This window comes from Lactuca sativa, chromosome 1 (assembly GCF_002870075.4).
Source record: "Lactuca sativa cultivar Salinas chromosome 1, Lsat_Salinas_v11, whole genome shotgun sequence".
Lineage (NCBI taxonomy): Eukaryota > Viridiplantae > Streptophyta > Magnoliopsida > Asterales > Asteraceae > Lactuca > Lactuca sativa.
In genome coordinates, this window is record NC_056623.2 from 142,418,164 (window position 1) to 142,562,342 (window position 144,179).

General features: G+C 38.1%; 1 protein-coding gene across 1 annotated transcript in view; it reads left to right on the forward strand.

The window, feature by feature from the left end:
* LOC111910798 (putative disease resistance RPP13-like protein 1) overlaps positions 1-3,250 on the forward strand; it is a 5,156-nt gene extending 1,906 nt beyond the window's left edge. The window contains exons 1-2 of the mRNA XM_023906615.3: positions 1-1,908; positions 2,930-3,250. The exon at positions 1-1,908 is cut by the window's left edge and continues 1,906 nt beyond it. Coding sequence (XP_023762383.1) covers positions 1-1,903 — 1,903 coding nt within the window. The 3' untranslated portion in view covers positions 1,904-1,908; positions 2,930-3,250. The remainder of the gene's footprint in view (positions 1,909-2,929) is intronic.
* The last annotated feature ends 140,929 nt before the right edge of the window (positions 3,251-144,179 follow it).

The window sequence follows — 144,179 nt, forward strand, 5'->3', positions numbered from 1 at the left end:
AAAGGTACCAGAATCCATTGGTAGTCTCAAGCATCTACGGTATCTTAATTTTTCTCATTCTAATATTACATGTTTGCCGGAACAAGTGAGTCACCTTTATAATCTACAGAGCTTATTGGTTCATAATTGTTATTGGTTATCTAGCTTACCAAGAAGTTTTGCAAAGTTAATAAACATGCGTCATCTTGATATAAGTGATACTCCAAAATTGAACAAGACGCCTTTAGGGATCGGTGGGATGACGCGTCTACAAACTCTACCCATGGTCTTTATTGGAGAAGGTGATGGATTCAAAATATCGGACCTTAAGGGCCTAACAGATCTTCAAGGCCAGCTTTCCATTATGGGTCTAGACAAAGTAATAAATCCAATACAAGCAAAGGACGCCAACTTACATCAAAAGAAGGGTCTTGAAGTTTTGGAGATGAAATGGAGTGATGTGTTTGATGATGCACGGAACGATTGGATTGAATATGAAGAAGTACTTAAAGAACTAAGACCTCATCCAAAGTTAAAAATCCTCAAGATTTTGTTCTACAAGGGAACAAGATTTCCTAGTTGGGTTGGCGATCCCTCATTTGATCAGTTAACAGAGCTTACGTTATGTGGTTGTAGAAGTACACAGTTACCAACACTTGGATGTTTAGGGTCTCTTAAGACATTGATTGTTGAAAGGATGAGTGAGGTGAAGACCGTGGGTATTGAGTTTTTTGCACCTACTAATTCTTTTATTGGCATTGCATTTCCATCCCTTGAAGTTCTGGAATTTGAAGATATGCAAGGTTGGCAGAGATGGTCTATTAATAGTGGCGACGAACATGGAACTCCTACATCATTTCCTTGTCTTCATGAGATATCTATTAGATGCTGTCCAGAACTAGCTGAAGTGTCAATCGGATTGATACCATCACTTCGGGTTTTACATGTAGCAGAATGTTCTGCAGAGGTGTTAAAAGGCATGGTTGGTATGTCCTCATCACTTGTTGAATTGAAAATGTTGAGCGTTAAAGGACTTGCTCAACTACACGGAGAAGATTTAACGCATCTTGGGGCAGTTGAACATCTATCTATATGGAATTGTGATGAACTGAGATACTTGTGGGAACGAGAATCGGAGGCATGCAAAAGTCTTGTGAGTTTACAGAAGTTGGAAGTATGGAATTGTAAAAAGTTGGTTTCATCAGCCGAGAAAGACGACAATTTTGGGATAAGCATGAAATCTGTGAAAGAAGTGATGTTTAGTAATTGTGAGACATTGGAGAGTTACAATTGTCCAAATAGTGTTGAGAGGTTGGAGATAAATAATTGTGGTTCAATGACATCCTTGACCTTCTCAGCAGTGCAGGAGCACCCATCCACTCTCACTGAATCAATAGTCAGTGATTTCGGTTTTCTCCCCATGTCTCACCTAACATTTCTTGATATTGGTTTTTGCAAGAATCTAAAGTCATTATCTGATGAGCATTTTCAAAGTCTCACATCTTTGGAGGAAATGTTCATATGTGATTGTCCAAGTATGGACTACTCCTTCCCTTGTGGGGTGTGGCCTCCTAATTTAAGAAGTCTAACCATAGGAGGCTTAAATAAGCCCATGTCCAAGTGGGGCCAGCAAAATTTTCCAGCTTCACTAGTTTTTCTACATTTATATGGCAGAGACTCAGAAGTGGTTTCATTTGCAGTGACAGATGATGTGAGGAATACTACTACTCCGGCATCATGTTTTCTTCTTCCACCATCTCTGGTATGTCTAAGGCTTGAAGATTTTAAGGATGTGGAATCATTTTCAGAGGTCTTACAACACGTCCCCTGCCTTAAAAGACTTGAAATTTTTTCATGCCCTAAGATTACAGATCTTAAGAACATTTACGACCCATCAAATTTGACGATAATGGTGCGGCAGTAGAAAAGGTATGTCATCTCCTTTCCGTTCATCCCTGTATAGCTTATTATAATTAGTATTTGTTAGCAAATGTGAAAGAGGGTTCTAGGTCTTGTATCTCTCTTTGACTTTTAAACGTATTGCGTTTCTCCTAAAATAAACATCACAAATTCTTTTCGTTTTTTGGATTAATTTGATATTCCGTTTAAAGTGTCGGTCATCTCTGCATTCCTTTTTTCATTATTTATCCCAAAGTATTAGGCAAATTAATTTTGAGACTTGTTTGTTGATAAGATTATTTTTAATTTTTTAACTAATAATCAAACTAGTATCGAAAGAAGAAAAAACTATAAATGCAGCAGCTGAATAGCTCTTTGGTTTTTGTGGAATTCTGCCATTAAGTTGCTTGTTTGCATTTGAGGAAGAATCGAATGAATACTTGTATCTTAGTGTTTGTTATATAGGTTGCAACTGTGTTATTTTACCTGCACTCTGTTCCAACATCTTTGTGTTTGTGTTTTCTTTTTTGTTGTAATTTGGTTTGTTTTCATTGATGTTTGGTTCCAATAACCTTGTCAACTGTTGAAATAATTACTAAAAAAATAATAACGAATTTGGACTTCAATCCAGAAATTTTGACCTTCCAGCTCAAACCCATTGTCATTAAAATATTGATTTGATGCAGTTTGTACAAGTTTGGCACCATCTTAATCCCTTTTCAGAGTTTATTTTTTTTACAAATTTGTATTGATTTCGAGGTTAAAACTAGTCCATTTGACATTAAAACTAATTCTGATTTGGTAGAAATTAACATAGTCAAACTTTGTATAGCATGATTATGTCTTTTTATGCGGTTGTCCTTTTCTTATTGTCTTGAGATCATATTTAAAGTATGATCAGTGATCAGTATCATAAGGATCATGTAAGTCCACATATTCTAGACTTCAAATGAGATTCTTTCTGAAACCATATTTAACAAATCCAATTTTATGCCATGTTGAGATGTTCCTATAAATGAGTTTTATTCTATAAGTCACTCAATTTCTGTAGGCAAAATATGGAGATATGCATCAAGTGGTTACACAGCTGCAGCATTCAATATCATAGTCCACAGGATGGAGGCTGTTGAAGGTCATTGGATTGTAGAGACTACCAAAGGTACAAGTAAATACCAAATACAAGTTCAAAATCTGAGATATATGATGGATGTGAGCATGCATTGGTTAATTGATCGAAGCTGTTGAAGGTTGTTTGGTATTTTTGATTGGAATTTCATTTTAAATGGGTTGTTTTGAAATGCATGGTAGATTTGTACGGCGGATTCTTTTAAGATAATTTGGAAATGTTCTCGTTCACTGACCTGGAACTCCATTATCTCTGATTAATTGATTGAATTAGTAACTTTATGAAATGAATATTGGTTAATGAATCACAACTCAGAGAACGCTATCAACTTTAATTATAAGATTGATGAAGATGTTTGATTTAATTAGGTTTGAAGACCGGATAAAAAAAACGCCAAATAATAAAGAATACCATGTAAACACATTTAACCGGTTATACCTTAATCACACGTCGAAGTTGTTGATTTTGAAACAGAGTTGAAGCTTGGATGGTTTTATTCAAAAGAAAATCTATGATTTATCCACAAACTATGCTAATATGTTTATAATCTGTCCTACAAGGTTATATTTTGTAATAAAAGTTAGTGTTAATTTGGTGATATTGGTGTTGATAAATAATTGGTGAAAACCTACAATCATTAATATTTCAGTGGTAAAATTAAGGACAATGTTAACCCATATTTATAGTTTATTTCATCTGGATTATCAGAATTCTTTTCAGCGCCCAAAGTTTAATTTTTGTTTCATTGTTATGATATTTTTTTTTTTATTTTTTTACAATAAAACCGGTCATCTCTGTTAAAAAGTAGATCGATTTTACTAGATAGTAATCAGACACAAGATGAAACATAAGAATAAAAAATTAGAATGTTTTAAGAGTTTCCAATAATTCAGACCTGTCAAGACATAAAAGAAAAAAATGACATAAATACTCTACATACCGTGGCCACTCTTGCAGCCGTACGTGTGATGAGTTATTAACATCAAGTGTGTTACCTTGCTACTCTACATACCGTGGCCACTCTTGCAGCCGTACGTGTGATGAGTTATTAACATCAAGTGTGTTACCTTGCTACAATCAAGTGACACACATAGGTGTAAATGACGTTTGTACCCCTAGCAACATACTTTCATTAATTTGTTTATGGGATAATGATTTAAAAGGTCTAATATACTTTTCGATTTGTACGCATTTGGTCATTGAGTTTTTTTTTTCGTCCACATTTACACCTTCAACTGTACAAATTCATTTCTTAAGAAGAACTGGTTCCTCCAAGTAAGTCGGGAAAAATGACTTAATAGAGTAATATATTTCGCATTTTATACATATTTGTCCTTAGTATTTTTTTGCACATTTAGTCGTTAATATTTTTTTGTTGCAAAATAAGTCTTTGTTGTTTTTGTACACATTCGATACTTATGACCGGTTTCTTTAAGTCTTTCTCATGGCATCCTACGTAGGACAATAATTAATGAGGTGTTCAGGGTTGTTGATGCTTATGGCCACTACGGCCTCTGCTGCTTGGTTGCTTAGCACTTGCGGTTTGGCTTAGGTCTTGTTTTATGAAGATCGTAACTTCTTCATATGATTTCGGATTTTAACGATTTCTATACTGATGTGTTTGTATTTGAATCTACTACAATTTTTGTTAACATTAGTCCCATTAAAAAGTTATAAAAAAACACATGGATATAAAGATCGTAAGTAAAAATGTATTACTTTTTAACAGGAGTAATCTAAACGAAAGTTGTTGTCGACTCACATACAAATGTGTGGATATAAATCATTAAAATCTGAGATCATATGAAGAAATTACGACCTTCAGCAAACCCACAAGACCTAAGCAATCAAGCAGTCGAGGCCGCATTGGCCATAATCATCAACAACCCCGAACACCTCATTAATGATTGTCCCATGTAAGATGCCGTGAGAAAAAAAAACTGAAGAAACTGGTCATAAATACTTAATGTCTACAAAAACGGCTTATTTTGCAACTAAAAAAAATATTAAGGACAAATGCCAAAAAACTATTAAGGACTAAATATGTACAAAGTGAGAAATATATTACTATATTAAGTCATTTTTTCCGGCATACTTAGAGTTGCCGGTCATAAGGACTAAATGTGTACAGTTTAAACAAATTGAAGGGGTAAATGTGCACGCAAAAAAAAAACTTCATGACCAGATGTTTACAAATCGAAAAATGTATTACCTTTTTAAGTCATTATCCCTTTGTTTATATATTATAGCATTCTACTTTCGTTTCTTTCTATTTTAGCAACATCGTCTCTCACAAAGTATAGTGTCCTAATAAGGTATTAGGAAAAAATTGAAAGTACAATGTTGTAAGCAGGTTAATTTTTCAATTTGAATTGTCTTAATAAGGAAAAAATGAAAATACCATGTCGTAATAAAAAGATATGCAAGTAGGACCGTATGAGATACAAAAACAGGAATGTAGATTTGTATTTCTTGCATTATACCTAAGAAAAACTTTGGTGTTATATCTTGGGGGAGGAACTTTACAGACAGTAACAGAGGCCTATCGACATACAATATACTAACAATATATCTGTTAAAATTACTAAAATCTCCCTGGTTACCGGATTTTCCTATACAGTTAATGACTTTTTAACATATAATAATTACAAACAGGAACATGTCAAGTAATATTAAAATAAATATACTAAGAAACAAGAGTAAACCTCAAGAATGGTGCAGGCAAGTCATATGTGAAACTGATAGTATTAGTATAGGCTGGTTAAAAGTGGGTCGTATAAAGGTTTATAAAGTCCATTTCCCTTTGCAAGCAACCGGGTCCTATTTCGCTCAAATACCATATAATTTGTTTAGTAATTACAAAACTTATGTATAACAACTTATTATTTTATTATAGAGAGAATACATAAATCTTGTTAGGAAACATCAACATTAGCACAGACCTCCAAAGAATGTAAGAACAAATTGATCTTTAAACAATATAAGGTGAAACTTTTGGCTATCTTACTGTTTCCACAGAAGTTAAACCAAAAACAATTAGATAAATGAAATGAACGGGCTGAAATCATCACAATTAAACGAAAAACTACACAAAGACCAGATTACTCTCATCATGGTTCATACATTATCAGTTTATTAGCCTGTAAATTGATGTTCTCATTCGATACGTCTTTGATTTTTATTTTATAGAAGACCTTCAATTTGAATTCATCCAGGATTCCTAATTACCCATAACATTTAATCAACCACACCATATGACAACAAACAATCAACAAGGGGCAGATCAAAGTTCAAATATTAGCACAACAATGAAAGTCATCAGCTTGAATAGCTGTTCACTAGCAACTAAAAAAGCTTGAAGATACACGAGAAAAAAAGCATCAACTGAAGAAAACAGGATGCATAAAGTACTAAAGTATCAATAACCATTGGGAATATGTGAACTATTCTACGTGCATTCTCACACAAACCACAAGTATGCAATTTCTGTGGATGGTGATAAAAGCCTGTCAAAATTCTCAACAAAACAGATTTAAAAGTACCTAATTACTTACTGGAAAAGCTTACGACGCCTTTGGCCCTATATTAGATGCTGCAAGACTCAAGATGCAAGTTAAGAACATTCGCATTCTTACAATTTCTATTGAATGTACTCTTATTTTGCTACCTGAATTTATATTGACATGGTGTTAATTTACATAATAACTACCAGAAATGATATTAATATGGGCTAATTACTAATCTAGACAAATTAAGTAATTAACCATTTTTAGCCAAAAATTAGGAATTGTCCCAAAATAGCCCACAAAACCGTAGGTATTTTAGAATCGTCTACTGTTTCGCTAATTCGTCTGCTGTTTCGTGTTTAATATATAAAAAATAAAAATTAATAAATAAATAAAATAAAAAAATAAAATAAAAAATCATTTTGAAGAAAGCACAATGGATAAAGTAATTGGGAATAGCTTACTGGAAAAGCTTATGAGGCCTTTGGCCCTATATTAGATGCTGCAAGACTCAAGATGCAAGTTAGGAACATTCATATTCTTACAATTTCTATTGAATGTACTCTTATTTTGCTACCAGAATCCATTGACATGGTGTTAATTTACATAATAACTAGCAGAGATGGTATTAATGCATATATAATATCATCTCAGTTCAAAACGTGGAGATAAGTTACTTTGTGGGGGTTAATTACAAATAGTCTTTTTTTTCTCAAACCGTAACCGTTGAAGGTTACTGTGATTAGCTGCAAAAAAACGAAGTACAATTAGCCAACCAGACAACTACAGACGCCAAATTAGACGGACTAATGGAACGATAGACAAGTTTTCAACATAGGTACTAACAGATGTTATGTTTTACCAGACCCTATAGAGCGAACTCGGTGAAGAGTAGGGCCACGGATAGCAGATCGCTAGCGGCAGCAGCACCAGGGCAGGGTGACGGAGTGTGGGGAGGGAGATAGGGTAGGGGGGACGATCAGTAGGAAGGGCGAGTTCACGCAATAATATTTCGAATACATTTATTGAAATCGTGGATGTGGTTTGTCAAAAACAGAAAAACTAGATTATAACCTACCCATAAAAAAAACTACCGATTGTTTGATATATTTATAGTAGATTATAACCTACCCATAAAAAAAAACTGATATATTTATAGACAACTTTTTATGTTAAAAGGAATTCGATGTATTAATAGATTAAAATGAATTTATTTAATTCTTTAATATATATATTAAACAAAATTAATATCATAAAACAAAATAAGAAATGAGTTGACGATTAAAAAAATTAACGCTATCTTTAATATCTTTTCCACCGGCCACTGATTAACACGTTGAATGATATCTTTAACGTGATGGTCAAATAATACAAAAAAACAGACCCAATTTCATATTGAACACGAATTATGATCCTCACCATAAAAATTATAAAATGACACTTTAATGGACAATGAAATAAAATTGGTAACATTCGAATATAGATTAATGGCACAAGAACTTTATAATGTAAAATTATGAAATTACTTGTTGTAAACATCAGAAACTCCACCACAACCATCACAAGTAACTGGTTCAGCATTAGTATCATCATCATTATTGCTTACTTTTTATGAATAGTCACGACAATAAAAAGAATATCAGCCATCGTCCAAATCAAAACCGATGACAGTAGCAACGATGGACAAACCAATTTCTTATTTCATAAATTTTTTAAAAAATATATAAAAAAATTTCATATATATATATATATATATATATATATATATATATATATATATATATATATTCATTGTGTTATGCGCCATAAATTTATAAAATTAATTGAAAAATATTAATACCATTAAGTATATCTCATTGTAATCTGGAATATCATCAATGTTCTTGATTGGAAAACGGAGGTAGTAATCCTCCGCCTTTTCTACAACAATATCGATGTTAAGCTATGTAGTACTAATGGAAAACTCAACATTGAAATTCATATCAGCAATACTACATATAAGAAGAAGAAAATGAAAAAGTTAAACAATATAAATAACTAATGATTCAGAATAAGGAAAAACAAACACTAAACTATTGATTAATGATAAAATACATACGCTTTTTTGAATTCTGAAATGTGAGACATGTCATCATTAATACGCAATCTCAACCTAAATAAACAATTACTCACTTGAGGCTGACCTGGAAATAACTATTAAAGTTATAAATTAATTCATCATATAAATAAAATATTAATGTAATGACGTGGATATTTATAATAAAAAAAATATTCTTACCACCCTAAGTTTTGAGTTTTGCCATACGTAGGAGGATGATAACACCTGCATTATCATTTTGATGTAATCAAATCATTTTACAGGAAATATGTATAATAAGGCAATATCAAAAGGACATTGCCTTTTACATTTGGACAAAAAAGCATATGCTGATTGAGAAACACAGACACAAACATATATTAAAGAAATATATGAACCATTCCCAAAAAAAGTAGTTTTTACAGCAAGGGTAAATAAATTATTTTGAAGAAATAATATATGTAGACACTAAACCTAAGGTACTCCACTTTTACTATTCTTTATTTCTATTTTCATCCGATCCAAACACAAAATCAAATCCAAACATAGAACTGATTAAACTGAATTTTACATCATCAAATACAAACACATAATCCAGTCTGAACACACACACACACACATTGAAACACAAACAGACACACATAGCAAGAGTAAATAGGTCATTTTACAAAAAGTATGTATAATACAGCAATATCAAAATTACATTTGCCTTTTTTTACCTTTAGACAAAAATGCATATGCTGATTGAGAAAAACAGACACACATATATTAAAGAATATACAAATCGTTCCAATTAAAAGTAGTTTTTACAGCAAGCTTAAATAAGTCATTTTGAAGAAATAACATATGTAGACACTAAACTCTTCAGGAAGGTACTCCATTTTTACTTTTCTTTATTTATATTTTCATCCAATCCAATCCAAACACAAACACACATGCAAATACACACACAGACACACACATATAGATAGAGATAGAGAGAGAAAGAGAGAGAGAAAAGAGAGAGAGAGAGAGAGAGAGAGAGAGAATAGAAAACCTGTTTATCAAAAACCCACTAATAAGCCATTGATGCATATACTGAGCACATAAACTATAATCAGATGTAAGAAATTAATCAGTAAATCAATAAAAAAATTGCTAACCTTATGAAGCTGGTATTCGAATGTGATGCTGCAAAGTCCAGATTTCATGAAATTGTGATAACAACTGAATGAGATTATACTTATACATAATTTTGAACAACGATTTTGGAAAGGATATGAAAAAATTAATATTGTGATTCATATCATATTATTTTGAATTATTTCATTTCAAATTCTATAATTATGAAAGGTATATAAATTACTTGATTATAAAAAGGAAAGAACCATATTTACCTTTTGACAATTATATTGACAATTATTTCACTTCAATACAATCCAATTAAACATTTCAATCACCATTAATAAATTTTCAACTTTCCAAACGTAATCAACTTAATTTAGTTAATATTAATTTTATTTTATTTTATGATGACATCATCAAAATGATCCAATGGTTGAAATTAATCAACGAAACACAATGAATGACCTTGATTGTTGAAGGTGATGTCTTCAAGTTTCTCTTTTAATATATATAGACACTAAACCCTTCGGGAAGGTACTCCATTTTTACTTTTCTTTATTTATTTTTTCATCCAATCCAAACACATAATCCAATCCAATTAACACACAACTAATTAAACTGAATTTTACTTCATCCAATCCAAACATAGAATCCAATCCAAACACACACATACACACACACACACACTATAACGGGCCAAAATTTTACAAAAGAATTTAACTTTTATAATCATAAATACCAACCACAATTGTTTCCATTAAAATCCTATTACATAACCATATTGTTTTAAAAGATCAAAGTATTAAAACTAGATATGAAAACACTTGAGAATGCACACCCCGCCATCAAGTCGGGCCCTTTCCCTTAGAACTAGAAGTACCTGAAACATCCAAAAAAATTGTAAGCACACGCTTAGTGAGTTTCCCAAAACATGCAAAACATATAATCACATAATTCCATGGACACATACATATAAGTTTGCCATGGACTCCCTGCATGGTCTTCATTTGGAATTCCATGGGCTACCCCCATGGTCTTGTATCCCCGAGCCATGAGCTCTTCCCATGGTCTTGCCAAGTGTCATGGGCCCCTCCCATGGTCTTCACATAAGTTCACACATATATCAAATATCAAACCATTACATACTCCATTACTAATCATATCATATTAATTAATGGGCCGCTCTTGGTGCCTTCGACCCATGAGTGTAGTGAGAAGACTCACCTCGAATACTGAACAATAGATGACTAGGTCTTGGCTCCAAATGCCAGCTCTACTCAACCCGTAAAACATAAACGATTCCTTAAATACAACTCAACATACCCCAAAACCCCTTATAGGTCAAACTCGGTCAAAGACAAAGTCAAGAGTCCAGGTCAACGGTCCGAGTTGACCAAACACATCGTGTTGTTCTTTAACATGTTGTGTTTCTTCATCTGCTGTAAAATCAGGAAAAACCTTATCAACTCACCGTATTCACTAAGTAGCACGCCGAGTTAGCCATAATTTCAACAACTTAATGCAAGAAGCTGTTTCCATCGAATTTAGGAGCTCCAAATCTTAGATCTCCTCCAAAATGATGTCTAGAAGGGTAAAGTTTCCAACTTTACCCTTAGGAACAACCAAAATGAGTCAGACCCAAACCCTAGACTCATTAGAGTGAATTTTGACCTGTTAAGCCCTTAATCTCTAAAGACATAGTCCCAAAATGCAGATTTGGCATCCAAAGGCTAGAAATTCACATAAAGTTTCCAAATTTACGTCCATGCACGCTAAAAAGAAGCTCTAAGGCTTAAGAAGGACCTAATAATGGACTTAATGCATGAATGGGACCTAGAACCTAGTAAAGCTTGCAACTTTAAGCCAAATAAAGCCACAAATGGCCAGATCTAACATGACAACCCCTAGAACACACAACTTCTTGGATAACGCCACCATGAGTACGAAATCAAGATAAAACCCAAAACAAAGATATCTAAACAATAACAAAGTAAGGTATAAACTTGATACCTCCAAGAGACTGTAACAAGTAGGGAGATTCTGGATCTAAGTCTCCCCTCCAAGCTATACACAGTCAACTTCAAAGCTTCTTCAAAAGAGTACAAAAAGATCAACACTCAAGGCCCTCCATAAGCTTACACACTCACAAAGGAAGATGATACACACTATTAGGGTTTCTGGACAGAGGAGGCTGGTAAGGAGGCCAACCAAGGGACTTAAGGCCTTTAAATAGGATGCAACACCCTAAAATATAGGTTTTCCTTTCCAGCCGCTAACATGCCGAGTTGAGACACCTCGACTCGTCGTGTTGGTTCATTAATTTTCGCGGCCAAAGTCAACTTGACACGCCGAGTTGAAGCTTCCAACTCGTCGAGTCCCAAAGGAAATAGAAACAATTTGAAGAATAATCTCATATTGGAACCAAGCGTTACACACCCACACACACATTCATAGAGAGAGAGAGAGAGAGAGAGAATAGAAAATCCATTTATCAAAAACCCACTAATCAGACATTGATACATACACTGAATACTTAAACTATAATTAGATGTAAGAAATTAATTAGTAAATCAAAAAAATTGCTAACCTTATGAAGCAAGTATTCGAACATGATGCTGTAAAGTCCACATTTCACAAAATTATGATAACAACTGAATCAGATTATACTTATACATAATTGTGAACAACGATTTTGGAAAGGATATGAAGAAATTAATAATTTGATTCATATCATACTATTTTGAATTCTTTCATTTCAAATTCTATAATTATGAAAGGTATATACAAATTACTTGATTTTAAAAAGGAAGGAACCATATTTATGTTTTGACAATTATGTTGACGTTTATTTTACTTCAATACATTCCATTTAAAATTTTCAGTCACCATTAATAAGTTTTCAACCTTCCAAACGTAGTCAACATAATATAGTTAATATTAATTTTATTTTATTTTATGATGACATCATCAAAATGATCCAATGGTTGAAATTAATCAAGGAAACACAATGAATGGCCCTGATTGTTGTAGGTGATGTCATCAAGTTTCTCTTTTAATATATATATATATATATATATATATATATATATATATATATATATATATATATATATATATATATATATATATATATATAAAGAGAGAGAGAGAGATTTTATTTTATAATGACATCATCAAAATGATCCAATGGTTGAAATTAATTAAGGAAACACAATGAGTGACCTTGATTGTTGAAGGTAATATCATCAAGTTTCTCTTTTAATATATATATATATATATATATATATATATATATATATATATATATATATATATAGAGAGAGAGAGAGAGAGAGATACGTGATTGGTCCCTATGCACTCGGACAGTGTTATTGATTTACGAAGTATTATGTTTTTGTCTCTACTATACATAACAAAAAACTAAATTGCCCTTACTATTCTTTTTTTTAATTAATTTATTGTGTGTTTACTGTTTATAGAATAAAGAAAAATATGTATATGGCTCACTCCATATACTAACCCGCCTTCTATACCTCTCTCCATTTTGTTTTGTTCTCTAAGTGAAAACCATAAATACTACCATTTCTTTATCCACTGGAATCATCCACCACGGTGACAAGTATTTTATCCGTCAGAATCCTCCATTCCTCTCTTCTTTCTTTTCCCTTATCAAGCAGCAAAGCACTGATCTTCTCCCCCACGGACCCCATCTTCTCCCCCACAGAACCCATATTCTCCCTCACGGATCCCATCTTCTTCATTCAAGAAAAACTACAGTTCTCTATTCCATCTTCTCATTCGCTGAGCCACCAATATCTAAGGCGTGAACTAAAACACTTCAAGTTGTTTCCACATTCATTTGAGCAATACAATGACTTTCTCATTCTTATGGGGTTGGATTTGATCTCGAAGATCTTCAGATCTAGATATTATTTGAAGTTTTTGTTGGAAAGAGTGTCCAAGGTCATTAACAATTTGTAATATTTCTAATAATAATAGGGTCCTTTTGGGTTGCCCTCAAGACTCAAAGTGACTAGAATAAATAAAGGAGAAATGGTTTATTAATTACTATAGTTAATAATTAATTAGAAATTAATTGGAAAACATTTTGGGAATTACTTAGCAGTTTAATTAATTAAAGGGTTGAATATTCAATTAATTAATAATTGGTTTATCAGGAATGTTCTGAAACCCTTATGGAATTAGGAGTGGATTAAAATCACTCCATCCTACATGGGAAAGGGAGTGAATTTCGTTCTAGGTATTCCATCCCACATGGGAAGGAGTACAAAACCTAGGAAGGCATCCAAGGCTATAAATAGGGCCTTAGGGATTTCATTCTTCCTTGCACTTGGCTTGAAGTTTCACCAACCCTTCTTCCTCCCCCAATAGGGACAATTTCTAATCCTCTTAGGGTTAGTGAAATTGACCATTCTCTTAATTATTTTTATTCCACTATTTGGTGTCATTGGGTGTGATACCATTAGATGGATTCTAGTTTGGTTCGTCTCATCCAAGCAACTTCGTGGAGGACGAGTGTGACAACCCGATATTTCGAGACAATGTAATATAAACCAATCAAATTTAGGTCAAAATATAACTTTCCTAAAATCTTGTTGGGTTAAATAAAGTAGTAGGAATCGTATCAAGGTTTTGGTACATATAAAGAACCCTAAAATCCGAGTTATAACGAAGAAGTTATGACCAACCGAAGATTCTCGGAAAAACTGGCATCAGCGATTAATCGTAAAACGCTAAATTTCGATGCAATAGTTTTTAGCCTTAAGTATCTAAATTGAAGTTATAGACAACCTCAATCTATGATCGTACATAAAAAGAACGTCCAAATCTGACTTCGGATGTGAAAGTTATGAATTTTTGAAGAAATTCCTTAATCACGTCATTTTAATAAATAAATAATAAAAATAATTTCGGAATTTGCCAACGGAATCTAAACGAAAGTTATAGATCATGGTCTCACCTTCGCGTGGATATAAATTTTAGAAGTTTAATTAAAATAAATATAAATTTAATTATAAACTCCCGGTATTATCCGAAGGGGAGTCATCGGATAGGGCCGAAGTACGCCCTGCGTACCTTCGTACGCCCCGCGTACTGAGATCAAGGGCTTCGGATCGTCCACGTCGCCAATATCCGAGGAATCCGACCCGTCCGACCCGCTGTCCCGTCCGACCCGCCGTCCCATCCGACCCGCGTACCCAGCAACCCGTCCCATCTGAACCGAGGCAGTCGAGGCTTCGGTCACGCATGACGTACGCGTACGCCCTGCGTACGAGCGTACGCCCCGCGTATGGAGGCGGTTCAGCCTTCCTATAAATAGGATGCGAAGCTTTCCGAAAATGTTGCTCACTTTTCTCTTTTCTCTCTCGATCTTGCCTCGTTTTCCGTGCCCGTTCAAACCCGAAGCTCTGGCCTTTTTGCTCAAGTCCCGAGGGTCGATTTTACTCCCGAGATTCCCGAGAATCCCGAGAAAAATCCGTTTCCCGAGACGAAACTCTGCCCGGTTTTCCATCTCGCTATCTTCAAGCTTTCATGTGAGTTCATACCCCTTAAATAATGTTTTAAACTACTTTTAAATGCTTTATGGGGGGGGGGGGACAAGTAGAATCATATTACTTATTACATCAATCACATGTGATTAATATACAACATTCAAAAGATTTGGCTACTCATTAGCCGTTTTACCAAACAATTTCCTTCAAATGATTTTTATAAACATTTTATATGTTTTAAACTCCTTATTACACTGTACCTCTTACTCTGTTTATCATATTTCAAACTTATTTACAACTGTGTTTCAAACAAATGTTCCTTATACTTATATTGTTTTATCAAACTTATGCCTTCAAATTGTTTTATAGATTGACATCAAGTCGATCTTTCCTTAAACTAATATTTATGTTTCAAATGTTTTACCAAACTTATTTATGCATTTATATTATAAATTGCATGCCTCTATATGTATAGTTATATAAGAAATGTTTAAAAGACTTAGGAAGGCTATCCACCCTATTTCCTTTTCGCGCCTTGAGATGTGGTCTGGTGGGATATTGGATACTCATCCGAAGGTCGTTTAAATATTAGTTATATATCATGTGTACACATAAAGTCATAAAAGGTCCTTCCAATTCATCCTATGCCCTTGGGTAGCAGGGGTATACATCCACGTCCATACGTACCACTTAGATCACTAGTAAGCTACCATATGGGTAGTTCAGGAAGATACTAGAACCATTACTAGAACGCGATATCATACAACAAGTCAGTTCATTCATGAGTCAATACTTTCTAGAACATTTCTGTACAATACATATACATCTATACTAGGACGAGAACATATACAATTATACTAGAACGCTTACATGACAATACTTGCTAGATAGAGAGAACACACATTACAGCTAGCACGCGTAGAACATTTCAGTACACCATAAGTACACATACATGATCACACTTACATGAGTACGCTTTCATATACATAGGATAGACGTCACTAGGGGCTATAGCTCAGAACCAGTTTAGGATCTAACTATACTGATAAAACACACTACGATTGTGATTGTTATATCGAGTATACATGATCGCGGTAATGTGATGCTCACGGCTTGCATTCATGCAGGGGTCATGTGTAGGTCCTAAAATCCCTTTGATAGGGGAGCGAAACAGTCTGGGATCTAGACATCACATTATACCTTATCCATCAAATAAGGCAAGTTGAGTATCGGTGTATTGATATATATATATATTTATATATCCAAATACTGTGGTACTTGGTAGTATTACCCTAGATTTAAGGTAATAGGTACGGTTGTAGTTCGACACTACACCATAGTACCATTTCTTTCCCATTACATTCACTTCGTGAATTTTTCATAGGAAGCGCGGTAATGTAGATACTATCTGTTGATAAATAGTAGCCCTTTTAGAGCTATGATTTAGTACTACGTTAATTTTTCCAGCACATATTTCAGCGATAACCTCACTTAAACATAAATGTACAATCTATATTTTGAGTAATGATAGTTATACTTTGGAAAAATACATACTCTTACAAGAGACACACACACACACACAGAACAGTTAAGTCTTGGTAGAAGACTCCTTTTGTTACTAATAGGAATCATAGGGATTTCTAGGGATTTTCAAACGTTTACAGTTGAGCTACAAATATTTTCATACTTATACTCGTTTTCTTTCAAAGCAATGTCAAGTCTTAGAAATTATAAGTTTTCACAAATTAAGACACATTAATACTTATGATCTCACCAGCTTTAAAGCTGATACTCGCTTTCAAAATTACTTGTATCCTCAGGTCATCATAGACAGGTACCGATGCAAGGAAAACGGAAGATGGAGCTTATTCAAGACTTATCTTTCATTTTGATTTATGCTTTAGTGTTTATCAAAATTTGTCAGAATACAATTGTATAATAATTATTTTATTAATGCAATGGATGATGTTGTTGCTTGTTTACTACTTTACATTGTTGTTGATATTATACATGACGTCCTCCGCCCCAGAACGTTTCCGCCGTTCTCGGTTTTGGGGTGTGACAACGAGATCTCAAGCATGGAGGTCAAGGGCTGCAAAAGAGGTATGTGATTCTTCTTTGTATTTCCGTTTTCAAAGGGTAGAGGTAATTAGTATGAAACCACAGATCCATAGGGTGCATGTATACTTAGGTATACCGTAGTTTCGATTTTTCTGCTACCTAGTTTAGAGTGTATTTGATGTGTAGAAAACCCAACAGTGGTATGGTATCAGAGTCATTGGTTCATGATTACATTCACCCTAGTTCCATATTTTATGTAAACGATTGTTTGAAATGGAATGGAAGAAGAAAGATGGAAAAATTCGTATATGAAAAAAAACCTTTGTCGCAGCTCACGACATGAGGGGTTTATGCTCACGATATGAGCAGTCTGGATTAGGGTTTCCCTATTTTTTTTTTTATTTTTCAAATTTGAAGATTTATTAAATATGGATAATTACCAAATTTAAATTGTTTTAAATCTGGAAAATTGATAAATATTATTTAAATATGATTATTTGAATCTAAATATTTTTTATTATTTAAATAGTGAATTTAAATATTTAATATTATTTATAATAGAGATTTACAAATTTGAATATTAACCCCCTATGATCTATTAATTGTTACAGTGTGCCCTCGCAACTAATTACAATTAATAATAGACAACTAAACTTAAAAAGTTTTTAAATTTACCCCTTATAGTTATATATATTAGAATTGTATCTACTATATGTATAAGAAAGCTACAATATGTGTCCTCTCATGTTTACATATTGACATTATCAGTGTTTCCATGACTAGGCTCGCCCATTTTGATGTAGGGGTTTAAGGAGGCCTCTTTGATTCTTAATGAGGTCGGTTTTTAATATGCTCCGCGTTTACCACCCTCACCGCCCTATTGCATTTTGCGAATGGAGTTACCGAAAGGGTTTGATAGTGATAATGGTAAATTTAAAATATTATAAATACAAGTATAAAACAAAATCATGTTTTATTAATAGAATGTAAGTCTCATATTATCCATGAAAAATTGCACATTCTCTTTATATTGTAGTTGTGGAGCTCTTGTGGTTAACCGACACATCAATCTTGAGTATAGTTGGGACTGATATGGAACTCGCCAATCTCGAGCATAAGTTGAGCTAGGGACCATGAGATTTCGCATGGTTAATTCACAATCTATTTAATGTGAATCTTATGTTATCCATAAAAGTTGCACATTCTCTTTATAACTTGTTGATGGAGCTTGTGTGTGACATCCCCATTTTTTTTCATGGCCAGAAAAGACTGATTTGTTTATGCTTTATTTGAAAATCAAAGTATATATTTAGAGAAATATATTGCAAAATTTGTCCCCAGAAAAACATGATAAATTTATTATCAAAGCGTTTCCGAAGAAATGTATTTTGTTCATATTAAAACTTTGGGATGTTATCGTCAATACAGAAACATAAACATAAACAGAACTTACATTCATTTATATTAGAGATCTACATCTCTTTAAATATCTCGGTGTGGTGTGGCTTTATATCGACACCTGTGATATAAATAAACTGAGTGGGTCAGGTTGGAAAACCTGGTGAGTATATAGTGTTTTCAACCGACAATAATAAAGTTAATATGTTTTATCATCAAACAATTAACCCAATTACTCATCCCCATTATCTTCTTTATTTTTTAAGGATTTACCCTAAGAATCATTTATCACTCATTCCTAAAGATTCCTCCTAAGGAATAGGCACGGAGTCTCATCGTCGCCAAGGTTTATACAACATGCACTATGTCCATAGCTACCAGGGTTTGTACAACATGTGCTAAGTCCATATATCTCATTTATTGATAATATTATTTTCGAGAGTCCAATCGCAATGCATGTCAATGGGTTTTTAGAGTACATCTGATGAGCATATTGTTCATACACCTACAGGTTGCGAGCCTACTAGTGTTCCACAGACCGTCTAGAATAGTCCATGGTTTTCATCCATACTCTGCTAGATGACGGGGGCCAACATTTGGGTAAGGGCTTCTCTCATATATCACCCCCTCACCCTCATCTCATTATCTATATCACCAATCATCTCATTTATCCAACTCATCTTTCATCACATACCAACTATTTCATCTACCCATGTTTTACCAAACTTTTTTGTAGATATAAAATACATATACATCATTTAAAACCTGTATAAATCATTCATTCAACATCCATCCCAAGTAAACAAACAATATATATTCGAAAAGCACGTATTTTATATAAAATACTTTATATCTATGTGTAAGATGAAAGTGACTGTACACTCACATAATTTGACGATAATTAGGCAGCACTTCGTCCCTTAAAACGATCGTTTCCGATAAAACCGAGATGTTTTCTCAAAAACCTGGTTTCACGCGGGCAGAGTTTCAACTTGAAAAATTTATTTTCTCGGGAACTTCGGGACTTCAAGACTTACTTCGGGTATTAGGGAGGTTCCCTAGGCTTCGGGGTGAAAGAGTGGCTAGAGAGGGTAGTGAAAGAGTATGAGATTTAGCAACCATTTCTAGAGCGCTTCACTTGTTATTTATAGTAGGAGCCTGGCCCTTGGTAAGCTGGGCGTAATCTTTCGGTACCTGGGGCGTACTGGCTTCTGATGCTCTACGTTGGGCGTAAGTTCGGTACGCTAGGCGTACGAGACATGGCATGGATTCGTTTTTCGGGCCTCAGACGTGTCAATGGGGTGAGATACGTGCCTCCATCCGAAGAAAGAGGTCGATGTGGCCAACTTCTGACCTAGTCTGAGTACGCGAGGCATACACTTGTACGTTGGGCGTACGGCTTCGGATAAACCTCGACTTTTATATTTAAAACTTCAAAAATCCATATATTTTGCATACGGGCTCCGTTTTTGACGTTCTTTATATCCACGCGTAGGTGAGATATACTCTACAACTTTTTTAGACTCCGTCAGCTAATTTTGACTTTATTTTTAAAGTTATATTTTTAACAGGCCGGGACAGGAAAACTTCATTAAAAATTCATAACTTCTTCATCCGACGTCCGTTTCTATCTGTCTTTTTACCGTTGAACTATTATTGACGGGATCTTCGATTCTCGTTTAGGTTGTGTTAGCTAAAAATTGCTCGATCTATAATTCGAGTTCCGGGCTGCATACAATTATGCCGGAACTTAGAAAAATCATAACTTCCTCATACGAAGTCAGATTTGGGCATTCGTTCTATGCATACTCTTAATTTAACAAACACTACGAATTTCTTCATAGATATCGACTTTATCTAATATTTATTTTCGATGCTTATTTTTATCCTTAATTTATTAAATCATAATAATTAAGTTTAAAGCACATAATTCATTCTTAATACTTCAATACGAGTTATAAAGGTTGACCTAGACTATTACTTTATCATAAATGCCAATCCTAGAAACACGAGCGTTACATTATATGCTTAACCGAAATTTCAATTTGAGAGTATAAGTAGAGAATGATGTGAAGCTTGTAGATCTCAAGCGTAACTTGATCTAGGGACCACACAATTTTGTATGGACGATTCACCATATGTTCAATGTGTTGGATTAGTGTCTAAGTCCATAACTATTTTGGTATGTACTTGACCCGATGGTGCATGGTCCTTTTGGGTTGCCTTCACCAAAGCAACTTGATAGGATGAATTATGGAGAGAAAGGATTAAATATGATTTATTAATATATTATGGGAATAATATATTAAAGGAGAAATCATATTGTTTAATTAATATTAGTCGATAATTAATTGGTAATTAGTTTTGTGACTAAAAGAGATTAATTAAACTTAAGGGACTGGAATTGTAATTATAAGATAATTGCAATTTGGGCCATGGATTGCCTTTTATTATAAGGTGGACGAATTCTATGGGGGAAGCCCATATGAAATCGTCCAAGGCCTTAAGGAAAGGGCTCCATGGGTTGCTTAGGGCTTAAGCAACCAAATTAGGGTTTCCTTGTTAGATAACCCTAATTGCCTCCCTATATATAGACCCCTTAAGGACCAAAAACGTTGACAAGAAACCTTCTAGGGTTTTACACATTTTTGGGCAGCCTCTAACCTCTCTCCTCTTCATCCTCTTGCTTATGGTGTTTGTGAGCCATTAGAGGAGTGACACTTGTGACTCTAAGCCTTCCAAAGTCAATACAAGGAGATTTGGGATTGTTATTGCTACATAACAATCAAGGTAATATTATAAACATATTCTCATGTTAATATGATTACTTGTATGCTAGAATTAGGGTTTATAGTCTTGGATAACTTGCATGTACAATAGAGAAACCTAGATCCAAGCATTAGGGTTTGTATAAGCACATAGGATGTTCTTAGGACTAAAACCCATCAGTGGTATCAAAGCCTAGACTGGTTTCTATTGTATTGATGCTTGATATGTTTGAAAAATTCGATTTTTGGGTTTCTGGAGGCTGGACTCGCCGAGTCCATAGCTGAACTCGCCGATTCCATGTAGACTCGACGAGTCCATGCTTGACTCGACGAGTCAACTCGTCAGATGGAGCATATTTCGCGATTTCTCACTGTTTTTGCTTATGGATTGTTATCTTATCATATTAGATCAATATTAATCCGATTTTATGATATATTTGACTATATTCTTGATCTAATTGAAGATGTTTATCAATTAATAAGATAATTGTTTCCTTATGTGATAATTGATTAATTATTTTGATTAAATTGGTAAATTGTTTTGCAAGAAATCATTAAATAAATCAAATATGGATAATTATGTAATTAAATGTTAATTTAGATTATTTGTTATTTGATCCTTGTTGTTATGAAAAGTTTCATATTTTCCCCTTAGGTTTTATAGTTTAAATTTGAACCCAAAAGTTTTGTTGTTTTGAAATTTAAATAGTTGAAACCCTAATGTTTTGAAAAAGGTTTCAAAATTTGCCCTCAAGTTTTGGAATTTAAATTTTGATTAATTGTTTAATTTTGATGTATATTTAAATCCTAAACCCTAACGTTTTGAAATGTTTCAAAACTTGCCCTCAAGTTTTGGAATTTAAAAGTTTATTAAAAGTTTAATTAGGAATGTTAAATTCTAAAAACCCTAGTATTGTTTGAAAAGTTCAAATTACACCCTTATGGTTTTATTAATTAATTAAGGAGTATAATTAAAAGAGGTTTAATAAATCCATAAAAGTTTAGGTTTAAAATTTAATTGAATTAAAAGTATAATTGTTAAAATTGACCACCTAATATTTTAAAAGTGTAAAATACACCCTATACTATATATAACATTAAAAGTCTAACATTATATATATGTATGAGTAAAAGTCAGTCTTACCGTTAGTAGGCCTCATTCACGAAGTTGGTCTATAAGGGGTGTTTAAGGAAATTGCCTATAAAATGGCGATTGAATGGGTATCCACTCTTACCCACCGCACTCTTGACTAGTGGAGGGTCGTTAGCCGAACGGGTAGGATAGGACGAAACCTTCCATTATAAGTATAATGAATTATTAAAGTAACTAAATGTTTTCATAAAATTCCCAATCTTAGTTACTTAGGCAAAAGTGAATTGATGCAATTCCATGAAATTACACTTTGTGCCCTTGCGAAGACGTTAGTGGAGCGTGTGTGGTTTACCGGCACACTAAATGGTTCTAAGCAAAGGTAGCAAAGGGTGACTCAATGTTTGTCATAGTTCGGTGGAGCGTGTGTGGTTTACCGACATATCGAATAGGTGACTGTAATATGTGAGGGCACCATGTAAGTTTGCATGGTTATTCACACCCGCTTTGTGATCCTCGGCATCCCAGTCACAAACAAGAGGGGCTTATCGAGATTTAAACATGCTATTGAAAGTTCAATGAATCTCAAAGGATCTAGGAGTTTTCATAGATTTAAAACCTAAATTCTTTTTCGTTTTTCGTGGTGGAAATTAGTGAATCGTCATTCACTTACCTTCAAATATTCTGCAATTAGGGTTACGGCATCCCTCTCCCGAGTTGTAGAATATTGTGTTGGGTCCTAGCCTTAGTATCTCATTTGGGTGATTTGCTAAGGACTCATTCAATCAACTAACTTGAATTCGTTTTCTCCCGTATTGTAGATGTCAAAGTTCAACAACTATGGTTTTGCCAAATCCCGTGGAACAAGCATTCCACATGAAGATGATATTCCACAATTCGATCGAGGAACAAGAGATCATACTTCACTTTCTCCTCCTCCTCAAATTATTCTCCCAAACCCACAAGTTCAAAGGCTTGAAAAGTTCAAGATCACTCAAGCCCTTTTGGCAAGTAAACATAAAGAAGGAAAGTCGGTGTGTGCACACGTCCTAGGGATGAAGTCACACATTGATAGGTTAATAATGTTGGGATCCGTTGTCTGTGAGGAAATGGCTATTGATTGGGTTCTTCAGTCACTTCATAACTCATATAGTGAGTTCGTAAGAGAGTACTATATGATGAACCGCGACGTGACCCTTATAGATCTCACCTATATGCTTATTGCTGCTGAATCAGCAATGGTTTGGCGCAATAGAAAAGCAAAGTTGATTGGTGAATTTGTCTTCAAGACCTCTATGGATATAGACAATGGCAACGAAAGACATGCTATGATTGAAAAGTTTGATCATATGAGAAAGGCAATGTCTGAAGTAGTTCCATGTCCTATTCCAAGAGAGTCAATCTGCTTTTATTGCCAAGAGAAAGGGCATTGGAGACGAAGCTGCCCTATTTACCTAAGAGATCTAAGAGATGGGAGAGTCGAAACATATGGCTCTAATAAAGGTAAAATCCATTAACTAACTCTTTTAAGCTTCTATTCTAGATTCTTAATACATAATGTGATAAGATTACAATTGATGTTTTGTAAGATCGAAGAAAAGAAAGGAAGCTTAAGGGAAGAAGTGAGCAAAATCTAACCGTGAAGGAATGGATTTCGATCGCATTTCTCAAAGTTTAGATTCTTGAGCTACTACTTAGAGTTAGAATTAGATTGCTAAGAAAGATGTATTAGCATAGTTTTTCAATGAATTGCATTGTAAGGACAAAAATTTCCGCAATAAAATAAATTTTGATTTTATATTATTTATTTATCCTTGCAATGGCGTATATGAAAAATTGATGTTTGGATGTTTCTATTATTAGCAATAATGGATTTGGTTCTTATTATGTTATTTATGGAAAGTCGAGAATTTACCAAATAGGGAGAGTTTCTCATCGTCTAAGTTTTAATTGGACAGAAACTTGGAATCATGCAACTTGGTTGCACGATGAATGAGAAATTTCATATTTGGAAATTAGACAAATTCATTGACAAAGTGTCAAGTGAAGGACTTGGAGATCGAATACACAAAGTTGGGTGTTGATCAAGTCCACCATAAGAGTAACAAAGATATTTGTCATGATTTACTAAAGGTTTAGTAAATATGATTATACTTACAAGATTAAGTGTAATTCTGAATTGATTGAAAAATTTTAAATCAATAGTAGAACGAATAAGAAGAATCAAGTAGGCAGAAAGATAAAAGTTTCTCCATTCTAAGAAGAAGGGAGAGTACCTTTTATGCTTTATGATAGGTCTTAATGATTAAGAACCATATCTCAATTGATCCTCTAAGTAAATCTTAGCACAATTGTATGTTTAAGAAGAGGAATCAAGGATTGAAGAAATGGTTAAATCAAGAAGTCTATCATACTTCGTTCCAATGCCAAGTCTTAAAGTTAAGATTGTGACAATGAGTGAAAAGTATTAAAGGTTTATAACATTCATCAAATGTGGAAAGTTGTGATGTCTTGGATAAGACAAAGACCAACTAGAACCAATTTATGAAGAATCTTGATAAAAGCTACACTAACTCTTGAATATTTGTTTGTCAAGAAATGTTTATTGACAAAAGGATCTTATATGTCAAGGAGTCAGTGGGTGTCTTAATGGTCTTGAAAAGTTTCAAGAACAAATCAAATAGACCTTATCAATCATCAATAGCACACAAGTTGAGGTTTACAACCTATCGTGTTGACATCATTTTGTTTCTATGTCGTTCCAATTGAGTTAATTATGCATATGAGTTCTATGAGTTCTCATTTGAATGCATAAAAGGCAAGGAACTTGATCAATGGAAAGTACATTGATAAGAAAAGGTGAGCTGCTTAACTACTTGGAAGACATGGTGGGAAGCTGTGCTACCATAAAGGCAAGAAATCGAGATCAAGAAAGTTCGATCCATATGAGTTTGAATTTGTCGTAAACTTTGGTTTTGACAAATTCACATGGATAGGAACAAATACACCGTTAAATCTAAGTGTCATAAGATTTCCTCCTTCATGAAAATGATTGTGAGAAAATGCTTTCACTAAGAAAGATTTTAAGAAGATAGTGATTGTAAAATTGCATTCTCGAATTCGATTATGGTTACGGTATCCCTTTCCATAATTTGAATTGTGAGGTTTGGCAATTGTTTACACACAAATATGAACTATCTAAGGCAAAGGTGTATAAGTTCAAGAAGCCTTGATAAAAGATTATCAAAGCACTAAGTATTAGAAACATGAACTTAAGAAATTCAATAAGCATTGTTTTTCTGAAAGTTAAGTTGTTTCTGAATACATGTCAAAGCTAGTGGGAGCATAAGTGTTATGTTTTATAGTAATCATCATGATAGTGGGATCATAAAAGTTATGATTGTATGATTATTATGGAACGTATTGTAGGTTGTCAATATTAATTATAGAAAACAAGAGTTATACCTTGCAAGGTCGTAAGGGTTGTAAAGTTGTTTTGCTAAAATTAAGGGAGAGAAATTATGCTTCATTTCAAATCTAAAGGCTTAGGTTGTGGAATGTTAATAAAATTTAGTCAAAGGTACATAGTGTGTTCTTAAAATTTCGATTATGATTACGACATTCCTCTTCACAATTCGAATTTTGAGAACATAGCAAATAAAACATTATGCATTGTGTCCCATACGCTTCGGGTATAGGATCGATTGCAAATGCTTTAGTGTTTGACCATTCTAAAATTTTCCAAATGTCGAGCGCATTTAGAGGGAAAAGGGACTAGAATTGGTTTTGACTAAAATAATTAAACAACTATCAAAGGACAATCCAAAGTTCGACGAGGATTGGTTGCTTGCGAGTAGTTGGAAGCATGGTATTAAATGGACCATATCGACATTATTATAGAAAAGATTCTATTAAGAATAAGTTGTCATATGGAAAATATGGAAATGTATCCATATTGGGAATTGGATATTGAAAAATTTATGACTAGATTAGAAACTTTAATGCAAAAGGATGTTCAAAAGAATGTACTTTGAGTGAGAAACATCATATCTAATGAATTGTCTTGTAACAATCCCCGATAGAAGACTTTGTAATATCATTGGCAATAGTGTTTGTGACTTTGGTGCAGTGACATTACGAAAGGATCGTTGCATAGAATATTAGAATATAGCATATTCTATAAGTAGCAAGAATTTGATATTCTTTCACTTATAAAAAAAGGATTTGGAGTTGTGAAATGAGAATGATTGGAAGTGTGTTCAATTTGATCTATTTCACAAAGTAAAAACCATAGGTAAACTTTGTGTGCATGCTAGGAGCATGGGACAAGTGTAATAATTCAAGTAAGAAGTTGATTACCCGAAACGACAAATAATGAGTAATCGGTATGGTGATAAATAAAAGGAGTTTTATTTATACTCAAAGGTTTGAGGCCATATAGGATTAGTATTATTCTTGTGTTTCACTTTGCATGTTTTGACTTCCAGAATAATTGAGTTTATTAAGAAAAAATCGAATTATTCAAACGGGCCACAGTCGTTCATATGGTTGAAGTAGATATGAAAGAAGACTGTCGTGAATTGGTGTGTGGATTGTCTAAAGTGTATTAGACATAAGCAAATGTTTGCTGCAACGTTCATGAGTGCTTATGAATGTGATTTGAGCATTGGATTAAACCCACGCTCACTTGGATCACTCCATGAATTGTATCACGAGTGATTGGTGAGACGATAACATCTTATATTCTTGAAATCGAGATGTGTGAGTTGTATCTTGCAAATCGGTTGCACATTGATAATATGTAAACGCACTAGTAACTTGGTGTTATAAAACATATTGTTGTGTGTGATTCAGTGCGTGAGTGCAAGAAAGCATTGTATCAAAGTTTATCCGTTCCTTTTATTCAAAGTAGGATAAAAGCGATATCTTTGGGTCCCTCGATGGTTTAGTGATGACAAACGTAAATGCTCGGCCGGGCTAGGGCTAATTTGATTTGTTCAATTAGTCAGTCGTCATAAATCGGGAATCGAGATATAGTACAAAGAGAATGATTTGAAATCATATCTCATATGATATCTAGAATGGAGGAATATATGATCCCTTATCTAAGGACACGCGTATCTGATAGGATCAGAGTTGACAGCGGCTTTGGAAAGCTACGATTGCAGATCAGAATCTGAAGTCATACGCATAATAGTTATTAGACTTATCCAAGTGGGAGACTGTTGGATTAGTGTCTAAGTCCATAACTATTTTGGTATGTACTTGACCCGATGGTGCATGGTCCTTTTGGGTTGCCTTCACCAAAGCAACTTGATAGGATGAATTATGGAGAGAAAGGATTAAATATGATTTATTAATATATTATGGGAATAATATATTAAAGGAGAAATCATATTGTTTAATTAATATTAGTCGATAATTAATTGGTAATTAGTTTTGTGACTAAAAGAGATTAATTAAACTTAAGGGACTGGAATTGTAATTATAAGATAATTGCAATTTGGGCCATGGATTGCCTTTTATTATAAGGTGGACGAATTCTATGGGGGAAGCCCATATGAAATCGTCCAAGGCCTTAAGGAAAGGGCTCCATGGGTTGCTTAGGGCTTAAGCAACCAAATTAGGGTTTCCTTGTTAGATAACCCTAATTGCCTCCCTATATATAGACCCCTTAAGGACCAAAAACGTGGACAAGCAACCTTCTAGGGTTTTACACGTTTTTGGGCAGCCTCTAACCTCTCTCCTCTTCATCCTCTTGCTTATGGTGTTTGTGAGCCATTAGAGGAGTGACACTTGTGACTCTAAGCCTTCCAAAGTCAATACAAGGAGATTTGGGATTGTTATTGCTACATAACAATCAAGGTAATATTATAAACATATTCTCATGTTAATATGATTACTTGTATGCTAGAATTAGGGTTTATAGTCTTGGATAACTTGCATGTACAATAGAGAAACCTAGATCCAAGCATTAGGGTTTGTATGAGCACATAGGATGTTCTTAGGACTAAAACCCATCACAATGATCCACGGCGACCCCGTCATTAAATTTGAGATGAATATATCTGAGATTAACATGCCATTGATAGTCAGTGAATCTCAATGATCTAAGAATTTAATGGTGATCGAAATTGGCAAAGGGCTTTGCCTACCTAAATAACTTTATGGTGTGTTTATGGCATCCCTTTACACATCATGAAGCCAAATAATTTTATGGTGTGTTTTCTGCAACGTGTAGTTTAGGGTTTGTACATGATTTTAGACTATAATTTTGTCATTTTTGGTTTAATATTCAATGACTTACAGTCCCTTGAAGCTGGGATATCAAAGTTGAAATCTTTCAAAGTTCAACCAATAACTAATTACCAAAAAAAATTCCGGATATCTCGGGTTTTCTGGTTCTAGACCCACTTTACCTGGTTCCACCCAACCCACATTAATGCTTCTAGGTTTTCCGGTTCTAGACCCACTTTACCCGGAACCGAACCAAAATTGGTTCCTATATACCGCTCCTGTTTCTGGTCCTATAAAATCCCATTAACCGGTTCCCGTGGTTTCCGGGTCTAGGTTTACAGGTCCGGGTTTGGACCCACTCTCATCCCTAATGATCATCATTTGAAACGCTTCATGGAGTAACGAAACTTTGCTATTATTCTCCCCTCTTCATTTCTTTATTTTCTATCTTTTTTTTGAATGTCGAGTGGTTCAGACCGTAACGCATATTCCAAAACATATTTTGTTGATCGGGGCTTGTGGTATGCGAGCATCAAGTGACTAATTTTTATATTGTAACATTGGGCCATTTTCATGTTGAGATAACCCAATAAAACGACTAACTTACTAGGAGCCCAAAGTTAAATAGTTGCAACCCATAAATAGAAACCAAAAAAATAATGGCAACTCATATTCAATTCATGAGCGCATTTCTTCAATTTTCGACCCAAAATGCTAATTTTCTTTTCTCTTTCTTTCTTGTATATGCGTGTATGAGTTGGGATATGCACTAAGGGGACCCACAACTATTTTGAATCAAAAGTCTCCAGCCATTCCTTATTGTCACCATCTGAAGGAGATTCCATAGGAGAAAACGTTGGTTGTTGGAAATGGTGATTCCATTGTGAGGGTTGGCGATCAATACTAGTGGTGGCAACGATGCAGAAGTCGTTGATGTTGAGGTTATTGTGGTCGACAGGCGGTTCCGGCAAAGTAGCAGGAGGATGCCTCTGGAAGTGCTTCGACATACTATGTTGGCTAGAGACGAATGGTAATGGAGATGCATTTGTTGTTGTTGGTAGTGGTCGACGAGTGGTGTTGGAGCAATAGGCAATGATAGGTTGTTCTTTGGTTTCAAATGTTGGTGATAAATCGAGAAGACGAGCGCCGACGGTCGCTGCTAGCGAATGACGGTTGCAAGTGGACTCCTTTGCTGGAGTTGGAGGCGGCTGTCGTTGGTCAGGCTCCAGTCGGAGATCGTCGAACATAAAGTAGATAGGAGTGGCACTTTCGTTGCTGTCGGAGCTTCTGTGGTTGAGGTCGACGGCTCGTCCGGTGGAGGGAGGAACAACAGTCGACGACCAGCTAGGAGGGATGATCGACTAGAGACAGTGCCACTCTCATGACCAGAAGCACGTTTGATGCTGGCGAGATCTGGTCTGGTGAAGGTCGACTTTTGGAAGGACATATGTGTTGGATTAGTATCTAAGACCATAACTATTTTGGTATGTACTTGCCCCGATGGTGCATGGTCCTTTTGGGTTGCCTTCATCAAAGCAACTTGATAGGATGAATTATGGAGAGAGAGAGAGAGAGGCTTAATTATGATTTATTAATATATTATAAGAATAATATATTAAAGGAGAAATCATATTGTTTAATTAATATTAGTCAATAATTAATTAAGAATTAGTTTTGTGGCTAAAAGAGATTAATTAAACTTAGGGGACTAGAACTATTAATTGTGTGATAGTTGAATATTGGGCTAATGGACTCCATATTAGAGGAGTGGACGAATTCTATGGGGAAACCCATTAGAAATCGTCCAAGGCCTCTAAAGGAGGAGTCCATGGGCTGCATAGGGCCTTAGCAGTCAAATTAGGGTTTACTTGTTAGATAACCCTAATAGCCTCACTATTTAAGGACCCCTAGGGCACCAAAAACATGGCTAAGAGTTTCCTTAGGGTTTCTAGACGTTTTTTGAGTGCCTCTCCTCTTCTCCTTCTTCATCCTCTTGCTCTTGGTGTTTGTGAGCCATTACAGGAGTGACATTTGTGACTGTAAGCTTTTAGAAACCAATTACAAGAAGGAATTGAGATTGTTATTGCTACATAACAATCAAGGTAAGATCTAAACCCTAATTCATATGTTATTTGATTATCACATGCCAGATCTAGGGTTTATGGCTTTGGATGATTATTGCATGTTCATTAGACAAACTAGATCTAAAGCTTTAGGGTTTGCATGTACACCATAGGAATGATGTAGTGCTCATAACCCATCAGTGGTATCAGAGCCTATGGCTGTTTGTTGATGAATTGATGCATATTTGATCGTTTATTGCTTGAAAAAACAATTTTTTTTGGGTTCCGACTACAAGATTCGCCGAGTTACATGGTGAACTCACCGAGTCGACTGAAATCGACGAGTCCAGGCCAGACTCGATGAGTCAAGTGGTCTGGCAGCATTTTTTTTGCGATTTACTTGCTGTTTTGGCTTTGGATACTTACCATAAACGTTTTTAATTAGTAAAATCCGATTTTTATTGATTTTGGGTGAATATCCTTGCCAAAATAGTAGATAATTGCCATTTAATCAAATAATTGTTGTCATATAAGATAATGTTTAATGATTTAAGTTATTTGGTGAATTATATTGCAAGTAATTGGACTAGGTCAAAATTAGATAACCACAAATTAATTGTTAATTGCCTTATTTGATTTTTTTGATCTAGAATGTTCTTGATAAAGTTTGGAAAAGTTTCAATTTACACCCCTTAGGTTTTACAGTTTAAATTTGAAGTTTAAAAGTTTTTGTTTTGAAATTTAAATAGTTGAACCCTAATATTTTGAAAGGTTTCAAAACTTTCCCTCAAGTTTTGGAATTTAAAATTTTGATTAAAAGTTTAATGTTTGAAATTTTAAATTCTAAAACCCTAGTTTTGAAAAAGTTCAAATTACACCCTTATGGTTTTATTAAGTTAATTAAAAGTGTAACTAAAAGAGAGTTAATAAATCCATAATGATGTGGTTTATATTTAATTTAATTAAAAGTGTAATTTATTAAATTAACTCACCTAGTATTTTAAAAGTGTAAAATACACCCTATACTATATATAACACTAAAAGTCTAATATTATATATGTATAACTTAAACTGTTAGTCTTACCGTTAGTAGGCCTCATTCACGAAGGCGATCTATAAGGGGGGTATAAGGTTATGACCTATAAAATGGTCGTTTAATGGGTGTCGACTCTCACGCACCGCTTCCTTGATTGGTGGAGGGTCGTTAGCCGAATGGGTAGGATAGGGCAAACCCTCTCCGCATTAAAAGTATAATGAATAAAGTAACTAAATGTTTTACAAAATTCCCAATCTTAGTTACTTTAGGAAAAGTGAAATCGATGCAATTCCATGGAATTACACTTTGTACCCTTGTCAAGACAATTAGTGGAGCGTGTGTGGTTAACCGGCACACTACGTTGGGTTTGGCATTGGTAGCGAAGGGTGACTCGATGTTTGTCATAGATCGATGCAACGTGTGTGGTTAACCGACATGTCGATTAGGTGAATGTAACATTGAGGGCACCACATACATTCGTATGGTTATTCACACCCTGTTTTGTGATCCTCGGCATCCCAGTCAAAAATCGAGGGGCATATCGAGATTTAAACATGCCATTGAAAAATTCGATGAATCTTAAAAGATCTAGGAGTTTTCAATAAATTTAAAACTTAAATTCTTTTTCGTTTTTCATGGTGGAAAATTGGTAAATCGTAATTTACCTACCTTCAAATGTTCTGCGAGTTGGATTACGGCATCCCTTTTCCAATTTGTAAGATATTGTGTTGGGTCCTAGCCTTAATATCTCATTTGGGTGTTTTATTAAGGACTCTATCAACTAACTTGAATTTTCTCCCATTTTTATAGATGTCAAAGTCGGACAACTATGGTCTTCAATTCCTAAATCCGTTGGAAAAGGTTTTCCACATGAAGATGATGTTCCATGATTGGATTGTAGAAATAGAAATCATGCTTCTCTTCCTCCACCTCCTCCAATAATTCTCCCTGACCCACATGTTCTAAGACTTGAAAAGTTCAAGGTCACTCAAGCCCTATTGGCAAAAGACATGAAAATGGAATGTCTATTTGTGCTCATGTCTTGGACAAAAGGTTACATATTGATAGATTGAGATTGTTAGGTGTCGATGTTTAAAGGAATTTGGCTGTTGACTTGGTTCTTTAGTCACTTCCCGAATCATATGGTAAGTTCGTTAGAGAGTACTATATGATGGACCATGACATGACCCTTATTGATTTGACTTATTTGCTTATTGCTGCTGAATCAGAAATGATTTGGCACACCGGTCAACAAATCTGTCTGGTAAATCAATATCCCAAACCTCTATGGACAAATGTAACAATGGAAGTGCAGAAAAGTTTTCTCTACGCAAGAGAAAGGATGAGTCTGAGATAGTCCCGTGTGCCATTCCAGAGAGTCTATATGATGGACCATGACATGACCCTTATTGATTTGACTTATTTGCTTATTGCTGCTGAATCAGAAATGATTTGGCGCACCGGTCAACAAATCTGTCTGGTAAATCAATATCCCAACCCTCTATGGACAAATGTAACAATGGAAGTGCAGAAAAGTTTTCTCTACGCAAGAGAAAGGATGACTCTGAGATAGTCCCGTGTGCCATTCCAGAGAGTCCATATGTTTCTACTGCCAAAAGAAGGGGCATTGGTTACGAAGTTGCCCTGACTACCTGAGAGATCTAAGAGATGGGAGAGTCAAAATGTATGACTCTGCTTCAGGTAAAATCCACTATCTAACTCTATTAAGTTCATATTTGGAGATTCTTAATACATGATGTGATAAGATTACATTTCGATGTTTTGAAGGATGAAAGAAAGGAAAGGAAGCTTAAAGGAAGGAGCAAGCTGAGTCTGATCGCGAAGAAATGGATTTCGATCGCATGATTCAAGGATTAGATATTAAAGCTACTACTTTAGAGTTAGGATAGATTGCTAAGTAATATTTAGATAGTTTTCATTTGTAATCGCGTTGTAAGGACACTATTTTTCCACAATAAAATAAAATTTTGATTTATCTTATTTATGTTTCCTTGCGATTGATTTTATGAAAATTGGTGTTTGAATGGTTCTATTGTTAGCAATATTATGAATGGATTTGATTCTTAGTTATGTTATTTGTGGTAATGTCAGAAATTTACCAAATGAGGAAGATTCTCATCGCCCAAGTTTCAATTGGACAGAAACTTGGAGTCATGCAACTGGTATTGTATGACAAATGAGAACCTTCGTATTTGGAAAATTGAGACTAATTCCTTGTTCACATAAGTATTTGAGTCAAGTGAAGGATAATGAGATCTGGTACACAATATTGTGCACTAGTCAATTCCACCACAAAGAACGATAAAATGTTCGTTATGATTTGCTAAAAGATTAGTACATATGATTATACTTAAAAGATTAAGTATAATTCTGAATCATCGAAAAGTTTCAATGAATGGCAGAACGAATAAGAAAAATCAATTAGGCAAGAAAGATAAAAGTTTCTCCAATCTAAGAAGAAGGGAGAGTACTTTTGTATCATGTTTATGATCATCTTAAGAACCATATTACAATTCATCCTATAAGGACACCTTAGTGCACTAGTATGGCTAAGAAGAGGAGTCGAGAATTGTCAAAATGGTTAAGTCAATAAGATGAATAGTACTTCGTACCAAAATCAATTCTTAGAGTCATACTCCAAGATTGTTAATTGGGTGACATAATATTTAGTAGAAATGTTCTTACATTTGCACATTTTGGTAAGTTGTGATGTATTGAATAAGACAAAGACCAGCTAGTACCAAATTGTGTGTAGGTTTGTCTCGATAAAGACACACACTAACTCTTGAGTATTTGTTTGTCAAGAAATGCTTCTTGACAAGAGAATCTTATATGCCAAGAGGTTAGTGGGAGTCTAAAGATCTTGAAAAGTTTCAAGAACAAATCAATAAGTAAACCTATTAAACACTAGCACACGACTTGAGGATTGTAACCTATCGTGTTGACAAAATTTTATTTCTATGCCAATCCAGTTGAGTGATTATGCATATGACTTCTATGAGTTCTCAACTGGATGCATAAGGGCAAACACCTAAATCAATGAAAGTACACTGACTGGAATAGGTGAGCTGCTAAATAACATGGAAGCAATGGTGGGACCCTTGATGGCAAGAAATTAAGAATGAACTAGTTCTATCCATAAGAGGTTGAATTTGTCACAAACATTATCTTACGATTATGCTTATGCCAAATTTGAATGGATAGGAACACATGCACCATAAAATCTAAGTGTCATAAGGTTTCTCTCCTTCATGAAAATGATTGTGTGGAAACGCTTTCACTAAGAGAGATTTTAAGGAGATAGCAATTATGTAAATTGCATTCTCAAATTCGATTATGATTACAACATCCCATCTTCATAGTTCAAATTGTGAGATTTGGCAGTTAGTCTGAACATTTAGGACTTAGTAATATAAGTTTTGAATTAGTTTAGGAACGCATGTGAGTTATCTAAGGAAAGGTGTATTTGAGAAGATTAGATAAAGGATTATCCAAGCACATCTTATTAGAAATATGAACTTTGGAAAGTCAATAAGTATTGTCATTTAGAAGTCCAACTGATTTCTGAATATGTGTCAAAGCTAGTGGGAGCATAAATGTTATGCTGGTATTGATATAATCATCATGTTAGTAGGAGCATGATTATTATTGCTAGTTAGCAATATTAATTATAGAAAACAAAAGTTTCACTTTGCAAAGTTGCATAGGTTGAAAAGTTGTTTTGCTTGAATTAAGGGAGAGAATATTATACTTCGTTTCAAATCTAAAGGTTTAGATCGAGAAATTTTATTCAAATTTAGTCAAAAAGATATATGAATGTTATGTTGAAAGGATTCAACGTAAGAGAATTCTATATATGAAAATATTTGTTGTGTTCTCACACTCGAATATGATTACGACATCCCTCTTTATAGTTCGAATTGTGAGAACATGGCAAATAGAAATAGAAATATTATAGCAAAAGACCGGTAAAGTATCATGTCGTTGTAATATTCAGACGTTCTAAATTTTCCAAATGCCTAGGGCATTAAGAGGGAAAGGGAACTAGAACCGGATTTGACTGAATTAGTTAAACAACTGTCAAGAACAATCTAAGGTTCTCCAAGGATTGGTCGGTTGTGCGCGGTTGGAGGTAAAGCATTGAATGGAACATATTGACATTATTATGAATAGATATGATTCTATTTAAAATGATTTGTCATATGGAAAATATGGAAATGTTTCCATATTGGGAGTTGGACGTTAAGAGTTTATGTCTAGATTAGAAACTTTTATGCAAGAAGGATGTTCAAAGGAATGTACTTTGAATGTGAGACTTCAATCGCTCATACTTTGGGAGTAGGTATGAAAGAAGATTGTCATGAATTGGTGTGTAGATTGTCTAAAGTGTATTAGACATAACAAAAGTTTGCTACAATGTTCATGAGTGCTTACGAATATGATTTGAGCATTTGATTAAACCCACGCTCACTTGGATCGCTTCATGGATTTCATCACGAGTGATTGGTGAGACGATAATATCTTATGTTCTTGAAACCGAGATGTGTAACTTGTATCTTGCGAGTCGGTTGCACATTGAGAATATGTAAACGCACCAGTAACTTGGTGTTATAAAACATATTGTTTTGTATGATTCGGTGAGTAAGTACAAGCGAGCATTGAGTCGAATTTTATCCATTCCTTTTACCCAAAGTGGGATAAAAGCGATATCTGTGGGCCCCTTGATGATTTAGTGATGACAAAGGGAAGTGCCCGACCAGGCCATGACTAATTTGATTTGTTCAATTGGTCAGTCGTCATAAATCGGAAATCGGGAAACAACACATAGACTGAGAGAATGATTTCAATCCATGTCTCACGTCTATACGATATCTAAAGGACGCGTATCTGATAAGATCAGAGTTGATAGCGGCTTTTGAAAGCTATGATTGTGGATCAAGATCTGAAGTCCTACGCAAAATAGTTATTAGACTTATCCAAGTGGGAGACTGTTGGATTAGTGTCTAAGTCCATAACTATTTTGGTATGTACTTGACCCGATGGTGCATGGTCCTTTTGGGTTGCCTTCACCAAAGCAACTTGATAGGATGAATTATGGAGAGAGAGAGAGAGAGGATTAATTATGATTTATTAAAATATTATGAGAATAATATATTAAAGGAGAAATCATATTGTTTAACTAATATTAGTCAATAATTAATTAAGAATTAATTTTGTGCCTAAAAGAGATTAATTAAACTTAGGGGACTAGAACTATCAGTTGTGTGATAGTTGAATATTGGGCTAATGGACTCCATATTAGAGGAGTGGACGAATTCTATGGGGAAACCCATTAGAAATCATCCAAGGCCTTTAAAGGAGGAGTCTGTGGGCTGCTTAGGGCCTAAGCAGTCAAATTAGGGTTTACTTGTTAGATAACCCTAATAGCCTCACTATTTAAGGACCCCTAGGGCACCAAAAACGTGGCTAAAAGTTTCCTTAGGGTTTCTAGACATTTTTTGAGTGCCTCTCCTCTTCTCCTTCTTTATCCTCTTGCTCTTGGTGTTTGTGAGCCATTAGAGGAGTGATATTTTTGACTCTAAGCTTTTAAAAGCCAATTACCAGAACGAATTGAGATTGTTATTTCTACATAACAACCGAGGTAAGATCTAAACCCTAATTCATATGTTATTTGATTATCACATGCTAGATCTAGGGTTTATGGCTTTGGATGATTATTGCATGTTCATTAGACAAAGTAGATCCAAAGCTTTAGGGTTTGCATGTACACCATATGAATGATGTAGTGTTCATAACCCATCAAGATGAGGAAGGTGGAAACCACCTTTTGAATATTTTGCAAGCTTTTTGTCTTTTTCCTTGTGGTGCCCTGTGCGTCATTCCCCCTTTTTTCCTTTATTTTTTTATTTGCTTTTTGGTCGGCTAGATAGAGACAACGATATCAAATACCATTTTTGTAATATTTTTTTGTACAAATTGTTGTAAGTGTGAGCCGTAAATCGTGGTAGGAGTGGCTAACCACCATACATACTTATAGCCTAACAAGACTAATATTAAAATAAAAGTAATCTACCCATATCTAGACATATCCCATAAATCATGGAAAGCATGGATATTTTTCTAGCATATTTATTATACTAATAAAGACAACGGCATCTCTCACTTGCTTTATTAACAAACAATTAGGAAGAGCTTTAAAAAGTTGTGACAACCTGTAATTTATTCCGTCACTAAAACCGTTCCCGTTAAATAAAACCGTTGTATTCAATATGTCCCGTTAACTTTTGAGTTTAATTAATTTAATCGCGACTTTTAATTCGGTTTCATAAGTGTCGGGATGAATAATAAACATTAAAATATTTTCCATATTTGTTTGGAAAATTATTAGTTTCATCTAAGTCGTGATTACGACAATTTATCGGGTACGACCAAAAGCCGCGTCTAACGTCAGTATTGGGTAGAATTCTACCGGGCCACAAATTCAACCCCTATATAAGGGATTGAGTGACATCATTTTGAGGCTTTTTCTCTCTCTCTCTAAACACTTTCTCTCACTACTCTCTTTCTAGAACTCAAAATTGGTCCAAAAACCCCATTTCAAGCATCATTTGGTAAGCAATCCATCCTAAACTTGTTGTTTAACTTGAATAGTATGTAAATTCATGTGGGAATCACCCAAAACACCTATGAACATGTGTTTACGTTTTGGGGACCCTCCTAAAACAGTGAACACCTCTTATGAGGGTTTTGAAGCCTCAAAACCCCTCCAAACCACTTCTAGGGCTTAGATTCGACTTGGAAACTTACATGCATGAGCTTAGGACCCAAAATTGCACCATTTGAGTATTGGACATGAGTTTATGGCCCAAGAGCATGCTTGGACCGTAAACCCACATTCATGGACCATAAACTCCTTTTAAAGTGTCAAAATGCCCCTAAACACCTCCAAATGCTTCCATGCGAGTGTAGAACCTTATAATCCTTCATGTGATGCACCAAAACATATGTAAATGGGTCAAACATGAGTTTACGGCCCAAGAACATTCTTGGACCGTAAACCCATCTTCTTAGACCATAAACACCCCCAAAGGGTGTTAAAGTGCCATAAACACCTTGTGTGGCTTATATGTTGGACTAGAATCACATGTCATTGACTTACAACCACCAAAACCCATGAATTATAGACAAACATGAGTTTACGGTAGTAAACTCATGTGTTTAAGGTGGTAAACTCCCCATGAACATCTTCATAGACCGTAATCTCTTATCCAAGGTCATTCCGAGTCCCGATCACTTCCTAAGCCATGGAATCAACCATAGAACCTTCCCGTGTGCATTGTATGACCATTTGGCATCAAAGAACCCACCAACCATGATTTTACGGCCGTACACTCATGGGGACATGGTCAATGGACCGTAAACTCCTCAAGGAGTTTACTCTTGAAGAGTTAATTCCATATCTAGGTTCCATACATCCTTAGATGCTACCCGGATCTCTCCTAACACTTGAATTGAAGTGTTTTCACGTCTCGAAGTGTATATTCATATCTAATTAGTGGTTCAAAGTCTAGTTAGATACATTTCTATATCATTTCATATTACATAGGAACCTCGCACGTTATCTAGCCCCGAGCTGACACTTAGCATCCAAACCGACACGTTTTCTCGTCCGGTGAGTTCATACCCCTACCCTTTTTCAGCGTTTTTCAATGTTTTCAGGGGGGAGTACAAGGAAAAGTACAAGAATATATTGTAATTAAAATATTTATTACATTTAACATGTTTGATATTCATTTGCTTTTAACATTAGAAAGAGTATTAACCGACAGTTTAACCTGTATAACTAGTTTTCAAACTGTTTGTGAAATTCTTTATAAACTGTTATGTTTTATATTTCACAGATGATTTGTTCCATAACATTATTGTTAAAAGCATTAGATTAGTACATTTGTTTTGTCCTCGGTAACACTCTACAGAGATACGTGAGTGGAGGATCACCGTTTGTTAAAGGATCTTTCTGTATTATTACTAGTAAATTTGTTATTCCTATAAATTGGAGACACGTCCTCGGAAAAACACTCCACAGAGATACACGAGTGGAGGACCACTTCTGTAACCAGAATCTCTTAGATAGGGAGCGTGACTTAAGTGTATAGATCTATACGGGTCTGACTACCCCGCACCTGGCTGCTAGCTACAGCCGAATCGAAAGGTTCAAGGGTGACGAAAGTCATAAGGTGATTTGGACTACTTATTGCCATATCTAGTCTATCGTATGGTTATGGAACTCGCAATTTGGGTAACAGAGATTTACTTGATAGTGATAATGGATTTAGTAACTAGTTTACTTTGTATTTATTAGTTTTATATACGTGTTAAAACTAATACATTTTACAAGGATAACCAGGTTTTCAGTATACATCTTTTACATTACATTTCGGAATGGTAACCAACTTTTAGGAAAATATGGTATTTTCCTGGGATAACAGCTGTACATAACATGAATCGTGTAACAAACCAGATAACTAAACTTTACATATAAGAAAATATGGGATTTTCTTGGGTTTGTAACTTTTTCAGGAACAGAAAGGAAACTTGTACATTTTCAGAAAACAAAACCACTTATGAACTCATCAGCTTTATGCTGATTTTCAAACTGCTTGTATTCTCAGGCCCGCATTAGACAGGTACCCGATGATCCTTTTGGCGAAGACGAAGTGCGTAGAAGACACGCCTTTACTTTTGTTCATATATACATATGTATAACACTTGTTACACTTTGTTTTCAAACAATTGTATATTTGCATATGTAATGTAATGGTTGTTTACTTTGCTTACTATGTACATTGGTTGTGATACTTAACATGAAGTCACCTCCGCCCTGAAACGTTTCCGCCTTGGGTTTCGGGGTGTGACAGATTGGTATCAAAGCCCTTTTTTATAGTGAACTGAGTATACCAAACCTTACATGGTATAAGACTATAAACATTAAAGAGGCCTAAGTGCTCTGAACTAAAAGTATACATCAAAGTATAAGTATTTTCAAAAGTATACAAGTATACCAAACCATCGAGATCCGTAATTACAAGTAGAACAAGACATAAGTAAGTGGGTGTTGTACGCTGCGGTTAAACCTGGGCAGTTATGTAGTCGTGTCTAGAATCAATATAGCCTGGCCAACTATATTCATTCGAGACACGGCCAACATGTGCTTGGGAGTGACTGTGGTATACGACATGCCTAAAACTTACCCAAATACCTCAAGCATCAAGCCATTGTCATATCGAATCATGAAATACTATGGGAGTATCTCTTGGGCCAATCCGTGGTAGAAATCCTCATTCAAGCGTTGCTCCTTGATCATTCCTTTAGCGATAATTTATTTGCTTTGATATCTCTTTCCTGCTTTATCGCTTATTCGGATTATATATCTGTCATATCTCTTGATTCAATTTAGAGGACTTACCATCCTCTCTTTCCTGATCTTATTAGATCAAGATGCCTCCAAGAAAGAGACCCAGCTCAAAGACCAACAACCCTCCGCCACCACCTCCTCCTGAATTTGATCCCGTGATGTTCCAAGCAGCTGTTACTGTCGCGGTGGCAGCTGCTATGTTTCAAATGAACCCCGGTGGCTCCGGTGGTTCAGGAGGTGGTACCCAAACCCAAAACCAAGAAGGCAGTCAAGGACAACGAAAGGAGGGTTCCTATAAATATTTCATGAACGCAAAACCCACGTCCTTTGATGGCACTAGAGGTGCCATTTTCCTCACCCGATGGTTCGAGAAAATCGAATCCATCTTTGAAATCTGTGCTTGTTCGGAATCTGATAAGGTGAAGTTCGCCGCCTGCACCTTCACCGATAAAGCCTTGACTTGGTGGAACGGCCGAGTCAAATCCCTAACTCTACCTGTAGCCAATGCTATGGGTTGGGAGGCCATGAAGGAACTTCTGCTTGCTCAATACTGCCCTCGGGGCGAAATGCAGAAGTTGGAGCACGAACTCTGGAACTTAAAGATGAAGGGTTCCGATATCGTGTCTTACATTTCTAGGTTCGATGATTTGGCGCTACTCTGTCCGGGAATGGTTACCCCGAAGAGTAAGAAGATTGAAAGGTTTATTTGGGGGCTGACCCAGCCAACCAAACGGAATGTCGTGGCTGCGAAGCCAGACACCTATGACATCGCCAAAAACCTAGCCCAAACTTTGATTGACAACAGTGATGTTGTTGAGGAAACAACCACCACTCCTGAACCGACCAAGAGTAGTGGTGAGAAAAGGAAGTTTTGGAAGAAAAAGAAGGCCCGGCCTTCTCAAGAATCCTCAAAGAAACAACAGATTGTAGCAGTCCATGCTGCTACTTTCCCTGCTGCTGCTGCTTCTGCCATGGGATCCACAGCTCAAACACCCACTAGTAGGTATGCTGGTAACCTTCCCCAGTGTGAAAAGTGTAAATACCACCATAACCCCGGCCCCTTCCGTGATCTGTCATGCAACAACTGTGGTAAAAAGGGGCATACGATCCGATTCTACAAAGCACCAGCCCAATCAGCCAATCAATCTTCTGGAGAAGGTGTTGGTCAGGCCTGCTACAATTGTGGAGAAGTCGGGCATTTCAAGTGGAACTGCCCCAAGAAGGAGTCAACTGATAACTCTGGGAGAGTCCTAGCCATGGGACGGGAGGAGGCAGTCGCCGATCCCACCATTGTCTCGGGTACGTTCCTTCTCGACAACTCTTATGCTAGTATCCGTTTCGATTCGGGTGCTGAAAGAAGCATTGTTAGCCATTCATTCAAACATAATATTAGACATAATCCCCAACCATTAACCGAAACGTTTACCGTTGAAATGGCCAACGGTGAGAAAGAAAGCGCAAGTGATATATTCATAGGTTGTGCCCTTACCCTGAACGATCATTCATTTCCCATCGATCTTATGCCAGTTTCCATAAAGAGCTTTGATGTTATCATTGGCATGGATTGGTTGAGTCCCAATCATGCTGATATCCTTTGTTTCGAAAAGGCCATCCGTCTCAACCTTCCTGCGGGTCAAACTCTCATAATCTATGGCGATAAACTTAGCTCCAATCTTCGCATCATTTCCTGCATCAAAGCTCAGAAACTTCTGCGAAAGGAGTGCATTGCATTCCTAGCCCATGTAATCAATGAGAAACAGGAAGTTAAAGACCTCGAGAGCATCCCCGAAGTCTGCAACTTTCCTGATGTCTTTCCCGAAGAGCTTCCAGGAATTCCTCCTGAACGTCAAGTTGAGTTTCGCATCGACCTAATTCCTGGAGCTACCCCCGTTGCCAAATCTCCGTATCGCTTAGCTCCAACAGAAATGCAGGAGTTATCCAGTCAGCTCAATGAGTTGCTCAGACCAAGTTCCTCACCCTGGGGAGCTCCGGTATTTTTTGTGAAGAAGAAAGATGGATCCTTCCGGATGTGTATCGACTACCGTGAGCTGAACAGGTTGACCGTCAAAAACCGATATCCTCTTCCACGAATAGAGGACCTTTTCGATCAACTCCAGGGAGCCAGTTATTTCACAAAGATAGACCTTCGGTCAGGGAACCATCAGCTACGAGTTCATGAGAGTGATGTTTCCAAAACAGCTTTCAGGACTCGGTATGGTCGCTACGAGTTCGTAGTGATGCCCTTCGTTCTAACCAACGCACCGACAGTGTTCATGGATCTGATGAACCGGGTGTGACACCCTTTTCTGGACAAGTTCGTCATTGTGTTCATTGATGACATACTTGTCTATTCCATAAGTGAAGAAGACCACAAACAACACTTGAGGATTGTGTTGGAAACCCTTAGATCCGAAAAGCGGTACGCGAAATTTTCCAAGTGTGAATTCTGGATTCGGAAGGTAACTTTCCTCGGTCACGTGGTAAGCGAGGAGGGTATTCATGTAGATCCTTCCAAGATCAAAGCGATTGTAACACCGTAAATTTCAAAACAATTTTTCGCATTTTATAAAAACATAGTTCATTTATTACTCATAAAAAAAACATCATTGTTTTAAACTCAAATTCATAGCATATAACAATCCCAAGATCTCATAGCATAAAAATCCCGTGTGTGTACTGATCAGGCCGGCGCCTTCCCATGATCCTCACTAGTACCTGAAACAAATAACACAAAACACTGTAAGCACGAAACTTAGTGAGTCCCTAAAATACCATAAACTCGTAGTATCCATAACGAGTTTGGAATGCTGTCTTGGGCACATCATTCTCGTGAACTCGCAACTGATGGTATCCAGATCTTAGATCTATCTTGGAAAAGTAACTGGCTCCCTGAAGTTAATCGAATAGGTCGTCGATTATGGGTAAGGGATAACGGTTCTTGATGGTATGCTTATTCAGTTTTTGATAATCAATGCACATCTGAAAGGATCCATCTTTCTTTTTCATGAATAAGATCGGAGCTCCCTAGGGTGAGGAACTCGGTCTTATAAATACTTTGTTGATCAGGTCATTGAGCTGGCTAGATAGCTCTTGCATTTCTGCTGGCGCTAGACGATTTGGAGATTTTGCTACAGGAGTGGCTTCGGGAATTAAGTCGATACGAAACTCAACTTTGCGCTCGAGAGGGATTCCTGGAAGATCTTCGGGGAAGACATCAGGAAAGTTACAGACTTCGGGGATGTTCTCGAGGTCTTTAACTTTTTGCGATTCGTCAACAATATGAGCTAGGAATGCATGGCACTCCTTCCATAGATACTTTTAGGCTTTGATGCATGAAACGATACGAAGGTTCGTACTGATTTTATCACCGAAAATAGTGAGGGCTTCGTCAGAGGGATGATTGAGACGGATAGCTTTCTCATAGCAAAGGATATCAACACGATTGGGGCTCAACCAATCCATGCCAATTATGCCATCGATGCTCTTTGTAGATACTGGCATAAGATTGATGGGAAAGGAATGATCGTTTAGGGCAAGGGTACAACCTATGAATATGTTGTTAGTGCTCTCTTTCTTTCCGTTAGCCATCTTGATGGTAAATGTTTCGGTTAAGGGTTGTGATTTACACTTGAGTAAATGTTTGAATACATGACTCACAAAACTCCTCTCCACACTAGAATCGAAAATAATGCATGCATAAGAGTTGTCAAGGAGGAACGTACCCGTAACAATAGTAGGATCAACGACTGCTTCCTCCTGGCACATAGCTAGTACACTCATTGTATTGCCAGCTATTGTTTCCATGGGGAAATTTCTTTTGAAGTGCCCAACCTCTCCACATCCATAACAGGCTCGACCAGCGCCCTCTCCTGGAGCCTGATTGGTTGGTTGGACTGGTGCCTTGCAGTTACGAGTCGTGTGTCCCTTCTTTCCACAGCTGTTGCATTGCATATCACGGCAGGGTCCGTGATGATGAAAGTTACACTTGTTGCACTTTGGAAGAGTACTAGCATATCCACTGGTAGGTGCTTGGGTGGTTGGAACAGTAGCTGGAATAGTAGGAGCATGAACTGCCACTGTTTGTTGTTTCTTGGAGGGCTCCTATGAAGACTGGCCCTTTCGTTTGTTCCAGAACTTTTTCTTTCCATCACTAGCCTTTGGTGATTCGGAAACAGTCAATACTTCATCAAGATCAACCCCATGATCTATCACGGTCTGCGCCAAGCACTTGGCGCTGTCAAATGTAGTGGGCCTAGCAGCCAAACCATTTCCTTGAGTTAGGGGCACCAATCCCCAAATGCACCTTTCAATCTTCTTGCTTTCCGGGGTGACCATTCCCAGACAAAAGAGATCTAGATTGCAGAATCTAGCTGTGTAGGTAGCAATGTCGAAACCCTTCATCTTCAGCGTCCAGAGCTCATGCTCCAACTACTGCATCTCGCCCCTTGGGTAGTATTCAGCAAGCATGAGTTCCTTTAAGTTATCCCAACCCATGTCATTTGCTACCGGCAGGGTTAGGGATTTGACATGGCTATTACACCAGGTTAGTGCTCGGTCAGTGAAGGTGCAAGCAGCGAACTTCACTTCGTTGGCTTTTGAACAGGCACAAATTTCGAAGATGGATTCGATCTTCTCGAAACATTGGGTTAAGGAAATGACTCCACCATTTCCATTGAAGGACTTGGGTTTGGCATTCATGAAGTCTTTATAGGAACACTCCTTTTGATTTCTCTGACCTCCATCATGACTCTGTGATTCGAGTCCACCTCCGGATCCACCAGAGCTACCTTTATTTATTTGCTACATTGAAGCAGCCACAACAGCCGTAACTGCTGCCTGGAACATAGTTGGGTCGAACTGAGGAGGTGGTGGCGGTGGAGGGTCATTATTCTTCCTATTGGGTCTCTTTCTGGGAGGCATCTTGTTCTAAAAATAATCAGGAAGAAGAGGATGGTAAGTCCCCTAGATGTTTGAATCAAGATATATGAAACAAGATATATCTCATCCTGATAGATAAAGTGTTCTACTAAGCGATAAACAACGAAAAGTTACTAAAGCAAGTAAACTATCGCTAAACAGGAACGAGTAGAAACACTTGAAATGAATCTCCACACTGTATTTGACTCTAGCTAAAATACTCCTATAGTATTTTAAGTCGTATGTTTTGTTCTATTAATTTCTTGATGTGTGTATATATATATATATATATATATATATATATATATATATATATATATATATACATGGTAAGTTTTAGGCCTGCTGCAACACCACAGTCACTCCAAAGAGCATGTTGGTCATGTATCGAATAAATATAGTTAATCAGACAATATTGACCCTAGATATGATTCCATAATTGAACAGGTTTAACCGCAGAGTCCACCATCCAAATACTTTTGTTTTGTTTTACTTATGATACTATTTTCTGGTACTTATGGATACTTGTATACTCTTTATAAAATACTTATATTTTAAAAGTATACTTTTAGTTAAGAGCACTTCAGCCCCTTAGTGTTTATAGTTGTATACCATGTAAGGTTCTGTATACTTAGTTCACTGTAAACAAGAATCTGATACCAATCTGTCACACCCCAAACTGAAATGGCGGAAACATTCGGGGGAGGATGACATCATATATAGTATCACAACAATTATATCATAGCAATCATAGTAAACACAACCATTACATTGAATACATATATGAAAAAGGTTTACATCTGTTTGAAACATAGTTAGCATACATCAAAAGTATAAACAAAATAGAAAGACATGACTCTATACGCTCTGTCTTCCCAAAACACCAAGAGGTACCTGTCTAATGATTTCCTGAGAATACAAACAGTTTTGAAAGAGTATCAGCATAAAGCTGGTGAGTTCATAAGCTATGATTTTGTAATGAAAACCTGTTAATGAATTCATGAAAATCTTTGTATGTTCCCAAGAAAATCCAATATTTTCTTAAGTGATGAAAAGTAGTCTTAAACCCTAAGACTAATTGTAAGTTCGTTAATGAGTTCTGTTCTTGTGTCTGAAAGTACTTATATGTATGTCTGGTACGACCAGTTGTATTGTATTGTTTTGTATAAAAGTTCTTTTATGAAATCTCTGGCTACCACCACTAATGTAAGTAATGTATAGTATGACAACCCTGGCTAACACCAATGTGTATAGTATGAAAACCCTGGCTGACACCAGTATGTATGATAATTATGTGAAATAATCATTTTTCATGTATAGTCTATTACTACGTAAGTAAACTGTCGTTATCTATTTGCGAGTTTTATAACCATACTAAACATGATATGGGGCGAATCGGGCACCCGTATCCTTTATGACTTTGTTACCCGTAGACCTGCCGGTCCTACTGTAGCTAGCAGCAAGGTGCGGAATTGTCAGTCCCGTATAGATCTATACACAAAAATCACGCTCTCCCTTGGGAAGATTATGGATCATAAGGGGTAGTCCTCCACTTAGTTATGTTTGTAAGTGCCCACGGACGTGTCTCCAACTAGATTAACGACTTTACAAGTAATTATATGAGAAACCTTTTTATTGAATATTATTCGTAAAATATGTGTGTATGTTTCTGTACAACCATGTACTGAATTCCCAAACTATACCTACTATAGTTTGTGTAGTTGTATATGTATAACCTTGTATGAATTCCCAAACTATACTTACTATAGTTTGTGTGTTCGTATATGTATATCCTTGTATGAATTCTCAAACTATAGCTATTATAGTTTGTGTGTTTGTATATGTAGAACTTGTATGATCTGAAAATTTTGTGGTAAAGTTTGTAAGTTGAAAACGTCCCTTATGCTTAGCATAATAAAGAAGGGATAAAATAACGAAATATTTTATAAACGTATAGAAACTGTACTGATTGTATCAATTGTATCTGTATTAAGTTTATTGAAGTCCTTTTGTATAAATTTCATAAAAACATTTATGTTTGGCTTGTATCCCCCCTGAAAACACGAAAAATAGTAAAATCTTAGGGGTATGAACTCACAGTTGTTGGGTGAAAACGTCAACTAGAACGAACATCCTCGGCTCGTCGTACGTGGCACTTAATGGAATCCTAATATCAATAAATACATATATGCATCTAGATTAGCGATTTCGTTAGGTAAAGTGTTAGAAAAACACTTGTTTTTGGTTAAGGAATGTTACCTGTACTTGAATGAATCGAGAAAATGAGCTTTTCACTGCTTACAAGGCATGTACGGCCGTGAACAGGGGTTTACGGCCGTGAAGGGAGTTTACGGTCGACAGGCAGTTTACGGCCGTGAACTAGGTTTATGGCCTTCGAAGATTCGATATCTGTACGGACGTGAACAAGTTTACGGCCTTTGAAGATTTGAAGATATGAAGTGTGTACGACCGTAAACTCAAGAACAAGAGTGTTTGATTTCGCAGAAAACGTGTTCCAAATGCTCCCAATTGACCCCAAATGATGATTTTTAATGTTTTTCGGAAGAAAATTGGCATTTTAGGTGTTTACGGTCAGGAGTTCTAGAGAGAGAATCAGAGAGTTTCTGGTCAAAAGTGTTCAACTGAGGGTGGGGGTCTCATATATATAGGGATATTGTGGTCGGTGGGTGGGGTCCACCTAACATTGGCCGTAAACGAGTGTATGACCGTACACGGGTTACGACCGTAAACTCACTAAGGCCGGAATTTGTTTGATTTCGAGAAATTCTAGTTTTCGCATGATTTGGTTCCGACTCGCATATATATATATATATATATTTAATTATATAAAACTAGATGAAATCATTCAAAATTTCATATCTCATATATCTATGTAGACATATCTACAACGATTGAATCATATGGCCGATTTTCAGATTAATTAGGTTTTGTTTTGGATAGTTTTAGTATACTAATACGTTGACACAATTATCATACTGAGCATGTATGTATTTTATTTGTCAGGTGTTTAGCACCCTTGAAAATCTGAAGGAGTGGGTTGACAATGCGTCACGAATTCTCGGATATCTGGTCATTACAAAAAGATCAAAAACGAAAACTAGTGGTGTCTATGTTTCAAGAATCGTTTTAGTTTGTGATCGAAGTGGTGTCTATAAAGGTACAAATACATCAGGCAGAAATACAGGGACAAAAAAAATAAAATGTCCCTTTAAATTGGTTGGAATTTATTATAAGAAAGAAGATTTTTGGACCTTGAAAGTTATAAATGGTGAACATAATCATGACCCTAAACTGTATATGGAGGGTCATTCATTTGGAAAACGGTTGACTACATATGAACGTCGTATGGTGGAAGACATGATAGATAATGATGTTCGTCTACGTAATATGTAACATCTCGTTATTTTCTACTTTGTAAAAGTCAACCTTAGTCAACAAAAGTCAATATGTCGAATAAAGGTCAAACTTATTTCTTTAATCATCTTAATAAGGTTAGATTAATATGTCATAGGTGTATAACCTTGTGTTTTTCAGATGTAAAAGCATTTCGAACCGAGAACCTTCATCCGAGTCGCAAACTCTCGCAAGGGCTACAAACGAAGTTCCCGGCCGCAAACGTGGTTCGCAGCCGTAAACCTCGGTTCACAGCCGAGAACCATTCCTTGAACCACAAACCTTCAGATCTTATCTCCTCGGGAAAACTTCTTATCTCCTCTAGATAAGAAGTCCAAATTTTTCCCTCATTGTTACACTTCTAGCCGAAAACTACCCTTTCACTCTTAAGAACTCCAACCGTGAACACCTTTTCTCTCTCAACTATCATCCTTTATCCTTTGAATCTTCTTAGGATCTTGCTTAGATCTTCAAGTGTTCCTCATTTCACCAAGAACACTCAACCATAAACCCTTGAATCTCCTTCATTTCATCAAGAACACTCAACTGTAAACCCTTGAATCTCCTTCATTTCATCAAGAACGCTGAACAGTAAACCCTTGAATCTCCTTCATTTCATCAAGAACACTCAACCATAAACCCAAGAACATCAATATCTTTTTGAACCGTGTACTCTTGGGGCTAGCTGTGACATCCCCAAAATCTCAGCCAGAAAAGACCGGTTTCATTTATGCTTTTTAAATATTTTCAGAGTAAATTCTTTTGATTTAAAAGAGTTGCGGAATTTGTTCCCAAAAAAAACATGATAACATAGATTTTTATCAAAACATTTCATAAAGAAATATAATTTCATTTCATCAACAAAAATCGGGATGTCATGTTCCGATACAGACCATAAAGCATAAACGATAACATTACAAGTCATTCAACAAATATATACATATACAGGCTTGTAATCAAAACAACCTAATGATTCATCCATCTTATGCCCTTGCGCCAATTCCTGTAATACAAATAAACTGAGTGGGTCAGGCTTGGGAGCCTGGTGAGCATATAGGGTTTTCAATCCACAATAAATAATTATATTTAATTTCACCAACCAACAATAATCAGATTACCCATTCCCATTATCCTCACTTTATGTCCATAAAAAACAACTATTACAAGGGACCTAATCTACGATTTTCATCGGGACGGACATTACCGCAAATGGGCTTCCTTGGCAATAGATTTCCTAAAGGCAACCATGAGGGGGATAGAGTACACCGGTCACAACACCTACAGGTTAAGAGCCTGCTAGTGTTCCACTGGACTGTCTAGAATGAGTACGTGGTCGTCATCCATACTCCGCTAGATGACTAGATCAACGACAACATCAAGGCCTCTCATCATTTTATTTTATCACACACCAAATGTCTACCCATGTTCTACCCAACATATTAGCAGATAAAATATATACATTTATATACAGCTTAAAACCTGTACAAAACATCCATTCAACAACTAGTTCATATAAACAATTAATATACAAACACATAGCACGTATTATACAAGAATACTTCATATCTATGTGTTAGAAGTAAACAAACATACAATCACTTGATAAGACGATGATCGGACAGCACTACGACCTGCAGAAGTAGTATTCTTCGGTAGATCTGGAAGATCTTCACAAAAACCGGGCTCCTCGCAGGCAGAGCTTCGGCTCGGGAACTACACTTTTCTGGATCTTTGGGACTTCGGATGTAACACCGTAAAAATTAAAACAATTTTTCGCATTTTCAAACACATTTTTACAAACTCATTCATTCATAAAATATCATAATATCATGTCTTTGTTTCACAAAATATCTCCCAAGATCAAAGTACATAGAATCCCATGTGTGTGAACGAATCAAGCCGGCGCCTTCCTGTAGTCATCACTGGTACCTGAAACACATAACACATAACAGTGTAAGCATAAGCTTAGTGAGTTCCCCAAAATACCACTCTAGCACATAATAGCCACTCAAGGTTGAAACTCTATCGACCCTTTGGTCAATGTGTCTCAGTAGGGCCCTCCAGCCCCAAATCTCTGTGGGCCCTCCGGCCCTAACTCTAGGGACCAGAAAGTCCCAACTCTGTAACTCTGAATCATGCATATCACATATCACAATAAATCACAACACATAAATAACATGCAATTACACTGGCATATAACTCTATAGTACTCTGTCACATAACTTTATTAGCACACTAGGTAAAGTATAGTGAGAAGACTCACCTCAGGCGTCTCGGTAAATCCCTGACTCGATGGAAAATATTGCCTAGCCTCCGCCTATTCACATAAATAAATACTCTTATAGATATAACTCTCGAGACTAGACTCAACCTGCCATTGGCACCCTCAGAAAGGTAAAAGACTATTTTACCCTCCCCTCCTGTCACAAGGACTCCCTTGATGACCAAACCCTAAAAGTCAACAAAAGTCAACGGTCCCACTTTGACCCTACTCGCCGAGTGCACCCTGGTCACTCGGCGAGTTCTCACATGTCCTTTAACTCTTTGTCTCGCTTGACACGCCGAGTCCCTCCCTATGCTCGACGAGTCATACCAGTAATGAATCGCGGGGCCACCCCGACTCAACTTGCCAAGTCTCAAGAACAACTCGGCGAGTACCGCCTTTAACTCCAGTCCTCTAATTCCCTCCTAACTCACTGAGTCATCCCCCAACTCGGCAAGTCTACTCACTGAACAATTTACGTGAAACCCTAACCTTACTCGCCGAGTCTCAAGAACAACTCGATGAGTTCATGCCATGCACAAACTCTACTGACCTCCTGAGGTCAGATTTGTTTCCCCAAACCATATATCTGGCCTCCCCAAGCATGAATGTCACGTAAAGTTCAAAACTTGATGCTTGTACAACCACAACAAGGCATCGATAGGAGATTTAGTCCCAAAAATGGCAACCTAAGTCCAATAACCCCAAACTGATCCATAAAGCTCCAAGGGTTAAGGTCTCTGGACCTCTTTGATTCCAGATCCAAGGCACAAACTCGAAGAGGGACTATTTGCTCCACATAATCACTCTCCAAAGGGGTTAGAAAACCCTAACGCTAAAGATCAACACCAAAACTGAAGGAGGTTCGAACTACTACCTCAAAATGAAGTCTCTGAACCCTGGAACTGCTTGAATCGCACCCCCTCTTTGCTCTTGTCACCTTCTTCTTGGTAAACCAATGGTATAAGGATCAAAAAGTGACTTCTTCTCCCTCGCAATGATTTAGCTCACTTAGGGTTCTCTCAAGGGACTGGTAGCCGCAATGGGAGGCTATAAGTGCCCTTAAATAGGCTCCAAGCCCGGGGAATTAAGGTTTCATTAAACAGAATGGACTCTTCGAGTCCACTAATGGACTCGCCGAGTCTGGACGTGAACCCGGATGAACATCCGCGACCCTACTCAGCAAGTCTTGGCTCCAACTCGCCGAGTTCCTCCACAAATTCCAAAATAATTAAATAAAATAATATACCTGGGAAATCAGGATGTTACAATTCTCCCCCACTAGAATCAGACTTGGCCCTCAAAGTCTCATTCTGAAAACAACTCTGGATGCTGCTCACGCATCTCGCGCTCCGGCTCCCAAGTAAGCTCTGACCCTTTCTGGTGTTGCCACTGGAACTGCACCTGAGGCACCTCTTTGTTCCTCAGAACCTTGATCTATCGATCCCGAATAGCCACCAGTCTCTCAACGAAGTTCAGGCCCACATCCACCTGAATATTCTCTAATGGCACCACTGCTGACTCATCTGTTATACACTTTCGCAGCTGCGACACATGGAAAGTGTCATGGATCTGACCTAGCTCTGCAGGTAGCTCCAACCGGTAGGCTACCCTGCCTACCCTTGCGATCACCCGAAAAGGACCGATATATCGGGGCCCCAACTTGCCCCTCTTCCTGAATCGGATCACTCCTTTCCAAGGAGAGACCTTCAGGAGTACAAAGTCGCCAACCTGGAACTCAAGCTCGGACCGGCGCCTGTCTGCATAACTCTTCTGACGACTCTGAGCGGACAATAACCTCTGCCTGACCTGTTGTATCTGCTCAGTCGTTTGAAGCACGATCTCGGTACTACCCATAACACGCTGCCCGACCTCTCTCCAGCAAATGGGGGTCCGACACCTTCTCCCATACAACAACTCAAAGGGTGGCATACTAATGCTCGAATGATGGCTGTTGTTGTAGGAAAACTCTGCCAAGGTCAAATACGTGTCCCAACTCCCACCGAAATCCAACACACATGCCCGGAGCATATCCTCGAGCGTTTGAATCGTCTGCTCGCTCTGTCCGTCAGTCTGGGGGTGGTATGCGGTACTAAAGTGCAGCCTAGTACCCAATTCCTCATGAAATTTCTTCCAGAATCTGGAAGTGAAACGCACATCTCGATCCGAGACAATCGAGATCGGCACTCCATGCCGTGATACCACTTCCCGCACGTACATTTCTGCCAACTTCTCTGCGGAAGAGCTCTCACTGATAGCAAGGAGGTGGGCGCTCTTCGTCAACCTGTCCATAATCACCCAAATTGCATTGACTCCCCTAGCAGTTCTTGGCAATTTGGTGATAAAATCCATAGTAATCTGTTCCCACTTCCATTCGGGAACCTCCAACGGCTGCAACTTACCATGCGGTCTCTGGTGCTCGGCATTAACCCTACGACAGGTTAAGCACCTCTTAACAAACCACACGACATCCCTCTTCATATAGGGCCACCAATACTCCCTCTTCAGATCTAAATACATCTTAGTGGCCGTAGGATGGATCGAGAACTTCGACCGATGAGCCTCTTCCATCAAAATGGTACGCGTCCTTCCCACAAACGGTACCCAAATACGCCCCTGAAATGTCATAAGCCCCCGGCTATCGGTAACGAACTCCGATACCATCCGGACAACTCGCTCTCTCTTCTGGCTCTCAGGCTGCACAGCCTCAGCCTAGGCCCCACGAATAGCATCCAAAACCGGGGTCATCACCGACAATCTCAAACATACATCTCGCAATGGGGCGCTCTCCGCCCTACGGCTAAGTGCATCGGCTACAACATTGGCCTTGCCCAGGTGGTACATGATCTCACAATCATAATCCTTGACCACGTCCAACCACCTCCTCTGTTGCATATTTAGGCTTCCATCAAATACTTCAAGCTCTTGTGGTCCGTTTATATCGTACACCGAACCCCGTACAGATAGTGACGCCAGATCTTGAGGGCAAACACCACTGCCCCCAACTCTAGATCGTGGGTGGGATACCTCGTCTCATGAGGCTTCAGCTGCCTCGATGCGTATGCTATCACATGCCCTCTCTGCATCAGCACCGCTCCCAACCCCAAGATCGACGCATCACAATACACCATAAAGTCCTCCATTCCCTCTGGGAGGGCTAACACCGGGGATTCGCATAGCCTCTGTGAAGCGTCTCAAAGGAGGCCTGCTGCTCTGGGCCCCATGACAAAGCGACACCCTCGGATCACCTTTGTGGCATACACCGCCCTCTCGTCAGCTATGGAAACTTTCAGAGGTCGACTCAATGCCTCACGACTAACACTGATGAGCTGACTAAAAGCCAAAGATACAAAAGACCGACTCACACCCGAGTCAAATAACACCAAGGCAGGTACATAATTCACAAGAAAAGTACCTACGCATAACATAATATAAGCACAATATCTCAACATCAAAATAAATACATGAAAGAATACATACCAACCACGACATCGGGTGCTGCGCGGACCTCCTCCGTGGTCAACTGAAACGCTCTCCCTCGAGCCTTCGGTGCCTCGGCCTTCACTGGCCAGCTCTCAGTAGCTCTGATGGCAGCAGGGGCAGATCCCTGAGATGCTCCCTGTGCTGATCCCCGCAGCTGGGGACACTCTGCCTTCCGGTGTCCGGTCTGGTTGCAGTGAAAGCATACTGCAAACCCCTGGGGGCAGTCCTTGGCCATATGCCCCTCCTTGTCACATTTGTAGCAAGACCCTGCTCTGCACACCCCATCGTGGCTCTTGCCGCACTTGCCACACGTGCGGCCCCTCTAGTTCCCTGATCTCGAATCAGCGGGCTTGGCCCGCTTGGCTACCGGCTGAGACTGTACCGGGCGCCGATCCCTCCCTTGAGACTCAGCTTCCTCCCTAGCCTGGGTCTCCAGCTCTATCTCCCTCTTCCGGGCATTTTCCTGAAGCTCGGCAAATGTCCGGTACGTCGAGTTTGCCACGAACTCTCGTATATGCCTCCTCAAAATGCTCTGATATCGGCTCATATGTGCCTGCTTGGAGGACACATGCTCTGGGCAGAACATCGCCTGCTCATGAAACATCCTCGTAATCACCGTAACAGACTCATTACCCTGCTTGAGGGTCAGAAACTCTTGGGCCAAACGCTCCCTCTCCACCTAGGGAACGTACTCATCTTGGAACACAGCAGTGAACCTCTCCCAGGTCACTGCTGCAAGCTTAGCAGGCGAGTAGTGCGCTGTCACAAACTTCCACCAATCCTTCGCTCCCAAGCGAAGCTGGTTCAGCACGAACCGGACTCTCAAATGCTCTATAGATGAGAAAGTAAAGAAACACCCCTCTATGTCTGAAATCCATCTCATCGCCGCAATCGGGTCCTGGGTCCCGTGAAACTCCGGTGGTGTTGTGTTGCTGAACTCTCGGAACAGCAACGCATCACCACTCCCGCAATCGGGTCCTGGGTCCCGTCAAATGCTCTGGAGAAAGAGAAGCGTACTTCTCATCAAATGTCTCTATGAGCGTGGTCTTGATAGACCCGAACATCTCTGGTATCTCTGCCCAAATGGCCGCAGCCACCTCCTCCTGGATGATCCTACGGATCTCCTCATCACTTGTACCGCTGGTCCTTGATGTGTGGCGCGTCCCAAACATGATCTCCCTCTCTCTCAAATACAACACAAGAATAAATATCAGGGACTCGCTCGAGTATGCTCACACTCGAATACTCTACCCTACTTGTCCCTTGGTACTCCAAGGATTCTTACTTGGACTGTGCACTGACCCGGTGTCTTCAGTAGTACGGGCCCAATACTACCGTCCATACCGCATTAGCATTCACCCCAAGTCTTCCTCCCAGTGTACCAAGCCCCAAGTACTCTACTCTCTCTGATCATATGATACTCGCTAGCAGATCTCTCACAACCTCCTCGCTGCTACCTAAACACTCTAAAGTATTCCTAGCAGCAAGACTCCTAGACTCAGGCATCACATATCAGGCCACTCTAGTCCTAATAAGACTACCTAGTCCACTCTAGCATGCATAGCATAGCTCATCATATAACATATCACATCATATCTTATAACACTTATAGTAATGGTATTTTGGGAAATCACCGTTCGAGCGTTGGCTGTTCGTACACACGACTCTGATCTATTTGTCTCGTAAGTTCTTCTTTTGGAAACTTATTTTATTATTAAAATTTCCTCAAATCCTCGGTTTGAGTTCAGATACTCCCGAAGGTGCACCCGAATCCCTCAAACCCAGGCTCTGATACCAACTTGTAACGCCGTAAAAATTAAAACAATTTTTCGCATTTTCAAACACATTTTTACAAACTCATTCATTCATAAAATATCATAATATCATGTCTTTGTTTCACAAAATATCTCCCAAGATCAAAATACACAGAATCCCATGTGTTCGTACGAATCAAGCCGACACCTTCCCGCGGTCATCACTGGTACCTGAAACACATAACACATAACACTGTAAGCATAAGCTTAGTGAGTTCCCCAAAATACCACTCTAGCACATAATAGCCACTCGAGGCTGAAACTCTGTCGACCCTCTGGTCAATGTGTCTCGGTGGGGCCCTCCAGCCCCAACTCTCTGTGGGCCCTCCGACCCTAACTCTAGGGACCAGAAAGTCCCAACTCTATAACTATGAATCATGCATATCACATATCACGATAAAACACAACACATAAATAACATGCAATTATACTGGCATATAACTCTATAGTACTCTGTCACATAACTCTGTTACCACACTAGGTAAAGTATAGTGAGAAGACTCACCTCAGGTGTCTCGGTATATCTCTGACTCGATGGAAAATATTGCCAAACCTCTGCCTATTCACATAAATAAATACTCTTATAAATATGACTCTCGAGACTAGACTCAACCTGTCATTGGCACCCTCAGAAAGGTAAAAGACTATTTTACCCTCCCCTCCTGTCACAAGGACTCCATTGATGACCAAACCCTAAAAGTCAACAAAAGTCAACGGTCCCACTTTGACCCTACTCGCCGAGTGCACCCTGGTGACTCGGCGAGTTCTCACATGTCCTTTAACTCTTTGTCCCGCTAGACACGCCAAGTCCCTCCCTATGCTCAACGAGTCATACCAATAATGAATCGCGGGGCCACCCCGACTCAACTCGCCGAGTCTCAAGAACAACTCGGCGAGTACCGCCTTGAACTCCAGTCCTCTACTTCCCTCCTGACTCACTGAGTCATCCCCTAACTCGACAAGTCTACTCACTGAACAATTTACGTGAAACCCTAACCCTACTCGCCGAGTCTTAAGAACAACTCGGTGAGTTCATTCCATGCACAAACTCTACTGACCTCCTAAGGTCAGATCTGTTTCCCCAAACCATAGATTTGGCCCCCCCAAGCATGAATGTCACGTAAAGTTCGAAACTTGATGCTTGTACAACCAGAACAAGGCATCAATAGGAGATTGAGTCCTAAAAATGGCAACCTAAGTCCAATAACCCCCAAACTAATCCATAAAGCTCCAAGGGTTAAGGTCTCTGGACCTCTTTGAGTCCAGATCCAAGGCACAAACTCGAAGAGGGACTATTTGCTCCACATAATCACTCTCCAAAGGGGTTAGAAAACCTAAACTTTAAAGATCAACACCAAAACTAAAGGAGGTTCGAACTATTACCTCAAAATGAAGTCTCTGAACCCTGGAACTGCTTGAATCGCACCCCCTCTTTGCTCTTGTCACCTTCTTCTTGCTAAACCAAAGGTACAAGGATCAAAAAGTGACTTCTTCTCCCTCTTAACGATTTAGCTCACTTAGGGTTCTCTCAAGGGACTGGTAGCCGCAATGGGAGGCTATAAGTGCCCTTAAATAGGCTCCAAACCCGGGGAATTAGGGTTTCATTAAACAACATGGACTCGTCGAGTCTGGACGTGAACCCGGATGAACATCCGCGACCCTACTCGGCGAGTCTTGGCTCCAACTCGCCAAGTTCCTCCACAAATTCCAAAATAATTATATAAAATAATATACCTGGGAAATCAGGATGTTACATCGGAAATTGCTTCGGGGCTTGGGAATAATATTGGGGCTTTGGGATATAGTTGGCACACAAAACAAGGCAAAATCTAGAGAAAAAGGAGGAAAATGGCAAAAGAAATCGGCTGCCCTCGCAAGCCTTTTATAGGAGGCTGAACCTCGCACGTACGCTGGGCGTACGAGGCTACGCGGGGCGTACGCCTCGGATCGTCAGCACTTACGTCACCGGAGCACTTAAGTGCGAAGCGGGTCACGCTTAGGTGTACGCTGGGCGTACTCAACTACGCTAGGTGTACTTAGGATCAGGTCGACAAATCCTTTGGATAAGTTTTGGTATGCGTGCCACGATCTTCAAAAACTCATAACTTTCGCATACTAGCTCCGTTTTTGACGTTCTTTATATCCACGCGTAGGCGAGATTATGCTCTACAACTTTCGTTTAGACTACGTCAACTAATTTTTAATATATTATTTTTAGTAGGCTGGTACAGGAAAACTTTGTTATAAAATCATAATTTCTTCATCCGACATCCGTTTTCGTCAGTCTTTTTACCGTTGCACTACTAATGACGAGATCTTTGATTCTTGTTTAGATTATTTTGGCTAAAAACCGCTCGATCTCAAATCGAGTATTCGGGCTGCATACTGCTAAGTCGAAACTTCGGAAAATCATAACTTCCTCATACGAAGTCAGATTTTGGGCATTCTTTTTATGCACGCTCTCGGTTTACCATGATCTACAACTTCCGTTTAGATCACTAAGGCTAGATATCGCTCTATCTTAAATTCATATTTTACGTCTTTCAACGTCGTACCGGTTCCGTCGCGAAACTTCATCAAGTCATAACTTCTTCGTTATAACTCGGATTTCGACATTCTTTATATATTCGGAAACCTCGTTTCAACTACTACAACATTATCCATAAATATTGGCTTTATCTAATATTTCATTTTAATGCTTATTTTTATTCTTAATTAAATTAATACACACAATTAAGCACATAACACATAATACTCAAATAATACACTTCTATTATTTCTATTATATCAACATTAATGACAAGCCCAGAAACACAGGTGTTACAATTCTCTCTACCTTAGAATGATTCCGTCCCCGGAATCACACATCAACAAACAAAGGCGGGTAGCGACTCATCATGTCACTCTCCGTCTCCAAGGTGAGATTTGGCGCATTCGTGTGTTTCCATCGGACAAGCACTAACTCGACCATCTTGCATCGCAACTTCTTAGTCTTTCGGTCAACGATTGGCTCTGGCTCTTCAATCAACCTTTTGTTCTCATCGATTCTCAACTCCGAAAGTGGAATCATGTCAGGAACTTCTCATGTGAACTTCCTCAAATAACACACATGGAAAGTGTTATGAATTCCATTCAGTTTTTCTGGTAGTTCGAGCTTGTAAGCTTGGTTCCCAATCCTCTGAAGAACTGTAAACGGTCCAATAAACCTTGGACTTAACTTTCCCCTTTTTCAAAATCTTATAAGTCCCTTCCATGGCGAGACTTTAAGCAAAACCAAATCTCGAACTTCAAAAGTCATCGGTCTTCGCTTGTTGTCAGCATAACTCTTTTGACGATCCTGAGCTCCTAACATTCTCTCCCAAATTATTTTCAACTTTTCAGTAGTTTGATGGAGTATCTCCGGTCCCATAAACTGTTTTTCCCCTGACTCAAGCCAACAAGACGGCGTACGACACTTTTGTCCGTACAAAGCTTGATAAGGTGTCATCTTTATGCTCGAGTGGAAACGATTATTGTAGGAAAATTCTACCAAAGGTAAATGTTCGTCCTAGTTACCTTGGAATTCCAGGTTACATGCTCTCAGCATATCTTCAAGTGTTTGTATCGTTCTTTCGCTCTGACCATCAGTCTGTGGATGGTAAGTTGTACATAAACTCAACTTGGTATCCAATTCCTCTTGTAGACTTCTCCAAAATCTTGAGGTGAAACGGCTGTCACGATCTGATACAATCGTTAATGGAACACCATGAAGCCTCACAATTTCCTTTACGTAAGAATTCGCGAGCTTATCCATAGACCATTTTCATTGGCTGCTATGAAATGCGCACTCTTAGTGAATCGATCAACGACTACCCAAATCATGTCGTGACCATTCTTTGTTCTGGGTAGTTTAGTGACAAAATCCATAGCAATGTCTTCCCATTTACCCATAGGCACAGGTAAAGGTTCTAAACTCCCGTATGGTTTCTGATGTTGTGCCTTGACTCTCGCACAGGTCACACACTTGGCCACATACTTTGCAATATCAAGCTTCATCGTCGGCCACCAGTAGTAGGGTTTCAGGTCCCTATACATTTTAGTGCTACCGGGATGAATCGAGTACATGCTTTTGTGAGCTTCTTCCATCAGAAGATCTCTGACTCCTCCTGTCTTAGGTATCCAAATCCGATCCTGGAACACCTTCAGTCCATGACTGTTTATATCGAACACCAACGTTTTGCTCAAACGTTCTTCCTTTCGGTCGTTCTTCTCTGAAGCTTCTTCTTGAGCCTTCTTTATACTCTCTACAATTGTCGAGACAACTTCTATTCTCAATGCTCTTGGCCTTTTTCTTTCAAGATTGACTATCCGACTAAGAGCATCAGCAACAACATTTGCTTTACCAGGGTGGTTAAGTATCTCACAATCGTAGTCCTTGAGCAATTCTAGCCAGCGTCGTTGCCTCATATTTAATTCTTTCTGACTAAAGAGATATTGGAGACTCTTATGATCAGTGAAAAGTTTGCACTTCGTGCCATAGAGGTAATGCCTCCATATTTTCAGAGCGAAAACTACCGCTGCCAACTCCAAATCATGAGTGGGGTAGTTCTTTTCATGCTCCTTCAGCGGTCGAGACGCATATGCTATCACCTTTTCTCTTTGGGTCGAAACACAACCCAATCTCACACCAGACGCATCGCTATAGACAACGAAGTCTTCAAATCCATCGGGTAGAGAAAGAATCGGTGTTTCACATAGCTTCTTCTTTAGCAACTCGAATGCTTCTTTGTGCTTATCACGCCAAGCATAAGTAGCTCCCTTGTGGGTCAAAGCTGTTAATGGACTAGCGATCGAAGAAAAGCCTTGGATAAACCCTCGGTAATATCCGGCTAATCCTAAAAAGCTTCGGACCTCCGTGGGACTTTTTGGTTGTTCCCACTTTATCATAGCTTCGATTTTTGCTGGATCAACTATTATTCCTTCTTGGTTGACCACGTGACCCAAGAATTGGACTTCTCGAATCCAAAAATCACATTTGGAGAACTTAGCATATAGATTCTCCTTCTTCAAGACTTCCAACAACTCCTGCAAGTGTCTGCCATGCTCCTCTTGGCTTTTTGAATAAATTAGAATGTCATCTATGAACACTATCACAGATTTATCTGGGAACGGATTACAAACCCTGTTCATTAAATCTATGAATGCTTCTGGAGCATTGGTTAGTCCAAACGACATAACCAAAAAGTCGTAGTGTCCATATCGTGTTTTGAATGCAGTATTCTCTATATCTTGCTCTCTTACTTTAAGCTGATGATATCCTGACCTATGATCGATCTTCAAGAAATAGCTCGAACCTTGCATTTGATCAAACAGGTCATCAATCCTCGGCTACGGATATCTATTCTTTATTGTTGCCTTGTTCAGCTCTCTGTAATCGATGTACATTCTCATACTTCCATCTTTCTTCTTCACAAATAACACCGGAGCTCCCCAGGGTGATGAACTAGGTCTAATGAAACCTTTGTCCAATAACTCCTGAAGTTGCATCATCAGCTCCTTCATCTCCGTCGGTGCTAATCGGTAAGGTGCCTTTGCTATTGGCGTCGTCCCAAGTAGCAAGTCTATTCTAAACTCCACTTGTCTATTAGGTGGTAATCCAGGAAGATCTTTGGGAAATACTTCCGGATAATCACACACAACAAGAATGCTCTGCATCTCCTTTTTCTCCTTCTTAGCATCGATCACGCATGCCAAATATGATGTACATCCTTTGGCCAAACACTTATTGGCTTTCATCAATGAAATGATTCCAGAATTTACTTTGGGTTTGTCCCCATACACCATAAACGACTCTTTCCCAGGCGGGTTTACTTTGACTATCTTCTTCTTGTACAATATCTTAGCGTCATTGGCGCTAAGCCAATCCATTCCAAGCACGATGTCGAAACTGTTAAGTTCGATAGGCAATAATTCCTCGTGAAACTTATTCCCATTTAGGTCGATTAAGATGTTTTTCATATGATGGCTAATAGGTATAAACCTGCCACTAGCAACTTCGACTAATAAAGCATTATCTAGTCTATCAATAGGCAAAACTAGTTTTCTACCAAATTCATGCGAAATAAAGGAGTAGTTGGCTCCAGAATGAAATAAAATTTTGGCAGGCAAATTGTTTACGAGAAAGGTACCTGAAGCGACATCAACTTCATCTTTTGCAGCTTCCAATGTCATCTGGAAGGCTCTCGCCTTTGGCTTTGGCGGAACGTTGGGTCTTGCTGCCTCCTTCTTTTTCGGGCAGTCCCTCGACATGTGACCCTCCTCACCACAACCATAGCAAACTTTCTGGGTGAGAGTGCATTCGTTGGCAAAATGCCCTGGATTTCCACATCTGAAGCATGTGGTTTCCCCACCACATTTCCCTTGATGCTTCTTCTTTCATTTGTCGCACCATTTCGCTTCGCCTCCTCTACCTCCTCTCGAACTAGACTTCGAGAATTTACCCTTTTTGCTGGACCCCGAGGGTCCATCGATTTTTATCTTTTCACCAACCTCTGACCTCTCCAGACCCTTTTCCCTGATCTGAGTCTCAACATTCTTAGCAGCCCAGATGGCGGCCTTCAATATGGTTGCTTGCTTAACCATTGGACCATAGTCCGCTGGTAGTCCGAGGGCAAACTTGTTGACCTTAGAAAGTTCTGTTGGAGATCTAATCCATAACTTGCACCGGCGTCGGGCTTCCGGATAGGCACGATGGCTTAGATGCCATAAAATCCTTGTATTTACATCCCCTTCCATCATTCCTCCATCACGATTGTTTTGTCTAACAATTGGTAGGTTGGCTTGACCGATGGTACCACTGAAGTTTCCACCATCCGACGGCCCTCCATTCACTTCGGGCTCTTCAATTTGGATTGAAAGTTCTTCACGATTCTACCTAATCAAATGTCTGGTTTCATCAATCTGACGATCCAACATTTCCTGAATCATCACTTGAACTCCTGCCATTGTCATTGGCTCTGGTGATGCTGCTACAACAGGTATTTGCTCAATCACTAGTGGTTGATTCCTGTTTTCATCAGCATTTCCCACTCCACTCCTCATTCTCACCATTTTTGATCTATACACCGAATAAGGTGAAATTAGATCCTCATTCACGATAGATATTCAAATCATACTTATCACTCCGAAACGTTTACATGCTAGTTCTGATGTCGTCGTCATACGCTTAAAATCTAAAACACATAAGGTTTCCAGATCCGGTCGGCAACAGACCATAGATCCGAACAAATAATATCATATATGGCAACATATAACATTTAGCACATAAAAGCATTTTAGGCAATTTTCCTAAAATAAACTAGTGCTCGCATCTCAAAATCATCGCTTAGCATTCTAAGTTTAAGTCTAGAAATCCTAAAAATTCCTAGTTCGCTTAAACTAATGCTCTGATACCAACTGTGACATCCCCAAAACCTCGGCCATAAAAGACCGGTTTCATTTATGCTTTTTAAATATTTTCAGAGTAAATTCTTTTGATTTAAAAGAGTTGTGGCATTTGTTCCCAAAAAAAAAAAAGACAAAACATGATAAAATAGATTTTTATCAAAACATTTCATAAAGAAATATAATTTCATTTCATGAACAAAAATCGGGATGTCATGTTCCGATACATACCATAAAGCATAAACGATAACATTACAAGTCATTAAACAAATATATACATATACAGGCTTGTAAACAAAACAACTTGATGATTCATCCATCTTATGCCCTTGCGCCACTTCCTGTAATACAAATAAACTGAGTGGGTCAGACTTAGGAGCCTGGTGAGCATATAGGGTTTTCAACCCACAATAAATAATTATATTTAATTTCATCAACCAACGATAACCTGATTACCCATTCCCGTTATCCTCACTTTATGTCCCTAAAACAACAACTATTACAAGGGACCTAATCTAGGATTTTCATCGGGACGAACATTACCGCAAAGGGGCTTCCATGGCAATAGATGTCCTAAAGGAAACCATTAGGGGGATAGAATACACCGGTGAACACATCGTTCACAACACCTACATGTTAAGAGCCTGCTAGTGTTCCATTGGACTATCTAGAATGAGTCCGTGGTCGTCATCCATACTCCGCTAGATGACTAGATCAACGAAAACATCCTAGCCTCTCATCATTTTATTTTATCACACACCAACTGTCTACCCATGTTCTACCTAACATATTAGTAGATAAAATATATACATTTATATACAGCTTAAAATATGTACAAAACATCCATTCAACAACTAGTTCAAATAAACAATTAATATACAAACACATAGCACGTATTATACAAGAATACTTCATATCTATGTGTTAGAAGAAAACAAACATACACTCACTTGATAAGACGATGATCGGACAGCACTACGGCTTGCAGAAGTAGTATTCTTCGGTAGATTTGGAAGATCTTCACAAAAATCGGGCTCCTCGCAGGCAGAGCTTCGGCTCGGGAACTACACTTCTCGGGATCTTTGGGACTTCGAAACTTGCTTCGGGGATTGGGAATAATACCGGGGCTTTGGGATATAGTTGGCACACAAAACGTGGCTAAATCTAGAGAGAAAGGAAGAAAATGGCAAAAGAAATCGGCTGCCCTCACAAGCCTTTTATAGGAGGCTGAACCTCTCACGTATGCTGGGCGTACGAGGCTACGCGGGGCGTACGCCTTGAATCGTCGGCGCTTACGTCACTAGAGCACTTGAGCGCGAAGCGGGTCACGCTTCGGTGTACGATGGGCGTACTCAACTACACTGGTCGTACTTCGGATCGACTCCTTCGGATAAGATTTGGTACGCGTGTCACGATCTTCAAAAATTCATAACTTTCACATACGAGCTCCTTTTTCGACGTTCTTTATATCCAAGCGTAGGCGAGATTATGCTCTACAACTTTCATTTAGACTCCGTCGGCTAATTTTGAATTTATTTTTATTATATTATTTTTAGTAGGCCGGGACAGGAAACCTTCGTTATAAAATCATAACTTCTTCATCCGACGTCCGTTTTCGTCAGTCTTTTTACCGTTGCACTACTAATGACAAGATCTTTGATTCATGTTTAGATTGTTTTGGCTAAAAACTGCTCGATCTCAAATCGAGTATTCGGGCTGCATACTGCTAAGTCGAAACTTCGGAAAATCATAACTTCCTCATACGAAGTCAGATTCTAGGCATTCTTTTTATGCACACTCTCGGTTTACCATGATCTACAACTTCCGTTTAGATCACTAAGGCTAGATATTGCTCTATCTTAAATTCATATTTGACGTTTTTCAGCGTTGTGCCGGTTCCGTCGCGAAACTTCATGTCACACCCCCAAACCTGAACGGCGGAAACGTTCGGGGGCGGATGACTTCATGTGGTAGCGTAACAAATGAATACATAGTAAAGAAAGCAATACAACCATCATATATATAATTGAAAGTTTACATTTGTCAAAAGTTACATGTTCAAAACTCAATTACAATATGATGTCAAAAATACGAGATTAAACTGGCGCCGCAGCATCCCTTCATCAAAAGCGAAATGAATACCTGAAATTACTGATTTCCTGGGACATACAAGAAATTTTGAAAGAGTAGATCAGCATTTATGCTGGTGAATTCCATAAGTATTTAAGTGACAATGTTTGAATGAAATGAAATGTTTTATCTTTGTTTGTTTGTGTTTAGAAAATCCTATATTTTCTACTAGTATAAAAGTAGCCTTCACTCAAGAAAAATGTTTGTTTCCAAAATGTATGTAAATGTAAAATAACCAATGAGTTTGAAAACCTTGTAAATCAATGCATTTTTGATACCCCTTGTGAGTTTTATAACCATACTATTGACTCTGAATGCCTATACACAACGTTCTTCAGGCGTTGGAATGTTATGACGTTTGTCACCCCAAACGGTGGACTGCAGCTAACAGTCAGGGCGCGGGTTGTCAAGCCCGTATAGATCTATACACAAACACCATGCTCCCCCTCCAAGGGATTCTGGTATATAATACAGGACTTGAAATGTGTACTCGAACGTACATGAAGTTAGTGTCTCACAAATCCGTGGTATAAAAACAGGTCTACTTGTTAAAATGTTACGTTTGTTCTTGTATACGAAAGTAAACTTCTTGAAATATGTGTTTCTAGTACATAAGAGTTAGAAATCTGTTCGTAAAACTATACCTATTATAGTTTCCAAAAAGCGTGTCTTGTTTGTTTAGAAATATTGAGAAAAGGAATCACTTGTTTATGAAAGTATAGATTTTTGGTGTAGAGTCTAGGATAGACAAGAAAAATCTAAGAACAGTTTAGTTTATACATGCATTACAACAACATTATATTTTAAAAGGTAAAATGCTATTGTGACATATGTTATATATATATATATATATATATATATATATATATATATATATATATATATATATATATATATATATATAAGTTCCTTTAAATGTTTATAAATCGCATGTGATTTGAATATATAACAGTATATAAAAGAGTTTCTTTATGTAACACACGATAATACTCGTGTGTTTTACTTGTAATCCCCCCCTTGAAAGCATATAAAAGTATTTAGAATAATTAAAAAGGTTGATTAAGGGGTATGAAACTCACTTGAAAGTTTTGGAGATAGCGAGATGGAAAACCGGGCAGAGTTTCATCTCGGGAAACGGATTTTCCTCGGGATTCTCGGGAATCTCGGGAGTAAAATCGACCTTCGGGACTTGAGCCAAAAAGACCAGAGCTTCGGGTTTGAACGGACACGGAAAACGAGGCAAAGTTGACAGAGAGAGAAGAGAAATGAACCCTTTCTTTGGAAACCCTCGCATCCTATTTATAGTAAGGTTGGTCTGCCTCGGTACGCGGGGCGTACGCTCGTACGCAGCGCGTACGCGTACGTCATGCATGACCGAAGCCTCGACTGCCTCGGTTCGGATGGGACGGGTTGCTGGGTACGCGGGTCGGATGGGAAGCCGGGTCGGATGGGACGTCGGGTCGGACGGGTCGGGGCTTCGGACGGGTCGGATGGGTCGGTTTCTTCGGATAGCGCGACGTGGACGATCAGAGGCCAATCCTCTCGGTTACGCGGGGCGTACAGGGGTACGCAGCGCGTACCTCGGAGGAGGATGCTGACTCCCCTTCGGATAATATCCGAATTTTGAATTAAATAAATAATTAATTTATTTAATAAACTTCAAAAATCCATATCTTCTTCATACGAACTCCGTTTTCGATGGTCTTTATATCCTCGCGTAGGTGAGACTACGCTCTACAACTTTCGTTTAGACTCCGTCGGCAAATTCCAAAATTATTTTTTTTATTATTTATTAGAAATCCATTGTGTTTAAGGAATTTCTTAGAAAATTCATAACTTCTTTATCTGATGTCGGTTTTTGCCAGACTTTTTACCGCTGGAATACCATTGTCGAGACCTTCGATTCTCTTTTAGGTCATTCCGGCCAAAAGTCGCTCGATTTCCGATTCGAGTTTTTAGCTGTCTGTTGCTAAGCTGAACTTGGAAAAATCATAACTTCGCTATATGAAGTCGGATTTGGGCGTTCTTTTCACGTACGATCATGGTTCAAAGACATTTAATCATAGAAGGAATTTAAGTAGAACTTATTTATACATTTTATTATGAAAGTAACTTTTTATTATTCAGAAATGGTTACAATACTTGACCCATTTTGGTCGTTACAAAGAGTTGAAATATCGGGTTGTCACATCATCCCCCCGTTAGAGAGAATTTCGTCCCGAAATTTAAAGTAGTAAAGATACTAGTGAACATGAAAGAGATGAGGGTACTTTTGTTTCATCTGATCTTCGCGTTCCCATGTGAATTCGGGTCCCCGCTTGGCGTTCCAGCGAACCTTCACGATGGGTATGCGACTTTGTTTTGTTTGTTTGACCTCTCGGTCCATGATTTCTACTGGTTCTTCCACAAATTTGAGGCTCTCGTTGCTCTCGATCTCGTCGAGTGGAATAACAAGAGTCTCGTCGGACAGACACTTTTTCAAGTTTGAGACGTGGAAGGTTGGATGGATGTTACTAAGTTCGCGCGGTAGGTTAAGCTTGTAAGCCACAGGGCCGATTCTGGCAAGAATCTCGAAAGGCCCTATGTATCTTGGATTTAGTTTCCCACGCTTTCCAAATCGTATTAAACCCTTCCACGGTGAGACCTTTAATAAGACGTGGTCTCCTACCTGGAATTCCAAAGGTTTCCTCCTTTGGTCAGCGTAGCTTTTCTGTCAGTCTCTTGAGGCTTTCAATCGTTCATGAATCTGAACGATCTTCTCTGTTGTTTCACGTATGATCTCCGGACCGGTGAGAGTGCTTTCCGGAACTCTTCCTCTATCTAACTGGGTATCGCCAACTTCAGTCCAGCACAGAGGGGATCTGCACTTTCGACCATAGAGGGCTTCAAACGGAGCAGCCTTTATGCTTGTATGATAACTATTGTTGTATGAAAATTTGACAAGGGGTAAATGAATATCCCATGCCTTTCCAAAGTCAATCACGCAGGCTCTCAGCATGTCTTCTAAAGTTTGTATCGTTCTCTCACTTTGTCCGTCTGTCTGTGGGTGGTAGGTTGTACTCATGTCCAGCCTAGTTCCCAGGGAACTTTGTAGTGACTGCCAGAACCTTGAAGTGTATCTACTATCTCGATCGGAGATAATGGATATCGGAACACCATGCAGTCGCACTACTTCTCTTAAGTAAGTTCTTGTAAGCTTCTCCATTTTGTCAGTCTCCTTGATGGGTAGGAAATGTGCGGATTTGGTCAATCTGTCGACAATGACCCATATGGTATCGAGTCCACTTGTCGTCTTGGGTAACTTGGTTATGAAGTCCATAGTAATCCGCTCCCATTTCCATTCCGGTATCTCTGGTTGTTGTAGTAGTCCTGACGGTTTCTGATACTCGACCTTAACCTTAGCGCAAGTAAGACATTTACTCACGAAGGTAGCAATTTCTGCTTTCATGTTAGGCCACCAGTACAGATTCTTAAGATCCAGATACATTTTATCTGAACCCGGGTGAACGGAATATCTTGAGTTGTGAGCCTCGGTCATGACTACGTTTCTGAAACCACCATGATTTGGGGTCCAGATTCGGTCCATGAGATAGTAGGCTCCGCCACCCTTGACTTCTAAATTCTTCTCCATTCCTCGCAGGGATTCACCCGCCACATTTTCAGGTTGCAAAGCTTCCATTTGTGCTTCCTTAATTTGTGTGGATAAGTGGGAATGGATAGTCACGGTCAGAGATTTGACCCTCCGACCAGTGTATTCCTTTCGACTGAGGGCGTCGGCTACTACGTTGGCCTTGCCAGGATGATAACGAATTTCGCATTCGTAGTCATTTAGTAATTCGACCCATCATCGTTGGCGCATGTTGAGTTCCTTCTGATCGAAAATGTGTTGAAGGCTCTTATGATCGGTGAAAATAGTACTCTTTGTTCCGTATAAGTAGTGCCTCCATATCTTCAGAGCAAATACCACTGCTCCTAATTCGAGATCGTGTGTCGTATAGTTCACTTCGTGTGTCTTAAGCTGTCGGGAGGCATAACCGATAACCTTCCCTCTCTGCATAAGAACTCAACCAAGTCCTTGATTTGAAGCATCGCAATACACTACGAAGTCTTCTATCCCTTCGGGGAGGGATAGTATCGGTGCGGTGCACAAGGCCTGCTTTAGTGTCTGGAATGCCTTCTCTTGTTTCGCTTCCCAGTCAAAGGCCACACCTTTCTGGGTTAATGAAGTAAGAGGTTTCGCAATGCTCGAAAAGTTCTTTATGAATCTGCGATAGTAGCCAGCTAGACCTAGAAATTGACGAATTTCTGTAGGTGTCTTTGGTGCCGACCAGTTCTCAATAGCCTTAATTTTGGAGGGGTCCACGTGTATACCTTTCTCGCTAACAACGTGACCTAAAAATTCGACTCTTCGAATCCAAAATTCGCATTTAGAGAACTTCGCATAGAGTTTCTCCGTTCGTAGTGTTTCTAGGACATTTCGTAGGTGTTGACTATGCTCTTCCTCACTTCGAGAGTAGATAAGTATATCATCGATAAAGACGATGACGAACTGATCCAAGTAAGGGCGGCATACCCTATTCATTAGGTCCATAAATACTGCTGGTGCATTGGTTAATCCGAACGGCATCACCACGAATTCATAGTGTCCATAACGAGTTCGGAAGGTTGTCTTTGGAATGTCCCCCTCTATAACTCGTAATTGGTGATATCCGGATCGCAGGTCTATTTTGGAGAAGTAGTTCGCCCCTTGAAGTTGATCGAATAGGTCGTCGATACGGGGTAGAGGATAGCGGTTCTTGACAGTAAGTTTGTTCAACTCTCTATAGTCGATGCACATACGGAACGATCCGTCTTTCTTCTTTACAAACAAGACCGGTGCTCCCCAAGGTGAGAAACTTGGTCTTATGAATCCTTTGTGAAGGAGTTCATTAAGTTGACTGGAAAGTTCCTGCATCTCTGCTGGTGCAAGACGATAAGGCGACTTCGCTACTGGGGTAGCTCTTGGAATTAAGTCGATTCTAAACTCAACTTGGCGTTGCGGTGGTAATCCTGGTAGTTCTTCTGGAAAGATATCGGGAAAGTCACGTACTACAGAGATGCTCTTGATGTCCTTCAGTTCTTGACTTGTATCGACGATGTGCGCTAGGAATGCTCGACAATCCTTCCGCAAGCACTTTCGAGCTTGGATGCACGAAATGATGCGAAGGTTTGCACTAGATTTGTCGCCGTAGATAACTAATGTTTCGTTGTTAGGGAGGTTAAGACGGACTGCTTTCTCAAAGCACATGATGTCGGCGCGAAGAAGACTCAACCAATCCATGCCGACTATGACGTCGAAACTTTTAATTTGAACCGGCATGAGATTGATTGGGAAAGAATGGCCGTCTAATGTTAACGTACAGCCCATGTATATGCAATTTGTGTTTTCGGTTTTTCCATTGGCCATCTCTACAGTGAATGAATTTTCTAACTTGCTAGGTTTAGGTTTAAGTAAATGAATAAAGTTTTGACTCACGAAGCTTCTCTCCGCTCCACTATCGAATACTATGCATGCGTATGAATTATCGAGAAGGAACGTACCAGCAACTATAGTTGGGTCAGCTACAGCTTCGTCGTGGCCTATTGCCAAAACTCGTCCCACACCTCCGGTGCCTGCTGCCTTAGGACAGTTTCTCTTGTAGTGGCCCACCTCGCCACAACTGTAGCAAGCCTGCCCTACACCCGCACCGGGAACTTGAGTGATCGGCTTTGCGGGTTCCTTGCAGAAACGGGCTATGTGTCCTTTCCTGCTGCAGTTGGCGCACTGCATATCTCGACAAGGTCCATGGTGGTGGTAATTGCATTTGGTGCATTTTGGGAGGTTGCCTATATAAGGCTTTGTTGGGTAGGTATTTGTAGGGGTTGTAGCAGGTACAATGGCAACATTTACTGACACCAGTTGTTTCTTTGCGGATTCTTGGGAAGACCCACCCTTCCCTTTAATCCACGCTCTCTTCCTGCCATTGTTGTTGTTGTTGCTGTTGTTGTTGTAGTTGTTGTTGTTGTTGTTTCCTTTCTGTGGTGCTGGTGCAGAAGTGGTTGAGTTCTGATGACCTCCGTAGTCGATTAGAGATTGTGCCAGTTCCTTAGCACTTTCAAAGGTGTCCGGTTTAGAAGCTAATACACTTGATCGCATTTGGGGCGTCAGTCCCCAGATGTACCTTTCTATCTTCTTGCTCTCGGGAGCAATCATATCTGGACAAAGGATTTCCAGTTCGCAGAATCTGTTGGTATAAGTAGCGATGTCGGTACCCACCATTCCGAGAGTCCATAGCTCGTGTTCAAGCTTTTGGATTTCTCCCCGTGGGCAGTATTCTCTCATCATCATGGCCTTCAAGCTCTCCCAGCTTATGGAGTTTGCCACGATTAGGGTAAGTACTTTAATGTGGCCATTCCACCAAGTTAAAGCTTTATCGAGAAGGGTGAAAGTTGCAAATTTGACCTTGCTGTGCTCGGGGCAGGAGCAGATTTCCAAGACTACCTCCGTCCTTTCAATCCACTGCCTCAGGGCCATCACACCACCAGTACCATAAAACATCCGGGGCTTGGCATTAGTGAAGTCCTTATAGGTGCATTCTCGAGGTGGTCCATGACTCTCGCCATGGTTGGATGGGTGTGTGCCAGATCCCGAGCCATTAGCACTTGAGTTATTGATCTGTGACATGGCAGCTGCCACCGCTGCGGTGACTGCTGCTTGAAACATTACAGCATCAAATTGGGGTGGTGGAGGTGGTGGTGGTATAGGTGCTTCCTCACCGTTGTTTCGCCTCGGATTCCTACACGGAGGCATCCTTCAACTATAGATTGAAAAGACAAGGATAAGAATTTCATAGAATGGAAAATGTATGTGTCTCATGAACTATATCGCTATAGTTCAACAACAGATGATAGTATGAGTCTTAAAATAGAAGAATGAAGTTATTTGTAAGACTGAAGGTATGAAACAAGTATTTGGGTTCACAAAGACCATTCAAGGTTCGAAATACACAACATAGTAGTAATAGTGCCACTTATATTAATATAAAAGTTGTTACAACGATCATGAAAATTTGACCCCTATAAGGGTCTCCGATTCCAAAGTTCGAGAAATTTAAAGACTTTTAGCCGAGGTCCTAAGCTATAACAAAATTTGAGTCCTAGACAAGCACTACATGCGTCAAAGGTTGCGCTTGGAGCTTGACTCCGTATCTGATTGCTTTGACTCCATTAGACGCCTATCGAAAGCGGCTTGTTGTTCCCTTAGTTCGGCGAGGGCTGCAATCATTTGCGCTTGAAACGCTTCAGCTTGGAATTGGGCGTTGTCTTGCATCTTGTCCAGCCTACGGATGTCAGAAGTGTGAACCTGCACTTCCATGTTGATATCCCGGAGTCGACTAGCTTGTACTCCAGACTGATAGGACTGATTGGCTAACTTACCCACCATTACCGGGAGTGCTCGATCAGCCGAACCTCCGCCGCGGACATCATAGAAGTCCCGGCACATACCGTAGGGAGGGCGTAGGTTTTGCTGTAGGCTCCAATGGTGGAGGTGACTTCCCCAGACGAGAGTCGGTCCTTGAAATTTCCTTACGAAGACGGGAGGCTGAATGGGTGGTGAATCGATAACTTCCGGCTCTGAGTCGGTACCGGAGTCATCACCCACTTCTATGGGTTCCTCGTCCTCTTCGGGATCATCTTCGATCCATCCTCCGTTTCCTTGGTTGGGAAAGTAGGGGTCGCCAGGGTGGTGAAATCCAGCCATTTGACTGTACGAGAAATAGGGTTATAAGAATTGAGTAAAGTCGGAACATGTAAAACATGTAAGTTTAACTAGTTTAGATAGCAAATACTCCTATAGTATTTAAGTTCTTGTGTTTGTTTCTTGTAATGGTTTGGTAAGTTTTGACTTGTTGCTTACTACGATCATTCCTCGATATACGTTGGTCCAATCTTGGGCAAATATAGTTGATCACGCTATATTTTTCCAAAATCTGATTACATATATCGAGTCTCAATCGTAGTGTCAACTTGTCTAAATACTTGTTTAGTTATATAACATGAAAATAATTTGTGGTATGCATGTAAGTGTACTTAAATGAACTATCAATTTAAGTTGAACGAAATGCTGCTTAAGTGTAATAAGAAAATTTGTTTTGTCAGAGAGTATTAATCCCTTAAGCATTTATAGTTTGTATATCTTATGTGGTTCGATATACTTAGTTCACTATAAACATTGCTCTGATACCAATCTGTCACACCCCCAAACCTGAACGGCGGAAACGTTCGGGGGCGGATGACTTCATGTGGTAGCGTAACAAATGAATACATAGTAAAGAAAGCAATACAACCATCAAAGTTTACATTTGTCAAAAGTTACATGTTCAAAACTCAATTACAATATGATGTCAAAAATACGAGATTAAACTGGCGTCGCAGCATCCCTTCATCAAAAGCGAAATGAATACCTGAAATTACTGATTTCCTGGGACATACAAGAAATTTTGAAAGAGTAGATCAGCATTTATGCTGGTGAATTCCATAAGTATTTAAGTGACAATGTTTGAATGAAATGAAATGTTTTATCTTTGTTTGTTTGTGTTTAGAAAATCCTATATTTTCTACTAGTATAAAAGTAGCCTTCACTCAAAACAAATGTTTGTTTCCAAAATGTATGTAAATGTAAAATAACCAATGAGTTTGAAAACCTTGTAAATCAATGCATTTTTGATACCCCTTGTGAGTTTTATAACCATACTATTGACTCTGAATGCCTATACACAACGGTCTTCAGGCGTTGGAATGTTATGACGTTTGTCACCCCAAACGGTGGACTGCAGCTAACGGTCAGGGCGCGGGTTGTCAAGCCCGTATAGATCTATACACAAACACCATGCTCCCCCTCCAAGGGATTCTGGTATATAATACATGACTTGAAATGTGTACTCGAACGTACATGAAGTTAGTGTCTCACAAATCCGTGGTATAAAAACAGATCTACTTGTTAAAATGTTACGTTTGTTCTTGTATACGAAAGTAAACTTCTTGAAATATGTGTTTCTAGTACATAAGAGTTAGAAATCTGTTCGTAAAACTATACCTAATATAGTTTCCAAAAAGCGTGTCTTGTTTGTTTAGAAATATTGAGAAAAGGAATCACTTGTTTATGAAAGTATAGATTTTTGGTGTAGAGTCTAGGATAGACAAGAAAAATCTAAGAACAGTTTAGTTTATACATGCATTACAACAACATTATATTTTAAAAGGTAAAATGCTATTGTGACATATGTTATATATATATAAAAGTTCCTTTAAATGTTTATAAATCGCATGTGATTTGAATATATAACAGTATATAAAAGAGTTTCTTTATGTAACACACGATAATACTCGTGTGTTTTACTTGTAATCCCCCCCTTGAAAGCATATAAAAGTATTTAGAATAATTAAAAAGGTTGATTAAGGGGTATGAAACTCACTTGAAAGTTTTGGAGATAGCGAGATGGAAAACCGGGTAGAGTTTCGTCTCGGGAAACGGATTTTCCTCGGGATTCTCGGGAATCTCGGGAATAAAATCGACCTTCGGGACTTGAGCCAAAAGACCAGAGCTTCGGGTTTGAACGGACACGGAAAACGAGGCAAAGTTGAGAGAGAGAGAAGAGAAATGAACCCTTTCTTTGGAAACCCTCGCATCCTATTTATAGTAAGGTTGGTCTGCCTCGGTACGCGGGGCGTACGCTCGTATGCAGCGCGTACGCGTACGTCATGCATGACCGAAGCCTCGACTGCCTCGGTTCGGATGGGACGGGTTGCTGGGTACGCGGGTCGGATGGGAAGCCGGGTCGGATGGGACGTCGGGTCGGACGGGTCGGGGCTTCGGACGGGTCGGATGGGTCGGTTTCTTCGGATAGCGCGACGTGGACGATCAGAGGCCAATCCTCTAGGTTACGCGGGACGTACAGGGGTACGCAGCGCGTACCTCGGAGGAGGATGCTGACTCCCCTTCGGATAATATCCGAATTTTGAATTAAATAAATAATTTATTTATTTAATAAACTTCAAAAATCCATATCTACGAACTCCGTTTTCGATGGTCTTTATATCCTCGCGTAGGTGAGACTACGCTCTACAACTTTCGTTTAGACTCCATCGGCAAATTCCAAAATTATTTTTTTTATTATTTATTAAAAATCCATCGTGTTTAAGGAATTTCTTAGAAAATTCATAACTTCTTTATCTGATGTCGGTTTTTGCCAGACTTTTTACCGCTGGAATACCATTGTCGAGACCTTCGATTCTCGTTTAGGTCATTCCGGCCAAAAGTCGCTCGATTTCCGATTCGAGTTTTTAGCTGTCTGTTGCTAAGCCGAACTTGGAAAAATCATAACTTCGCTATATGAAGTCGGATTTGGGCGTTCTTTTCACGTACGATCATGGTTCAAAGACATTTAATCATAGAAGGAATTTAAGTAGAACTTATTTATACATTTTATTATGAAAGTAACTTTTTATTATTCAGAAGTGGTTACAATACTTGACCCATTTTGGTCGTTACAAAGAGTTGAAATATCGGGTTGTCACACTTCATCAGGTCATAACTTCTTCGTTATAACTCGGATTTCGGCATTCTTTATATATTCGGAAACCTCGTTTCAAATACTACAACATTATCCATAGATATCGGCTTTATCTAATATTTCATTTTAACGCTTATTTTTATTCTTAATTAAATTAAGACACACAATTAAGCACATAACACATAATATTCAAATAATACACTTCTATTATTTCAAAATGGGTTACAAAGGTTAACCTAGACTATTATATCAACATTAATGACAAGCCCAGAAACATAGGCGTTACACTAGCCGTAAACTCATAACAGCCTTCCATTTTGCTTCTAACACTCTTATTTGTAAGTTAAACTTACAAATTGGTCCAATTCCTTATCATTCTTTTGTTTATATACACTAATTGTTTACATATATTACATAAAATGATAATTAGGACTCGGTTTTGCTACGGGACTTCACTCGTGGAAATAACATCCTATATCGAACATTCAAACGAATCACTCACATAAGGTGAGTTCATACCCCTACATTTTTATGATTTTTAACTGTTTTAGGGGGAATACAAGTGAAACACAATAAAATTTGTGCTAATATCTAAAATGTTTTTAATGTTTTTAAATTGTTATCATTATTAAAATTATATATATTTATATATGTATAAATTATATAATTAGGATTCAGAAGATTTAGCATATGTAGTTTGACCCCATTTCTTGTTCCTTGTTTGGTTGTGAGCTTGGGGTAAAGTTATTTATTTGAATGTATAATTAATCACAATTATATAAATATTATATTTATATAAATACAAAATGGTTTTCAAACGGTTTAGTACTATTTGAGTACAAACAGTGATTTCATGGAACAACAGTATTACAGATTCTTATAAAATTAAACGAAGGTTTTCATTACAGTAAAACAAACATTTAATTTAAAATAGGTATAGTTTAGGGAACTTATTCATTGAATTCAAGGTTCAGATAACATAAAACAAATAGAGTACATTACAGAAAGCAAACAGGGTACATTACAGAAAACAAACACAGTACCTTACTGAAAAGAAACATAAAAACCATATTAAATATAGTTTACGAAACTTACTTATAGTGCATTTATTACAAAGTAACTTTTCATTATTCTACGCGTAATCATCAATATGGCATTTGTGAGACAACCTTCACGTACTTTTCTAAGTACCCACAAAGTCCTGAAATTATAACCAGAGTCTCCTGGAGGGAGAGCGCGACACTTGTGTATAGATCTATACGGGACTCACAATCCCACACCTGAACTGCTAGCTACATTTAGGCAGGCATGCATGGTGTGAAAATTTTCCTTCCAATTGCGACGCCTGAAGAACGTTGTGTTCAGGCGATCATAGGCCATGGTTATAATAACTCACAATTTGGTATTGAACAAAATGATTAGTGTATGAATAAGTAAACAACCTCACATAGTTTTATTAATAATAAAACTATAATACAATATTTTACAAGTATAAGTACAGAATTCTATTTCAGTACAGAGAAAACACACTTTACATGGTTTTATGTAAACTAAACCCCATTTTACTACTTCAGAGTACAATAACTTTCACACGTTTTGCTTACAACATAACACATCAGAAAATATAGGATTTTCTGGGAAAAATATGTTTACATTATCAAGGAACAAGAAAACAGATTTTAGTTACAAACATACTTATGAACTCACCAACTTAATTGTTGAGACCTTTACAAAACTACTTGTATTCTCAGCGAATCAGTAGACAGGTACATCCACAGCTTTTGAGAAGACGGTGCTTTATAGACTCATGTCTTTTAACTTGTATTTTTGGTGTCATATAAACTATGTTTTGAACACAGATGTGAAATTTATAACTTTGTAAATACAATGGATGTTGTACTTTGATTATTATTATTATTATGCATTGTTGTCATACTGTACACGATGTCCTCCGCCCCTGAACGTTTCTGTCGTTCCAGTTTGGGGGTGTGACATAATATTCTTTCGGTCTTGAAGAGTCAAAATGAACACAATGTAAGTACAATAGAAACAATTTATAATGCATTAGAAAAATATCGATCACAAATGCATGCAGATCGAAGCGAAATGCAAGTTGTATTCAAAATTTTGCTGTTAAAAGGATATATATATATATATATATATATATATATATATATATATATATATATATATGAGTATCATACAAATGATATGACAAATGAGTTGGAAGACTTGTTTTTTGCTTATCAGACATCATTGAATATATGGCGTGCATTTCCACAAGTGTTAACGATGGATGCCACATATAAGACAAACAAGTATAACATGCCACTTCTTTAAATTGTTGGTGTCACTTCAACAAACAACACATTTTCCATAGCTTTCATTCTTATGGGCGAAGAGAAATAGGAAAATTATATTTAGGCATTAAATTGTCTAAGGACCACATTGGGTGGATATGATGGGCCATATGTAATCGTCACAGATAGAGAATTAATTTTAATGAATGCATGTGCAAATGTATTCCTCGAATTCAACCGGTTACTCTGTAGATGGCACATATCTGAATCTATAAAGAAACCCTACAAACCAAGTTAAAAGTCTAAAGGAGTTTGGGGATTATATAAGAAAGTATGGGCGAATATAATTGAGTCATCAACAACGAGATCATATTTAGAAAAATATGCACAATTTCAATCATTATTGGAAGACTGTCCATGTATTATTTATCTTCAAATATATATATATATATATATATATATATATATATATATATATATATATATATATATATATATATGACGTTATTAATAATTACTAGTCGACTAGTTTTACCGAAAGAAAAAGAAAAGCTCCTTCTATGCTAAATGAATATTATGTTATTAGAACTTACATTTTCAACCCTTCAAATTTTATCATATATTTTTCTTTGTCTTTTACTTTACATAAGCTTTAGGCGCTTAAAATGAAATTTCTTTATGAACACGTTGATTTGTTTATTTGAACATATATAGCTTTATGAATAATTACTTTAAGTATGTCTATTTTGTATACGTTATCAGTCATTTGTTTATTTTTCAGTTGTTTTCAATTATCTTAATCAAACATGGTTGGATAAACATAAGGAAATGTTTGTATCATTATGGACAAACAGAGTTCTACACTTCGACAACCACGCAAATAATAAAGTTGAAAGTCAACATGCGAGATTTAAAGACTTCGTGGATTCAAATTATTCAAAGTTGCATAGATTTTTTGACTATATTGACAAGACAATTCAATCACAATGCACATCAATAAAAGGACATCTTGAAAAAAGCATAATCGAAGTAAAGCATTCATACAACATAGAAATTTTCTGAAGCTTATTAAGTAAAGTTTCACATCATGGTTTACAAAAAATGTTGCAAGAATTAGATCGACCCAATATTCAAAATATAACTAAGAGCAACTGTGGGTGTAAACTACGTTGTACTTGTGGGTTGGCTTGTGCCCACGAAATTTTAGTTTATTACAATACAGGCCAACAAATACCTTTGGAGTCGATTGATTTTTTTGGAGAAGACTTGCTATAGAGAGAGTAATGCCGGTCACTCAATATGATGAATGGCAAAGCAAATCTTTTAAAGAAAAGCTACAATAAACATTCAAATGATGTGAAGGCTAACTGTTTGAAAAATGATGAATATATGGAAGTCATCACCTTCTATGGCTTCAGAGCCTGCTGTTCGTACAAATACCCGTGGAAGTCCGCGCGCGAGTACAAAATCATCACAAGCAAAACCGTCGGTTCCGCCAACTCAAGATCTTCGTAGAGGTAGTTTTTCTTCGTATACACCATATTATATGGGGTCTAACATGTTTGATTCAAACCAGCAACCAGAATCGGAGAGGCACAACATGTATTCATTTGGAGAATCTTCAATGGTCAACCAAGAACCAACGTATCAAAGATCCTACTTTGAACATGCACTTATTGATGAAATTCCAAGTGAATTTCAACCATATGTGTCACAAATACAAAATATAGAAGTAGATGGACCCTGTGGATTCTGGGCAATAGTTTTTGCTCTTGGTTTTAGTGAAGACTATTGGTATCAAATTCGAACAGACTTATACGGAGAGTTATTGATGCACATTGATGATTACAAAGTGGTTTTTGAAAATGACATATATACCATGTAACGCCCGCAGATTCGGGTTAGTCAATTTAGAGACAATAAGAATCAAAAATGAGTTTTCGATGGAATATTATTTAGAAGGAATAATCTTTTCCAAGTGGTAGTATATTTTACAAGGGTATCGTACATATAAAGAACTCCGAAATCCGAGTTATAACGAAGAAGTTATGACATGTCGAAGTTTTTCGACAACACCGACACGGCACCGGGAGACGTAAATAGTGAATTTATGATGGACAACTTTTTAGCCTTATAAATCTAAACAAAAGATGTATTATACGTTAAACCGAGAACATACAAAAAAAGAACGCCCAAATCTGACTTCGTATGAGGAATGTTTTGAATTTTTTAAGATTTGGCTTAGCAATGCAAGACCCGAAACTCGAATTTTAGATCGAGCGGTTTTTGGCCTATGCGACCTAAATTATAGTTGAATATCTCATTAATAGGAACTCAATGGTAAAAAGACAGATGAAAACGTAGTCCGTATGTAGAAGTTATGAATTTTTCACGGACATTTACCAGTATAATCTCCTCGTACTATTAAATTTAAAATCGGTCGGGAATTAGCCAATGGAGTCAAAAGGAAAGTTGTATATGTTTTCTTTACCTATGCGTGGATATAAAGAACGTCAAAAACGGAGTTCGTATGCGAAAGTTATAAATTTTTAAAGATTGGTTGTTTTACCTGCGTCCGACGCCACGTGTCAGCACCAGACTTCGCCTTGGAGCCTACGCAAGGCTCACGACGTGAGAACCCTTTCTCACGACGTGAATCGGCCCAGACAGCCCATAAATAGAGGCGTAAATCACCCCCAAAACTCACACCTTTCATACTCTTTCTCTCCCATTACCCCCAAACCCTCTTCCCTCTTCGCTAGCACCTCCTAGGTGTTAGAGGCGAGTCCCAGAGCGTCGGAAGGCTCCGAGAAGAAGAGCTTTCAGCTTGGAAGTTCTGCCCCTGCAGAGCCTGGCTCCTAGCCAAACCCCTGGTAAGTGAGATATGCTTACCCTACCTTAAGTATAGCTTATGTTTAAATATAGTAATGTTATTAGGACCTTATAATAAATAGTTGGGCTATTATTGTGAGTTATATAAGTGTCGTTATAATATCTTTTTTAACCACTCGCGGTACGGAGAATCTGTTTTAAAGGGACGCATAGGGTTGTTGGATTTCAGAAGTGCTATATGCCAAAATGGTCATGCCCTTCGGTGTTTTATGTCTGGCCCCTGTCTATACATAGTGGTTGGAAAATATTGTTTAAATGCTTATATAATAGTAATAATAGCTAGACTATTAATTAGTCGCAGTTAACGTCAGACTAAACTATAGTGGTATTGATACTTGGTTTTGTCAAGGGAAAATTGTTTTGAGATAACGAAGTGCTGTCCGAGTATCGTGTCAACACCTTACCAGGTGAGTGCATAGTTACTTTCATCTTACACATAGATATGAAGTATTTTAATATAAATTACGTGCTATGTGTGCATATTGTCTGAATACTTGCTGTCTATGCTGAATGAGAGATTTTATACATGTTTTAAATGATTTAAACTATATATTTATTTTATATCTACAAAATATGTTGGGTAAAACTTGGGTAGATAAAGTATGAATTGAATGTTGAGATAAGAGGTGATATATAGCACAAGATAAGGGTGAGAGGTGAACAATGAGAGAAGCCTTTTACCCAAGCGTGGCCCCATCAACTAGAAGAGTGTGGATGACAACCACATACTATTCTAGACAGTCCAGTGGAACACTAGCAGGCTCGCAACCTGTAGGTGTTGTGAACGATGTGTTCACCCGGTGTACTCTAAACTCGGGCGACTAAACAGACTTAGTGCTCGAATCTTGGCAACCATGCAGACTTGGTGCCTAAAACCTGGCGACTATGCAGACTTAGTGCCTAAACCCTGACAACTATGCGAATTAGTGCCTGTTGTGTAAACCCTGGAGACTATGTGACTTAGTGCCTATTGAGTAAACCCTGACAACGATGGATTTTGTGCTGATTCCTTAGGACAATTCTTAGGAATGAATGAACGAGAAATAGTTGATTCTTAGGGTAGACCCTTAAGAGTAAAGAAGATAATGGGGATGGGTAATTAGGTTGATCGTTTGATGTTTAAACATAATAATTATATTATTGTGGGTTGAAAACCCTATGTACTCACCAGGTTTCCCAACCTGACCCACTGAAGCTTATTTGTATCACAGGTGTCGATACGAAGCTACTTTACACTGAGAGATTTAAAAGAGATGTAGATCACTAGTGTAAATGAATGTAAGTTATGTTTATGCTTATGTTTCTGTATTAACGATGACATCCCAAATGTTTTAAAATGGATAAAAATACATTTCTTTGGAAATGCTTTGATAACGTACTTATCGTGTTTTTCTTGGAACAAATTCCGCAACATTTTTATTAAAAGAGGTACTCTGATTTTTATAAAGCATAAACAAAATCGGTCTTTTCTGGCCGTGAAAAATGGAGATGTCACAGTTGGTATCAGAGCATTAGTTTAAGCGAACTAGGAATATGGATTTATTTCTAGACTTAAACTTAGAATGCTAAGCGATGATCGTGAGGAGTGTGTCTAATAAAATTTTGGTAATACTCCAGAATAGACACAAGCACTATCTATTTTAGGGAAAATTCCTAATATGCTTTTATGTGCTAAATGATTTATGATGCTATCGCCTGATCGGATCTATGGTTTGTTGCCGACCGGATCTGGAAATTTTATGTGTTCAAACTTCAGATTTATAACGTTTAATTATGGTATTAGAACTGGCATGTAACTTTTTGGAGTAATAAGGAGGATTACATGTCTAAATCTTCTTTATCCATATTCTCGTCTCGATGCAATGAATGCATGCTTTCGTGAAAATAACGTCATAGTGAAGAGTCATAGAGAATTGACTAAATAGAGGAAATGAAAAGGGATATGATAGTAAATGACACCTCTCAGAAGATATCGTAAGAGTGGTATCTTACCTTTAGAATATGTTACACAGTACGTTTAGAAGAGTACGGTACGTATAAAGAACACCTCCGATTGGCAGGATGACGGAACAATTGGCATAATTTCTGAAGTTGTCCCATCGTATGGCATTTCCACCACCAACCAAGTTGAAGCAGAATTGATGATTGAAGATACGCATAGAAGAAGTCCTGGTAGAGTCTAGGGGAAAATTTTGTGATTTCTTGGACACATTTGTATGTGTTAAAATTGTTTTTATGATAATAACTTGGAGGACTGTGAGACAATACTTAGGACGAATATGAGTAGGTGTGAATGGTAGTAGAGGCCTATACTACCGTAAGCACAGGACTCACACTTGGATCAGGGAAAGTCACAAGGTTACCAAGGAGCTAGTAATTAATTTTGTTTTATTCAAGTATTTCGTTACCATTGTTTCGGTAAAGATTAATAAGATGATTCTTACTTTCGACCCTAGTGGTCATACCAAATTGAGTCTGACTACGATGAGTATGTTACATGGTTCCAAGAACCAAGTTTGATGTAGCACCTGACTTAAGCCGGAAGAATTAATCAAAGCGATCAATAGAGGTATCTTGACAGTTGCTTGTAGCTAGAAATTCTACCTTATAAGATGAGATTAGAACATGAAGGAAAGTATAGTCTGTTCTGGAAGACTCTAAGAGACCTGAGTCTAAATGTTGCAACATATAATGATAGGTGATGAGAATATGACACATCGTTCCATTGTAGTAATAAAAGAACTTATCTTAAGTTCGTATCCAGTGAGGATCAAGATTGTGACTTGAAGGTCATATTTGCGAGTCTAGCGTGAGATAGGGAGCAAGTGCAAGATCGAGCACCACCTGTAGTCAAGGAGTCCAAGAGTTAGATACTCATTTGAAAGAACAAAGACGTTAAAATTATTACCTAGGATGAAAAGATAATGTATGGAGTCATTATACTGCGCTGTTTCGTTGATGATTCCGGGATGTAATCATCCTAAGGGGGAGATAATTGTAACGCCCACAGATCTAGGCTAGTCAATTTAGAGATAATAAGCATCAAAAATGAGTTTTTGATGGAAGATTATTTATAAGGATTAATCTTTTCCAAGTGGTAGTATATTTTAGAAGGGTTCCGTATATATAAAGAACACCGAAATCCGAGTTATAACGAAGAAGTTATGACCTGTCGAAGTTTTTCGGCGAAACCGGCACGACACCGGGAGAATTAAATAGTGAATTTATGATGGACGACTTTTTAGCCTTAGAAATCTAAACAAAGGTTGTAGTATACGTTAAACTGAGAACATACAAAAAAAGAACGCCCAAATCTGATTCCGTATAACGAAGTTATGAATTTTTTAAGATTTGGCTTAGCAGTGCAGGACCGAAACTCGAATTTTAGATCGAGCGGTTTTTGGCCTACATGACCTAAATGAGAGATGAATATCTCATTAATAGGAACTCAACGGTAAAAATACAGACGAAAACGTAGTCCGTATGTAGAAGTTATGAATTTTACGCGGACATTTAACAGTATAATCTCCTCGTACTATTAAATTTAAAATCGGTCACGAATTATCCAATGGAGTCAAAAGGAAATTTGTATACCTTGTCTTTACCTACGCGTGGATATAAAGAACGTCAAAAACGGAGTTCGTATGCGAAAGTTGTGAATTTTTAAAGATTGGCTATTTTACCTGCGTCCGACGCTACGTGTCAGCACCAGACTTCGCCTTAGAGCCTACGCAAGGCTCACAATGTGAGAAACCTTTCTCACGATGTGAATCGGCCCAGACAGCCTATAAATAGAGGCGTAAATCACCCCCAAAACTCACACCTTTCATACTCTTTCTCTCCCATTACCCCCAAACCCTCTTCAGTTTTTGCTAGCACCTCCTAGGTGTTAGAGGCGAGTCCCAGAGCGTCGGAAGGCTCCGAGAAGAAGAGATTTCGGCTCGGAAGTTCTGCCCCTGCAGAGCCCGGCTCCTAGCCAAACCCCTGGTAAGTGAGATATGCTTACCCTACCTTAAGTATAACTTATGTTTAAATATATTAATGTTATTAGAACCTTATAATAAATACTTGGGCTATTATTGTGAGTTATATAACTGTCGTTATAATATCTTTTTTAACCACTTGCGGTACGGGGAATCTGGTTTAAAGGGACGCATAGGGTTGTTGGATTTCAGAAGTGCTATATGCCACAATGGTCCTGCCCTCCGGTGTTTTATGTATGGCCCCAGTCTGTACATAGTGGTTGGAAAATATTGTTTAAATGCTTATATAATAGTAATAATATCTAGACTATTAATTAGTCGCAGTTAACGTCATACTAAACTCTAGTGGTATTGATACTAGGTTTTGTCTAGGGAAAATTGTTTTGAGATAACGAAGTCTTGTCCGAGTACTGAGTCACCACCTTACCAGTTGAGTGCATAGTTACTTTCATCTTACACATAGATATGAAGTATTTTAATATAAATTACGTGCTATGTGTGCATATTGTCTAAATACTTGTTGTCCATGTTGAATGAAAGATTTTATACATGTTTTAAATGATTTAAACTATATATTTATTTTATATCTACAAATTATGTTGGGTAAAACATGGGTAGATAAAGTATGAATTGAATGTTGAGATAAGAGGTGATATAGAGCACAAGATAAGGGTGAGAGGTGAACAATGAGAGAAGCCTTTTACCCAAGCGTTGCCCCATCAACTAGAAGAGTGTGGATGACAACCACATACTATTCTAGACAGTCCAGTGGAACACTAGCAGGCTCGCAACCTGTAGGTGTTGTGAACGATGTGTTCACCCGGTGTACTCTAAACCCGAGCGACTATGTAGACTTAGTTCTTGAATCTTGGTGACCATGCAGACTTGGTTCCTAAACCCTGGCGACTATGCAGACTTAGTGCCTAAACCCTGGCGACTATGCGACTTAGTGCCTGTTGTGTAAACCCTGGCAACCATGAAGACTTGGTGCCTAAACCCTGGCGACTATGTGACTTAGTGCCTATTGAGTAAACCCTAACAACGATGGATTTCGTGCTGATTCCTTAGGACAATTCTTAGGAATGAATGAACGATAAATAGCTGATTCTTAGGGTAGACCCTTAAGAGTAAAGAAGATAACGGCGATGGGTAATTGGGTTGATTGTTTGATGTTTAAACATAATAATTATATTATTGTGGGTTGAAAAACCTATGTACTCACCAGGTTTTCCAACCTGACCCACTGAAGCTTATTTATATCACAGGTGTCGATACGAAGCTACTTTACACTGAGAGATCTAAAAGAGATGTAGATTACTAGTGTAAATGAATGTAAGTTATGTTTATCCTTATGTTTCTGTATTAACGATGACATCCCAAATGTTTTAAAATGGATAAAAATACATTTCTTCGGAAATGCTTTGATAACGTACTTATCATGTTTTTCTAGGAACAAATTCCGCAACATTTTTATTAAAAGAGGTACTCTGATTTTTATAAAGCATAAACAAAATTGGTCTTTTCTAGCCGTGAAAATAGGGATGTCACATACCATTAGTGAAGCGTTGAATTTCTATAAAACACCCGCAATTCGAAAATATTGGATGATTATGCCTGACACTGGTATTTTAATTGCAAATAAGTATGGTGTTATTGTTCATTTCTTAAGCAAAGATGAATCTTCAGTGTCTTTCCCACTTTGGAGTGGTCCACCAGATTTCCCAAATCATCCAATTATAAATATCACCGTCCTTAATGGTTGCCATTATATTAAGATTGATTTACAATAGGGTCATCCAATGGCTATTGTTTCTTGGTTGAGGAACATGCACAAATCAGCACGTTGTACTGGATGACAAACATTGTATCACGCTAGATTGTCAACTTACGTTCGACCATATAGACAATTCAATGATTGTCGTACTGGAAGAGTTTACGTATCGGATAATTCATGAAATGTAAATTTTAATTTATTTAATAATAAAACAGTATGCTTATGTACTATCATGCTCGATTGTTATTATTATTATTATCATTAGTATTGTTAACATTTTTTAATTAATTAATTAATTAATAATAAAAGTAAAAATAATTATTATTATAATTATAATAATAAATGTAAAAAACAAAAAAAATAGTTATAATAATAATTATAATTAATAATAATAATAATAATAATAATTATTATTATTATTATTATTATTATTATTATTATTATTATAATTAATGTAACAAAAAGACAACGAAAGGACATAAAATCGACAAAAGACAAAAAAATGGGGTAGAAATGAGAATTTGGGGGGTACATACAAAAAACCCCTCCAAGAAATTGTCCGCCTCTTATGGAGGAAGGTTCTGAAACCTCTTGCTTAACTATTGAACAATTACAATTAGACCCCTGCACTTTTGGTTAATCCAATTAATTCCAAAATCAATTCTAATTAATTATTAATAAAATAATACTATTTCTGGTTAATATATTATTTCCATTTCATATTAATAAATTCATTTATTGTTATTTGTTAATCATATAATAAAACAATAAATCAGTCTCTCTCTCTAAAAGTCATCCTATTCAATTACTAGGTTTGAGGGCAACCCAAAAGGACTTTGCTAATAATTCAAGTATATACTAATTCAGTTATTGGCTTAGACACCAAATCCAACAAATAGGGAGTCTAGCAGTACAATGGGCGTAAACTAGGTAGTACGTTGAGCATACTAGGCTGAAGGGGACGCGTTTTTAGGGTGTTATGTTGGGCGGAACTTATGGTACGCTAGGTGTACCGCTGCTGTGTTAAAACCCTATTTACATGGTTTTGAGCCCTATTTAAGGACTCTAACCACTTGGGGTCCATTCTAACATCAGTCTCCACCCTCTTGAGCCTCCAAATTAAAACCCTAGCCCCCTTGAGAAAATCTTGAGCCTTTTCATGTATTTTGGGTGCATTTTGGAAGAAAGAGAAGTCCAAGCCTGTTTATTGTTGAAGCTCAAGCTTGTGGATCCAGAGCCTACAGTGCTTTTATCAACTCCAGAAGGTATAAAGCTTGAACCTTGATGAGTCATTTGTTAGATCTAGCTAGTTTAGGTTTTATGAGTTTTTTGGTCCCATAATCTTGGTATTCATGAGTATGATTTTGTGACAACCCGAAATTTCTGTTCTAACTCAAACCACTTCAATCCAATAAAAGTAGAGCAGTTTCAGTGAAAATTCAAACTTTTGGAATAAGTTTGGCAGTTTTAGGGTTTTACACCTAAGGAGTTATTAGGAGAGTGGTTGCACTAGGATTTTGTGCAACACTGTAATTCCATTACTCTAAGCCATTAGAATCCATTCCGAGAATAGAAATATTTTCTGCCAAAAATCTCAAGACTATAAATAGAATTCTGAACCAAATTGGTTCATTATTTGATTTCCAATTAGAGAAAAGCCAAATACTCTCTCACAGATCTTCGGGTTTTCATCCCAGATTGTGAATCTACTTCCCTAAATGTGTTTTAATACTTGTTATATGCTTTATAACATTGTTTACATGTCCAAAACACAAGATCCGGGAGTTTACCGACCAAGAACGTTCTTGGGGAGTAAACTCCAAAATCAAGCCTAAAGGCCACCTAGTCCCATTTCCGTGTTAGGCAACTAACTAAGGACTTAGTGTATGATCATTAGAGGCTAGAAACAAATCAAAATCACTTAGTTTGAGGAGTTTACGGCCAAGGAACCACCTCTTGGGCCGTAAACTCCAAGTAAAGGGCACAAATGAGTCCCTAGTGTTCCTTTAGCCTTAGAACAAGAACCTAGAAGCCTTAAACAAGTGTTTTAAACCAACAAAACAATTAGAAACCAACTTTGGAAAGGAGTTTACGGCCAAGAGGCTCCTTAGGCCGTAAACTCCAAGATTTAGTGCCAAAAACCACTTCAAACTCTTCCTAAGGCTTAGTCTTCATTTTTGGCAAGTACCTTAATGTGTTTAGGATCTAGATAACACATGAAAAGCATAAGTGTTGAAGAGTTTACGGCCAAGAGTATTTCTTGGGCCGTAAACTCCTTTAATGGGGTCAAAGGACACCCTAGACACTTCCTTAGGCCAAGAGACTTTTAGGGCAAGTACCTAGATGAGTGTTGGACTAGTTAAAATTCTTAGAACCTCATGTGTGAGGGAGTTTACGGCCCAAAGAGTTCTATGGCCGTAAACTCCATCAAATGGTTCCATTTAGTGCCTTAAACCTTCCTTAATCCAAGTATTGAAGCCTAGAGTTGTTCCTAGAAATGTTAGAGACTTGAAAGGACAATAAGAACCCTCCCAAGGGAGTTTACGGCCGTAAACTCCAAGGGAAAAGGGTCTTTGGGCCGTAAACTCCCCAAAGGAGTCATTATAGTGCCCAAACACTTGTATAGGACTTGAAACAATTCCCACTAGAGTTGTAGTAATTCAAAGTACCATTCCAAGCCTTGATTTAGAGTTTACGGCCAGGAGCTTACTCCCCTGGGCCGTAAACTCCAATGATTATGGTCTTTTGACCTTAAACTTCCATTAGGGCCATTGCACTTCTTTGTTGCAACCCATTAGCCTCCTAGCACTTGGCCAAAAGTGTTGCCCTCGCGCTTAAATGTTATACTTGTATAGTTAGTGATTAAATCTCTAATTATTTTTATACATATGTCTTCATATGTAATTAGGATCATTGTGTGTGTCTAAGTCATCACTTGACACCAAGCACTTGTCCGATCCTTCCGTACGATAACAGCCCGTTCAATTCCAGTCACATACTGCAGGTGAGTTCATACCCCTTAACTAATGTTTTAAACTATTTTAAATGTTTTATGGGGGGGATACAAGTAGAATCATGCTACTTTTTATGTCAATCACATGTGATTAGTAAGTAGGATTATATTACTTATTACATCAATCACATGTGATTAATATACAGCATTCAAAAGATTTGGCTACTCATTAGCCGTTTACCAAACAGTTTCCTTCAAATGATTTTTATAAACATTTTTATATGTTTTCAAACTACTTATTACACTGTACTTCTTACTCGGTTATCATATTTCAAACTTATTTACAACTGTGTTTTCAAACAAATGTTCCTTGTACTTATATTGTTTTATCAAACAAATGTTCCTTGTACTTATATTGTTTTATCAAACAAATGTTCCTTGTACTTATATTGTTTTATCAAACCAATGTTCCTTGTACTTATATTGTTTTATCAAACTTATGCCTTCAAATTGTTTTATAGATTGACATTAAGTCGATCTTTCCTTAAACTAATATTTGTGTTTCAAATGTTTTACCGAACTTATTTATGCTTTCAAATTATAAATTGCATGCCTCTATATGTATAGTTATATAAGAAATGTTTAAAAGACTTAGGAAGACTATCCACTCTATTTCCTTTTCGCGCCTTGAGATGTGGTCTGGTGGGACATTGGGTATTCGTCCGAAAGTCGTTTAAAGATTTGTTATATATCATGTGTACATATATAGTCATAAAAGGTCCTTCCAAATTCATCCTATGCCCTTGGGTAGCAAGGGTATACATCCACGTCCATACGTACCACTTAGATTACTAGTAAGCTACCATATGGGTAGTTTAGGAAGATACTAGAACCATTACTAGAACGCGATATCATACAATGAGTCAGTTCATTCATGAGTCAATACTTTCTAGAACATTACAGTACATTACATATACGACTACACTAGGACGAGAACATATACGACTATACTAGAACGTTTACATTACTATACTTGCTAGATAGGGAGAACACACATTACAGCTAGCACACGTTGAACATTACAGTACAATTACAATACTTGCTAGATAGAGAGAACACACATTACAGCTAGCACACGTTGAACATTACAGTACAATTACTATACTTGCTAGATAGGGAGAACACACATTACAGCTAGCACACGTAGAACCTTACAGTACTCTACTATATTACTTACATGATAACACTTATAGGAGTACTTTTACATAGATATATCAGGAGGAGTCCTATTACATTTTATATGTATCGACTCCGCTATTAAATCCGTGTTCTTACCTTTACCTTGTGATAAAATCACATAATCGACGAGATAGAATGGATTATTATCCTAGTACCAGAGGATACGTATTGAGGGATTGACCATTCCTAGAATCTCTGTTAGCTACAGAGGTAAAAGTACATCCACGGATGTCAAACGGTTGGTACCATTACAGGTGCACAATTAAGGGATTAACTATTCCTATACCCAGCTGTTAGCAACAGAGGTAAGAGTACGTCTACGGATGGCTTAAAGTTAACGTTAACAGTTACCCTAGTACCAAAGGGTATGATTCAGGTTAGTTATATTATTACCTATATTTGTGACTCATTCACATAACCAATGAGGTAAAATTATATTTAGGTATCCTAGTACCAAAGGATACAATTTCTTATAATGATAATAATAGTAACACAATTAGGTCTTGGTAGAAGACTACAAAGAGCACAGTTAAGTCTTGGTAGAAGACTCCTTTTTGTTACTAATAGGAATCATAGGGATTCTAGGGTTTTTCAAACATTTACAGTTGAGCTACAAACATTTTCATACTTATACTAGCTTTCTTTCAAAGAAATGTCAAGTCTTAGAAATTATAAGTTTTCACAAATTAAGACACATTAATACTTATGATCTCACCAGCTTTATAGCTGATACTCGCTTTCAAAATTACTTGTATCCTCAGGTCATCATAGACAGGTACCGATGCAAGGAGAAAGGAAGATGGAGCTTATTCAAGACTTATCTTCAATTTTGATTTAATGCTTTAGTGTTTATCAAAATTTGACAGAATACAATTGTATAATAATTATTTTATTAATGCAATGGATGATGTTGTTGCTTGTTTACTACTTTACATTGTTGTTGATATTATACATGACGCCCTCCGCCCCAGAACGTTTCCGCCGTTCTTGGTTTTGGGGTGTGACAGATTTACTCTAAACCATAAGGGTTGTCCTTTCAGACGTTTTTGAGTGCTAGGAACCATACAAATGTGATCTTGTTTCCTTTCTTCCCTCGATGCAAGAGTTATGATGTTTTGGTTTGTGTATTAAGTTAGGGTTTTGGTTTTTGGACTCTTTCTACTCATGGAAAGTCATAAAGTTGGAAACTTTATGACTTAGAATCATATTTGGGACTAGATCTAAAACTTTGGACATGATATCGTAATGGAATAAGAATTTAATAAGGAAGAATGGGATCATGTTGAGTATGTTGGTCATACCTAGTGGTACCTTATGCGTACTGGGCTATGACCCCGTATTTTTGGCTAAGGACCTACTACGCTAAGTGTAGTGACTGAGTACGTCAGGCATACTCAGTCAGTGTTTACCTATTTGACTTTTGACCTTGACCTTGACTAGGAATTTGACAAAGTTTGACCAAGGGGAATTTTGGGTAATTTGAGTAGTGGTTTGAGTTTAGGTGATTGTTTATTGTATAGGTGAACGATAGAGTCAGCAGTTGGAGCAGTGACATGTTTAGCTACATTTCAGACTGTGAGGTGAGTTTTCCTCACTGTACTTGTGGGTCGAAGGCACCAATGCTCACAGATTAGGTTACGTATCCTTGTTTATAGGATGTTGCTATGTTATATTGTTCTTTTAGATTTGCATGATTATTTGTTGCGGTTATATGCTTTATCTGTTGCATATGTCAATATAGTGCAGTTTTGCGTTGAGGATTTATTGCTATGTGCGTAAGCCAACATACAGGGGCATTCCGGTCCGATGACTGATTGGGCCAAGGTATTCCAGTCTGATGAATGATTGGACCTGTTGCATTTTGGCATTCCAGTCTGATGACTGATTGAGCCAAGATATTCCAATCCGATGACTGATTGGACCCATTGCATTTTAGCATTCCAGTCCGATGACTGATTGGGCCAGCTATTCCACTTTGATGACTAATTGGTACGAGGCATTCCAGTTCAATAACTGATAGGGATGGGGGTAATCCATCCCGATGGTCGTGGACCTGAGGGTAATCCAGTCCAATAATTGTGGACCCATGCATTTTCGTATATGTTCTGTTGTGTGGGGTATTTTTGGGGAACTCATTAAGTTTTGAATTACAGTTTGGTTTCATGGTTTCAGGTACATCAGATGATTGGGTCAAGGTGAAGGCGTGATCGTACAGATCATCCTCAAATATTTTATTGATATATGATTTCGAGAAACTCTAATTTATGGTTATGACTTTTGGAAACAATGTTTTGTAAGATTTATGGGTTATTAAATGGTTTTAAAAATAAAAATTTTATCGTGATTTTTGGGATGTTACAAGCCTGCAATACCGCGTCAGGTAAGAAGAAAGAGACAGGGAAGAGTTTCCGAAAATGACACATATGGTCCCGAAGGTTCAGTTATGTTCGCAGATAATGTAACACCCGTGTTTTGAGGCTAAGCATTATTGCGATGATGTAATAGTCTATGTCAAGCATTGTAACCTATTTTAAAGTAATAAAGATGAACTACTTGGATATTATGTGAATTATGTGATTTTATACTTGTTTGTAAAGATATAATAAAAATAGGCATAAAAAATAAAACGTTAGATAAGCTCGATGTCTATGAAGAAAGTTGTAGTGGTCGTGACAAAGATTTCGAGGATATAAAGAAAGTCGAAATCCAAGTTATAACGAAGAAGTTATGACATGTCAAAGTTTCGTGACAGAACCGACATGACGTTGTATGACGTAAAAAGTAAGTTTACGATAAATTGATTTTTAGCCTTACCGATCTAAACAAAAGTCGTAGTGTTCGTTAAACTGATAGCATGCATAAAAAGAACGCCCAAATCTGACTTCGTATGAGGAAGTTATGATTTTTCCAAGTTCGGATTAACAGTACACAGTCCGGAGTTCGAATAGTAGATTGAACGATTTTCGGCCGACATGAACTAATCAAGAATCAAAGGTCTCGTTAATATTAGTTCAACGGTAAAAAGACAGACAAAAACGGACGTCGGATGAAGAAGCTATGAATTTTTAATGGACTTTTCTTGTCCCAGTTTGTTAAAAATATAAATTTAAAAATAGATTCAAAATTAGTCAACAGAGTCTAAATGAAACTTGTAGAGTACGGTCTCACCTACACGTGGATATAAAGAACATCGAAAACAGAGCTCGTATGCGAAAGTTATGAATTTTAGGAGTCAAAATGGGAAATTACGAGACTGGGTGCGAGGCTACGCTCCGCGTAGTCCGAAGTACGCCTCGCGTCCGAGTACGCCGTGCGTATGAAGGATGAACGCTACACGGTCTCACATTGCTCGGTCTAGAAGAGGCCACGATGCACCACCGAGGAACTGACACCTTCCCTTACACCCCGTGTAGATCCGAAGTACGCCTAGCGTACTGCGAGGCTTCGACCTTATAAAAGGGGGTGCGTGGCCAACCGATTTCCTCACTCATTTACACCTTTCTTTCTCTCCCTACTCTCTCTCTCTAGCCACCCTTAACCACCGCGAAGCCTAGTAAACCTCCCTAGCACTAAAGGAAATCCCTGGAGAGCCCGAAGGCTTTAAGAAAAAGAGTTTTTCGGTTTGGAAACTCTGCCCCCGCAGAGCCCGGTTTTCAAGCAAACCTCCCAGTTTCGTCAAATAAGATCATTTTAAGAAGCGAAGTGTTGTCTCAGTCATCACCTTATCAAGTGAGTGTATAGTCACTTTCATCTTACACAAAGACATGAAGTATTTTATATAAATTACTCGATATGTGTATATATATTATCTGTTTACTTGAGATCTATGATGGATGAAGGATCTAAACCTCTTTCTTTTCAGATCTGAACTAATTCTTCCAGATCTAAACTTTTTCTTCCAGATTTGAAACTTTTCCTTTAGAGCTAGACTTTCTCACTTCAGATCTAAACTATATATATATATATATATATATATATATATATATATATATGTATATATATATATATATCTATATATATATATATATATATATATATTATACTTGAGATATATGTTGTATGAAACATTTAAACTTCGTTTTCATATCTGAACTGTATATGTATTTTATATCCACAAATATGTTGGGCAAAACATGGGTAGATGAAATAGTTGGTGTGTGATGAAATAAAATGATGAGAGGCCTCGGTGTTGATGATGATGCAGTCATCTAGCGGAGTATGGGTTATTACTACAAACTTTTCTAGGAAGTCTAGTGGAACGCAAGTAGGCTCGCAACCTGTAGGTGTTTGTGAACGATGTGTTCACCAGTGTACCCCATCCCCTCATGGTTTCCTGACGGACACTTATGGCCGATGAATCCCCTCAGCAGTAGTGTCTACCCCGAAGATGATCCTTAGGCTAGGTCCATTTTATTAGATGCTTTAGGGACGTAAAGTGAGGATAAGGGAACGGGTAATCGGGTTGGTTTGGTTTCATGAAATTTATAAACTTATATATTATGGGTTGAAAATCCTATATGCTCACCAGACTCCCCAGCCTGACTGACTCAGTTTCTTGTATTACAGGTAGTGACAAGAGCATAGTTGGATGATCTGACGAGAGATTATGGATTTTAGGCCAGTAGAAAATAAATAGAATGATGTAAGGCCTATGTTGTTTTTTAGGCCAATTTTGTTCTATGGCCTAGGATGTTTTTGGTTTATGCTTTTGATCTGTATCGATGTTGACATCCCGAGTTTTGTAATACGATGAAAATACATTTCGTTAAGGAAATGATTTGATAAATCTTTATCATATTTTGTTTTGGGAACAAATTCTGCAACACTTTTCTTTGAAATATTACTCTGATTTTATTATAAAAGCATAAACGAAATCGGTCTTTTCTGGTCATGAAATTGGGGATGTCATAGTTGGTATCATAGCATTAGTTTAAGTGAAGTAGGGATTTGTAGGATTTCTAGACTTAAACTTAGAATGCTAAGTGATGATTGTGAGATGAGTGTCTCCTATATTTTAGACACAAGCACTAGTTTATTTTAGGCAAGATGCCTAAAATGATTTTATGTGTTAAATGCTTTATGTTTTCCTTTTATGTGTTAAATGCTTTATGTTTTCCTTATATGCTATTATTTGTTCGGATCTATGGTCCGTTGCCGACCGGATCTGGAAACCTTATGCGTTCATGATTCTAAACGTTCGATTACGATATGAGAACTAGCATGTAACGTTTCAGAGTGATAAGGAGGATTTAAACGCCTATCGTAAATAAATATCCAAATTCACCTAATTTGATGTATAGATCAAAATAGAAAGAACCCGAAGCGGAGCTGGAAACACAAATGAAAACAGGAATCAACAGTCTCGTCCTCAAGTGATTGAGCAGGTGCCAATAGTAGAAGCTACACCTGAGCCAGTCACAATGGGTGGAGTTCAAGCCATGATTTGGGCTATGATGGCTGAACATAAGGAAGAAATGAGGAAATATTGTTGAATAACAGGGATGAACCTTCAATGCTTGTTGAACAACCAAAACTGAATAACGGACAGTCAAAGGAAGGGAATTACGGCCGCACTGTTAGTCAAGTGGAACCCCCAGTGGCATGAAGGAATGACCCGGAGACGGAAATCGACAGAGATGGACATATGTATAAGTACTTCTTGAGTGCCAAACCACCAAGTCTTTCCGGAAGTCCAAAACCGGTAGAGATTATGGACTGGATCTCCGAAATGGAGATCGTATTTGAAAGCTGCAATTGTAGCGATAAGAAGAAAACCGTTTTTGCGGTCACACAACTGAAGACCGGAGTTCTAAGTTGGTGGAAGTTATTAGCGGATACGATTCCACGAGGAGAAGCTTTGAAGATGTCTTGGGAAACGTTCATGGAGCAGTTGAAGATGTAGTACTCCTCCGAGATAGATCAGATCGGTCTGAACAATGAGTTCAAGAACTTGAAGAAGGGGAGAATGAGCATTGATGACTATGCTACTGTATTCACCGAGAAGATGAAGTTATTTCCATACCTGGTGCTGACTGAACTCACCAAGATATAGAAATTTGTTAATGGATTGCCATCAGACTTTGGCCCAACAGTTAAAATGGCAAGCACGTTGAAGGTAGTCGTTAGAGCAACCTAGAATGTTGAAACCCAATTAAAAGAAAGGGGTTTGGAGAGAATAGAAGTTGGTGAGAAAAGGAAGTTCGATGGATCTTCGAGATCCAACAAGAAAAGTAAATCCTCGAAGTCTGGTTCGAGAGGAGGAGGAGGCGAAGTGAAATGATGTGAAAAATACAAAATGAAGCACCATGGGAAATATGATGGGGAGGTCACTTGTTTTAAGTGTGGAAAGCCTGGGTACTATGCCAATGAGTGCACCATCAACAAGAAAGTCTCTATATGTGTAATGAGGAAGGGCATATATCGATGGACCATCCGAAGAATAAGGAAGCATCAAGGCCTAATGTCCAACTGAAGCCGAAGGCAGGAGCTTTCCAGATGACCCTGGAAGCCACGAAGGATGCAGCAAACGTCACTTCAGGTACCTTTCTTGTAAATGGATTGCATGCCAATATATTTTTTGATTCCGAAGCAAATTACTCCTTTATATCACATAAATTTGGTGGAAGACTAGCATTGCCTATAAAAAAACTTGATAATGCTCTAGTTGTAGAAGTTGCTAGTGGCAAATTCATACATGTTAGCGATTTCATTAAGAATATCGTCATTGACTTGAATGGAAACGAATTCCATGAGGAGTTGTTACCCATTGAGTTGAATGGTTTAGATATCGTACTGGGAATGGATTGGCTTGGCGTCATTGATGCCGATATGTTGTGCAAGAAAAATATAGTAAGGGTAAACCCGCCTGGGAAAGAGTCATTTATGGTGTACGGGGACAAACGCAGAGTGAATTCTGGAATCATTTCCTTGATGAATGCTAGAAAATGTTTTTCCAAAGGATGGACATCATACTCGGCATTTATGATCGATGCTAAGAAGGAGAAAAAGGAGATGCAAAGTATACCAGTGGTGTGCAACTATCCGGAGGTCTTTCCCGAAGATCTTCCTGGATTGACCCCTGATAGACAAGTAAAGTTTTGAATAGACTTGGTACCAGGAACAATACCAATAGCAAAAGCACCCTACTGATTAGCACTGACGGAGATGAAAGAGCTTGTGATGCAACTTCAGGAGCTGTTGGGAAATGGTTTCATTAGACGAAATTCATCACCCCGGGGAGCTCCGGTTTTATTTGTAAAGAAGAAAGATGGAAGCATGAGGATGTGCATAGAGTACAGAGAGGTGAACAAGGAAACAGTAAATAACAAGTACATATTGCCATGAATTGACAACCTATTTGATCAGCTGCAAGGCTCGATCTATTTCTCCAATATCGATCTTAGGTTAGGATATTATCAGTTGAAGGTGAGGGAGCAGGATATTGAGAAAACCGTATTCAGAATGAGGTACGGATACTATGAGTTCTTGGTTATGTCGTTTGGACTAACCAATGCTCTAGAAGCATTCATGGATTTGATGAACAGGTTTTGTAAACCATTCCTCGATAAATATGTGATAATGTTCATAGATGACATTCTGGTTTATTCAAAGAGCCAGTAGGAGCATGGAAAGCACCTGCGATAAGTGTTAGAAGTTCTAAAGAATGAGAAGTTGTATGCAAAATTCTCTAAATGTGATTTTTGGATTCGAGAATTCCAATTCTTGGGTAATGTGGTTAACCAAGAAGGGATCATGGTTGACCCAACAAAGATTGAAGTTGTGATGAAGTGGGAACGACCGAAAAGTCCCACGGAGATCCGAAGCTTTCTGGGATTAGCTGGATATTACCGAAGGTTTATCCAAGGCTTTTCTTCGATAGCTGCTCCATTGACAGCTTTGACCCATAAAGGAGCTACTTATACTTCGAGTGAGAAGTACGAGGAAGAATTCAAGAAGCTAAAGAAGAAGTTGTGTGAAGCACTGTTTATTTCTCTACCCGATGGAGTTGAAGACTTCGCATTTTATAGCGATGCATTTGGATTTGGGTTAGGTTATGTTTGATGGGCTTTGAGCATCCTAACACTCCTATGGTGTACATGCAACCCTAGAAACCTTGGATCTATGTTTTACTATGAATACATGCAAATTTGTTTTTCCAAGGTTCATAATATATCTAGCATGGCATGGGGAACTTTGAACATAAAGGCTAGAAGAATTACATACCTTTTTGATAGTGAGTTGATTCTTTGGAGTTTGAGAGCCAAGCACCAATAATGTGGATGCCTCAAATGGAAATCACAAATCACCACAAACTTGGAAAAAACTATGAGAGTGTATGTTTGCTTCTAGAAATCGACCACCTTCTTACACACACACAACTAGTGCCATTTCAAGCATCATAAGCTCCTTTATATAGTGTGGAGGATTAGGGTTACATCCATGTAAACCCTAATACCCATGACTCTTCCTTTCTAAGGATCCATGGGTTAAAAGCTCCATGGACTATCCATGGACTCCCATGCGAGCCAAGCCCATTCCAAATGAGTATTAGCCCACACTTATATAAATACAAGAGTCCATATTTAATTAGTCACCTTTTTTATCACCAAATTAATTCTAAATTAATTTATGATCAATACTACTTAAATAATATGATTTCCTATTAATATATTATAACTTATAATATATTAACAAATCATAAACATACAATTCTGAAAGGTTTAACCATACAAATAGTTCAGGTGAAGTGCAACCCAAATAGACCATGCCGGGTCGGATCAAGTATATACCACATAAAGTTATGGACTTAGACACCTTATCCAACAGTCTCCCACTTGGATAAGTCTAATAACTATATTTGCCTATATTACTTCAGGAACCAACCGGAAATCGTAGCTCTTAAAATTGTGTTGAACTATGAAGCGCCATTTTAGATAAGTGGTCATATAATCCTCTGTTCTTAAGATATCAGTCGGACAAATACATGGAACAACATCGTACTTATTGTCCAACAGTTTGTTTCCCGATTTCCGATTTGTTTGACATATAACTAAATTGAACACATCAATTAGGTTTTGACCGGCCCCGGTACATAGGTCAAAACAAAATCATCGAGGGGACCAGATATCGCTTCTAATCCTCCAAGGACTATAAGGAACAGATAAACTTCCACTCATATACTTGTTTCTACTACTTGTTGAATTATACACAAAGGCACGTTTTATAACATCAAGTTACTGATGGGTTTTCGTGCAATCAATGCATAACCAGCTCATAGGCAACAACTCATATCTCTAGGTTTGAAGACTTATATGATATTACCATCTCACGATCACTCGAGATAAATTCCATGAAGTGATGCAAGTGAGCATGGGTTTATTCCAATACTCAGAAATTATGAGCACTCATGAATGTTGTAGCAACCATTACTATGGCTAAACACCTTTAGTCATCTACAAGCCCAATTCATGACAGTCTTAATTCATATCTACTTCCGACGTCTGGACGACTGTCGAAGTTTGAATAAAGTAATTTATTCTGGAAGTCAAAACATGTAGAGTTGAAACAATAGTAAATAATTGACAAAAGACAGTAACACCTTACTCATAAATAAACACACCTTTTATTCATCATCAAATGTCGATTACATTTTACAAGTTTCAGAAATAGCTATCTAATTTGTAAAACTAACATCATCCTTCAGCCTGATGTGCCTCGCATGCTGTAAATGCCTAACCCTTGTTAGTCCCTTCATAAGGGGATCTGTAGGATTCTCTTTTGATGATACCCTCTTTGCCACAAGGAGTCCTTCTTTTATCTTGTGTCTTATGAAGTGAAATTTTCTGTCAATGTGTCGGGATCTGCCATGATCTCTGTGAGAACCCGAAGTTTCTATCTTGTACTTTCAATCAATTCAATTAAATTCAGACTTGTTTCTGCTATCTTTTAGCACTGTTTAGAGTCTGTTTGAGTGTTCTAAGCCTAGTATATTCAAGAAACGGGTGTTAGGAAGTATCTGTCACACCCCCAAACCTGAACGGCGGAAACGTTCGGGGGCGGATGACTTCATGTGGTAGCGTAACAAATGAATACATAGTAAAGAAAGCAATACAACCATCATATATATAATTGAAAGTTTACATTTGTCAAAAGTTACATGTTCAAAACTCAATTACAATATGATGTCAAAAATACGAGATTAAACTGGCGCCGCAGCATCCCTTCATCAAAAGCGAAATGAATACCTGAAATTACTGATTTCCTGGGACATACAAGAAATTTTGAAAGAGTAGATCAGCATTTATGCTGGTGAATTCCATAAGTATTTAAGTGACAATGTTTGAATGAAATGAAATGTTTTATCTTTGTTTGTTTGTGTTTAGAAAATCCTATATTTTCTACTAGTATAAAAGTAGCCTTCACTCAAGACAAATGTTTGTTTCCAAAATGTATGTAAATGTAAAATAACCAATGAGTTTGAAAACCTTGTAAATCAATGCATTTTTGATACCCCTTGTGAGTTTTATAACCATACTATTGACTCTGAATTCCTATACACAACGTTCTTCAGGCGTTGGAATGTTATGACGTTTGTCACCCCAAACGGTGGACTGCAGCTAACAGTCAGGGCGCGGGTTGTCAAGCCCGTATAGATCTATACACAAACACCATGCTCCCCCTCCAAGGGATTCTGGTATATAATACAGGACTTGAAATGTGTACTCGAACGTACATGAAGTTAGTGTCTCACAAATCCGTGGTATAAAAACAGATCTACTTGTTAAAATGTTACGTTTGTTCTTGTATACGAAAGTAAACTTCTTGAAATATGTGTTTCTAGTACATAAGAGTTAGAAATCTGTTCGTAAAACTATACCTAGAGTCTAGGATAGACAAGAAAAATCTAAGAACAGTTTAGTTTATACATGCATTACAACAACATTATATTTTAAAAGGTAAAATGCTATTGTGACATATGTTATATATATATATATATATATATATATATATATATATATATATATATATATATATATATATATATATATAAAAGTTCCTTTAAATGTTTATAAATCGCATGTGATTTGAATATATAACAGTATATAAAAGAGTTTCTTTATGTAACACACGATAATACTCGTGTGTTTTACTTGTAATCCCCCCCTTGAAAGCATATAAAAGTATTTAGAATAATTAAAAAGGTTGATTAAGCGGTATGAAACTCACTTGAAAGTTTTGGAGATAGCGAGATGGAAAACCGGGCAGAGTATCGTCTCGGGAAACGGATTTTCCTCGGGATTCTCGGGAATCTCGGGAGTAAAATCGACCTTCGGGACTTGAGCCAAAAAGACCAGAGCTTCGGGTTTGAACGGACACGGAAAACGAGGCAAAGTTGAGAGAGAGAGAAGAGAAATGAACCCTTTCTTTGGAAACCCTCGCATCCTATTTATAGTAAGGCTGGTCTGCCTCGGTACGCGGGGCGTACGCTCGTACGCAGCGCGTACGCGTACGTCATGCATGACCGAAGCCTCGACTGCCTCGGTTCGGATGGGACGGGTTGCTGGGTACGCGGGTCGGATGGGACGCCGGGTCGGATGGGTCGGTTTCTTCGGATAGCGCGACGTGGACGATCAGAGGCCAATCCTCTCGGTTACGCGGGGCGTACAGGGGTACGCAGCGCGTACCTCGGAGGAGGATGTTGACTCCCCTTCGAATAATATCCGAATTTTGAATTAAATAAATAATTAATTTATTTAATAAACTTCAAAAATCCATATCTTCTTCATACGAACTCCGTTTTCGATGGTCTTTATATCCTCGCGTAGGTGAGACTACGCTCTACAACTTTCGTTTAGACTCCGTCGGCAAATTCCAAAATTATTTTTTTTATTTTTTATTAAAAATCCATCGTGTTTAAGGAATTTCTTAGAAAATTCATAACTTCTTTATCTGATGTCGGTTTTTGCCAGACTTTTTACCGCTGGAATACCATTGTCGAGACCTTCGATTCTCGTTTAGGTCATTCCGGCCAAAAGTCGCTCGATTTCCGATTCGAGTTTTTAGCTGTCTGTTGCTAAGCCGAACTTGGAAAAATCATAACTTCGCTATATGAAGTCGGATTTGGGCGTTCTTTTCACGTACGATCATGGTTCAAAGACATTTAATCATAGAAGGAATTTAAGTAGAACTTATTTATACATTTTATTATGAAAGTAACTTTTTATTATTCAGAAGTGGTTACAATACTTGACCCATTTTGGTCGTTACAAAGAGTTGAAATATCGGGTTGTCACATCATCCCCCCGTTAGAGAGAATTTCGTCCCAAAATTTAAAGTAGTAAAGATACTAGTGAACATGAAAGAGATGAGGGTACTTTTGTTTCATCTGATCTTCGCGTTCCCATGTGAATTCGGGTCCCCGCTTGGCGTTCCAGCGAACCTTCACGATGGGTATGCGACTTTGTTTTGTTTGTTTGACCTCTCGGTCCATGATTTCTACTGGTTCTTCCACAAAGTTGAGGCTCTCGTTGATCTCGATCTCGTCGAGTGGAATAACAAGAGTCTCGTCGGACAGACACTTTTTCAAGTTAGAGACGTGGAAGGTTGGATGGATGTTACTAAGTTCGCGCGGTAGGTTAAGCTTGTAAGCCACAGGGCCGATTCTGGCAAGAATCTCGAAAGGCCCTATGTATCTTGGATTTAGTTTCCCACGCTTTCCAAATTGTATTAAACCCTTCCACGGTGAGACCTTTAATAAGACGTGGTCTCCTACCTGGAATTCCAAAGGTTTCCTCCTTTGGTCAGCGTAGCTTTTCTGTCAGTCTCTTGAGGCTTTCAATCGTTCACGAATCTGAACGATCTTCTCTGTTGTTTCACGTATGATCTCCGGACCGGTGAGAGTGCTTTCCGGAACTCTTCCTCTAGCTAACTGGGTATCGCCAACTTCAGTCCAGCACAGAGGGGATCTGCACTTTCGACCATAGAGGGCTTCAAACGGAGCAGCCTTTATGCTTGTATGATAACTATTGTTGTATGAAAATTCGACAAGGGGTAAATGAATATCCCATGCCTTTCCAAAGTCAATCACGCAGGCTCTCAGCATGTCTTCTAAAGTTTGTATTGTTCTCTCACTTTTTCCGTCTGTCTGTGGGTGGTAGGCTGTACTCATGTCCAGCCTAGTTCCCAGGGAACTTTGTAGTGACTGCCAGAACCTTGAAGTGTATCTACTATCTCGATCGGAGATAATGGATATCGGAACACCATGCAGTCGCACTACTTCTCTTAAGTAAGTTCTTGTAAGCTTCTCCATTTTGTCAGTCTCCTTGATGGGTAGGAAATGTGCGGATTTGGTCAATCTGTCGACAATGACCCATATGGTATCGAGTCCACTTGTCGTCTTGGGTAACTTGGTTATGAAGTCCATAGTAATCCGCTCCCATTTCCATTCCGGTATCTCTGGTTGTTGTAGTAGTCCTGACGGTTTCTGATACTCGACCTTAACCTTAGCGCAAGTAAGACATTTACTCACGAAGGTAGCAATTTCTGCTTTCATGTTAGGCCACCAGTATAGATTCTTAAGATCCAGATACATTTTATCTGAACCCGGGTGAACGGAATATCTTGAGTTGTGAGCCTCGGTCATGACTACGTTTCTGAAACCACCATGATTTGGGGTCCAGATTCGGTCCATGAGATAGTAGGCTCCGCCACCCTTGACTTCTAAATTCTTCTCCATTCCTCGCAGGGATTCACCCACCACATTTTCAGGTTGCAAAGCTTCCATTTGTGCTTCCTTAATTTGTGTGGATAAGTGGGAATGGATAGTCATGGTCAGAGATTTGACCCTCCGACCAGTGTATTCCTTTCAACTGAGGGCGTCGGCTACTACGTTGGCCTTGCCAGGATGATAACGAATTTCGCATTCGTAGCCATTTAGTAATTCGACCCATCGTCGTTGGCGCATGTTGAGTTCCTTCTGATCGAAAATGTGTTGAAGGCTCTTATGATCGGTGAAAATAGTACTCTTTGTTCCGTATAAGTAGTGCCTCCAGATCTTCAGAGCGAATACCACTGCTCCTAATTCGAGATCGTGTGTCGTATAGTTCACTTCGTGTGTCTTAAGCTGTCGGGAGGCATAAGCGATAACCTTCCCTCTCTGCATAAGAACACAACCAAGTCCTTGATTTGAAGCATCGCAATACACTACGAAGTCTTCTATCCCTTCGGGGAGGGATAGTATCGGTGCGGTGCACAAGGCCTGCTTTAGTGTCTGGAATGCCTTCTCTTGTTTCGCTTCCCATTCAAAGGCCACACCTTTCTGGGTGTCTTTGGTGCCGACCAGTTCTCAATAGCCTTAATTTTGGAGGGGTCCACATGTATACCTTCCTCGCTAACAACGTGACCTAAAAATTCGACTCTTCGAATCCAAAATTCGCATTTAGAGAACTTCGCATAGAGTTTCTCCGTTCGTAGTGTTTCTAGGACTTTTCGTAGGTGTTGACTATGCTCTTCCTCACTTCGAGAGTAGATAAGTATATCATCGATAAAGACGATGACGAACTGATCCAAGTAAGGGCGGCATACCCTATTCATTAGGTCCATAAATACTGCTGGTGCATTGGTTAATCCGAACGGCATCACCACGAATTCATAGTGTCCATAACGAGTTCGGAAGGTTGTCTTTGGAATGTCCCCCTCTATAACTCGTAATTGGTGATATCCGGATCGCAGGTCTATTTTGGAGAAGTAGTTCGCCCCTTGAAGTTGATCGAATAGGTCGTCGATACGGGGTAGAGGATAGCGGTTCTTGACAGTAAGTTTGTTCAACTCTCTATAGTCGATGCACATACGGAACGATCCGTCTTTCTTCTTTACAAACAAGACCGGTGCTCCCCAAGGTGAGAAACTTGGTCTTATGAATCCTTTGTGAAGGAGTTCATTAAGTTGACTGGAAAGTTCCTGCATCTCTGCTGGTGCAAGACGATAAGGCGACTTCGCTACTGGGGTAGCTCTTGGAATTAAGTCGATTCTAAACTCAACTTGGCGTTGCGGTGGTAATCCTGGTAGTTCTTCTGGAAAGATATCGGGAAAGTCACGTACTACAGAGATGCTCTTGATGTCCTTCAGTTCTTGACTTGTATCGACGATGTGCGCTAGGAATGCTCGACAATCCTTCCGCAAGCACTTTCGAGCTTGGATGCACGAAATGATGCGAAGGTTTGCACTAGATTTGTCGCCGTAGATAACTAATGTTTCGTTGTTAGGGAGGTTAAGACGGACTGCTTTCTCAAAGCACATGATGTCGGCGCGAAGAAGACTCAACCAATCCATGCCGACTATGACGTCGAAACTTTTAATTTGAACCGGCATGAGATTGATTGGGAAAGAATGGCCGTCTAATGATAACGTACAGCCCATGTATATGCAATTTGTGTTTTCGGTTTTTCCATTGGCCATCTCTACAGTGAATGATTTTTCTAACTTTCTAGGTTTAGGTTTAAGTAAATGAATAAAGTTTTGACTCACGAAGCTTCTCTCCGCTCCACTATCGAATAATATGCATTCGTATGAATTATCGAGAAGGAACGTACCAGCAACTATAGTTGGGTCAGCTACAGCTTCGTCGTGGCCTATTTCCAAAACTCGTCCTACACCTCCGGTGCCTGCTGCCTTAGGACAGTTTCTCTTGTAGTGGCCCACCTCGCCACAACCGTAGCAAGCCTGCCCTACACCCGCACCGGGAACTTGAGTGATCGGCTTTGCGGGTTCCTTGCAGAAACGGGCTATGTGTCCTTTCCTGCTGCAGTTGGCGCACTGCATATCTCGACAAGGTCCATGGTGGTGATAATTGCATTTGGTGCATTTTGGGAGGTTGCCTATATAAGGCTTTGTTGGGTAGGTATTTATGTTGGAATAGTGTCTAAGGCTGTAACTATATCCGGTTGTGCATGGTCCTTTTGGGTTGCCTTCACCATAGCAACTTGATAGGATGATTTATTAAGAGAGAATAAATATTATTAATATATTATGGGAATAATATAATGAATAATATATTTGTTATTTGATTAATATAAGTCATAGAATTAATTAGAATTAATTTGGTGACTTAAAGAGATTAATTAAATAAAGGGGTATAAACTGTCAATTGGTTGATAGTTAAGCTTTAAACTGTAAATCCATTTGGATATACTATGGACGAATTCTAAGAGGATTAGGATAGCTAAAATCGTCCATTAGAGTTATCTAGGAATGGATTTGGATAGCCTTAAGAGAAGATTATCTGATAGGGACTTATCTGTAATCCTTAAGGAATCTACAAGTATAAATAGACCCCATGGCATAGGAAATTCGATACTTCTGAAAAAGCAAGAGAACTCTGGTCGAATCCCTCCCCTCTCCTCTCTCCCAAATCATCCTCCTTGCTTTGGTGTTTGTAAGCCATTAGAGGAGTGACATTTGTGACTCTAGAAGCTCCAAGACCTCAAGATCAACAAGGAACTCAAAGGTATGATTCTAGATCTGTTTCAATGTCCTTGTTTAACCTAATTAGAAATTAGAAGTCTTGGATTCAAAGCATGTTTATTAGAAAGCCTAGATCCGAGCATTAGGGTTTTGCATGCGCACATAGGAAAGTTCTTATGGCTAAAACCCATCAGTGGTATCAGAGACTAGCTTGGTTTTCTGTAAATTGTTGCTTGATTAACTGAAACAAACCTGCAAAAATTCGAATTTTTGGTTTCTGAGTCATGGACTCGGCGAGTCTCAAAGTGGACTCAGCGAGTAGGCCTGACTCGGCGAGTCCATTTGTGCACTCGGCGAGTCCAGGCGTCAGGAATGGCCAGATTCGAGATTTCTTTGTGTTTATCTTATCTTAACTTACCATAAACTAATTAGATCAACATTAATTCGTTTTTCTGATAAATATAACTATTATCTTGATCTAATTAAAGGTAATTATCAACTAATTAAATATTTAATTTCCTTATATGATAATTAATTAATTATTTTGATTATTTTGGTAATTATCTTAAAAAGAAATCTTGAATAAATCAAATATAGATAATTAGGATATTAATTGTTAATTGGAATTATTTGTTATTTGATCCTCCATGTTTTAAATGTTTAAAACCTACCCTCATGTTTTGAAATTTACTTTTGTGATTAAAAGTTTTAATTTAGACAACTTAAATTTCAAACCCCAGATTTTAAAAGTTTTAAAATACAACCCTATACTAATATGATATTACTAGAATAATATATATATGTATAACTAAATGCTAGTCTTACAGTTAGTAGGCCTCATTCACGAAGCCGATCTATAAGGTGGGTATAAGGTTGCGGCCTATAAAATGGCGCTTAATGGGTGTACACTCACACCCACCACTTGCTTGATTGGTGGAGGGTCGTTAGCCGAACGGGTAGGATAGGGCAACCTCATCCTCTCATTAAAAGTATAATAAGAAATACAAAGTAACTACACATATTTTTAAATTTCCCAATCCTAGTTACTTTAGGAAAAGTGAATTGATGCAATCCCATGAAATTACACTTTACACCTTGCTAAGATGTTAGTGGAGCGTGTGTGGTTTACCGGCACACTAATTGGTTCTAAGCGAAGGTGGCAAAGGGTGATTCATTGTTTATCATAGTTCGATGGAGCGTGTGTGGTTTACCGGCACATCGAATAGGTGATTGTTACAATGAAGGCGCCATGTGAATTTGCATGGTAATTCACACCCGCTTTGTGATCCTCGGCATCCCAGTCACAAACAAGAAGGGCATATCGAGATTTAAACATGCCATTGAATAGCTTCAATGAATCTCATCCGAACCTAGGAATTCTCAAAAAACACTTAGGACTAATAGTTTAAGTTTCGTGATGGAGAATTAGTGAATCGTCATTCACTTACCTTCAATTTATTTGCATGTTAGATTACGGCATCCCTTTTCTAGTATGTAAATGTTATTGTTGGATCCTAGCCCTAATTTTCTTATTGGGTGATAATTAGGGATTCTTATTCTAATCTATCTTTGTCCTTTTCTAATTATAGATGTCGAACGCAAACATCGCTGCTGCTAGTTCTTTCACATTGATGAGCCTTTGCCAAAAGGTCACCTTCGATGGAACGAACTTTAGCGAATGGATAAGATACATTCGCACCATTGCTCGCTATGAGGACAAAGAGTATGTCCTTGATGAGAAGCTCGAGAAAATCAACACCGAAATCGCTACTCCAGCCGAAATCACCGCCTTTGAAACTCATGAGCGAGATGCAACGAAGGTACATTGCATCATGATCGCCACCATGAACTCCGAATTCCAAAAGTCCTACGAGGACATGTACCCGTACGAGATGCACCAAGACTTATTGGAAAGGTACCACCAAAACGCGAGACAAGAGAGGTACGAGATTTTCACTAACATGATTTCCGCGAAGATGGGTCATGGAGAATCTCTTACCGTGCACTTGCAAAAGATGCAAAGGTATGTCGACCGCCTTCGCAAGTTAAATGTTGACTTCGGTGAGGATTTGGCGATCGACATGGTGCTTCACTCTTTGCCTCCGATGTACAATCAATTTAGGATGACCTACCACATGAACAAAGAAGAGGTCACCCTAAGCAAGCTCCAAGGTCTCTTGAGGGTTGCTGAGAGCAACTTTAAAGACAAGTCTGTTGCACCTACTCCCAATCCGCCCGCTGCTCCTGTCTTGGCTATTGGACAAGGGAAGGGAAAGAAGAGGAAAGCTTCATCGAAGAACTATCGCAAGGGGAAAGCCCGAGATGGTGCCTCTTCTAGTGGGACCAAAGTTGATCCCGCCAAGCCCTGCTCCAACCCGAAGGAGGCAGAGTGTCACCACTGCCACAAGATAGGACATTGGAAGAGAAGCTGCCCGGATTACCTGCAAGCAATCAAAGAAGGAAAGATCAAGCCATCTTTCGCAGGTATATATACAATCAAATCTAACGATTCTAATCATGCTATTTCTTGGGTTCTTGATACCGGTTGTGGTTATCACATTTGTTCTAATGTGCAGGGACTAAGAAGAAGTAGGGATGTGGAGCAAGGAAGGATCAATCTAATCATGGGGAACAGAAGATCGTCGCCTGTAACCAAGATTGGAGTGTATTCCTTAGTGCTTAGGAATAGTTTAGTTTTAGATTTGAACAATTGTTGCTATTCGCCAGAAATGGCAAGAAACATCATTTCATTTCATGGTTTATTTAGACAAGGATTTAGATTTTCTTTTAATAATGAGAATGGTTCTATTTTGGCTTATCTAAATGGTGTCTTTTACTTTGAAGCTATACCATGCAATGGAATATATGAAACTGTTATGATTGTTGATGACTTTGGAAATGATGTTTTGAATATTGATTCTTCCACTAGTATGGATAAAGCATCCTTGTGGCATTGTCGTCTTGGACATGTCAACAAGAAACGCATAGCCCAACTCCAAAAGGATGGAGTGTTGGAGTCATTCGACCTTAGGGAAGATGACACATGCGAGTCTTGTTTGCTTGGAAAGATGACTAAGTCGCCCTTCACAAGTACTTGTGAAAGGGGCGAGGGTCTATTGGACCTAATACATACCGATGTATGTGGACCGTTTAGATCAACCACGAAGGATGGGAACCGCTTCTATGTGACTTTTACCGATGACTATAGTAGATATGGGTATATCTACTTAATCAAGCAAAAGTCAGACACCTTTGAAAAGTTCAAAGAGTTCAAGAATGAAGTGGAGAATCAATTGGGCAGGAAAATCAAGATGCTTCGATCCGATCGAGGAGGAGAGTACCTAAGTCTTGAATTCCACGATTATCTCAAGGAGTGTGGAATAGTTTCGCAATTGACGCCTCCTAGGACACCGCAGTTGAATGGTGTGGCAGAAAGGCGTAATCGAACCTTATTGGATATGGTTCGCTCTATGATGAGTCGTGCTTCACTACCAATCTCTTTTTGGGGGTATGCCTTAGAGACTGCCGCCCATATCCTTAACCGAGTCCCTACTAAGAAGGTTGCCAAAACACCTCACGAGATGTGGACAGGGAAAGCTCCCTCGTTGGCACATATCAAGGTTTGGGGTTGCGAGGCTTTCGTAAGACGAGATACTCACGACAAGCTTGAACCTCGAAGTGAGCGATGTATTTTCATCGGCTACCCGCAGACATCCTTTGGATATCTCTTCTATAGACCGAAGGACAATGTTGTCTTCGTTGCAAGAAGAGGAGTTTTCCGAGAGCGAGAACTCATAAGCCAAGGAGACAGTGGGAGGCAAATCGAACTTGAAGAGATTCAAGAGTCGATGGATGAAGGAACCTCTACCGCTGGCACTCAACCCGAGGAGGAAACTCCGGTTGAACCAATTGACGAATCCTTACCTCTTAGACGTTCCGATAGAGTTAGAGTTCATCCCCAGTTCTATGGCTTTCATATTACTACCGAAGGGGACACGTATATTAGTGATGGTACACTAGTAAATCTTGATGAACCTAATAGCTACAAGGAAGCCATGGCAGGCCCGGAGTCTGTAAGGTGGAAAGAGGCAATGGATAGCGAGATCCAATCCATGTATGATAACCAAGTTTGGAATTTGGTTGATTACGTGCCCGAACGTAAGACCGTTGGGTGCAAATGGATCTTCAAGAAGAAGACCGACGTGGATGGGAACGTACACACATATAAAGCGCGATTGGTCGCGAAGGGCTTTACTCAAACTCCCGGAGTTGACTATGATGAGACCTTCTCACCAGTTGCGAAGATTAAATCTATTAGAGTGATGTTAGCAATTGCCGCATTTCATGATTATGAGATTTGGCAAATGGATGTCAAGACCGCTTTCCTTAACGGAAAGTTGGCTGAGGATGTTTACATGGCTCAGCCAGAGGGGTTTGTGGATCCGAAGCATCCGGATAGAGTGTGTAAGCTTGAGAAGTCCATTTATGGACTTAAGCAAGCATCTCGCAGATGGAATCTTTGTTTCGATGAGAAAGTCAAAGAGTTTGGATTTGTACGAAGCGAAGACGAATCTTGTGTATATGTCAAAGCCAGTGGGAGTATAGTAAGCTTCCTCGTTCTATATGTCGATGACATATTACTCATAGGAAATGACATCCCGACTCTGCAGGAGGTAAAGTCCTGGCTCGGGAAGTGTTTCGCTATGAAGGACCTCGGAGAGGCCTCTTACATTTGGGGAATAAGGATAATAAGAGAAAGGAGTAAGAGACTAATTGGACTTAGTCAGAATACTTACTTAGAGAAGGTACTAAAACGTTTTAGTATGGAAAACTCAAAGAAGGGAGAACTACCGATACAAAGTAATGCCAAATTGAGTAAGACTCAAAGTCCGAGTACCGAAGCTGAGATAGCAGAAATGAGCCGAGTACCATACGCTTCCGCAGTTGGCTCAATCATGTACGCTATGACTTGTACTCGCCCTGATGTAGCCTTCACTTTGAGCATGGTTAGCAGATATCAAGGGAATCCTGGCAAAGCCCATTGGATAGCGGTGAAAAATATCCTTAAGTACCTTCGGAGGACGAAGGAATGGTTCTTAGTCCTCGGAGGAAGTGATGACTTGAAGGTGCGAGGGTATAGTGACGCCAGTTTTCAAACCGACAGGGACAACTACCGTTCGCAGTCGGGCTGGGTCTTTACCCTAAATGGAGGAGCAGTGACATGGAAAAGTTCCAAGCAGGAAACCGTAGCTGATTCAACGTGCGAATCAGAGTACATTGCAGCGAGCGAAGCGTCGAAGGAGGCAATATGGCTAAAGAACTTCATCGGTGATCTTGGAGTCGTACCTGCCATAAAGGAGCCAATGGAGATTTTCTGTGATAACGAAGGTGCGGTTGCCTTAACCAAGGAACCGAGGGATCATGGTAGATCAAGACATATCGACAGAAAGTATCACTTCATTAGACATCGTGTAGAAGAAGGACAACTCGTAGTTAAGAGGATATCATCAGAAGATAACCCAGCAGATCCGCTTACGAAGGGACTGAGTAGGGTTAAGCACTTGCAGCATGCTAGGAGTATTGGGCTGAAGGATGATATTAGCATAGATTAGATAGTATTAGAAACATGTAATAGATAAATGTAATTGACATTTGATGATTAAATAAAGGAGTTTTATTTATGAGTAATGTTACTATCTTATGTTAATTGTTTAAGCTATTGTTTCACTTTGCATGTTTTGACTTCCAGAATAATTGAGGTTATTAGGAATAATCGAATTATTCAAATGGTCCACAATCGTTCATATGTTGGAAGTAGATATGAAAGAAGATTGTCGTGAATTGGTGTGTAGAATGTCTAAATGATGTTAGACATAGCAAAGGATTGCTGCAACGTTCATGAGTGCTTATGAACTAGTTTTGAGCATTGGAATAAACCCGCGCTTGCTGGAATCACCTTATGGAATAAGATATAAAAGGTGATCGCAAGATGATAATATCATATAGTCTTAAAACCTAGATATATGGTTTATTATTTGTTAATTGATTGTACATTGATAATACGAAAACGCATCAGTAACTTGGTGTTATAAAACGTATTGTTGTGTATAGTTGGTAAATGAATAAGTAAATGCATATAAGTCGAAGTTTATCTGTAACTTTTATCTAAGAAGGTAAAAGCGATATCTCGGCCGCTCGATGATTTGATTTGACTTATGTGCCGGGCCCGGTCAGAACTGAATTGATGTGTTCGATTAAGTTCTATGTCAAATAAATCAGAGATCGAGAAACCTAAATGATTGACTAACCATTCCATAGGATTGTCAGCATGATATCTAACAGAGGACTGTACGTTCCCTTATCTAAAGGACAAGATTGATTAGATCAGAGTTGACAGCGTCTTTGAGAGCTACGATTGCAAACCAAGTTGTGCTTGTATAGTTACTAGACTTATCCAAGTGGGAGACTGTTGGAATAGTGTCTAAGGCTGTAACTATATCCGGTTGTGCATGGTCCTTTTGGGTTGCCTTCACCATAGCAACTTGATAGGATGATTTATTAAGAGAGAATAAATATTATTAATATATTATGGGAATAATATAATGAATAATATATTTGTTATTTGATTAATATAAGTCATAGAATTAATTAGAATTAATTTGGTGACTTAAAGAGATTAATTAAATAAAGGGGTATAAACTGTCAATTGGTTGATAGTTAAGCTTTAAACTGTAAATCCATTTGGATATACTATGGACGAATTCTAAGAGGATTAGGATAGCTAAAATCGTCCATTAGAGTTATCTAGGAATGGATTTGGATAGCCTTAAGAGAAGATTATCTGATAGGGACTTATCTGTAATCCTTAAGGAATCTACAAGTATAAATAGACCCCATGGCATAGGGAATTCGATACTTCTAAAAAAGCAAGAGAACTCTGGTCGAATCCCTCCCCTCTCCTCTCTCCCAAATCATCCTCCTTGCTTTGGTGTTTGTAAGCCATTAGAGGAGTGACATTTGTGACTCTAGAAGCTCCAAGACCTCAAGATCAACAAGGAACTCAAAGGTATGATTCTAGATCTGTTTCAATGTCCTTGTTTAACCTAATTAGAAATTAGAAGTCTTGGATTCAAATCATGTTTATTAGAAAGCCTAGATCCGAGCATTAGGGTTTTGCATGCGCACATAGGAAAGTTCTTATGGCTAAAACCCATCAATTTATAGGGGCTGTAGCAGGTACAATGGCAGCATTTACTGACACCAGTTGTTTCTTTGCGGATTCTTGGGAAGACCCACCCTTCCCTTTAATCCACGCTCTCTTCCTGCCATTGTTGTTGTTGTTGCTGTTGTTGTTGTAGTTGTTGTTGTTGTTGTTGTTTCCTTTCTGTGGTGCTGGTGCAGAAGTGGTTGAGTTCTGATGACCTCCGTAGTCGATCAGAGATTGTGCCAGTTCCTTAGCACTTTCAAAGGTGTCAGGTTTAGAAGCTAACACGCTTGATCGCATTTGGGGCGTCAGTCCCCAGATGTACCTTTCTACCTTCTTGCTCTCGGGAGCAATCATATCTGGACAAAGGATTGCCAGTTCGCAGAATCTGTTGGTATAAGTAGCGATGTCGGTACCCACCATTCCGAGAGTCCATAGCTCGTGTTCAAGCTTTTGAATTTCTCCCCGTGGGCAGTATTCTCTCATCATCATGGCCTTCAAGCTCTCCCAGCTTATGGAGTTTGCCACGATTAGGGTAAGTACTTTAATGTGGCCATTCCACCAAGTTAAAGCTTTATCGAGAAGGGTGAAGGTTGCAAATTTGACCTTGCTGTGCTCGGGGCAGGAGCAGATTTCAAAGACTGCCTCCGTCCTTTCAATCCACTGCCTCAGGGCCATCACACCACCAGCTCCATAAAACATCCGGGGCTTGGCATTAGTGAAGTCCTTATAGGTGCATTCTCGAGGTGGTCCATGACTCTCGCCATGGTTGGATGGGTGTGTGCCAGATCCCGAGCCATTAGCACTTGAGTTATTGATCTGTGACATGGCAGCTGCCACCGCTGCGGTGACTGCTGCTTGAAACATTACAGCATCAAATTGGGGTGGTGGAGGTGGTGGTGGTATAGGTGCTTCCTCACCGTTGTTTCGCCTCGGATTCCTACGCGGAGGCATCCTTCAACTATAGATTGAAAAGACAAGGATAAGAATTTCATAGAATGGAAAATGTATGTGTCTCATGAACTATATCGCTATAGTTCAACAACAGATGATAGTATGAGTCTTAAAATAGAAGAATGAAAGTTATTTGTAAGACTGAAGGTATGAAACAAGTATTTGGGTTCACAAAGACCATTCAAGGTTCGAAATACTCAACATAGTAGTAATAGTGCCACTTATATTAATATAAAAGTTGTTACAACGATCATGAAAATTTGACCCCTATAAGGGTCTCCGATTACAAAGTTCGAGAAATTTAAAGAATTTTAGCCGAGGTCCTAAGCTATAACAAAATTTGAGTCCTAGACAAGCACTACTTGCGTCGAACGTTGCGCTTGGAGCTTGACTCCGTATCTGATTGCTTTGACTCCATTAGATGCCTATCGAAAGCGGCTTGTTGTTCCCTTAGTTCGGCGAGGGCTGCAATCATTTGCGCTTGAAACGCTTCAGCTTGGAAATGGGCGTTGTCTTGCATCTTGTCCAGCCTACGGATGTCAGAAGTGTGAACCTGCACTTCCACGTTGATATCCCGGAGTCGACTAGCTTGTACTCCAGACTGATAAGACTGATTGGCTAACTTACCCACCATTACCGGGAGTGCTCGATCAGCCGAACCTCCGTCGCGGACATCATAGAAGTCCCGGCACATGCCGTAGGGATGGCGTAGGTTTTGCTGTTGGCTCCAATGGTGGAGGTGACTTCCCCAGACGGGAGTCGGTCCTTGAAAGTTCCTTACGAAGACGGGAGGCTGAATGGGTGGTGGATCGATAACTTCCGGCTCTGAGTCGGTACCGGAGTCATCACCCACTTCTATGGGTTCCTCGTCCTCTTCGGGATCATCTTCGATCCATCCTCCGTTACCTTGGTTGGGAAAGTAGGGGTCGCCAGGGTGGTGAAATCCAGCCATTTGACTGTATGAGAAATAGGGTTATAAGAATTGAGTAAAGTCGGAACATGTAAAACATGTAAGTTTAACTAGTTTAGATAGCAAATACTCCTATAGTATTTAAGTTCTTGTGTTTGATTCTTGTAATGGTTTGGTAAGTTTTGACTTGTTGCTTACTACGATCATTCCTCGATATACGTTGGTCCAATCTTGGGCAAATATAGTTGATCACGCTATATTTGTCCAAAATCTGATTACATATATCGAGTCACAATCGTAGTGTCAACTTGTCTAAATATTTGTATAGTTGTATAACATGAAAATAGTTTGTGGTATCCATGTAATTGTACTTAAATAAATTATCAAATTAAGTTGAACGAAATGCTGCTTAAATGTAAAAAGAAAATTTGTTTTGTCAGAGAGTATTAGTCCCTTAAGCATTTATAGTTTGTATATCTTATGTGGTTCGATATACTTAGTTCACTATAAACATTGCTCTGATACCAATCTGTCACACCCCCAAACCTGAACGGCGGAAACGTTCGGGGGCGGATGACTTCATGTGGTAGCGTAACAAATGAATACATAGTAAAGAAAGCAATACAACCATCATATATATAATTGAAAGTTTACATTTGTCAAAAGTTACATGTTCAAAACTCAATTACAATATGATGTCAAAAATACGAGATTAAACTGGCGCCGCAGCATCCCTTCATCAAAAGCGAAATGAATACCTGAAATTACTGATTTCCTGGGACATACAAGAAATTTTGAAAGAGTAGATCAGCATTTATGCTGGTGAATTCCATAAGTATTTAAGTGACAATGTTTGAATGAAATGAAATGTTTTATCTTTGTTTGTTTGTGTTTAGAAAATCCTATATTTTCTACTAGTATAAAAGTAGCCTTCACTCAAGACAAATGTTTGTTTCCAAAATGTATGTAAATGTAAAATAACCAATGAGTTTGAAAACCTTGTAAATCAATGCATTTTTTATACCCCTTGTGAGTTTTATAACCATACTATTGACTCTGAATGCCTATACACAACGTTCTTCAGGCGTTGGAATGTTATAACGTTTGTCACCCCAAACGGTGGACTGCAGCTAACAGTCAGGGCGCGGGTTGTCAAGCCCGTATAGATCTATACACAAACACCATGCTCCCCCTCCAAGGGATTCTGGTATATAATACAGGACTTGAAATGTGTACTCGAACGTACATGAAGTTAGTGTCTCACAAATCCGTGGTATAAAAACAGATCTACTTGTTAAAATGTTACGTTTGTTCTTGTATACGAAAGTAAACTTCTTGAAATATGTGTTTCTAGTACATAAGAGTTAGAAATCTGTTCGTAAAACTATACCTATTATAGTTTCCAAAAAGCGTGTCTTGTTTGTTTAGAAATATTGAGAAAAGGAATCACTTGTTTATGAAAGTATAGATTTTTGGTGTAGAGTCTAGGATAGACAAGAAAAATCTAAGAACAGTTTAGTTTATACATGCATTACAACAACATTATATTTTAAAAGGTAAAATGCTATTGTGACATATGTTATATATATATAAAAGTTCCTTTAAATGTTTATAAATCGCATGTGATTTGAATATATAACAGTATACAAAAGAGTTTCTTTATGTAACACACGATAATACTCGTGTGTTTTACTTGTAATCCCCCCCTTGAAAGCATATAAAAGTATTTAGAATAATTAAAAAGGTTGATTAAGGGGTATGAAACTCACTTGAAAGTTTTGGAGACAGCGAGATGGAAAACCGGGCAGAGTATCGTCTCGGGAAACGGATTTTCCTCGGGATTCTCGGGAATCTCGGGAGTAAAATCGACCTTCGGGACTTGAGCCAAAAAGACCAGAGCTTCGGGTTTGAACGGACACGGAAAACGAGGCTAAGTTGAGAGAGAGAGAAGAGAAATGAACCCTTTCTTTGGAAACCCTCGCATCCTATTTATAGTAAGGCTGGTCTACCTCGGTACGCGGGGCGTACGCTCGTACGCAGCGCGTACGCGTACGTCATGCATGACCGAAGCCTCGACTGCCTCGGTTCGGATGGGACGGGTTGCTGGGTACGCGGCTCGGATGGGAAGCCGGGTCGGATGGGACGTCGGGTCGGACGGGTCGGGGCTTCGGACGGGTCGGATGGGTCGGTTTCTTCGGATAGCGCGACGTGGACGATCGGAGGCCAATCCTCTCGGTTACGCGGGGCGTACAGGGGTACGCAGCGCGTACCTCGGAGGAGGATGCTGACTCCCCTTCGGATAATATCCGAATTTTGAATTAAATAAATAATTAATTTATTTAATAAACTTCAAAAATCCATATCTTCTTCATACGAACTCCGTTTTCGATGGTCTTTATATCCTCGCGTAGGTGAGACTACGCTCTACAACTTTCATTTAGACTCCGTCGGCAAATTCCAAAATTATTTTTTTTATTATTTATTAAAAATCCATCGTGTTTAAGGAATTTCTTAGAAAATTCATAACTTCTATATCTGATGTCGGTTTTTGCCAGACTTTTTACCGCTGGAATACCATTGTCGAGACCTTCGATTCTCGTTTAGGTCATTCCGGCCAAAAGTCGCTCGATTTCCGATTCGAGTTTTTAGCTGTCTGTTGCTAAGCCGAACTTGGAAAAATCATAACTTCGCTATATGAAGTCGGATTTGGGCGTTCTTTTCACGTACGATCATGGTTCAAAGACATTTAATCATAGAAGGAATTTAAGTAGAACTTATTTATACATTTTATTATGAAAGTAACTTTTTATTATTCAGAAGTGGTTACAATACTTGACCCATTTTGGTCGTTACAAAGAGTTGAAATATCGGGTTGTCACAGTATCTGCTTGAGTCCATTGTGCCTTAATCAATATTTAAACCCATTAAGAGGAGTTTACAGCCAAACCTTCATGTTTGGGCCGTAAACTCATGAGTTGGCCGTGAACTCATGTTAAATACATGAGTTTACATCTTTTTCCTCATTTCTCTTTCATTTCAAGGCTAGAAACCCCATATCTCTCTCAAGTATCATAAGATCTTCATCCCGATCTTCCAAAAATGTAAGAATTCTTTCTCTTGATTTGTTGTTACATCTCCTTATCTAGTGGTTTTACATGATTTCATCCATGAAATCTCTTCATTTTGATAGATTTTCAAGTGTTCTTCATTTCACTAAGAACACACACTAGTGTTCTTGAACCTTAAACACCCTTACAAGCTTCTTATAAGTAAGTACACTACTCTTAGGTTATTATATGATTGAATCACTTGTTAAACACTTAGAAAACATCAAGAAACTAAAGAACATATGGTGTTTACGGCCAAGGAAATCTCCTTCGGCCGTAAACACTAATTAGTGGTGTATTTGTGCCACCACTCCTTCCTAAGGCTTAGACTCAAACCTAGAACACTTCCTAATGACTTGTAAGACCTTAACACACAAAATGGTACATGTTACCATGATTTTACGGCCGTAAACTCAATGGGCCATAAACCCATGGGCCGTAAACACATGTGGTAATTACCAGTTGGGACGTAAACTCCTATGTGAGGTCCTACAGCCCTCATATGCAACCCTATGTACTTCTAGCACTTGAATCAAAGTGTTTTTCAAGTCCTAGGGTGTCTTTACTTGCTTAATTAGTTTTGTAATCACTAATTAGATACATATATGTGTCATTATATGTTAAATAGGGTCCGAGTGTGTGCTTTACCTGAAGTAGAGTCAAACTTATTGACTTTAACACCCTTAGGTAAATTGGCAGCTTCGCAACCAATACCCCTTCCTTTGGCAATTTAACATATGGATGCTTTGGTAATGGAACATGGGACTATCACAGAATAGGCCTTTCTCTTTACCATTTGGTCAACCGAGTTGACTATGGCTGATCCCTTTACATTGGGAAGAGATCGCTTTACAGGATATCTAATGTCATCATTGTCAATGTCCATAAAGTTTTAGGAAGTTGATCTTAGCAAATAGATAAGATCATTAAGGGTCTTGTCATAGTCTATTTCATAAGAATCCCAAAAGAACTCACTATGTGACTTAGAAGGTGATTGAGCCACCAACTTTCTCAAGACTTTGACACCCAACTCTCCCGGCTTGTCAATATGTGACTACATCTCCAAGATATGATCACACATAGACCTTTGCTTGCCAATAGGGCTTGAGTGACCTTAAACTATTCAGGAACTTGTCGGTTAGGGAGAATAATTGGAGGAGGTGAAGGAAGTATGATTTCCATGGGACATCATCTTCATTTAGGAAAACTTGTTTCAAGAGATTTGGGAAGATCATAGATGTCTAAACCTGACATCTTTTGGGAGATATCCAAGATAGTTGATTTAAAGTCCTTAATATGACACCCAATATGAAATATTAAGGCTAGGACCCAACAAACTATTTTATAATTTAGAAGAGGGATGCCATAATCCAAGCTATAAAATACTTGAAGGTAGGTGAACGAAGATTCACCAATTTCCACCAAGATAAACAAAATGTATTATTAGGTTTTAATTGGATTTGAAACTCCTAGATCTTTTGAGATTCATTGAACTGTTCAATGGCATGTTTCAATCTCGAGTGTGCCCTTCAGGTTTTGTGACCGGGATGCCGAGGATCACAAAACAAGGTGTGAAGTAACCATGAAAATTACTTGGTACCCTTAAGTGTTTACCCCTCAATCGATGTGTTAGTTAACCACACACGCTCCATTGATACTATGATAAACATTAAGTTACCCTTTGCCTACCTTGTTAAATACGAGTTAGTGTGTCGGTTAACCACACACGCTCCACTAACCGACTTAAACAAAGTGCAAAGTGTAATTTCATGGATTAGCACCTTATTCACGTTTTCCTAAGTAACTAAGATTCAGTATTAATAAGAGTTTAGTTACTTAGTATTTATCATTAATACTTTTAATGAAGGGAGAATTATAGTCCTTGTCCTACCCGTTCGGCTAACGGCCCTCCACCGGTCAAGGAAGCGGTGGGTGAGAGTGGACACCCATTAAACTGCCATTTTATAGGCAGTAACCTTATACCCCCCTTATAGACCGGCTTCGTGAATGAGGCCTACTAATGGTAAGACTGACTTGCTCTTATACATATATATATATATATATATATATATATATATATATATATATATATATATATTATTAACTTATAATATTATAAAGTATAAGGGTTGAATTTTAACTTTTAAAATTCTAAGGGCTAACTTGGAATTAAAGTATTCATAAGTGAAAACTTTTCAAATTCCAAAACTTGAGGGCAAGTTTTTGAAACTATTCAAAACTAATTAATTCCATAACCTATGTGTTTAAAGTAGTTTTAATCCAAAAACTCTTCAAGTTCCATAACTTGAGGACAAGTTATGGAAGACTTTAAACTAATAAAAGAATTAACTTTTCTTTATTTTATAACTTATGGAATTAATTAAGGTTACACATTTTATTACTTAATGAAGTGACTCTTGAACTTCCATAACTTGAGGACAAGTTATGGAGTCATAAAACCATTCAATGAGACAAGACTCTTCATTTTTGTAACCATTGCCAACTTTTATGAGTTTTATGAAACTTAAATGTGACTTTTCATATAACTTGAGGACAAGTTACAAAAACACATTTTAGAATCAACTCTTAGATTAATTTGGATTGAAAACAACAATTTCACATAACTTTCCTATTAATCTAAGCAACTCATAAGAACAAGATAATTCAAATCAAACTTTTCCATGTAATTAGCATAACTTTTAAACTAATACAAAACATGAATCTATTGACACTTATATTTGAAATTGGATTAGCATGAACATTACCACATCAAAAACAAGTTGATAAGTTCAAAAACATCTTAGGGTAATGTTCCTAGTCCATTTCTAGCCAAAAAAAGTCGAATATATGTTGTCTGCAGGTCCAACTCGTCGAGTGCATGAACCAACTCGGCGAGTTGGATCGTTTTGATCACTTTTTAGGCATGGACTCGTCGAGTCTCCTAATGGACTCGCCGAGTCTGTCGCCCAGACAGCAAACAACTTCGATTTTTTTAAGCAGTTTTGCAAGTATAACAATAAAACAAACCTGGTTCTGATACCACTGTTGGGTTTTGAGCATTCTAACACTCCTAAGTGTACATGCAACCCTAAATACCTTGGATCTTTGTTTTCTCTATTATACATACAAATATGAACATCCAAGGTATTATCCTACTCTAGCATACAAAACAATGAATATAACAAGATAGAATACATACCTCTTTGATGTAGAATGTCTACATGAAGCTTGAGTGCCTAGTGCCTCAAGTGTGACACCTCAAATGGTTCACACAACACCAAATACACTTGGAATAACTTGAGAGAAACTTGAACACTACTAAAATAGGCTAGCCCTTTCTTATTATTCGTAGTGTCCGGTTTTTCCCAAAGAATATGATCTTATATAGTTGTTACAATTAGGGTAAACCCTAATTGTCGTGGCCTTCCATTTCCTTGGATCCGTGGGTTCAAATACACCATGGAGCATCCATGGACCATCCTATGGGTTTTAGACCAACTTGATTATCCATGGAGCATTAGCCCACTATACAAGTATGGATGATTTACACAATAAACCCATATATTTAATTAGTCTTCTTTTGATCACTTAATTAATTCTAGATTAATTCTTGATCAATACTAATTAAATAATCCTATTAATATATTAGAACTTATAATATATTAATCAACCTTAAGTATTATTTCTCTCATTAGTCTATCCAAGTGCATGATGCCATGCAACCCAAATGGACCATGCCGGGTCGGGTCAAGTCTTACCAATTATAGTTATGGACTTAGACATTAATCCAACAGGATTTGCTATACAGTTAGCTGTTTTATCAAACAAAGGATTTGCTATTTAATTAGTTGTTTTATCAAAGACTTTTACATGTTAAATACTTTCTATTCAAACTCTTTTAAACTTATATTTTGTCAAATGCATATCTATATAGATATAGTTATATAAGTAGGATTGAAAGGACTTAGGACTGATAGCTCGCCTTGCTTCCTGTTCCTCGTTTGGTTGTGGACTTAGGGTATCGGTTATTTGTCTGAAGGTCGTTTCAATCTTAATTATATATTATGTATATGTGTATAGATATAAAAGTTCCTACATTCAGTTCAGTACCTTTGGGTAGCAAAGGTACACCATCATGTTCATACATACCAACAACATTTCTAGTAAACTATAATAGGTATAGTTTATGAAGTTACTAATGCTATTACTAGAACAATGAAACATACAATGAGTCAGTTCATACATGAGTCAGAACATACTATAATGAGAAACAGATAAAGAATAATATAATGAGAAACAAACATAACATACTATGATGAGAAACAAACATAATATACTATGATGAGAAACAAACATAACATAATATGATGAGAAACAAACATAACATACTATGATGAGAAACAAAGAGAACATACTACATACTAGACAGAGAGAGCATACATTTCACTAGTACATACAAAACATATACAAGTATACTATAACATAAATGTGAACCATTGTTCGGGGCATGACATCACTGTCATGGCCTGATTTGTATCTAGAGTCTCCTGGAGGGAGAGCGTGAGTTTGTGTATAGATCTATACTGGATTGAGTATCCTACACATTACTGTTCGCTACAGTGGGACATGCAAGTCTACGGGTGCCAATTGTCATTTCTTCCGACGTCTTTCATCGTCGTGTTATTAGTCGATAGTATGGTGCAACCATTTCACATTTAACCTTAATTAATGACCGGATTAAGGTAGAAAGTACAGCAGTATTTACTATAATACATGTAACATCCCCCTCTGGCACGTATCACAATATTGTCTGCTTTGGGCCACTCGGCACGAGGACTTCCCATGGGGTCAGCCATCCTGGTACTACTCCCGCCCGAGCACGCTTAACTGCAGAGTTCTTATGGGATCTGCTGTCCTCACGGCTTTAAAACGCGTTGTGATAGGGAAGGTATCCACACCCCTTATAAGGAATCTTTAGTTCTCCTTCCCAGCCAATGTGGGATCAGATCTAACCGACTTTCACCCCCCATTATAGGGTTCGACGTCCCCGTTGAACACATCAACCCGTGCCCTGGCTTTGATACCATTTGTAACATCCCCCTCTGGCATGTATCACAATATTGTCCGCTTTGGGCCACTCGGCACGAAGACTTCCCAGGGGGTCACCCATCCTGGTACTACTCCCGCCCGAGCACGCTTAACTGCAGAGTTCTTATGGGATCTGCTACCCTCACGACTTTAAAACGCGTTGTGATAGGGAAGGTATCCACACCCCTTATAAGGAATCTTTAGTTCTCCTTCCCAGCCGATGTGGGATCGTTAGATCTGATCCCACATCGGCTTGGAAGGAGAACGAAACATTTCATTATAAAGGGGTGTGGATACCTTCCTTGTCACAACGCGTTTTAAAGCCGTGAGGGCAGCAGATCCCATAAGAACTATGCAGTTAAGCGTGCTCGGGCGGGAGTAGTACCAGGATGGGTGACCCCCTGGGAAGTCCTCGTGCCGAGTGGCCCAAAGCGGACAATATTGTGATACGTGTCAGAGGGGGATGTTACAATACAACACTACAGTACTTTATTATTTCCCCACTACATTCAAATTGTGATCTTTTCACATAAAAGGTAATGTAAAACTATTTTTTTGGTTAATGATTGTCACACTTGGGAAAATATACACTCTTACAAGAAACAAATGTACAGAACATTTGATGCCTTGGTAGAAGGCTACATTTAGTAGAAAATATAGGATTTTCTAGGAGATACAAACATTTACATGAAACATATACAAACATTTGCATCAAACTTTTACAAACTTATACATCAAGTACTTAGAAACATTTTCATACAAACAATGACACTAAAATGCTTATGAACTCACCAGCTTTAAAGCTGATAAACTCTTTCAAAATAACTTGTATTCTTAGGTCATCAGTAGACAGGTACCGATGCCAGGTTTTGAGAAGATGGAGCTCGTTCAAGACTCATCTCTTATTTTGATTTACATTTTTGGTGTCTGATAAACTTCACAGAACACACTTGTATTAAATTATATTATTAATGCAATGGATGATGTTGTTGCTTGTTTACTACTATGCTTTGTTGTGATACTGTACATGACGTCCTCCACCACCGAACGTTTCCGCCGTTCAGGTTTTGGGGTGTGACAATCTCTTGGTTCCTTGGCTAAGGCAACCGCACTATTGTTGTCACAGAAAATCTCCATAAGCTCGTTAATAGCTGGTACAACTCCAAGGTCTCCGATGAAGTTCTTCAGCCATATCGCCTTCTTTGCTGCTTCACTCGCTGCTATGTACTCTAATTCACAAGTCGAATCAGCTACCGTCTCGTGCTTAGAACTCTTCCAAGTGATTGCCCCTCCATTTAGGGTAAAGACCCAGCCCGACTGAGAGCGGAAGTTATCCCTATCAGTCTGAAAACTAGCATCACTATACCCTACTACCCTCAAGACATCACTCCCACCAAGGGTAAGGATCCAATCCTGAGTCCTCCGCATGTATTTGAGAATATTCTTTACTGCAGTCCAGTGAGCCTTTCCAGGGTTCCCTTGATATCTGCTGACCATGCTCAAAGCAAATGCCACATCAGGGCGGGTACAAGTCATAACATACATGATCGAGCCAATAGCGGAAGCATATGGTAGTCGACTCATCTCAGCTATCTCAGCCTCTGTACTCGGACTCTGAGTCTTACTCAGCTTGGCATTGCTTTGGATAGGTAACTCTCCTTTCTTGGAATCCTACATGTTGAACCTTTTCAACACCTTATCCAAGTAAGTACTCTGACTAAGTCCAGTTAGTCTTTTACTCCTGTCTCTTAATATCCTTATCCCTAGGATATAGGCAGCTTCCCCAAGGTCCTTCATAGCAAAGCACTTCCCAAGCCAGGACTTAACCTCCAGCAAGGTTGGGATGTCATTTCCTATGAGTAGTATGTCATCCATATACAGTACCAAAAAACTGACTATACTCCCACTAGCTCTAACATACACACATGACTCATCTTCACTTCTCGAGAAGCCAAACTCTTTGACATTTTCATCGAAAGAAATATTCCATCTGGGAGATGCTTGTTTCAATCCATAAATGGATTTCTCAAGCTTGTACACTCTATTAGGGTATTCTGCACTGACAAAACCCTCTGGATGACTCGTGTAAACCTCCTCAGCCAGCTTCCCATTAAGGAAAGCGGTTTTGACATCCATTTTCCATATTTCATAATCATGAAATGCAACAATGGCTAGCATAACTCTAATAGACTTAATCTTCACTACTGGTGAGAAGGTTTCATCATAGTCAATACCCTGAGTTTGAGTAAAACCCATTGCAACTAGTCGCGCATTATAAGTGTGCACTTTTCCATCCATATCGGTCTTCTTCTTGAAGATCCATTTGCACCCGACTGTCATACGGCCTGGTACATTGTCAACCAAGTTCCAAACTTGATTGTCATACATGGACTGTATCTCGCTGTCCATAGCCTCCTTCCATTCAACAGACTCCGGGCCTGCCATGGCTTCCTTAACACTGTTAGGTTCATCCAGATTTACCAGTGTACTATCACTGATAAATTTATCACCTTCCGTAGTAATATGAAATCCATAATAAAACTCAGGTGTGTTCCTAACCCTTGTGGAATGCCTCGGAGGTACAGACTCGTCAGCTGGCTCAACAGGAGTTTCCTCCTCAGGTTGATTGCTAGTGTCTGAGTTTCCTTCACCAATTGACTCTTGAATTTCTTCAAGGTCAATTTACCTCCCACTGTCTCCTTTGCTTATAAATTCTCTCTCTAGAAAGACCTCTCTCCTTTCCACAAATACCACATTCTCACTAGGTCTGTAGAAGAGGTAACAAAAGGATTTCAGTGGGTAGCCGATGAAAATACACCTTTCACTTCAGGGATCGAGCTTATCCTGAGTCTCGCGCCTCACGAAAGCCTCGCAATCCCAAATCATGATGTGGTCCAAATTGGGAACTTTCCCAGTCCACATCTCATGAGGTGTTTTGGCAACCTTCTTTGTAGGGACTAGATTAAGGATATGGGCGGCAGTCTCTAAGGCATACCCCTAAAAAGAGATTGGTAGCGAAGCTCAACTCATCATGGAGCGAACCATGTCCAATAAGGTCCGATTACGCCTCTCAGCCACACCATTCAACTGTGGTGTCCTGGGAGGTTTCAATTGTGAGACAATCCTACACTCCTTAAGATAGTCGAGGAACTCTGTACTAAGATACTCACCACCTCGATAGGATCGAAGCATCATAATGTTCCTGCCCAGTTGATTTTCTACTTCCTGTTTAAACTCTTTAAACCTTTCAAAAGTCTCTGACTTTTGCTTGATTATGTAGACATAACCATATCTACTATAATCATCAGTAAAAGTCAGATAGTAGCGATTAGCATCCCTTGTGGCAGTTTTGAAGGGTCCACATACATCAGTATGTATAAGGTCCAACAAAACTTCACCCCTTTCACAAGTACCAGTGAAGGGTGATTTTGTCATTTTCCCAAGCAAACAAGATTCACAACTATCATCTGACTTTAGGTCAAATGACTCCAAGACTCCATCCTTTTGGAGTTGGCCTATGCGTTTCTTGCTTACATGTCCAAGATGAAAATGCCACAATGACAAGGTAATGCTTTAAAATAAAGAACATTATTAAAGAAAGCATTAATACCACCAACTTCATTATCAAAAGAAAAGGTAAACCCTTGTTTGTACAAACCATAAAAAGAAATAATATTCCTCGCCATTTCAGACGAGTAAACACATTTATTCAAATCTAAGTTTAACCCACTATCTAGCAACAAAGTATAAACTCCAATCTTGGTAACAGATGAAACCTTCCTATTCCCCATGATTAATTTTATTTTCCCATGCTCCACATCCTCACTTCTTCTTAGGCCCTGCACATCAAAACATATATGAATACCATAACCTGTATCAAGGACCTAAGAGTTAGAATATGGTGAGTTATTAGACAATATAGTGTAAATACCTCCATGGGATGGTTTCACTTTCCCATCCTTGACATCCTGCAAGTACTTAGGGCAGATTCGCTTCCAGTGCCCCTTATTCTGACAGTAGAAGCAATTTGAATCCTTAGGAATGGCAGAAGAAGTGATAGAACAACTTTTGGTTCCAGATGAGGAGCCTTCAAGAGACTTTCCCTTGCTACCCTTCGAAGGGGTCTTCCTCTTCTATCCTTTGCCTTGCCCGATAGCCAAAACAGGGGTAGCTGTAGGAGTAGGAGTAGTAACAACCAAATTACCTTTAAGACCACTTTCGGCAGTCTTCAGAAGTCCCTGAAGCTTGTTGAGTGTAACTTCCTCCTTGTTCATGTGGTATGTCATTCGGAATTGATCATAACACGAGGGTAGGGAGTGCAAAAATGATGTCAATTTCCAACTCCTCAGGGAAGTTCACATTCAATTTCTGCAAACGGTCCACATGCCTTTTCATTTTCTGCATGTGGCCCGTGCTGGGTTCACCATCCTTCATTCAGGTTGTTATCATGGAGGAGATTATTTCATACCGCTCTTAACGAGCACTCTGATGGTACCTTTCCATCAAGTCCTGGTGCATCTCAAAAGGGTAATAGTCCTCATAGGACTTTTGGAGCTCGGCTGTCATCGTGGCCATCATGATGCATGCCACTTTAGTGGCATCTCTCCCATGCGTCCTAAATTTAGCGATCTCCTCAGGAGTAGCAATAGACTCATCAAGTTCCTTTAGCTCTTTATTGAGGACATATTCCTTGTTCTCGTAACAAGTAACCATCGTAATGTTCTGAATCCAATCCATGAAGTTAGAACCATCAAAGATGACTCTCCCACAAAGGTTCATGAGAGAGAAGGAGCCTGTAGGGTTAGAGCCCGAAACATTTTTGTTGGAAGACATCTGAAAAGAAGATAAACAAGTTTACATTATAAACAGAGTCCTTAATAAGACACCCAAATGTAATATTAAGGCTAGGATCCAACACAATATATTATAACTTAGAATAGGGATGTCGTAATCTAAGCTATAACATATTTGAAGGTAGGTGACTGACGATTCACCAATTTCCACCGTGAAAAAATGAAATAAGTTATTAGGTTTTAATTGGCTTTGAAATTCCTAGATTCTTTTGAGATTCATTGAACTTTTCAATGACATGTTTCAATCTCGATTGTGCCCTTCAAGTTTTGTGACTGGGATGCCGAGGATCACAAAACAAGGTGTGAATAACCATGCAAACTCACTCGGTACCCTTAATATTATCACCTAATCAATGTGCCGGTTAACCACACGCGCTCCACCGATTTATGATACACATTAAGTCACCCTTCGTGATCCTTACTAGTCCAAGTTAGTGTGCCGGTTAACCACACACGCTCCACCAACGACTTGGTAAGGTACAAAGTGTGAATTTCATGGGTTAGCACCAAATTCACATTTTCCTAAAGTAGCTAAGATTCGGAATTATAAAACATTTAGTTACTTTATAATAATCATTATACTTTTAATGAGAATTAAAGTCATTGTCATACCCGTTCGGCTAACGACCCTCCACCGATCAAGGAAACGGTGGGTAAGAGTGGACACCAATTAAGCTGCCATTTTATAGGCAACAACCTTATACCCCCTTATAGACCGGCTTCATGAATGAGGCCTACTAATGGTAAAAAGACTTGATGTTATACATATATATAATTATTAACCATTAATGTTATAAATAGTATAAGGGTTGAATTTAACTTTTAAAACTCTAAGGGTTGAAATTAAAGTATATTAAAGTGTGTGCAACTTTACAAATTCCAAAACTTGAGGGCAAGTTTTGAAACTATTCAAAACTTTTCATTTCATAACTTATGAATTACTAGTTCATAAAAATGAAGACTCTTCATTTTTATGTAACTTATGTGTTTTAAATGTGCATAAAAGAAAGTGACATTTGGAAATCCATAACTTAGGACAAATTATGGACTCCATTAAAACACATAAATGATCAAGAATTAATTAATAAACAATTTAGCAAGTAATTCCTATGATCTAACAATAATTCATAAGAACATGAATATCATATTAAAACTACAAGAACATATAAACATGGAATTTTGATATTGGCCATTGTAAATGGATTAGCACAACCATTACACCATCTAAAACAAGTTTTATAACACCAAAACAGTTTAGGGTAATGTTTCTAGACCATTTCCAGCAAAAAAAGTCGAAAAACTGCAGTCTGAGCCTCCTACTTGTCGAGTGCATAAACCTACTCGATGAGTAGGATGAGTTTGTTCTTGGACTCGTCGAGTCCCCCATGGACTCGGCAAGTCCACTTTCCAGACATCTCCATTTTTCGATTTTTTTCACAGTTTGCATCAAGTATTCAAGAAAACAATCCTAGGCTTTGATACCATTGATGGGTTTTGAGCATCCTAACACTCTTATGATGTACATGCAACCCTAGAAACCTTGGATCTATGTTTTACTATGAATACATGCAAATTTGTTTTTCCAAGGTTCATAATCTATCTAGCATGGCATGGGGAACTTTAAACATAAAGGCTAGAAGAATTACATACCTTTTTTATAGTGAGTTGATTCCTTGGAGTTTGAGAGCCAAGCACCAATAATGTGGATGCCTCAAATGGAAATAACAAATCACCACAAACTTGGAAAAAACTATGAGAGTGTGTGTTTGCTTCTAGAAATCGGTCACCTTCTTACACACACACAACTAGTGCCATTTCAAGCATCATAAGCTCCTTTATATAGTGTGGAGGATTAGGGTTACATCCATGTAAACCCTAATACCCATGACTCTTCATTTCCAAGGATCCATGGGTTAAAGGCTCCATGGACTATCCATGGACTCCCATGCATGCCAAGCCCATTCCAAATGAGTATTAGCCCACACTTATATAAATACAAGATCCCATATTTAATTAGTCACCTTTTTGATTACCAAATTAATTCTAAATTAATTTATGATCAATACTAATTAAATAATATGATTTCATATTAATATATTATAACTTATAATATATTAATAAATCATAAACATACAATTCTCAAAGGTTTAACCATACAAATAGTTTGGGTGAAGTGCAACCTAAATGGACCATGTCGGGTCGGGTCAAGTGTATACCAAATAAAGTTATGGACTTAGACATCTTATCCAACAGTGTTTTGACCCAAAGGGATAAGGTGATATCATATGCATCGAGACAACTGAAAGAACATGAAAAGAACTACCACACTCATGAGTTGGAGTTGGCAGCGGTAGTATTCTCACTAAAGATATGGAGGAATTATCTTTACGGCACGGAGTGCAAACTTTTCAATAAACATAAAATTTTTCGGTATCTCTTCAACCATAAGGAATTAAATATGAGACAATGACGCTGGCTAGAGTTACTCAAGGATTATGACTGTGAGATACTTTACCACCCTGATAAAGCAAATGTTGTAGCTGATGCTTTAAGTCGAAAAATGAGCCTTGAAAGGAAAAGGCCAAGAGCGTTAAGAATTGAAATCTTCTCAACGATTGTAAAAAGCATCAAGAAAGCTCAGGAAGAAGCTTCAGAGAAAAATGACCGAAAGGAAGAACGTATGGGCAAAAAGTTAGTGTTCGGTACAAACAACCAAGGATTGAAGGTATTTCAAGATAGGATTTGGGTACCTAAGACGGGAGGAATAAGAGATCTTCTGATGGAAGAAGATCACAAGACCATGTACTCAATTCATCCCGATAGCACAAAAATGTATAGGGATATGAAACCCTACTACTGGTGGCCAATGATGAAGCTCGATGTTGAAAAGTATGTGGCCGAGTGTGTGACCTGTGTGAGAGTTACGACACAACATCAGAAACCATATGGGAATTTAGAACATTTACCTGTACCCATGGGTAAATGGGAAGACATCACTGTGGATTTTATCACTAAACTGCCCAGAACGAAGGATGGTCACGACATGATTTGGGTGTTCATTGATCGGTTCACTAAAAGTGCACACTTCATAGCAGTCAATGAGAGATGGTCTGTGGATAAGCTCACAAATGCTTACATGAAGAAGGTAGTAAGACTTCACAGTGTTCCTTTAACGATTGTATCAGACCGTGATAGTCGATTCACGTCAAGGTTTTGGAAGAGTCTGCAAGAGGAATTGGGTACAAGGTTGTGTTTAAGTTATTGGGTCAAAAATATGGTTTATACTTTACTTTTCTAGAAAAATGTATTTGTGTGTCTTGGACCGTAAACAATTTGTTGTTTACGGCCGTATATGTGTTTAAGGTTGACTTTACGGCCTTAAACAGGTTTACAGCCGTAAACCCATTTACGGCCCATGTCCACCACGCCCATGTTCCCCTTCTATAAATATAGGTGTTAGGGTGTGAGAAACAGATTGATGAACGAGAGAAGAGAGAAACTAGAGAGCATTTTGTTTGTGTGAATCTTTTGTATCTGGAACTTTAATTCTAATCAATTCATACAGAGATTCATATTATTCTTCTTCTCCTTCTCTTCTATTTGATCTGACATCATCCGTTTGATTGGGATTCCGCACCATCAAACGGATCTGATTGATACACAGGCAAATTAGGAACTTACAATTGCTATCAGAGCTTGGTTGTATCAGTCAATTTTGTCAGATTTGGGGCATTATTTGATCTTATTTTCGAAATATTTTTGCGTTTTTGGATAGATCTCTGAAAAATAAGGGGGGTTTGTTCTTTGTGTTTTTCATAAAAAAAGGGTTTTTGATCGAGTTTTGGAGCTTCAAAGTCGAAAAATCGGTGTTTTTGGTCAAAATTTGCGAGGGTGTGGCGGAGGCACCCATCGGATCGAACAAGAAATGGGTTAAACTCGAATATAGATGGGTAACAAAGGTGAAAACTCCCAAATCTCCTAATGCTTCTAACGTTTCTACATCTTCTGTTTGTGATAGGCAGGATATGTCATGGGAGAGAGTATCGTGCGTTGATGACAAAGGTCGACCCAGTTTCAAAATGGACTGGGTTCCAAAGACCAACTGATCCCGCTCTGTGTCGGAGCAGCTTTGGAGGCATATCATCAGACTTCAGTTTATTGGTAGTGGCTGCTCCAGACATATGATTGGGGACATCTCTCAACTGTACAACACTCAGAACATTATTTGAGAGTATGTGTCCTTTGTGGGAAAGGAAGAAAGGAAGGGATCACTCATGGGGTTAGTGCTTAATGACATGAAGAATTTTTTGGATCTGTTCTGAGATTACGCGTGCTGTTCTCAGACCTTCTGGATGCAAATTCAATCGGTGATTCACGATTTGAGTTTTCTTCTCTATACTCCTGAGTTTTTCTTAAGCTGATTCACTTTAAAGACTAATTTTTGTTTTAGGATAGTTTAAATTTGCGCATTTTCTTTCGTTTATCTCCTATGCACAAATTTAGGGGGAGAAATAAAAACAAAACAAAAAAATTAAAAAACTTAAAAAAAAAAATCCAAAAATATGGTGTTATTGGAATGTGCTTGCAGGAGATGTTTTAGGAAATGAAATTAGCAAGTGATAACGTGCAATCTGAATCGGCGTAACGCTCTATGTTCGATGCGCTGGTAGGCACGAAAGATTTTAATGGACTTGAATAGGAAAAGTTGAACCTAATGAATTTAAGGACCTGACAAACTTTAACCTAGTTAGATCCGTTTAACCTGATTTCACGATGCCCGGATAGGTTGAGCAGGGAAATATACATGAGAATCTACCAGTCACACTAATTGAACCCATATCTAGAACTGTGGATTCACTTTTCCTCGATGTGCGGATTCTGTCCTTAATTCCGGTTGGATGGGGTGACTGGGGAATTCCGATAAATTAGGTCCGTAGAAGGTTATTTTCTTTCTTTCTGTCTGTTAGATATATGTTGCCTCCTTTATGTGATCGAGAGATCCGACCTGGACTGTAACATATGCAACTCTATCTCCCTGCATCTTCTCTCTATGCAATTCTTTCTATCTGTTAGCCATATACTCTCTCCTTTGCGTGACTCAAAATCCGACCTGGTACACAGTATATGCACCATTCTCTTCTCAATCCCTCTAAAACTTCAGTTAGTCATATGTTTCATCCTTTGCGTGATTGGAAGAGATCCGACTTGGATGTACATCATACGCATTCTAAATCTATCTTCTCTCTTAATAATTGTCTGGTCACCCGTTGTAAGGAGTATTCTGGAAGTCCTTGATGGCTAGAGCATATCAGGAAGCGGGAAACATGTTCTAGTACAATTAAAAATTAAACACATAAGGTTGTCTGTACATCTCGCTGCTTAATTTAGGTGGACAACAATATCTTTGGTCGTCGTCAGCTGAATGGTCCTTAAGGAATATTATCTAGGAACTTAGGATCACATTTTCTTGTCACTTATAGTATGTCCTAATTTTGTCACAATCTCTCGTGTTTAAGTGGACCATAATACCGGCGATTGACTAGATCTATTCATGAAGGGAGAGGTACAGATAAACGGATAAAGGTTGTCTAAAAACTTTGATCCCAAATCACTCTTAAAGTTAGATATCATTTTATTTTTGTTAAGTTTGTTCATAGTGTTCTTCTAATTTAAATATTAGGGGAGAATTAAAAATTTTAAAAACCAAACAAAAATCAGAAAATTAAAAAAAAGGTTTTATTTCTTGTTCAGAAAAATCAAAAAAAAAAATCAAAAATTATTTTTGTTTATGTTTTAATTTGTTCAGGTGAAGATGAAATTCATGGAGTTTGTGTCGAAGATTTCTAAGCCAAAAGCTTCCTCCGTGAGCATCGAAGAATTCTCATTCGAAGGAGCAAGAAATGAAGATTATTCTTTCAAATTGAATCTTTCAACCCCAGAAGCAAGGTGAAGCTGAAATTGAAGATTATGTGACGAATTGCATTGAAGCCTCCTCAATCAGTCTGCTGCTATCTTAAACCTGCTGAAGTGATCCATAACATTTGTTCTCTCTGAAGATTCTCAAGCTGAAAGCGCTATCTTTCAAGAATCAGTACGTCAAGCCTCCTCACCCATGTGCGTTCAGAGTTAAATCTTGAAGAAAGTTCAAGTGCTCAAGATGAAGTCATTCATTGAAGATAAATGCTGAAGCCAAGCTTCTAATAAAGATTAACAAGAAAAGCCGGCTACTTTTTAGGGGGATCTTGTTGGGTCAATTAAGAAAAGAAAGTTATAAACCAAGGTGGAGATTGTTGGGTCAAAAATATGGTTTATACTTTACTTTTCTAGAAAAATGTATTTTTGTGTCTTTGACCGTAAACAATTTGGTGTTTACGGCCGTATACGTGTTTAAGGTTGAGTTTACAGCCGTAAACCCATTTACGGCCCATGTCTACCAAGCCCATGTTCCCCTTGTATAAATATAGGTGTTAGGGTGTGAGAAACAGATTGATGAACGAGAGAAGAGAGAAACTAGAGGGCATTTTGTGTGTGTGAATCTTTTGTATCTGGAACTTTAATTCTAATCAATTCATACAGAGATTCATATTATTCTTCTTCTCCTTCTCTTCTATTTGATCTGACATCATCCGTTTGATTGAGATTCCGCACCATCAAACGGATCTGATTGATACACAGGCAAATTAGGGACATACATAAGTACAACCTACCATCTGCAGACTGATGGTCAGAGTGAATGAACGATTCAAACACTTGAAGATATGTTGAGAGCGTGTACCCTGGAATTTCAAGGTAACTTGGATGAACATTTACCTTTGGTAGAATTTTCCTACAACAATAGTTACCATTTGAGCATCAAGATAGGACGTTACCAAGCTTTGTATGGACATAAGTGTCGTATACTGTCTTATTGGCTTGAAGCTGGAGAAAAGAAGTTTATGGGCTCCGAAATAGTCCATCAGACTGCTGAAAAGTTCAAGGTGATTACAGAAAGAATGTTAGCAGCTCAGGATCGTCAAAAGAGCTATGCTGACAAGAAAACACAATCGATGACATTCGAAGTTGGAGATTCGGTTTTGCTTAAAGTCTCACCTTGTAAGGGACTTATAAGATTCGGGAAAAGAGGAAAGTTGAGCCCAAGATTCATTGGACCGTTCAAAGTTCTTCAGAGGATTGGAAACCAAGCCTACAAGCTAGAACTACCAGAAGAACTAGATGGTATTCATAACACTTCCCATGTGTGTTATTTAAGGAAGTTCACAGGAGAAGTTCCCGACATAATTCCAATTTCTGAGTCAAGGATGGATGAAAATAAGTGGCTAATCGAAGAACTGGATGCGATTGTTGACCGTAAGACGAAGAAGTTGCGACGCAAGATGGTCGACTTAGTGCTTGTACGATGGAAACATTCGAATGGACCAAATATCACATGGGAAACGGAGAGTGACATGATGAGTCGCTATCCGCATTTGTTTGCTGGTGCATGATTCCAGGATGGAATCATCCTAAGGGGGTGAGAATCGTAACGCATGAGTTTCTAGGCTAAGCATTGATGAGATGATGTAATAGTCTAGGTCAACCATTGTAACCTATTTTAAAGTAATAAAGATGAATTACTTGGATATTATGTGAATTATGTGATTATACTTGTTTGTAAAGATATAATAAAAATAAGCGTAAAAAATAAAACGTTAGATAAGCTTGATATCTATAAAGAAAGTTATAATGGTCGTGAAAAGGATTCCAGGGATATAAAGAACGTTGAAATCTGAGTTATAACGAAGAAGTTATGACCTGTCGAAGTTTCACGACATAACCGACACGACGTTACGTGACGTAAAAAGTGAGTTTACGATAAAGTCCTAGTGCTCGTTAAACCAAGAGTGTGCATAAAAAGAACGCCCAAATCTTACTTCGTATGAGGAAGTTATGATTTTTCCAAGTTTCAGATTAACAGTACACATCCCGGAGTTCAAATGGTAGGTCAAATGGTTTTCGCCCGAAACGACCTAAAAGTGAATCAAAGGTCTCGTTAATAATAGTTCAACGGTAAAAAGACAGACAAAAACGGATGTCTGATGAAGATGTTATGAATTTTTAACGGACTTTTCCGGTCCCGAACTGTTAAAAATATAACTTTAACAAAAGAGTCAAAATTAGCCAATAGAGTCTCAACGAAATTTGTAGAGTACGGTCCCACCTACGAGTGGATATAAAGAACGTCGATCCGGTCGGCAACAGACCATAGATCCAATCAAACGATAGCATAAAGCATCACAAATTATTAAGCACATAAAAGCATCTTTGGCATCTTCCCTACTTAAGCTAATGCTTATGTCTATTCAGGCGTACTTCCCAAAATATATTAGACACACTCCTCACGATCATCGCTTAACATTCTAAGTTTATGTCTAAAAATAAATCCTTATTCCTAGTTCGCTTAAACTAATGCTCTGATACCAACTATGACATCCCATTTTTCACGGCCAGAAAAGACCAATTTTGGTTATGCTTTATAAAAATCAGAGTACCTCTTTTAATAAAAATGTTGCGGAATTTGTTCCCAGAAAACATGATAAAAACGTTATCAAAGCATTTCCGAAGAAACATATTTTTATCCATTTTAAAACATTTGGGATGTCATCGTCAATACAGAAACATAAGCATAAACAGATCTTACATTCATTTACACTAGTGATCTACATCTCTTTTAAATCCCTCAGAGTAAAGTTGCTTCATATCGACACATGTGATACAAATAAGCTTGAGTGGGTCAGGTTGGGAAACCTGGTGAGTACATAGGGTTTTCATCCCACAATAATATAATTATTATGTTAAACATCAAACAATCAACCCAATTACCCATCCCCATTATCTTCTTTACTCTTAAGGATCTACCCTAAGAATTAGCTATTCCTCATTCATTCATTCCTAAGGATCATCCTAAGGAATCGACACGAAATCCATCCTTGTCAGGGTTTACTCAAAAGGCACTAAGTCGCATAGTCGCCAGGGTTTATACAATAGGGTACATCTGGTGGACACGTAGTTCAAAACATCTGGTGAACACGTAGTTCAAAACATCTGGTGAACACTTAGTTCAAAATATATGGTGAACACTTAGTTCAAAAATACCTAGTGAATACGTAGTTCAAAAACACCTACAAGTTACGAGCCTGCTAGTGTTCCACTGGACTGTCTAGAATAGTTCGTGGTCATCATCTATACTCCGCTAGATGATTAGATCATCAATAACATCGAGGTCTCTCTTTATTTTATTTTATTACACAACAACTATTACATCTACCTATGTTTTACCCAACACATTTTGTAGATATAAAATACATATACAGTTTAACTCATTTAAAACATGTATAAAATCGTTCATCCAACATATATAGCAAGTATACAGATAATATGCATACGTAACACGTAATTTATATAAAATACTTCATATCTATGTGTAAGATGAAAGTAACTATGCACTCACTTGATAAGGTGGTGACTCGGTACTCGGACAGCGCTTCGTTTACTTTAAAATAATTTCCTTCGACGAAACCTAGTATTATTACCACTAGATTTTAGTCTAATATTTACCGCGACTAATTATTATTATTATTATTATTATTATTATTATTATTATTATTATTATTATTATTATTATTATTATATAAGTGTATAAACAATACTTTCCAACCACTATGTACAGACAGGGGCCAGACATAAAACACCGAAGGGCAGGACAATTTTGGCATATAACACTTCTAAAATCCAACAACCATATGCGGCCCTTTAAACCAGATTCCTCTTACCGCGAGTAGTTAAAAAGATATTATAATGACACTTGTATAAGTCATAATAATAGCTCAAATATTTATTATAAGTTCATAATAACAATACTAATTTTAAATATAAGCTATATTAAAATAGGTAAGCATAACTTAATTACAATGGGGTTTTAGCTAGGAGTCGGGCTCTGCAGGGGCAGAACTTCGTCGCTGAATCTTTCTAAGAAAGATTCGTGCAGCGCTCACTTTACTATACTAAAACTATAGAAGAGAAGTCGAATCACGGGGGACCGAAATGCTCTGGGGATAAGAAGAGAAAGACTCTTGAATCAAGAGAATGGTGCAATAAATATGAGAGTCCAAGCCTCTTATTTATAGTAATTGAATTTAAAAAAACTACCCTTCATAATTACTTAATGACCTTATAGTTATATAAACGACTAAAAACCCCTTCATAATACTATTCTAAATAGATTTAACGATATTTGTACTAAACTAATGTTGAAAGTACTCAACACTAGCCTTATAATAACCGTATCGTCGATACCTTTCTAATGATATATACATTTGTATATATATGTGTACGTATATATGATTTATACTTTATTTTAATACGTAAATATGCTATTATAATTTGTAACTTGTTCATACGAACTCCATTTTTGACGTTATTTATATCCATGCGTTGGTATTTACGAGTACTACAACTTTCATTTAGACGTCGTCAACTAATTCTCAATCTATCTCAGATTTACAAAATTGTATCGAATTTATCGCGCTCGAAGAGTAGGGACCAAGTTTCGTCCATATATTTAACATATGATCTCTACTCTCGACATTATTTATATCCACACGTAGGTAAAAACAAGATCTAAAACTTTTATTTAGACTCTGTCAGCTAATTCTCGACCGATCTTAAATTTAACAGTAGGAGGAGATTATACTGTTAAATGCCCGCGTAAAATTCATAACTTCTACATACAAACTCCGTTTTTGTCTGTCGTTTTACCGTTGAGTTCCTATTAATGAGATCTTCAACTTTCATTTAGGTCGTGTAGGCCAAAAACCGCTCGAACTAAAATTCGAATTTCGGGTCGTGCACTACTATGTCAAATCTTATAAAATTCTTAACTTCCTCATACGAAGTCAGATTTGAGCGTTCTTTTTTTGTATGTTCTCGGCTTAACGTATACTACAAATTTTTTTTTGATCACTAAGGCTAAAAAAATTTCTACCGTAAATTCACTATTTACGTCTCCCGGTGCCGTGCCGGTTTTGCCGTAATACTTCGACGGGCCATAACTTCTTTGTTATAACTCGAATTTTGGCACTCTTTATATGTACAGAACCCTTGTAACATATACTACAACTTGGTTAAGATTAATCCTTCTAAATAATCTTTCATCAAAAGCTCATTTTTGATGTTCGTCATCTCTAAATTGACTAGCCCGGATCTACGGGCGTTATAGGAACCGACATCTGCCCTTCAGCCCTATAAAAGGGGGTGCGAGGCCAACCGATTTCCTCACTCATTTACACCTTTCTTTCTCTCTCTACACTCTCTCTACCACCCTTAACCACCCGAATCCTAGGGAGCCTCCCTAGCACTAAAAGAAAACCTCGATGTCCCCGAAGGCTCCAAGAAAAAGAGTTTTTCGGTTTGGAAACTCTTCCCCTGTAGAGCCCGATTTTCAAGCAAACCTCCCAGTGTCGTCAAAGAAGATCATTTTAAGAAGCGAAGTGTTGTCCGAATCATCACCTTATCACGTGAGTGTATAGTCATTTTCATCTTACACGTAGATGTGAAGTATTTTATATAAATTACGTGTTATGTGTATATATATTATCTGTTTACTTGAGATCTATGCTAGATGAAAGATCTAAACCTCTTTATTTTCAGATATGAACTTTTTCTTTCATATCTAAATTTTGTCTTCCAGATTTGAACCTTTTCCTTTAGATATAGACTTTCTCACTTCAGACCTTAACTTTTCAGATCTAAACTATATATATATATATATATATATATATATATATATATATATATATATATATATATATATATATATATATATATATATATATATATATATTATACTTGAGATCTATGATGGATGAAAAATTTAAAATTCGTTTTCATATCTGAATTGTATATGTATTTTATATCTATAAATATGTTGGGTAAAACACGGGTAGATGAAATAGTTGGTGTGTGATGAAATAAAATGACGAGAGGCCTCAGTGTTGACGATGATGCAGTCATCTAGCAGAGTATGGATGATGACCATAGACTTTTCTAGGAATTCCAGTGGAACGCTAGCAGGCTGGCAACCTGTAGGTGTTTGTGAACGATGTGTTCACCGGTGTACTCCATCCCCCTCATGGTTGCCTTACGGACACTTATGGCCGAGTAATCCCCTCAGTAGTAGTGTCTACCCCGAAGATGATCCTTAGGCTAGGTCCATTTTATTAGATGTTTTAGGGACGTAAAGTGAGGATAACATGAACGGGTAATCGGGTTGGTTTGGTTTGATGAAATTAATAAACTTATTTATTGTAGGGCCTATGTTGTTTTTTAGGCCAATTTTGTTCTGTGACCTAGGATGTTTTTGGTTTATGCTTTTGATATGTATCGATGTTGACATCCTGATTTTTGTAATATAATGAAAATACATTTTTTTAAGGAAATGCTTTGATAAATCTTTATCGTATTTTGTTTTAGGAACAAATTCCGCAAAACATTTCTTTGAAAGATTACTTTGATTTTATTATAAAAGCATAAACGAAATCAGTCTTTTCTAGCCGTGAAATCGGGGATGTCACAGATAACTACCCACCTTGATTGTCTTAACGAAAGGAGTTTCCAAAAATTACAAGATAACTACCCACCGTGATTGTCTTAACAAAAGGAGTTTCCAAAAGTTACAATATGACCCCTTGACTTTTATATTTCATTTATTATTATTATTATTATTATTATTATTATTATTATTATTATCAAAGTTTATGAAATACCTCATTTTTATTTATTTACCATTTATTTCCCTCCTTTATAATTATTAATCCACCTAAAATAAGAATTTTAACATTTCTTTACTCTTTTGAACATTTATTTATCTCACTTATTTTTCTAATTGTATAATTATTGTTTTACTTGCTAAACCTTTTAAGAAAATAATAAAACGGAAAACAGGGTGTTACATTAGATAACTTTTAGATTTGAAATATTTTGTTTAAATTAAATGCTAAAAGTTTGTTGTGTCAAATAATTTTTTTTGTTTAAAACAGAACATTTTGTTAAACATTAAAAGTTAGAAGTTCTAAAACGCTCGGTACCAAACACATCTA